Source organism: Erpetoichthys calabaricus, chromosome 9 (genome assembly GCF_900747795.2).
Source record: "Erpetoichthys calabaricus chromosome 9, fErpCal1.3, whole genome shotgun sequence".
Taxonomy (NCBI): domain Eukaryota; kingdom Metazoa; phylum Chordata; class Cladistia; order Polypteriformes; family Polypteridae; genus Erpetoichthys; species Erpetoichthys calabaricus.
This window is the reverse complement of record NC_041402.2, coordinates 1824943-1939463: the sequence shown is the minus strand read 5'-3', so window position 1 is coordinate 1939463 and position 114521 is coordinate 1824943. Positions and strand designations below refer to the sequence as shown.

The 114521-nt window shown below is 40.9% G+C and overlaps 1 protein-coding gene across 1 annotated transcript; it reads right to left on the bottom strand.

The window, feature by feature from the left end:
- Positions 1-9612: 9612 nt before the first annotated feature.
- Positions 9613-111574, bottom strand: snapc4 (small nuclear RNA activating complex, polypeptide 4). Its single transcript, XM_051931586.1, has 25 exons — positions 111425-111574; positions 104174-104321; positions 103568-103605; positions 100214-100352; positions 96747-96781; positions 92102-92245; positions 88138-88263; positions 82455-82533; positions 74436-74517; positions 73679-73783; positions 68037-68109; positions 67638-67802; positions 60945-61095; positions 57064-57170; positions 56803-56897; positions 49237-49331; positions 45019-45104; positions 41534-41989; positions 39716-39796; positions 31774-32167; positions 30220-30290; positions 30054-30110; positions 25226-25289; positions 14399-15909; positions 9613-10273 (listed from the first exon to the last, which is right to left on the bottom strand). The coding sequence occupies exons 2-25, from the start codon at positions 104307-104309 to the stop codon at positions 10145-10147; spliced, it is 4419 nt and encodes a 1472-aa protein (XP_051787546.1). The 5' UTR covers positions 104310-104321; positions 111425-111574; the 3' UTR covers positions 9613-10144.
- Between the last annotated feature and the right edge of the window lie 2947 nt (positions 111575-114521).

The following is a 114521-nucleotide window of genomic DNA, read 5'->3' as shown; positions in this document are numbered from 1 at the left end:
GACGCACAACTTTTTTTGAATATTTGCACGTCGTCCCCTTTACACCGTCGCTAATGTGTGACTGGCTTTGCCATTAAAGTCACCTGTCAGGCATGCGGATGACGCTCAAGTCACCCTCTTCTACTGCACGGTGGGGCCGTTTCCTCATCTGTCGCCCTAACGTTGCTTTCATGGTTTGCCTCTCACACATCGGAGCTCATCTGGCTGAAACGGAGTGCGGTGACAGACTAGCAAGGTGACAGAGGACAGTACAAGTGACATGACCTTTCAAAGGACACCCGTGGAACTTTTGGTTTGACTTCAGAAGGTCAAATGAGGAACAAAGCACAGCGACATGCAAGTTGGGCCTAAAAAAAAAGATCAGGGGTACCAGAAACTCAGGACTTCCTGGATTTTAAAATAGAAAAGTCGGATGTGCGTCAAGCCCTCAAGATGTTGAGCATCAATAAAACGTCACACCTGATCGGAGTTTGCTGTTGGATTGAAGAACACAAAAGACGACGTCGTCTACAAATTCCAATTAGGTGAAGCTGAGCAGTCACTTCAGAAAGGAGAAGAACCAGACGGCTGTAAATGGGACTCCAGTCTCCAAGAAGAAAGGGAACGCGAATCTGGAAATTACAAACCAAAATGTATGGATACTATAAGAAGAAATCAATTAGAAATGTACATCTAGAATCATAATCCATCCATCCATTCATCATTCAACCCGCGATATCCTAAAACAGGGTCATGGGGGTCTGCTGGAGCCAATCCCAGCCAGCACAGGTGCAAGGCAGGAACAAACCCCGGGCAGGGCGCCAGCCCACCGCAGAGAAAAAAAAAAAAAACCTACTAAATAACAGCCTGCATGGGTTTATGATACAGTAGAGCATTTCAACAAAATGGAAAATCACGCAAACCAGCAGAAATGAAGGGGAAGTGCATGTGGAACTGAAAGCAGGTCTTTACGCAAAGAATTATGGGAATCTGAAAAGAATCAAAAAACAAACCACTGAGACTTGCAGTTGAAGCAGAAACCTCGACCACCTTTAGGAAAGGATCTGGAGGCGATTCTGGGACATCCGAGTTCTTATCGAAACAAACGAGTGGGACGTCGAACTTCATCACAGTCACGTTCCTGCAAAATTCAAGGATGTAACAAAAAAGAAATAGAAAAAGAAGTGAAAGTGCTTATTTGAATTTTCCACATGTACCACCTGGACCTGAAACAATACAACATCTGATAGATAGATGAAAGGCACTATTAGATAGATAGATGAAAGGCACTATATGATAGATAGATAGATAGATAGAACTATATGAGACAGATACGACATGAAAGGCACTATATGATAGATAGATAATGAAAGGCACTATATAGATAGATAGATAAAGGCACTATATAGATAGATAGATAGATAGAACTATATGATAGATAGATAGATAGATAGAACTATATGATAGATAGATAGATAGATAGATAGAACTATATGATAGATACGACATGAAAGGCACTATATGATAGATAGTGTAAAAGGCGCTATATTCCCGCCCGACCATATAGATAGACTGACTGACACGGAGGCACATGTAAAATCAACCAATAAGCTTATTCTTCTTCACCTGGGGGGCACATCTCCCCCGTGTCCCCCAGACAGTACACAAAGTCACCACAACTCTCTTCATCACCACTCCTCCTGACAAGCGTTGTCCTCCTCCTCCCGACTCAGGCTCCTGAGTGGTGGCCGCTGGCTCCTTTTATTAAGCACCCAGAAGTGCTCCAGATGCTTTGATTGCCAAGTCCCGTCTGCCCTTCCAGGTGTGGCGAAAATACTTCCCATGAGGGCCCAGCAGTTCCCACCGCAGCACCCCCTTCAGAACCCAACAGGGCCGCACCAAACTGCAACTCCCATGAAGCCCTGCGGGACTATTAACAGAGGAGATGGAAATTTTAAAAGAGAGAGTTAAAGACAAAAGGCAAAGACAGCGACAGCCTGGAAGACCTCGGCCATCTGGCAGCCCACTCCCCAGCTTGGTATTTTATAGCGGAGTCTGTGCTTTCCATCCAATCTGATGATTCCAAGGCTCCCAGTATTGCAGGTCATTTTTCCATAGGCAGGAGAACAGCTTGGCTTTAGAGCAGTGGCTCCCAGTGCCACATCAGGATGTCAAGAGGAGAAACAGGAAGGGTTACTAATGGTTTATCAATATGGTGTTACGTATATTTCTGTGCAAATGACTAACAAACACAGATGCAGTATGCTTAGCTAATCAGCAGCTCTAGTCAGGGTATGCCAGACTAAAGTTGCGAGTCTCCAGTCAGAGACCAAAGGCCACGTCTTATCCATCCATCTACTTCCGCTTATCCGAGGTCGGGTTGTGGGGGCAGCAGCTTGAGCAGAGATGCCCAGACTTCCCTCTCCCCGGCCACTTCTTCTAGCTCTTCCGGGAGAATCCCAAGGCATTCCCAGGCCAGCCGAGAGACATAGTCCCTCCAGCGTGTCCTGGGTCTTCCTCTGGGCCTCCTCCCGGTTGGACGTGCCCGGAACACCTCACCAGGGAGGTATCCAGGAGGCATCCTAATCAGATGCCCGAGCCACCTCATCTGACTCCTCTCGATGCTCTACTCTGAGCCCCTCCTGGATGACTGAGCTTCTCACCCTATCTTTAAGGGAGAGCCCAGACACCCTGCGGAGGAAACTCATTTCAGCCGCTTGTATTTGCGATCTCGTTCTTTCGGTCACTACCCATATCTCATGACCATAGGTGAGGGTAGGAGCGCAGATCGACTGGTAAATTGAGAGCTTTGCCTTATGGCTCAGCTCCTTTTTCACCACAACAGACCGATGCAGAGCCCGCATTACTGCGGATGCCGCACCGATCCGCCTGTCGATCTCACGCTCCATTCTTCCCTCACTCGTGAACAAGACCCCGAGATACTTGAACTCCTCCACTTGGGGCAGGATCTCGCTCCCAACCCTGAGAGGGCACTCCACCCTTTTCCGGCTGAGGACCATGGTCTCGGATTTGGAGGTGCTGATTCCCATCCCAGCCGCAAACCGATCCAGAGAGAGCTGAAGATCACGGCCTGATGAAGCAAACAGGACAACATCATCTGCAAAAAGCAGTGACCCAATCCAGAGTCCACCAAACCGGGCCCCCCTCAACGCCCTTGCTGCGCCTAGAAATTCTGTCCATAAAAGTTGAACAGAATCGGTGACAAAGGGCAGCCCTGGCGGAGTCCAACTCTCACTGGAAACGGGTTCGACTTACTGCCGGCAATGCGGACCAAGCTCTGACACCGGTTGTACAGGGACTGAACAGCCCTTATCAGGGGGTCCGGTACCCCATACTCCCAGAGCACCCCCCACAGGATTCCCCAAGGGACACGGTCGAACGCCTTTTCCAAGTCCACAAAACACATGTTGACTGGTTGGGTGAACTCCCATGCACCCTCCAGGACCCTGCTAAGGGTGTAGCGCTGGTCCACTGTTCCACGACCAGGACGAAAACCACACTGTTCCTCCTGAATCCGAGGTTCGACTATCCGACGGACCCTCCTCTCCAGAACTCCCGAATAGACTTTTCCAGGGAGGCTGAGGAGTGTGATCCCTCTGTAGTTGGAACACACCCTCCGGTCCCCCTTCTTAAAGAGGGGGACCACCACCCCAGTCTGTCAATCCAGAGGCACTGTCCCTGATGTCCATGCGATGTTGCAGAAACGTGTCAACCAAGACAGTCCTACAACATCCAGAGCCTTGAGGAACTCCGGGCGTATCTCATCCACCCCTGGGGCCCTGCCACCAAGGAGTTTGTTGACCACCTCGGTGACCTCAGTCCCAGAGATGGGGGAGCCCACCTCTGAGTCCCCAGGCTCTGCTTCCTCATTGGAAGGCATGTTAGTGGGATTGAGGAGGTCTTCGAAGTACTCCCCCCACCGACCCACAACGTCCTGAGTCGAGGTCCGCAGCGCACCATCCCCACCATATACAGTGTTGACACTGCACTGCTTCCCCCTCCTGAGACGCCGGACGGTGGACCAGAATCTCCTCGAAGCCGTCCGAAAGTCGTTCTCCATGGCCTCCCCAAACTCCTCCCACGCCCAAGCCAGGTCTTATCTTAGCAGGCAAATCATTCCACAGCTTCCAGGCCCCTGTAATTAAAAGCTCGACCTCCCAGTGTTATTTTATTAATCCTTGAAATTGTAAGTAGGCAGGCATCTTGAAGTCTTCATGTGCACTCCGTTTTGTACAGTAAGTAATGATAAGTTCAGATCAGTAAGCAGGTCCTCGGCCATTTAAGGCTTTAAACGTTAATAAGAGAATTTTGAAATCAGCCCTGCAATTCAGTGGGAGCCAGTGCAAGGACTTGAAAACCAGAGTTAGGAGTTCACACTTTGTGGTTCTTGTAATAATTCACTGGGAGCCACACCCTGGCCTGTACTTGGATAGGAGACCATCTAGGAGAAGCTTAGGTTGTTGCTGGCAGAGGTGTTGGGGAGACCATCAGGGGCGCTTACCCTGTGGCCTGAATGTCAATTCCAAAGCCCCAATGCAGTGGCTGTAACACTGTGCTGCAAATATGGTGCCGTCCTTCAGAAGGGACGTAAAAACTGAGGTCCTGACTCTCTGCGGTCATACATCTTTTGTAAAGATTAGCCAGGACATCAGGAAACACCCTAGACTGCCAATGGTGGGATGGTCATTCTGGCCCCCTAAACATCTCCTAAAGTTAACTGGCTATCTCTTGCACCCCTTGACCACCCGTTAGCTAATGTATGGTGAGCTCACTGGCAAAAATGTGAATGCTACACATTGGTGGTGGCTGACATGGCTCCCCCTCTCTGCGTAAAGTGCTTGGAGTGTCTTGAAAAGTGCGATATAAATGTAAGGTCTTCTTCCTGCAGTAGAATTAGGAATAAACAGAGTTGTAGAGACAACGATTTGAACAGCCAGTGAATATCACATTACAGCGGTCAATCCTAAATAAAAATAAGTGCATGATGTCCTCATCCCTTCTCCACGTGGCAGTCTTGACTCTGTAGAAACTCACTCAGTGGCAGAAAGTACTTCAGGTGACAATAAAGAATTTGTCCCAATGTGTTCAAGCAATGAGCCACAGCCGTTCAGTCAGCATGGACTTCATGATTTAGTACGAGATCTCAGCCTTCCTAAAGATGCTACAGAGCTCCCCATTAAAAGATCAAAATCTATCACATCCAGACTGAACTTTCCCTTTTTGATACCAAACTACAGGAGACGTTTGCTTCACATTTCAAGAAAGACGGATCCTTGGTTGACTGCACTGACGTCCGTGCAGAACTTGGCCGAGAGGACAATGGAGACTCCTCTAAGAGGAGGACTTCTTCAGGATGGTAACAGTTACACAGCAGTAACTGGCGCTCACTCTGTGCATTTGAAAGAAACCTACGGGATTTTTTAAATGTTCCTGAAGAAAATCAACAACAATGCGCACCACTGGTTCATATGGGGGCAAATGAAAGTTCTGTGCATCTTACTGGGTCAGCAAGCACACTAAATCCCCATGTGAGCGGGCAAGCAGAGCCAAGAAATAACACTGGCTTCTGAAGGCATGGCCAGCTAGAAACAAAAAGCGACAAACATTATCTGACCTGGCTTGGTGGATCCAGAAAGAGTGCTGTATATGAAGCCCTCTCAGAAGATGCGAGATGGTGAGAAGTCAAGTAGAACGACTCCTTTAAGTGTCTAACTAACAAGATTACAATCTTCTGGTTTTCAAGGCAACTCAGGCCCCATCCCAGATACTGCTTGGGTACATTTATGACCCCACTTGATCAGATAAGAACGTCTCCGTGCTGTATGGTCTCTGGTAGGGGGACTGAAGGCTGATTACACAGATTTGATATTCTATCTGGGACATCAGAAGTAGAATTTAGGAGCCTCTGGAAAGAGGCCAAGTTTAAGAATCACAAGAACCATTTCCCTTGGCAAAGATGAAGGTCCAGGAATGGAGTGGTGGCTGTTGGCCGAGATGAAAGGACATGAACTGGCCTGTGCTGGACAGCAGGTGGGTCGGTAGGGGTCCGAGTCATGCTGAAGAGCTGGTAAGTAGAATTAACTGAGGCGCATCATCAGCCTCCATGTGCCTAGGCTATTCTCAGGGACAACAGTGCGTCAGCATTTACTGTGGAGGGGATTTCTGGGGACAGCCAGAAGTTTTGAGAATGACACAAATATGAATTTGCTGCCACAGTTTTTATGATGGCAATTTGCATCGACTCCAGAATGTTCTGAAGAGGGATCAGATGAACTGCAATCAACTGCAAAGTCCATCCTTGCCATGAAAATGAACTTCATGCCAAAAAACCTCCTCCTTTCCTCATAGCTCATCCCCTGCGGTCCTGGAATGCTATGTGGGGGCTTCTCTACTGCAGAGACAAGGCAGACTGGTAAGAACTGAGGGAAGGATGAATGCTACCAAATACAGAGAGGTCCTTGAAGAAATCCTATGACCTCAGACAGTTCACCTCTTGACACCACAATGACTTGAAACATACAGCCAAGATAATGCTGGAGTGTCCTTCAGTGGTTCAACCAAAGCCCAGACTTTAAACCCTATAGACCATGTGTGGGGGGACCTGAAGATGGCAGTTTACAGACGCTTCCCATTCCATCTAATTGAGCTTGAGAGGACCTGACAGGAAGAACTGGGATGGGCTGCCCAAATCCAGGTGTGCAAAGCTTGTGGAGAGAGTTACCGAGAAGACTCGAAGCTGGAATTTCTGCCAAAGTACTGAATTAAGGGTCTGAACACTTCTATGGAACAGAGATTTCAGTTTTTAATTTCAGTAAGTGTGTAGAAAATGAAGGGGTCTGAATACTTTATGAATCCGTTGTATAATTAATTAGCTATATGAAAAGAACTATATGAAAAAGTTCTAAATTTAATCATTAAAATAACAACGACTCAGGAAGCAAGATGGTCTAAACTCTAATAAAAAGGACCACAAGGCAAGACAAACACTAAACTCAGGCCAAGTTCTCAATGCCAAAAGTCAACCAGCTCAGCTGTCTAGCCCACTACTCTAACCAGCAGTCAGAGTCTTAGACTGAAATGGGAAGATCTTGAACCTGAGATATCACACGCTAAATATTCACACATCAGCATATGAATATCCCTAATCTTGGATGATCCATAAACACATACTCTGACCTTTAAACTGTTGCTCACACACTGGTAAGACTATTCTGGGTAAGACTGCCAACGTTATCACTCTAAAGTGGTGCCACCTATAATAAAAGAAAAATGACACCACAAAATAATGTTAAAAATTGTTTCGCTTCTTCAAAATATCTCCAAGCGAAGAAACAAATACCAGATTCAAATTCCTCTGGTTATGATGTCATGGGTTGGTTGGCATTCTGGTAGGGATGAACAATTTCTTACCCATCTATGGGACATTTATAATCGATGGATGGAGAGAAGCAGCCTCTCAGGGTCATGCATGTGCTCCCACCCGTGTAAAAAGTGTCAACGCTCCTTTGGTGGATCGCCCATGTGCACACCAGCAGGGCTGCATGGGAGTTGTAGTCCCAATGGGCAGCCCTCTCTGTTTTCTTGGGAGTCACTGGGGGATCTGCACGAAGGAGCATTCTTTGTTTAAGAGTAATTCAGCCTGACCCGCAAGTGCTTCCTAGGTGAAATGTGGTGGCCACAGAAGTACTCCTGGGTCTGGAATAAAGAAAGCTGTTCTGCTCCACCCGGGCAAGTTGGAGTTGGGTGTGGAGGAAGGACAAAGCTCGTCTTGGAGGAAAATCATATTGTGCTTGCGCCAATCTCATGAAGAAGCCCCTGTTGAGATATTTCATTAAACATCAGTTCTTATTTGAACTTAAAACTTATGTCTGTGAGGTTGTGTCTGGGGTTTGGGGCTCTGCGATGCCCCCTACAGATCACAATGCAAACATCTACATAAACACCTCAGGTGAACACATAAAAATGAAAGACAAGAAGCTAATCACAAAAAGACCTGGCTCATGCTTTTTTGTGGCTTACTCACTTTTTAGCTTTATAGCAGGCTGGGACATAACAATCTCTCTTTATACTGTGCCTTGAGATACGAGTGGCCCCACATACAAGTTTTTTGAGATACGAGCCGTCACTACGTCGATTTTTTGCCTTGAGTTACGAGCCAAAATTCGAGATATGAGCTATCAAAGAGCTTGTCGCCGCACATTCCGAGGAACTGACGACAGAGGAGTTGACGGAACTACAGACGCAAGAACATACGGAGGTTCTGCAGGAGATCGCAGAGGAGCTGATCTCTTCAAGTGAGATAAAGGAAGTGTTGGCAATGTGGGAAAAAGTTTCAGACTTTATTGAAAAGAAACACCCTGAAAAAGTTGCAAGTGGTCGTGCAGCGGCGCTATTTAATGACACCTGCCTAACTCATTTCAGAAACATTCTAAAGGGGAGGAAGAAACAAAACTCCTAGGACAGGTTTCTATTGAAACGCCCTGCGAATGAAAGTGACGAAAGTGTGGCAAAAAAGAAAAAAAAACTAGTGAAGAAGAAATTTAAGTTAAGGAAAAAAAATAAAACAATACGCTAATCAGCTCCACCAACATCCGTTTATTTCTTTAGATTCTCTTTTATGTATTGGGTTTTATTTTGTTTGTATACAATATTTCCATCCATCCATCCATTCTCCAACCCGCTGAATCCAAACACAGGGTCATGGGGGTCTGCTGGAGCCAATCCCAGCCAACACAGGGCACAAGGCAGGAACCAATCCTGGGCAGGGTGCCAACCCACCGCAGGACACACACAAACACACCAAGCACACACTAGGGACAATTTAGAATCGCCAATCCACCTAACCTGCATGTCTTTGGACTGTGGGAGGAAATCCACGCAGACACGGGGAGAACATGCAAACTCCACGCAGTATGCAATATTTGTTCATTATAAATACATTTTTCTTATGTTGAAAACATTTCACAAAAAATTGGGGTTGTTTTTTGGGGGCTGGCACGAATTAATCTCATTTCAATTAATTTCAATGGGGAAAATTGATTTGAGATACGAGCATTTTGACTTATGAGCTCGGTCACGGAATGAATTAAACTTGCATCTCAAGGTACCACTGTATAGGAAAAGTGAACAGAATCAAAATAATTTTAATCTTCTCAAATCTATAGGGGCTGCAGCCCATCCTGGCATCATTGGGAATAAGGATAGGATGTCAGTTTATTTATCTTAGGGGACCCTTAGGGCCAAATAATTTGGCTAACTTTGGGGACGGCAGCCATGAAGTGCATTCAACATTCAGTATAACACTGTGGTCTGTATTTTCAATAAGTTTTGCACTTACAGTAGTAATGATATTGTTGACGTCATCATCATCATCACCATTCCTTACTGCCCCAGAATGCAGCAGTCGACTTCTGTCTCTGCCCCATCCTGCTCTCGTTTCTGCAGCCCCCTCAGTCACAGCAGCTCACTTCTCCTGCAGCTCCTTGAAATTGAAGCAGGTTAGTGACATGAGGTTCATGTCCGTAAAAGTTAAAGATAAAAGCAATTTTAGAACTTGTGTAGAAATTTGTGAAAGACAGAAAAGAACATAACCTCTGCTTTCACTGAAGTTCAAATAGTTTATTTTTTATTTTCTCTAAATTATTATTTACATTTCAAAATTGACTTCACAACGTCCTTATAAGTGCAAATCTGTAGACATCTCAGAAACAAGTCACATTTCAAGATTCTCCGTTTTAAAGTACACAAGAGGGAAGTAAAAACGCTTCCCTTATGGAAATTCTGGATTGACCCACCCAGCTCTTGGCGCCATTGGCACACAAATAAGGAACCGTCCCGTTTATACAACTGAGTCAATGTCATAAAAAGAGAGAAAGCAGAATGTAAATAAAAACGCAGTGAGATAATCAAGAGACCTGGACACAATTAAATCCAGCAGAAAGCCTCGCAAACGTCTCTCCATTATTAGTATGGCTGCTGCTTCTTGGTCATCCAGTGCCCGAGCAGACAACTAAAGTGCTTTTCCAACACATTTTGAGCATGTCACCATCAGAACAAAAAAAAAAAACAACAATGGTGAATAGGAAAACGAAAAAAACAAAACGAAAGGAAACAAATATGAAACACTTGTTTGCCACACAAATGGTTATGCATTGCCTCCAATTTCAGAGCTGCATCCTTTTTCTAAACGGGACCGACTTCTTGTCATGATTCCTTTAAACTGACTGGCCTCTGTTCCTTCCACATTCAGCATAAGGGAGCTGCAAGTGTTGTCCTGCAAAAGACAATCAATTGAAAAAAAATGGTAAGACATTAAAGAACACGAGTGAGGCTTCATGCAAGCAGTTTGTTGTTGACGCCGATGATGCCACCCTATCCCTCCAGCTCAGACAGCCATTTTCATCCTCTTTCTTTCTCTTCATTTTCATTCCTGGTTTAAACAAGGACTCAACATGTGACAGGCATATTAGAACACTCTAGACGAGAACAGGCCATTCAGCCCAACAAAGCTCGCCAGTCCTCTCTACTTATTTCTTCCAAAAAAACATCAAGTTGAGTTTTGAAAGTCCCCAACGTCTTACTGTCTACCACACTACTCTGTCGCTTATTCCAAGTGTTTATCGTTCTTTGTGTAAAGAAAAACTTCCTAATGTTTGTGTGAAATTTACCCTTCACAAGTTTCCAACTGTGTCCCCGTGTTCTTGATGAACTCATTTTAAAATAACTGTCTCCATCCACTGGACTAATTCCCTTCCTAATTTTAAACACTTCACTCATGTCACCTCTTAATCTTCTTTTACTTAAACTGTAAAGGCTCAGCTCTTTTAATCTTTCCTCATAATTCAACCCCTGTAGCCCTGGATTCAGCCGAGTCGTTCTTCTCTGGACCTTCTCTTGTGCTGTTATGTTCTTTTTGTAGCCTGGAGACCAAAACTGCACACAGTACTCCAGCTGAGGCCTCACCAGTGTGTTATAAAGCAGAACCTCCTGTGACTTGTACTCCACACATCAAGGCGCTATATAACCTGACATTCTGAACACTGTTGGGAAGTGGATAGCTTAGAGTCCACTATGACTCCTAAATCCTTCTCATATGTGGACTCTTGATTTTCCGACTGCCCATTGTGTATTCAAACCTAACGTTTTTACTTCCTATGTGTAATTCTTTACATTTACTGACATTACATTTCATCTGCCCAAGCCTGTCTGCTATCCAAGTCCTTCTGCGATGATATAATGGATTCCAAATTATCTGCCAATCCACCTCTCTTGGTATCATCTGCAAACTTCACCAGTTTGTTCCTTATATTCCGATCTATATATTAACAATAGCAGCGGCCCTAGCACTGCCCCCTGCTGGTCACCTCTCTTAACATCGGCCAGTTCTAATGAGGTTCCTCACACCATCACCCTCTGCTTCCTGTGTCTGAGCCAATTCTGCACCTATCTACAAACATCACCCTGAACTGCCACTTCTTTTAGTTTGATGCCCAACCTCTCATGTGGTGCCTTATCATTCTTATTTCAGAGTTGGACACAGCAATGGCTCCAATTCTCCTATAAATGAAAGATGGAGGTTCCTAAAAGAGTTGGATGAAAATAACTAAATGCTTTCTGTTTCATCCTACCCTGCATTACAGGAATGAAAAGAATACCATATGTACTCGTGTATAAGACAGGTCTTGAAACAAAAAAAATCGATCATAAAATCGAACCCTGACTTATACGTCCGCTCAAAAATACACTTGAATTTTTTTTTACATCTTCTTGCCTCATCCAATCTCACATCAGTTTCTCAAACATATTGAATTTTGTTGCGGCAGTGCAGTTACCAATTTCTTCTGCCACTTCAATGATGTTTAATTTAAAACCACCTTTATATTTTCTTCTGATCGAACGCTCCCTCGCAGATAACGGATGCTCTTACAATAAAGATGTATGAGGGTGTGCAAACGTCGCTTTGAAATAGTTTGGGTATTACTGTGTGGTCATGTAGGCACAAAATGCAGTGTCCTCTGTGGTTACTCTCTCAGGTGGGCGTTAGCATATCAGAATCTCTTGGACAAAAAGTGTGAGCTTTCCACATTCGACTTGCACGATCGACATTATAAAATACTAGCAACGGCGCACCGCAGGATAACATGCAGTGAATACCCGTGACTTGAACGTTCCTAGTTTTCATTCCCTTTCTCTATACGTTTGCCATTCGTTTGCTCAGAGGTTGATGTGTTGCTCTTCTTTTCTCCACCCTAGCGGCCTATTTCCTCTCTTCTTTCATCGGCTTCTTTTCGCATTACAACTGATCAAGTCAGTGTTTGTGTTGCAATTACTTACTATGTTTTCTTTAATTTTTCACTGAAGCTGCCACTCAAGTGTTCAATCTGACTCAAGAATGACTTAAGATACGAAGAGGTAGGCAAAGTGATGGTGAAGGTGGTAGGGAATGAGAATGGCGCCCGTACACATGTGCCACACAGCCACACTGCTGGCTGCTGCCGAGAGTTGATTCTACACTAAAATAAAATAAAAATAAAAAGAGGAACCTTGGAGGTCAATCATCACACCGAACGCGGATAGCAGACATCGCATAGTATACAGTACATCCGGTAAGTATTCCCAGCGCTTCATCACTTTTTCCACATTTTGTTATGTTACAGCCTTATTCCAAAATAGATTATATTCATTTTTTTCCTCAGAATTCTACACACAACACCCCATAATGACAACGTGAAAAAAGTTTACTTGAGGTTTTTGCAAATTTATGAAAAATAAAAAAACTGAGAAATCCCATGTCCATAAGTATTCACTGCCTTTGCTCAATACTTTGTCGATGCCCCTTTGGCAGAAATTCCAGCCTCAAGTCTTGTTGAATATGATGCCACAAGCTTGGCACACCTATCCTTGGCCAGTTTGGCCCATTCCTCTTTGCAGCACCTCTCAAGCTCCATCAGGTTGGATGGGAAGCGTCGGTGCACAGCCATTTTAAGATCTCTCCAGAGATGTTCAATCGGATTCAAGTCTGGGCTCTGGCTGGGCCACTCAAGGACATTCACAGAGTTGTCCTGAAGCCACTCCTTTGATATCTTGGCTGTGTGCTTAGGGTCGTTGTCCTGCTGAAAGATGAACCGTCGCCCCAGTCTGAGGTCAAGAGCGCTCTGGAGCAGGTTTTCATCTAGGATGTCTCTGTACATTGCTGCAGTCATCTTTCCCTTTATCCTGACTAGTCTCCCATCCCCACAGCATGATGCTGCCACCACCATGCTTCACTGTAGGGATGGTATTGGCCTGGTGATGAGCGGTGCCTGGTTTCCTCCAAACGTGACACCTGGCATTCACACCAAAGAGTTCCATCTTTGTCTCATCAGACCAGAGAATTTTCTCTCTCATGGTCTGAGAGTCCTTCAGGTGCCTTTTGGCAAACTCCAGGTGGGCTACCATGTGCCTTTTACTAAGGAGTGGCTTCCGTCTGGCCACTCTACCATACAGGCCCGATTGGTGGATTGCTGCAGAGATGGTTGTCCTTCTGGAAGGTTCTCCTCTCTCCACAGAGGACCTCCGGAACTCTGACAGAGTGACCATCAGGTTCTTGGTCACCTCCCTGACTAAGGCCCTTCTCCCCCGATCGCTCAGTTTAGATGGTCGGCCAGCTCTAGGAAGAGTCCTGGTGGTTTCGAACTTCTTCTACTTATGGATGATGGAGGCCACTGTGCTCATTGGGACCTTCAAAGCAGCAGTAATTTTTCTGTAACCTTCCCCAGATTTGTGCCTCGAGACAATCCTGTCTCGATGGTCTACAGACAATTCCTTTGACTTCATGCTTGGTTTGTGCTCTGACATGAACTGTCAACTCCAATGATGGACTCCAATGAAGCCGCAGAAACATCTCAAGGATGATCAGGGGAAACAGGATGCACCTGAGCTCAATTTTGAGCTTCATGGCAAAGGCTGTGAATACTTATGTACATGGGATTTCTCAATTTTTTAATTTTTAATAAATTTGCAAAAATCTCAGGTAAACTTTTTTCACGTTGTCATTATGGGGTGTTGTGTGTAGAATTCTGAGGAAAAAAATTAATTTAATCCATTTTGGAATAAGGCTGTAACATAACAAAATGTGGAAAAAGTGATGAAGCACTGGGAATACTTTCCGGATGCACTGTAGGTGTGTACCAAATTTCAGGTCAATATGTCAAATAGTTTGCGAGCTACATTTAAAATCCTGGACAGAGAAACAGACAGCCACAGTAGCGTATTTTATATGTAAAGACCAGAAATTATATGGTAAAATCAAGCCCCGACTTGTCCGCAGGAGAGCTTAAACGTGAGTACATACGGTAATCAAAAAGACCACCGTCTTTAATGAAATAAAACGTGTAGGTCAAATATAAATAACTCTCACCTCACTCATGCTCAATGGAGCCGGTTGACCACGGTCTTTCTGGGAACCTTTTTTGAAATAGACCACTTGAAAATCTGTGTTCTTTCTCCTTCTGTGTCGACGTGAAGGCTTGGAAATGTCTACTGTTGTACAGACAGGAGGAATTGTTGCCAGAAACGCAGGTAGAGTGAAACAAGAAAGAAAGCGAGCTTTCAGGAGGAGGTACGCTGGGTTATGCCCCAGTGTTTCTTTGACCACTTTTCTAATGGCGTGGATTTTGGCACGTGGGTTTTGTACCTCATCTGAGATAAGGCCAGAGGCACGGCTCTCCAAACTGCTTTTCTTTTCCAGCAGCTGTGATAAAGTTTTCAAGTTGCACACAGAAGGAGGGAGATATGGAAGGGCAAAGCTCAAGTCAGGCTGCTGAACTCCTCCCAAACCTTTCATCCAATCTTTTGTTGCAGTGTCTTCTTCAAAGAACAGCAGGCTCAAATCCAAAACTGTTCTCTTCGGTTTTGAACTGGCAGTGTTATGGGATGTTGATGGGCATACTTTAGGAGTTGGAGCAACACTGTTTAGTGAGGAGGACTGCAGGGCAGGTTGTTCAGTTCTTGGCCCCAACTGTATGGTACCTTGATGAGATGGGATGACATGAGGTATACTCACTGCTTGGATGATGGGCTGTGCAAATGGTATTACTGTTAACTGCTGTGCCTTGGGCAAAAGGGGTCTAGCCACATTGTAGCATGGTGGAGCCTCATTGCTAGATGGATTATTATTAGTCTGCTTAACATCTTTAATGGTGAAAGGTGTGGGGGAAATAGTACTGGGGGTCACAGAGGTGTTGGTGTTTACAGCAAGATGGTGTACAACAGTAGGAACTGAGCCTGGAACAGCACAAAGCTGAACAGAAGGAGCTGCAAAGATTCCTAAGGGAAAAAATGGAGGGAATTTAGCCACAGTGGTAGCAGCAAACGGCCTCACACCACGAGCTGCAGGGTTAGCTGGGCTTCTGGAGGCTGCTGGCCCTCCAACCTGTGGGCCACTTCCTGGCCTTGGCACATTTAGGTTTATCACACCTCTTGGTGGAACTGCACATGGAGACTGCACTGCAATGAATGGCATCACTCCTTGATCTGTCATAATCCAACTTATTTGATTGGAAGATGCTGTAACTGGTTGGGTTCGAAGTTCTTGTGCAGGGCTGCTCCTTTGCTCTGTCTGACTTATGATGAGGCTTGAGGGAGGCTTTGGCAAAGTAAACGGTGGATGTGGCGGAGTGTGACTTGAAATTTCCTTGGGCTTCTGTCGTTTCTCCTTATCTTTGTTATCAGAACTGTTCTTTCCTGAAGACTCTGGCTCCGTACTCTGCTTTCTAGACTCTTCATTATTGGGAGCAGCCTCCTTCTCAGAAGTGCTCTGCTTTTTTTTCCGTTCATAAAGGAGCTGAGCAACTGTTTTGACGCGACTTGAAGTTGGAACTTTTATTTGCTCACATTCCTGTGGTTCAAGTTTGCATTGAGGTGGTACATCTGTAAAATATAACATGGTGTAAGAATAGCATATGTGTATAGTCTGTTATGGATCACTTAAAAATTCATTTTCTTAAGACATTCTGCAAAGGGGCCGCTGTATGTGTGTATTGACAGTGGGAATAGAAAAGAATCCCCCCTTTGAAATATTCCCATTTATTTTTGCTTTACAGCCTTAAATGATAACACACAAACCAAATATTTTTTCCAGCTTTACCTACTCAATGCAATATCACATCTACAGTTCAGAAGAATTTTAAAATAATAAAAAAAGAAATACTGAAATTAATAAAGGACCCCCCCCCCCCAAACTCAATCAGGTGTAAGTGCCCGTGCCCCCCCCCCCCCCCCATTTCCATTGCGGTTACTGGCTTCCTTCCACCTGTGATCAATTGTAATCTGTGTGATTAGTGCAGCATTCATTCCCTTCCTTGGCAGTGCCACTGACAGCACACAACTGACTAGGGGTGGCAAGACACTTTCAGAAGATCTCAGGGACAGAGCTGTGGAAGGACATAAGGCAGGAGATGGAGACAAAAACATCTCAAAGGCTTTATGAATCCCAAGGAGCCCAGTAAAGTCATTCATAAAGAAGTGGAAAGTGTTTGGTACTACTAGGACCCTCCAAACTGGATGGAAGAACAAGGACGAAACTGGTAAGAGAGGCCACCGCGAGGCCAATGGCCACTTTGCTATCAAATCCTGTAACTCCTTCAAAGAGTGGTCATTAATGGTGGGCATGTGACAACAATTTGACAAGCGCTCCACCACTGTGGCTTGTTCAGGAGGGTCGCACTTCTCAACAAAGGCCACATTAAGGCTCGTTTGAGCTTTGCCAGAATGCACCTTGAAGATTCTGATGCCAAGTGGTCAGATGATACCAAAATCAAACTATTTGGCCTCAATACCAAATGGTACACCAATGCAGCTCACCATCCACAACACACCATACCGACAGTAAAGCATGGAGGTGGCAGCATCCTGTTGTGGGGGGCCTGGGGCTCTCATTAGGGGAGAAGGAAAAATGGATGGGGCAAAATACCATCAAATTCTTGAGGAAAACCTGCTACCTTCTGGCAGAAAGTTGGAGATGGGCAGAATGTTCACCTTTCAACATGACAATGACCTGAAGCACACAGCAAAATGGACCACACGATGGCTGAAGGAGAAGAAAGTGAATGTCCTGGTGTGGCCAGTCAGAGTCCAGACCTAAATCTGTGGAAAGATCTGAAGATAGTAGACCACCAACACTCACCATCCAATGTGACCAAACTTGAACAGTTAAACTGTAACGAAGAGTGGGCGCTCAATCTAGATGTGCAAAGCTGATAGAGAAGTATCCCAACAGACTCAAGACTGCCATTAGCAAAAAGTGGTTCAACCAAATATTGACACTGGGGGGGTGAACCTTTAATTATTCTCAGTAGATCTTATTTTTGATTTTTTATAATTTTTCTGAACTGTAGCTGTGATATGTTTCACTTGAATGTTAGAGGTGGCATTGAGTAAGTAAAGCTGGGAAGAAATATTAGTGTGTGTGTTAAGGCTGTAAAGCAAATAAAATGGGAATATGTCAAAGGGGGGGGATTCTTTTCTATTCCCACTGTATATCTCTACACATAGTATTTCTTTTCTTAATCAGTCTACTGGAAAGCGGCAAGTGAGCTCTCCAATCTACTTTCAGCACTCTAACTACACAAAAGGATGCTAAGGATACGAGTATATAGACATAGATAAGAGAAAAGCCAAGCAAAATGACCCCTTTTATTGGCTAACTAAAAAGATTACAATATGCAAGCCTTCGAGGCAACTCAGGCCCCTTCTTCAGGCAAGATGTAATACAGAAACTGAAGTTTCCTATGTTTATATACACACTCTAGGACAAGAAACGACATTGGTAAATATTTAAATGAGAAATTTTAAATGTAAAAAATTAATAGATTCATTCAGGCTAGCGTTAATTTAACAAGAGAGAAAAGAACAATGTATTGTCAAGATCTCTGGATAAGATAACTGTCCACCAAAGTCTTTTGAAGTTTGTAATGAGTTTTTTCAGTACAATGTAGATCTGTAGTCAGGTTGTCTGTCATTCTGAGAGATGTAAACACTCCTCATATCTGGCCATAAAACTCTTGTCTTTATTCAATCCATGTTGTAAAGTATTAAATCTTAGCATGAGTTTAACTTCCCATTCTTTTCTCTCTTGCTGTGTTTTGAAGTTGCCCATAAGCCATGTGACTTTAAAGTCCTTCTCACAGTGTCCATGGCTGTTGAAGTGGGCCGCCACAGGAACATCTGTGTTGCCATGTTTAATGTGGCACCTGTGTAAATTCATTCTCTGGCGGAGTGTTTGTCCAGTTTCTCCCACATAGAGTGCAGTGTCAGGACATTTCATGCAGAAAATTAGGTAGACTACATTAGATGATCTGCAGGAAAATGATCCCTTGATGTGATGTTCAAGTCGGCAGTGTGGTATAAGTATACGGTCTGTATCATAGATGTGGGCACATGTTTTGCGTCTTTTCTGTAGGCATGGAGATGTGCCATTTTCTGCTGGTTCACTTAGGGAGCCTCGGACAATTAATTGTTGAAGGTTTGGTGGTTGTCTGTATGCCAGGAGGGGAGGTTCAGGAAATACATTTTTCAGTGTTTGGTCATTGTTTAGTATTGGCTGAAGTTCTTTTATAATTTTTCGAAGTGTTTCAAGATGTGGGTTGTAGGTGACAACAGGTGAGGCACTTTACACTAACATCACCCATGATGATGGCATATTGGCATGTGAAATGTACCTCAAACAACATGATTTACCCACAAAGTCAGTAATAGAAATGATAAAATTCACTCTGACACATAATCTATTCTCTTTTGGACAGGATTGCTACTTGCAACAAATGGGGACTGCAATGGGCTGTCGGTTTGCACCTCACTCTGCAAATCTTTTTATGGCAAAATTGGAGGAAGATTTCATGTCAATGTGCATCGTAAAACCAATGTTGTATCTCCGTTACATAGATGACATCTTCATAATCTGGACTGCCAGTGAGAAGGACCTCCTCCATTTTCATAATGAATATAATTGTTTTCACCCCAACATAAAGCTGAAGTTGAATTACTCAAAAACAGAAGTCAGCTTCCTTGACACCACCGTTCAACTGAAAGACAACACCCTTGTAACTTCTGTTTTTCACAAACCGACAGACAGACGGACCTACCTGAAAAGTGATAGCTTCCACCCCAAGCATATAAGGCGCTCCATTATTTTCAGCCAAGCAATACGGTACAATCGTATTTGCTCAGACCCAACAGACCGGGATCAACAACTGCAGGAGCTCAGACAAGACTTCATCAGACAAGGTTACACCCCGAAAACAACAGACGCTCAAATAAGAAGAGCTACTGCCATACCCAGAGACAACCTTCTGGAATATAAAAACAAAGACAACAAGGATCGCATCCCCCTTGTTGTCACCTACAACCCACATCTTGAAACACTTCAAAAAATTATAAAAGAACTTCAGCCAATACTAAACAATGACCAAACACTGAAAAATGTATTTCCTGAACCTCCCCTCCTGGCATACAGACAACCACCAAACCTTCAACAACTAATTGTCCGAAGCTCCCTAAGTGAACCAACAGAAAATGGCACATCTCCATGCCTACAGAAAAGATGCAAAACATGTGCCCACATCTATGATACAGACCGTATAGTTATACCACACTGCCAACTTGAACATCACATAAAGGGATCATTTTTCCTGCAGATCATCTAATGTAGTCTACCTAATTTTCTGCATGAAATGTCCTGACACTGCACTCTATGTGGGAGAAACTGGACAAACACTCCGCCAGAGAATGAATTTACACAGGTGACACATTAAACATGGCCACACAGATGTTCCTGTGGCAGCCCACTTCAACAGCCATGGACACTGTGAGAAGGACTTTAAAGTCACAGTGCTTATGGGCAACTTCAAAACACAGCAAGAGAGAAAAGAATGGGAAGTTAAACTCATGCTAAAATGTAATACTTTACAACATGGATTGAATAAAGACAAGAGTTTTATGGCCAGATATGAGGAGTGTTTACATCTCTCAGAATGACAGACCACCTGACTACAGACCCACATTGTTTTGAAAAAACTCATTACAAACTTCAAAAGACTTTGGTGGACAGTCATCTTATCCAGAGATCTTGACAATACATTGTTCTTTTCTCTCTTGTTAAATTAACCCTAGCCTGAATGAATCTATTAATTTTTTACATTTAAAATTTCTCATTTAAATATTTACCAATGTTGTTTCTTGTCCTAGAGTGTGTATATAAACACAGGGAACTTCAGTTTCTGTATTACATCTTGCCTGAAGAAGGGGCCTGAGTTGCCTCGAAGGCTTGCATATTGTAATCTTTTTAGTTAGCCAATAAAAGGGGTCATTTTGCTTGGCTTTTCTCTACATTCATAATGGCTAACACGGTACAACACCCTAATACTACAGACATAGATAAGAAAGACAGCTAATAAGTACCTAATCATCCAACAGGCCTGTGTTTCTCAACCTTTCTGGTGTTGGGACCCACGTTTTTCCAAGGCAGTGACTTTGCGGGCCACCAAAGGACTGTACTTTTGTATTTGGGTCCCCCTTATTAGATCAAGCGTGACTATTCATCTTTAGTGAATCGAGAGTGGCCATCAAAGTGGGGCCTCCATTTGGTGAACTGAGTGGGATTTTCAGACCATGGGAAGAGAAGCAGGATACATTAGAACAGTGTTCGTCCTTGGTGAATCAAGTGTTAGTGGCAGCCTGTGGCAACCCACTGCCATTATAAACACCCAACGGCAGCAGCTTATGACCCAAAAGAAGTTGAGAAACTCTAATAAACCCACTACACTGTACATCATTTAAACAAAACATTATCCTAATAATTTCCAAGATATCGAATGCTATTATTTTCATAATGTCATTGAAAGTATTCTGCAGTGTACATACTGCATGTTCATGACAGCATCTATTAACAAGCAGAGAAAATGCAAAATGCTGATTATCAAATAACACGCAATATGCAAATACACACAATGCTTTACTCAGTCAATTACTAAAATACAGGTCACCCTCACTTCAGAAACAATCTCTTTGCAAAAATGTGCATACATGAAGAATCTGGTCTGATTTTCAAATGTGCACTGCTGTCGCTAACACCCGATTATCTATGCAGTCTTTCCATTTGAGGGGGGCTGAATGCTGGTGACTTGCAATCTCTACTCTCAGTGATGTCCTCGTGGCAGCCTGGTAGATGGGTCAGGACTTGATCTGCAGGCTGAAGGGAGGCTGGCTTGCACGTTCACACGCTGTGGTTTACTCACTTTAGTCACGTGAATTGCTCATGTAGTCGTGCATTATGTTGGAAATGCCCAAGAGCAACCAAGAGGTCATTCCTTTGAAGGTGAAACAAGAAGTGATCAAGTCCAGGTAAAAAGCTTCATGAAATCAGAGAATTCTTAAAAAAGTTTTCCATTGAAATGAATTGTAATTAGGTTATGAACACTGACTCTATGAAGAGAATGGTACAGCTCCATCTTAATGTGCTGGAAGCCTGCATGCCTCTTCTATTAGGACTCTGACCAGTGAGGTACAATCATTAAGACCTCAAGGTCACACTGAATGTCAATGCAGCAGGTTACAGTTACTTGGCTAATACTACAGTAACTGTAATATGACTCACACATAAAAAGAAGAATTTGTTTGTATGTCTGTAAGAACATTTTTGACATACAGTATCTCACAAAAGTGAGTACACCCCTCACATTTTTGTAAATATTTTATATCTTTTCACTGAAGATACGACACTTTGACACAATGTAAAGTAGTCCGTGTACGGCTTGTATCACAGTGTAAGTTTGCTGTCCCCTCAAAATAACTCAACACACAGCCATTAATGTCTAAACCGCTGGTAACAAAAGTGAGTACACCCCTAAGTGAAAAATGTCCAAATTGTGCCCAAAGTGTCAATATTTTGTGTGGCCACCATTATTTTCCAGCACTGCCTTAACTGTCTTGGGCATGGAGTTCACTGGAGCTTCACAGGTTGCCACTGGAATCCTCTTCTACTCCTCCATGACGACATCACGGAGCTGGTAGATGTTAGAGACCTTGCGCTCCTCCACCTTCCCCACAGATGCTCAATAGAGTTTAGGTCTGGAGACATGCTTGGCCAGTCCAGCACCTCACCCTCCGTTTCTTTAGCAAGGCAGTGGTCGTCTTGGTGGTGTGTTTGGGGTCGTTATCTTGTTCAGTTTCCGAAGGGAGGGGATCATGCTCTGCTTCAGTATGTCACAGTACATGTTGGTATTCATGGTCCCCTCAATGAACTGTAGCTCCCCAGTGCTGGCAGCACTCATGCAGCCCCAAACCATGACACTCCCACCACCATGCTTGACTGTAGAAGAGACACGCTTTGTCTTTGTACTCTTCACCTGGTTGCCGCCACACACACTTGACACCATGTGAACCAAATAAGTTAATCTTGGTCTCATCAGACCACAATACATGGTTCCAGTAATCCATGTCCTTAGTCTGCTTGTCTTCAGCAAACTGTTTGTGGGCTTTCTTGTGCATCATCTTTAGAAGAGACTTCCTTCTGGGACGACAGCCATGCGGACCAATTTGATGCAGTGTGCGGCGGGCGTATGGTCTGAGCACTGACAGGCTGACCTCTGCAGCAATGCTGACAGCACTCATACATAGATTTTCAAAAGACCACCTCTGGATATGACGCTGAGCACGTGGCACTCAACTTCTTTGGTTGACCATGGCGAGGCCTGTTCTGAGTGGAACCTGTCCTGTTAAACCGCTGTATGACCTTGGCCACCGTGCTGCAGCTCAGTTTCAGGGTGTTGGCCATCTTCTTATAGCCGAGGCCATCTTTATGTAGAGCAACAATTCTTGTTTTCAGATCCTCAGAGAGGTCTTTGCCATGAGGTTGAACTTCCAGTGACCAGTATGAGAGAGTGTGAGAGCGATAACACCAAATATAACACAACTGAGACTTTGTAACACTAACGAGTCACATGACACTGGGGAGGGAAAATGGCTAATTGGGCACAATTTGGACATTTTTCACTTAGCGGTGTACTCACTTTTGTTGCCAGCGGTTTAGACATTAATGGCTGCGTTTTGAGTTATTTTGAGGGGACAGCAAATTTACACTGTGATACAAGCTGTACACGGACTACTTTACATTGTGTCATATCTTCAGTGTTGTCCCATGAAAAGATATAATCAAATATTTACAAAAATGTGAGGGGTGTACTCACTTTTGTGAGATACTGTATATAAAAAAAGAGAAATCCATAACTTACCTGTACTTTTGATTCTTTCAGTGCCCCCAAAATGTTTGAGACAATTACACATTTTTCTTTGATTTCCTCCTCTGCTCCACTGTTTAAACTTACGAATCAAACAATTCAGACGTGATTAAAGTGCATGTTGCAGACTTTACATTAAGGGTATTTGCATACATGTCGGTCACACAACACTTATCCTACATAGTGCCCCTCATTTGGTGCTAAGGGGCCCAAAGTTTGCCAAGAAAATATCCCCCACATCCTTACACCACCGCCACCAGCCTGCACCGCTGATACAAGGCAGGATAGATAGATCCATGCTTTCACGTTGTTGATTTCAGATTGTGATGGTACCACCTGAATGTGGCAGACTCATCAGACCTGGGAACGTTTCTCCAATCTGAAGTTGTCCAATTTTGGTGAGCCTGCGCAAATTGTACCCTCAGCTGCCTGTTCTTTGCTGACAAGAGTGGCACCTGTTGTGGTCTCCTGCTGCTGCAGCTCATCTGCTTCAAGGTTTGACGTGTTGTGTGTTCAGAGATGCTCTTCTGCATACCTCAGTTGTAACGAGTGTTTATTTGAGTTCCTGTTGCCTTTCATTCAGCTCAAAACAGTCTGGTCGTTCTCCTCTGACCTCAACAAGGCATTTTCACCCAGAGAGCTGGATATTTTCCCTTTTTTGAACCACTCTCTGTAAACCCTAGAGATGGTTGTGCATGAAAATCCCAGTAGATCAGCAGTTTCTGAAACGGTCATAAGCAGACTGTTTGGCACCATCGACCACGTTCAAAGTCACTTCAGTCACCTTTCCTCTCCATTATGATGCTGAGTTTGAACTTTAGCAGGTCGTCTTGACAATGTCTGCATGCTGAATTTGCACTGAATTCCTGCTATGTGATTGGCTGATTAGATATTTGCGTTAACAAGCAGTTGAACAGGTGTACCTAATAAAGTGGGTAGTGAGTGTAGATGCCCAAGCCTTAATGACCCTGCCACCATGTTTAACAGTTGAGGTAGTTTGGTTTTCATCTTAGTCAGTTCCTTTTCGTTTCCACACTTTGCTCTTGCCATCACCCTGATGCTGGTTCATCTTTGTCTCATCTATCCACAAGACCTTCATCCTGAATCTTACGGGCTCTTTGAAGTCCTTTTCACAAACGTATGGTTTGCATCTTGCAGTGTGGTCTCTGTGTTTCTCGTCACAAAGTCTCTGCTGATAGTCTACCCTGACGCATCCACATCTGCCCCCTGAAGACTGTTTCTGATCTGTCAGACAGGCATTTGGGGTTTTTTTCTTTACCATAGTGAGGATTCTTCTGTCACCAGCAGTTGAGGTCTTCCATGACCTATCAATTCCTTTGTGATTACGGAGTTCACTGGTTCGTTCTTTCTTTTAAATGATATTCCAGTCAGTTGTTTTAGGTCATCCAATGTCTCTTGTCGTTTGATTCTTGATTTTCAACCTCATGATGGCTTCTGTGACTTTCATTGGCAACCACAGACTCCAAAGATAGTCTGTAGGTAGAAGCAAACTGAGGTATCTTATGAACCAGTGAAACACAACTGTGGCGCCCATTGTCTCAAACATTATGGTGCCCTGAAATGGTTGGGGGGGGGGGCATATGTAGAAAAAGTGTTGTCATTTCTACGTGGCGCGACCAAAATGTATGCAAATACCCTTAAATGAGAGTCTACAATGTGCCCTTTAAACACTTGTGAATTTTTGTTATTTGCAATTTTAAATTGTCGAGCAGAGCGGCTATTCAAGGAAAAATGTGTCTTTGTCGCAAACAATATGGAGAGCTCTGTAACAACTCTGTGTCTCAGATACTTTAAAAACTAATACTTGAGTAGTTTTCTCATGCTTAAATTTTACTTGTACTTTGAAGTCACTTTCCAGAAACACGTCTACCTTTAAAGCAGAATGAAACAGTACAGCTTGCTTCAATTGCAGTGATTGACATGCACCATACCTTTTTGATTGATGCTGCCCTTTGAAATGGATGGAAGACTTCTCCTAGATAACATGCCTTTATCCTGGAAGAGAAATTACAAACAAGTGAAATAAAGGCAAAACTTCGTGACAGATTCATGTATCTACCCATTTTGTCAAGTACCTATGACTGAACTTCAGAAAGAAACCAGAGCCACAAACCAGGGAGCAAAGTTGTAAAAGCTAAAAAGACACATTATGTGGCCTTTTTGTTTGATATACAGGGCTATTCAAAATGAAAGAGCAGATTTCAAAAATTTATTTCAAACAAACTGGACATCACTGGATAGAGGGAAATTCAAAGTTTTGGTCCTATGGTCCTTGAGGTTGCATGCACTCAACATGAACACCACGTGTAATGCAACAGACACCAAAATGATAGACCTTTTCTTTCCACACACTAGTCAACTGGTCCCTAGTTACTGAATTCACAGCTTCCTCAATTCGATGTTGCAAATCTTAAAGATTAGCAGGCATAGGTGGAACAAACACTCTTTCTTTAATGTACCCCCACAGATAGAAATCACAGGGGGTAAAGTCTGGAGACCTGGGAGGCCAGAGACGATGAGCAAGATCTTGTTGTCCACCTCTTCCAATACATCATCTTGGAATGGTGTTGTTCAGGTAACGCCGGACCTCCAAGTGGAAATGAGGCAGGGCACCATCTTGCATGAAGGTCTGGTGTTACCTGAACGACACCATTCCAGGATGATGGATTGGAAGGTTCCGCCTATGCCCGCTAATCTCTCTATTATAAAAAGAAATCCTGTCCCCTGTCCTGATAGTCTATGATACGTGATTTTTCTCGGAAGATAATTTAAAGACCCGCAAGACGAAAGAGACCTGCCACGGTGCGTCTCACGGGAACACAGAACGAGAGTCTTGCAAGACACACCCTATTTACAAGCAATAACACAAAAAAAAAAATCAGTAGTGTAAAGGCAGTCACGCAGCACACACAGCTCCAGGGCTCTCAGTGCATATAAAGTGTATAAGGTCAATACGGTAGAAATGAAATGAATAGGGTAGAAATGAAACGTCGACGATTAAAAGAAGAAGAAAGAAAAGTGCTGATAAAAGAGACTCAAATGCGTTGGACAGAAAAAAAAGAGCAAAAAAGAATAATCGAGGTGCAAATTCAGAAAATAAGGAAAGTAATTATCAGCCCGGAACAAGAGGAATTGAAAAAAAAAGCACGTCCAATCCAGCTCTTAAATAAATGACAGTGAGTAAAATGACAAAGTAGAACGTCATAGAGATGTTTACAAACGTTGGCGCTAAACACATGCAGAGCAGGTTAGAGACGATGAAACCAGGGAAATTAGAAAGGCTAAAAAAAAAAAAAAAACCTTGGCGCTATACACATGTGGAGAAAGTTAAAGGATATGAAAGTAGGAAAATAAGAAAACATAAAAAAAGAAAGTGAAGATCGCAGTAGCGTAAACAAACAAACTGCCTCATTTAACTATGCACCAGTCTAACTTTGGGTTTGCACAAAAATTACTACACTATTGCACCTTAACCCTTTAACCGCCAACTCCCTAAATATTCCCCACGCCAGGCGAAATCTGAACAATTTTCGTTTTTTTTACTTTTTTACATTTTTTTGTACATTTTTTACATTTATTCAAGCAGTGTTGACCACTAAATGTTGTGCAAGTTCTAGAAATGGGCAAACACATAATAAAACACAAAATGTACCTTTTCTCAGGCTTCTGGATTTATTGTCTACTACAAAACGGAACAGTCAAAAGTAATTCAAAAGTCAAAAGTAGTTCAGTCAATCATAGTTTCATTCCCAGTATTTGAGTTTGCTGTGCCACAGGCCAAAGCAGGGAACTGCACAAAGTCCTGGATTGCTGGGACACTTTGAGCAGAAGGTCTTGACGTCTCTACGCTGACCCTTCTTTGAACAGACATGACAGCGTTTTTCTGAAAGTCCAAAGTCCTTACATTCATCTGGCAACACTGCTGAAATACTACTCATAGGATCCTCTTTGCCAGTGTATACACAAAATCTATAAATGTAACCTGAATTCTCAGCTAAGCAAAACATCTTGATACCAAACCGTGCCCTTTTCAATGGTAGATACTGTCGACACTGTAAGCGGCCCTTCCACAACAATAAACTTTCATCAACTGCAACTGACGGTCCTGGCATGTAGGGCAACTGAAATGCTTCAAATAAATGATCAATCAAAGGACGTAGCTTGAACAAGCGGTCGCGGTTTGGATCTTTCTTATCTGGCTCATTTCTGTTGTCATTCAAATGAAAGAATTTCAGCAGCAAAGAGAATCGGTTACGTGTCATGACAGCTGCAAAAATAGGTGTTGCATACATAGGATCTGTAGACCAGTACATCTCAATATCTGGTTTTCTCATTATTCCCATCAACATCAAAATCCCAATGAATTTTTTAATTTCGTTTTCATCAATGTCAAACCAAGCACGAACACGGGAATGTGGAGGTAAATTGGGATTTTTTCTCAATAAACTGTGCTGCATACAGATTTGTCTGATGAACAAAATGTCTGATCAAATCAGGTGACACAAACAGCTCATAAAACTGCTCAGCAGTGTAATTGTTTACATCAACAGTAAAGCCACACGTTGCCTCAAACGGATGCAGAAAAGGTAGTTCACCTCGGGCAGCAGTCCAGTTGAGATGCTGGGGATACACCCACTCATCGCCGTCATCCGATGCGTCTTCATTCACAGTATCATGCAGCGCACGTTGCTGCTCATCACTGTCGCTAAAATCTTCTTCAGAACTGCTACAATCATGATCAGAACTGTCCAAAATCGCCTGCAAAGCCTCACTTGAAGTCAGTTTACGTTTCGCCATATTCACAGCTTTCACTTTCGAATCACATCACGTGATCGGCCAATACAAGCGCAGAGTTGTCGAAATACAACGTAGTAATAATACCCACGCCAAACTGTCAGTTGTACTACTTGCCAGGCATTCACATAACCACAGGCAAATGTGCCGGATAATTCCGGCAGTATGGCGTTAGCAATAAAACAACGGTGCCGGATATATCCGGCAGAGGGCGGTTAAGGGGTTAACACTTAATTCTACTTTATTCACATAATTTTACTTATTTATTATGTTCTACTATACTGTTACCTTTCGATCTATGACTTTTTGTTAATTTAACTGATATTCTTCTAACTTTGCACAGTTGTGGATAAGCGGATCAGGATGCATTTCACTGTGTGTTGTCCTATATAACTATGCATGTGACAAATAAAGAATCTTGAGAATTTCAAAAACAGAGTTTACCGCACATGCATTTATTGGTTACTTTGTTAATATATATATATATATATATATATATATTTATCTGTCTGCTTATTTAAAAACATAAATTTACCCCAGGAGTCAAAAACGTTCTGTCTAGCTCTTGTACAAAAACCTAGACAAAAGCTGGGGTATCACCTTGGTAAACCCATGTACTTTTGGAACTGTGAGAGAAAATAGCAGGACTTTACAGACAGGAGTCCAATGCAGAACTCTACTTACTTTGTTACTTTGTAAAAAAAAAAAAAAAATTATTTAATGCTGATGATGAAGATCATTCTGTCTGTGCTGAAATTCCAAACAGAGAAACCTATCCTGACCTCATTAAAAAGATTCAGCATACGGGACTCGCAAGATTCCAAATACTGTTTTTACAGAAGTTCTGAAATAAAAGTGAAACTAATGAAATAGCAATAATTCAAAGAAAAAACAATCTTAAAAGTGTGAATCCGGAAAACCAAATACGGGGGGTTGGCGAGCAAAGCGAGCAGGGGGCGAAGCTCCCTAGTCTTCACCATTTACAACATGGAATTGAGGAAGCTGTGGATTCAGTAACTAGGGACCAGTTGAACTCGTGTGCGGCAAGAAATGGTCTACAGTTTTGATGTTTGTCGCACAACACATGGAGCTCAAGTTGAGTGCATGCAACCTCAAGGACCAAACTTTGAACTCTCCTCTGTCCAGTGATATGCGGAATGGGGTTATGCCTTTTACAGTTTGTTTGAAATACATTTTTGAAATCTGCTCTTTCATTTTGAATAGCCCTGTATTTAAATACTCTTCTCAATGTGGAAACCATAGGTTTCCGATGTTAATGTGCAAAAGCTGATAAAATCGTATTTATTGATTTAATGACCAACTAGAGTCATGCTATTCAGGTCTTTCCCTTTTTCCACAATGACTACACAAGACACCAAGGTTTCCTAGTAATAATTCACGGCTCATCTAATATTTGATGGTGACTAGAATTATTTATAAGGTGCCCTGTAAAAACTATACAAGGCTGGCTAATGATGAAGGTTAAGGCATTAAGTAACAAGAGCACAAGGCTCTCAGCAGCACGGCTCTAAGGATCAAGTACATTTTAATGTAATTAAAAGCTCAATTTTAATTTTAAACATCAAATAAGTTTAATAGTGGTTACAGGATTTTGATTTTTGTTACTTACTCTAATTACTACTCCATTTCTAACTTAAAAACCGTTATTTATTTAAAGAAACAGATATGCATTCTTCTACACCAGAAAAAAAACATGGGCCTTCTGTCACTCAGTGCATTGAATAGAGACTTTAACACTGCTTTAATTTACAAAGGGAACATAAGATTTGTGAGGAAAATCTGGGAACCAAAATCGACAGCTTATGGTAAGGTGCTGGAGAAAAAACAACAGGCATACAAGATTTTTGAGAAGGCTGATGAACAGGACCCTGTGGTCACAGTCTACACCCTGACAATCTTCTAACCACTGCACCAATTCTACAAACACCTCGAGATGTGGCTCACCTTTTTGGACCTTTCTTCAATAACGTTCTTACAACCTTCAGCATCAATCTGAAAGACCTACATGAGGCAGACAGAAGAAAATGTTAATCTGCAAATTCATTAACTAAATCAAAAAAAGAATCGAGGTGCAGGTAGCATATTGGGGTTGTGGGCACTGCATACTCACTTTGAGAAGTAGAATAAAAATTGGTGTGCTGGCTAGGCCAACTTTTTCTGCTTCTTCTCTCATGACATCAGCTGAAAAGAAAGAAAACGTTTGGTTTTGGAAAGGGATGGTGTGACAGAATGAGAATACTAACAAGCCATAGAATTACGTAAATGAGGAGTTTCATTAACAGCTAAATAGAGATATGGTCGGTGTGAAAAATCTGAAAAACCAGTGTGTTATAAAGCTTGAGCAGAACCTCCTGTGACTTGTACTCCACACGTCAAGGCGCTATATAACCTAACATTCTGTTTGCCTTCTTAATGGCTTCTGAACACTGTCTGGCAGTTAAAAGCGTTGAGTCCACTACGACTAAGTCCTTCTCATCAGGTGGACTCTCGATTTTCTGACCGCCCATTGTGTATTCAAACCTCACATTTTTACTTCCTATGTGTAATTCTTTACATTTACTGACATTAAATTTCATCTGCCACAAATCTGCCCAAGCCTGTCTGCTGTCCAAATCCCTCTGTGATGATTCAACGGATTCTCAATTATCTGCTAATCCACCTCTCTTGGTATCACCTGTAAACTTAACCAGCTTGTTACTTAAATTCCTATCCAGATCATTAATATACAGTATATTAACAATAGCAGCGGCTCTAGCACTGCCCCCTGCTGGTCACCCACTCTTAACATCACCCAATTCTGATGAGGTTCCTCTCACCGTCACCTTCTGCTTCCTGTGTCTGAGCCAATTCTATACCCATCTACACAGCACACCCTGAACTGCCACTTCTTTTAGTTTACTGCCCACCCTCTCATGTGGCACCTAATCAAATTCTTTCTGAAAGTCCAGATCAATAATATCATCTGCTCCTTTTATTGCTTCCTCATAGAATTAAAGCCTGTTAGTAAAACACGACCTCCCTCGTCTGACTCCATGCTGATTGTTCAGTTAAACTCCTGTTCTTGCCATGTGCTGCTCAAGCCCTTAATAATTCCTTCCATGAATTTTCCTGTGATGCACATTGAGCTTACTGGCCTACAGTTCCTTGGATCTGCCCGGTCACCCTTTTTACATAATGTGATAATATTTGACATTTTCCAGTCTTTTGGAATCTCCTCAGTGTGCAGTGACTTCCTGAAAATATGCGTCAAGGGTTTATATCTGCACTCGATAACCTCCCTAAGAACTCGAGGGTAAATATTATCTGGTCCTGGTGATTAGTTTGATTTCATCTTATTTAATCTCAGCAGCTCTTCTCTCTCTCTCTACAATTTCCAAATCCCTCAGTACCTCCTTAGTAGTCCCTGTTACTGCTGGGAGGTTATCCACTTGCTCACTTGTGAAGACTTCAGAAAAATGCAAGTTTAGAGTGCCTGCTATTTCATTGTCTGTATCTTTTAATTCCCATTTACCAAGTACTGGCTGGGCCCACGCATGCTTAGCTTCAGGTGGACGGCCTGTTCTGAAGTGCATGTGTTATGGCTGCTATGGTGCATTAACAGTGAAATGTCGGAGTTTTCTTTATGTTTTCTCATTAATACAGAAATCACTGAAAAGGAACATACCTCTAGTACGCTTGTTAGGCCACAGACCACTGCTACATTGCATGTAGACATTTCCAACCCAGGGGCTCACTGCCAGCATAAGGTTTTGGTTTAAAATTAAATCCCTTTTGTAATGGGCAGAACCTGAGCCAGCTTCTACCTCCTCGTCGCTCTTAGAGGTTTTCAAAGAGGTTTTTCTAAACTTCTCCATCACAGTCTTGTTTCCTTCAAATCTGTTCAAGAGAATCCTTTCTGCCAGACTCTTATGGCCTCCAGCTTCCACATTTTTGTCGATCTCCATGGCCTGGATTCTACCAGTAAGCGCCTTTGCTTGACTCTGGTTTGCATTGGTGGTCCTCTGGGAGCAATGTGATTGCATCATAGTGGAATGCCGTCTTCTGTCACTTTTTGTCTTCTACACGAAGGACAACAGAGATTCAAAAAAGAAGAAAAAACAAACAAATGAGCAGAAACCACACAAATATTTCAGGCCAATACATTCATTACTGTTGAAGTCAAAAGGTTTTCTTGTGTTGATATAATGGTGGCCACTCCACCTCAAACTTAAAAAAGGAGAAGACAGAAGAATGCACCAGAAAAAGGTAACCATGTTTTTGAATAAATTGCTCAGCTTGTGAACACATTTTAGTTCTTTAACATTTTACTATGAAGTCCATTTTTTGTTAACCCTAGTCTTTATTTCATTAAAGTAACATTTACACCCACAGAAATAGCATACATTTCAGTGTACATGCTGCTTAAAACAGAACAAAAAAATGTGATGCACTAAAATGTCCCAGTGTGCCCTTGATGGAGAGGCAGACCATACAACTTATCTGGATTTTCTAGAAAGCGTTTGATGGGGTCCCACATGAGCAAGTTTGGGAACCAAACTTAACATACTGACTGCTGGATCACTTATCACCAAGATGCTGCAGTATTGGCTTATGTATTGTGATATATGGCCGGCAGCTTATCCCAGCCAATACCCCCAAGCTGCTAGATGGAGCCCTCCTGGCAACATGGAGGTGCCCCGAATTCCAGCAGGGCATCATGGGCCTTGGAGTCTTTCATCACAGCCCTGCTGGATAACGTGGGGGCCGCCAGGGGACACTGAAGAAAAGAAGAAGTTTTCACCTGACCCGGAAGTGTTGTAAAGTCACATGGACTGAGGGACAGAAACACTTCCGGGTTAAAGACTTTAAAAGGACTGTGGGAGAACCCAGTAGTGGGCCGAGTTGGGAGGAAGGGTGACTGAGCTGCTGGGAGTGGAGGATTAGTGTATTGTGATTATTATTGATTGTTTATTGAGTATTGTGGAGTGGAGGGTGCTTTGTGCACTTATTATAATAATAAATTTAATTATTTGGACTTTTATCTGGTGTCTGACGAGTGGTCTGAGGGTTCAAGGGTACGACAGCGCCCCCTATCTGTCACAGTATATATATGATAAATAATAAACTCCATCAAAACTCATCAAAATGTACAGAAATGCATTAGAAAGCAACGGTTTTATTATCAACACTAACTGTCGAAAATGTAAAACTTTAATTACCTTATTCCAGGGGTCTCCAACCTTTTTTCCCCCCCGAGAGTTACTTTTACAAAATGAAAATGGCAGAGAGCTCCTCATGTTTTCTAACGTTTATTGTCATAGCTTATTTCAACCCAAACAAACTGAATACGCTTGTTCTTCCTGAACATTTACAAAATGTTGGTGTCCACAACTCACATTTTGCATTAAAATGTCACAGAAAATATCGAGTTCACCTGTAAGTGCATTTTGTATGTCTGTATGCATTTTCTAGCGTATCTCACACCATTGAATTAAAACAAAAACAATGCAACTCCAAATCCACAGATATTCCTTCTTCATTTGTCATTTTGTCACATGTCACTTTGTTCACAGGTCCAGTCACATGTGTGATGTGTTGTTAGTTAGTCACATGACTGGCACTGAGGTGTCTGGTGGAGTGGAGCCCCTCAGGTTCACTCTTATGGAGTCCTTTAAATGTCCGTCTGTCAGTCTTGTTCTGATTTCATGACATTCCTGTCACAGACTCACAGAGGTATGGAGACCCAAGCAAAGCAGACATTTTCAGAGCTTCCTGGTGAAGATTCTTATAGTTATTTGGCTCTACTAAGCTCCAGAAATGGTGTTGAAACTTTAACTGCACATTATTTTGAAGGTTTACTAACATATAATATAATAATATAATAATATAATAACATATAAAATCCAATGTCTCTCTGTCTGTCTGCTTTTCACGAGAGAACTACTTAATGGATTTAGATCGGTTTTTTTTCTGTCATTTGCTTGAACATTCCGGTTGATTTTGTGCCTTCTCTCATTTCGCTATGTATTAGAGTTTGCTTGCGGTTTTTCATTTATTTGTGCAAATCCAAGAAACACGCAGCGGGCTGAGGAGAGGGGTCTTCCTCACTCACTCACTTACCAGCTACTGGGAGTGTTCCTTAACTCCGCTTAGCTAGCGAACGAGAGAACAACTGAATTCAATTTTATTTGATATTTAAAATATCAAACTGTCTTGATGAGTTTGAGTCCAGATATTCTCTTAAGTGTATGCCACATTGAAAAGAGAGACTGCAATTCAGATTGTGGATCATGATAGGATTTTTTGGAAAGATCGCCCACCCCTAATTTGACTAATCAAGTTTTCCAATTTATGTAGGATTCATTAACCCTTTGGCAAGCTACTTGGAAAGGTGGTGCAAGCTACCGGTAGTTCGCGAGCGACACATTGGAGACCCCTGCCTTATTCTCACTAGCAACACAACTAAAAGTCTCCATTTGAGTAAGAATCCTTGAACCCTGAAGAGTGCAGGCTTAGAAGCTCATGTGCCACAAATATAACAGGCTACTTTGCATTGTCCACACTTGTGGCACACACCACAGTTGGTAGTTAGTGTCTGTTTGCGCTCAGTGGGTGGCAGAATGTCAATGTCCTGACAGTCATGATGCCTTGTGATGAAGAAATGCCTTCAGGCTAGCCATCCACATCAATGCCAGAGCCTGAAGGTTCAACATCATCCAACTGGTTGTCACAATCTCGATCACTGTCATTATCATCAAAATATTTACCTTTCAAAACACCAACAGCTTTATACCTTTTTTGTAATAAATAATTCATTACATTTATATAGCGCTTTTCTCAGTACTCAAAGCGCTATCCACACAGGGAGGAACTGGGAAGCGAACCCACAATCTTCCACAGTCTCCTTACTGCAAAGCAGCAGCACTACCACTGCGCCACCTGTGAGGACTTTGTGACAACATAGTTTGTTGGCACCAAAGAAAAATAAAAAAAAAAATTGTATGGATATCCACTAGATGGCAGGTAACTGAGACGAGGCAGCACAGATCACCAGCAAACTGGCTGCGTCTATAGTGGCTGTACAAGGAGGTATATGGAGATACGAGTTTAAACGTAGGTCACATCTTGACAGGCTCAATGAGATACGAGTTAACTAGAAAATCAAAGCTGTGCAGAGAAATGCAAAACTGGCTACAAATCAGAAAACAAAGGCCTACCATGAATTAAATCAGCGCTTCCCAAACTCGGTCCTGGGGACCCCCTGTGGCTGCAGGTTTTTGTTCCAACCAGCTTGTTTTGAATTGGACTCCTGGGCTAATTAAGTGAACTGTTATTTCCTAACTTCTATGTTTTGGGAACAACATAGAAATTAGAAAACTAAGTTTGGTAAAAATAAATGAATAAAAAATTATAATACATTATAACTAGGGGGCTTCACTTGCCAACCCCTTCCCCCCCTCGCTGTGGATACAGATCTAGAATTGTGGTGTAACAACCACATGCTGAATTTCATCCATCTAGTTGCGTTTTTGAGTTATCATGTTTACACAAACAGACACACACACACACACACACGTGCGCGCATACACACACAATTTCAAAAAACAGTATTGTTCGGCACTGGTTAGCCTAAACAGGGGTGTCGAACTCCGGACCTGGAGGGCCGCAGTGGCTACAGGTTTTCATTCTCAACCTTTTCCTAATCATTGATCAGTTTTCACTGCTAATTAACTCCTTTTCCCTTCATTTTAATAGCCCTGTTTTTAAGGAGTCAGTCCTCTGAATTGATTCCTTTCTTCATTAAATGACAGCCAAACAGAAATGAGACGTGAAACGAGCCAACAGATGACCAGCTAAACTGGGATTTCAAACTCCAACCAATTTCACTCCAATCAGTCTCTTAATGAGAAGCTGATTCTTCCTGTTAATTAAGCTCGTTATTTAATTCAATGGATTGTTGCTGCTCTCATTCTGCCACAGCAGATATTTCCAAATTGTTGATTTTTCTAACAACACTGTCAAAATGTTTTGGTGACCCGAGAGATCAACCTTACTGAGACCTTCACCTTTCTTTATTTTCAGATATTGTGTGATGGGCACAGGTGAGCTGGTCATATGATAGCTTGTTTGATGTCTCATTATTGTTTGGTTACTAATTAAGGAAAAAGAGACAATTAACGGGCCTGAGTCAAGTTAATTAAAACTAAATTAGCAGTAAAAACGGCTCATTAATGAAGAAGATGATTAGAATGAAAACATGCAGCCACTGCGGCCCTCAAGGACCGGAGTTCTACACCTGTGGTCTATAAGGTCAAGATTCATCAAAATATCGAGGTCGAATTTTTTTCACGATTACTATACTTTATGTACTTCGTATATGAGAAAGTAAAAACGATTTCTCCTGTGCGAAGTGGCAGGTGAGTTGCTGTCAACAAAAAGCAGACACCCGAGAAATAAACTGAAACGTCACTCACTCGTGATTTTTCTGTCCATATGGTAAACGTTTTGTTGACCAGCAAATTTTGATTTAAGCCGTTTGAATTACATCTTGATATACAACAAGCACACAGAAAGGTAAATCGCTTTCTATTTCTCACGCTTTACGCACCCGCACTCAGCTTGCTCTGTCACCGCAAATGTTGCGTGAATAGCCGCCCTCCGTCATCAGCCGCCGTTCACTGGATGAATTTGTGCGAATGGCTCGTGGTGGATGACTTTCTGTTTTAGAGAAAACTTAAAAGGGTTAAAGACTAAAGGCAAGAATAGGCATTCAAAAACGAAAACTAAAAATATTTTAGTAAATTATAATTTTATTTCAGTTAGTTTTTCCAGCTATTTTAATAGTTTTAGTTTTTCATTTCGGTTTTGTTAATTATTATATTTCAGTTTACGAAAATGTTTTTTTAATAATAGTTTCAGTTTTGATTTTAGTTTTCGTTCACTATAATAAATAACCTTCACACACACACAGAGTACCGGTCTAAAGTTTTAGAATATCTGAGTTTTTCTTCAAATTTGATCAGCTGAAATGCAATGAATGACCTAAAATGGTGAAAAGGTAAGTAGTAAAGTGCCAGAGGTTCACATTTAAAGTTTAGGTTAGCAAAACCTAAAAATTAAAGGAAACCTCATAATATTACAAAAGGGTCTTCTTCAGGGAACAACTAATAGGTTAAAGCCTACAGGTGCGCTGCACTCATCAACTCTTTGAGGGCTGAAAATTATTTCGAAAAAATGCAGTTTTCTGAAAAGCACGCAAAGCAACAATTTCATACATAAATCAACATAAAATATCAGTTTCTGGGTGCTGTGGCCGCCAGTTCACAGTCTCTTATGGCTTCGTGCCGTTCACGGGTGGCATGACGGCTGGCAGGAATGACTTTGGGGGGACGGCAGCAGCAGTCACGGTCACAGTGCAGTGCAATCTGGTTTGTACCTCTTGTCATTATGAGATGGTGGTCTTCATCTAGTCAAACGTGTTCAGCACTACGATTAGCTGGAAATCAATCGGCTGATGCTGGTACCTCACTTTCATTTTCAATATCAACCTCCAGATCATTTGCATCAGAATCAGAGTCCGACCAGTCAAGAGTCCAATTCAGAGATAATATAAAAACCTTGTCCACTGAGTATTTTGCTTTGTGCATTCGTTTTGATCTCTCGCCAGATGTCGATGCCATTTTCATGACTGTTTGCCCTTCGCTACTTCCACAAGCACAGGGAATCTCAGTGAAACCAATGAAGCTAACTTTCCTTCTAGCAAAGAGAGTTGAAGTAAAACATTAATGGCGAGTTTTGTAACCGTTTGCAGTTGCTTACCACTGTCAATCCCTCCTGCTGACAAAAGTCGACATCCGCCCCGAAAGAGTTAAGGTAAATGAAGCCTTGCAAGTTGAAGCAAACAATTTGCACAGGTGTCCCAACTTCTCTTGATTACTTAAAAAGCCTCTGTTGTTCATTAAAAAAAATCGACGTGTCAAGTACAGTGGTGTCCTACACAATCCAAAGCTAATGAAAACTGGAAGAAATTCTAATAGGAGGAAGTCGGCACCCAATCAGAAGACAAGTTTCTCTGAGGATCACTAGCTCACGTGATAGGCGCCTCACAGTACAATAGCTTCAAGCACAGCTTAGCAGTGAGTGTCAAAAAAGCAAGTGTCAGTTTCTACTAGAGCAAGGAGACTTTGTACTGCAGGTTTGACAGGGTGGGTGGCAGATAAGAAAGCCATTCATTAAAGAACAAATCAGGGCCTTGAAATGCCAGCTGTGGACTAGTGCAGACTGGACAAAGTCTCCTCTTCGCAGTAGGAACTGACACTTGCATTTTGCTGACCACTGTTAAGATGTGTCTGAAGCTGTTGTGTTGTGAGGTGCCTACCACGCAAACTGGTGACCCTCAGACACTTGTCTCCATCCATCCATCCATTATCCAACACACTATATCCTAACTACAGGGTCACGGGGGTCTGCTGGAGCCAATCCCAGCCAATACAGGGCGCCTGGCAGGAAACAAACCCCGGGCAGGGCGACAGCCCAACGCAGGGTGAAAACACACACACACACACACTAGGGACAATTTAGAATCGCCAATGCACCTAACCTGCATGTCTTTGGACTGTGGGAGGAAACCCACACAGACATGGGGAGAACATGCAAACTCCACGCGGGGAAGCGAACCCAGGTCTCCTTACTGCGAGGCAGCAGCGCTACCACTGCGCCACCGTGCCGCCGACACTTGTCTCTTTTTGCAATTTCTCTAAATGAAAGGCCTACACTTCTAAGGGTTCATTCCATTTGTTAATTGCAGTTTTCTTGCCCTTCTCACTGGAATATTGTCCAAGTAGTACCTCAGAGGGTGTAGTAACACAGCCTATTCCAACTCTGTTATAAGAGAGACGGAGGGTTTTTAAGTAATCAACAGAAGCTGGGATACCTATGCAAACTGTCTGCTTCAACCTGCAAGGCTTCATTTACTTTAATTGGTGGAGAACATCTGGAGGTTGTAACCTATTAGTTATTCATTCCCTGAGGAAGGCCCACTTGTAATATTCTGAAATTTCCTTTTTTGCTAACCTAAACTTTACACTTAAACCTCTGGCTGTTTACTGCTTACCTTTTCACCATTTTAGGTCAATCATTGCCTTTCACTGAGGTGTTCTAAAACTTTTGACTGGTAGTTCGATTCTAATTCATATTATTCACGTCAGGCTAGTTCATGTTGTATGTATGTTTGTGCCTTGTTAGCATACCTAGGATTAAAATAATTCTTATTATATGTATATTTGTGCCTTTTCTGTCTACTACTGTAACTCTGCAATTTCCCTGGAGATTAATAAACTACACTGTTTATCTAAATATAAGTCAATATTAAATGTCAAGTTGTATAATATGATCAATCATGTACCAGATAAGCCAGCCATTTAATTCACCTTTGTCAGTGAAAATCTGCGCCCTTTTGATTTCTTGCTCTCTCATTTTAATTAACAGAACCATCAAACAATCACAAACCTTTGTGACATACATAACATGCTATAAAGTTCAGTGTATTTACTTGTATAAGTTGCTAAATTAAAAAAAAAAAAAAAAAAAAAAAAAAAAAAAAAAAAAAACAAGATATTCCTACCTACCTTTCTCCGTGGATGTGCCCTTTTGGGTCTCAGCATCCTTCTCACTTCATTTAGGTTTACCTTCAAGAGTTTCTTTCCTGACTTAAACGGAAAAAAAAAACAAAAATTACAACAAGAGTCATTCAAGAGTCAAATTCAAATTCATGCATCCAGTCATCTTCCGACTTCAGTAGTGAAGGTCATCTGAGCAGCCCACACACACTTGACACTAGATTTACCAGAGCCTATGAAAAAACTCGCAGATCTGTCCCACCTTAAATTACTTCGCACCTCTCCATCAGCGTCTTTTGTCCTGTAAATGTGTCGATAAGCAGCAAGCAGCCTGCTATCACATCGCCCCACAGTTTTCTCAGCTCAAGTCTGTTTACCTGTGTGTCAGTTGCTTGGAGTTGTATAGAGTGAGAAGTCAAGCAAAATCACACCTTTTATAAATACTGTATCGTTATTTGGAATACATGCAGCTAGTGATCTAAACACTAGAGTGGAGAGTCTATAGCTGAAGGTGGAAGCTGCCGTCGCTGTACTTTGTCTATAAGAGCCAGATCGAATGTTATTTACTTATTTACCTTTATTTATTTACTTACTTCCTACAGTGTAAAGTCACAAGTAGACTGCAGAGCTTCCCGTGTACATATACAAAGTACAGCGATGGCAAAAGTGTGATGTGCATTCTTGCTCCGATGTAGAACCGTCGTCATGATCCGAGTTCACCTCTGTTATATCGCGTCTTTATATAAAAACAGCAGTGTCTAACAGGGGTTGGGTTTTGGTTGGTGTGATCGTGAACGCGACAGAGAATAAAACTGAATAAAAAAAACAAAAAAAAATCAAAGCTAACCTTTACAAGTATCATATATTTACACCAGCTGTTACAGACTGAAATCAAATGTATGTTTTTATTCTAAAATAGTAAGAATAAGAGCTGCTCACTTCTCAAAATGGACTCGTCTGGGTTCGAACCCATGAAGTTTTGGTTACCAGTCAACAGTTGATACCGTTGCGCCACCGAAGCGATCGTAGCAAATGCATGACAATGTCGCACCCTAACGCAGGTTCTTTTTCTGCAGTTATATTCTTGAATAGAAGTGCACTTGTTCTGTTATATTTGTACCTTTTGTAAAAGTGTTTATTTAATATTTGGAATTCAGGCTTAATAAATTATACACTTCATGTCTACATTTTCTCAATTATTATTAAAACATGAAAAACGTTTCTGTTTTAACGATGTGTTTACTGTACATAGATTGTTGTAGACACAGAACACACATGAAATGCATGTGTTCCAAATAACGATACAGTATTTATAAAAGGTGTGATTTTGCTCGACTTCTCACTCTATACAACTCCAAGCAACTGAAACGCAGGTAAACAGACTTGAGCTGAGAAAACTGTGCGGCGGTGGGGGATGTGATAGCAGGCTGCTTGCTGCTTATCGACACATTTACAGGACAAAAGACGCTGATGGAGAGGTGCAAAGCGATTTAAGGTGGGACGGATCTATGAGTTTTTCGTAGGCTCTGGTAATTCTAATGTTAACTACATTTCATGTAGGAGATAACCTGGGTTGAGAATATCCGAACAGACAGTGCCCAGAGCAGAATCTGAACCTAGGACCCTGGAGCTGTAAGGTAACACCAAAATCTACTGCTACAGAAACCCTCCACATAGACCCTCCAAACCCCCAAGTTCACATTTAACTTTATAAAAGTTAAGCATTTAAAGTTGGTGTTTTTCTAGAACGATCAAAACTGAGCTTTGCCTCCGCTAAAGAACTATGAAGCTGTTTCTTCTTGTAACATGGATATAGCATTTTATTACCTCTTCAACTGCTTTGGCAGAGGAGATTGTGTCAAAGAAACGAGAATGGCCGGACCAGTTATTTTTCACAACAATATTGCGTTCTGGGACAGGGTCACTTAAGTCTGTACCACTGACTGGTTGGGCCCTCGATTTGGGATCCTGCGAAGGTTGTGCAGAGTTGGCTCCAACTTTGGAAATGACTGTACGCCGAGACCTTACATTAGACGCTGTTCTGGTGTTTGTTAAGACAACAGGAATCCAGGAGTCGATACTGGTGACTGTGTAATCGTCGTCCTCTTCATCACTCTCAGTGTTTACTTCTTCACTGACTATTTCAGTTAACTGTTCTGACTCGGAGCTTGAAGAATGTACTTCTCTGGATGGAGCTCTTTTGCTGCTTTTTTTCCTTTTCTCGTTGCCTTTTCTTTGCTCCTTTTTGTGTCTTTTTCTTCCAGACAATTTCTTTTTATTTTTCTGAAATAGAAGTTGATATATTGTGAGACACCTTGTAAGTCAACAGCTCTTTCACTTTAACATAATAGCCAAGATTAAAATTGACTATTTGACAACACAAGTTAGTGTTTTATGTTATGTGACATTTTTTAAATGTCAATTACTTAAAAAAAAAAACAAAAACATAAGACTCAACTGCAAAAAGCAACCGATGCGGAAAAATGGACACAGTGTTCAAATTCACGAGGACAGAATTAAAACAGTAAAAGAGCAGCAAAGGAACAGAGAGGGAATGTAAGCCAGTTAGTTTCCTGTTGTTCCTTTTATCCAATACTTTACAAACTGTCCCAGTTGTTATGCCATGGAAGCACAATATTATACTGTACATTACACTTACTGTGCGGTCATGTGAAAAAGTAAGTACACCCCATGGAAAATGTTCACTTTTTCAACATATCTGGACAGGCAAACATTTGATCTTTATGAAAACCGTTCCTACAGATAACAATGATTGACTTGAACAAATGTCACTGTGGCAGACGGCTGGGGACACCTGGAAGATGGAAGGACCGGGAGAGAGGCAATACCTTCCCTGGGACACAATACCTTCTCCCACATCGGTTTACTGAAGCTTGGGAGCGCGACCCTGTTGGGGACAGTGCCCTCCACCAGGGGGCGCCTGGACTGCAGCACTTCTGCCACACCAGGAAGTGCTGCCGGAAGATCATCAGGGAGCACCTGGAGCACATCCGGGTGAACTATAAAAGGCGCCGCCTCACTCCATTCTGACAGCCGGAGTCGGGAGGTGGAGGACAGACCTTGTGTGAAGGAGAGAAGGCGGCAGAAGAAAAGGTAGAGAAGAAGAGAGAAAGAATGAAGGGACTGAACAATAGTGCTGTTGGAGATTTGGGACATGGTGCTGTGAAAAGGGCAAAGAAAAGAAAAGAAAAAGTGTTTCACTGTGCCCATGTGTGGCGGGGCTGGACTTTCCACAACACATAAAACTGACATGATGTGGATAACCTAAATTAACAAAAATGAAGGTCTGTCACATGGAAAAAGCAAGTCCACCCTTATAACTATTACCCCTTCAAATCCATCAAATTAGATGTTCCAGATGAGGTGCCAATAACTGGAACCTCTTTAGGGAGTATGCGGGTGGGCCTGTAGATATCTCGGGCCTGGTGTTCTCTTTGCTATTGACATGCAAGGTGTCATCATGCCAAGATCAAAAGTGCTCAATAAGGCCCTCAGGAAGAAGTTTCTGGACACCTGTGGGTCTGGCAAGGGATTTCAAAAGACAGTCAAGCTATGGCTAAGTTACTGATGGCCACACAGTATACTACTAACGTTCTTGTGGTTTTACTTGTGGCTTTTGGCAGGCAGTGTGGAGAAAGCATTGGACTTCACACCGCAACATTACCTACAACATGAAACCTAAAGCAGTCACTTTATCTACATGTGCTCTAAATGTACACCTAAATTAAAGGACAAGTGTCCGTGTGTGTGTGTCTGTGTATCTGTCCAGTTTCTAGAATTAGGAAGAAAATTTCAAAAAATAGAAAAAACATGTAGAAGAAGGGTCAAAAAATCCAAATATTATAATAAAAATACCAAATAAGGGTCTAAAAATAAGAACACTGACGTCATTGGCCTTTTCTGTTGTCCAACGTTTTATGCCAGCAACAGCAGTGTGGTAGCGACTTTCTTGCACCCGCTCTGGCTATGTGAACAAGGTTTATAGCTGTAACACTAATGACTGATACCTTTGTGTGGTTGGCAATGGATGAGTGAAAATAACAATAAATGGACGCACAAGTACAGAAACAAAAGCCTACACACTATTAGGCCGCAGTTGTGAAACCAGTCCAGTGTGAAAAGAGCCCACCGGCGTATTGTCCATGCAATAAACACTTATAATGTAAGGGGGTACACGCACTGGCAATTCATTCTGTGCCCGAGCACATTTGTCCACATGTAACCACGCAAAGTCTAATTTGTTTGACTAGTGATCACTCCATGCTGGGCCAACTATACTGTGCCCTGGCCCATTTGGAAGAGGTGGGGCCGGGCACAGTTCACTAGCATGGAAGCACAGAAAACAGACATGACGTCAATGGTGTGACAAGACAAATAGTGCAACATTTGAGTTAAAAACAGATTTTGATTCCCACCTTACACATGAACGTGAATTGTAGTTTGCAAGAAAAGCTGCAAACTCCTTACCCTTAACATCATTTGTCTCCATAAAAATCTTCTTGTACATGCAGTACGATTAACATCAAAACGCTGCACTGCACGTACAAATCTGGAAGAGGGTACGGCATTATCCTTAATAATAATAATAATTCTTTACATTTATATAGTGCTTTTCTCACTACTCCAAGCGCTCTCCACACAGGGAGGACCTGGGAAGCGTACCCACAGTCTCCTTACTGCAAAGCAGCAGCACTACCACTGCAATGCCACCTGTGATCCTTCCCTGCATGGCTCCAAAACCACCACAAAATACGTCAAACCATTTTGACATGGATGCTCTCACTTGGTGTTCGGATCTTGTTTTGGCTTACCCAAAGTCAAATGGTCATGACAGAAGCGTACCCGGGTCCAGAACGTTAAGCGGAGTGTGAGTGCAGGCCAGCGGGGCAGCAGGGAGGAGGGACAACTGCACTTGGGCGCGGTACGGAACAAACATGCCTTGTGTGAGTACACCCCAAGAGGGCTCAGTTTGAACTGTGATGCCAAGAGGAAAAGGCCACCACAAGGGAAAGAGGATCAGGTGCGTATTATTATACAAGACCAAATGGACAACCCACGTATCAAATAAAAAACATGAGGTCAACGTTGATTACTTAGATTTCTTACGTGGATAGTTAAAATATAAAGGTAAACAGTTACGCTAGACCCCACCATTTATAATGTGACTTAAAGTGGATTCTCATTACAAAAAGCACATCAAATGGGATATTAGAACTCAACACAAAACAAAGTATCTTTTGTATCCTTTTGTGAGAAGTCTCATGTGTTCTTGTGCCGTCACCAGCTCTTACCTTTTGCTTTGTTAGGTTGCACCACTTGCGTAAACACTGACCATCTGTACGATTTTGAAGTTCAGCAGCTATTTTAGACCAGCGACCTAAAAACAGAAAGCAAATCATTTTTCAAAAGCATCACAACACCTTTCCAGTGGGAAGCAAACAGTATTATAGGTCATGTGACCATGAAACTGGTATTGACATTGGTTAGAGACGTCCAAAACTTATTTTGAAATGTTAAGAGTGGTGTTTTACAGTCTGCCTGACCACGCAGAAAAAGCAAACAAGAATTCAAATATTACATCCAGCAAGTGCAGTTCTGTTTGGACTTGAAGTTCCCATACTTAATTGAACACTTAGATTTATTACCAGGAAGTATTTCACTTTTTCATTTATTCACAGTTTGCTATTTCCAACTTCAGGAAATTATGGAAACACTAGGGGTTCGCCCCCTGCTCGTTTTACTCGCCAACCCCCCCGGCCTGTACTACGCACCAGCCACTACTTGTCTCTGCTGCTCGTGTTGTGAAGAGGGGGCTGAACGCACCCCAAGGAGATGCAGCCGCTCCTCCGAAACCCCCTCTTAAACGGTGATACAATGAGAAACTAACAGTTGTTTTTCTTAACCTCCTCTTTGCTCGATCAGTTGCTGGCTTGCTGCTTCTGCCATGTGGCGTGATCTGCATCTCGCTCTGCGCTTCGAACATTTTAAAGCCTGTACAGCAGCTGTCCTACTCTTTGTCTTTTATTTCCAGCCCCAGGTGTGATTAAATCTCTTGGCACAAAGTCTTGTCTCACGGGAAGTAACTTCTTGATATTTGTTAGTTTATAATTTAAAAACAGAGTAAGAATGTGAAAATCTAACAAAATCGCATTAAAGTTTGATAAATTCTGAAAAGAATGATACCAAACATATATATGTAGGTTTTAAAATAAGCCTGATTTAAAGCGTGACAAAAAACGTGATATAAAATCATTGCACTTTTAGGTTTAGGATTTTCTATATGTAGTAGATTAAATAAGGCAGCGCTATCAAATAAAGTGTTTCTGGCCATAGATGAATATACAGTACAATTACTTCAGATCTACCCATTAAGTGGGTTACTAGCTGCAGGGGAAGGGTGTTAATTTTCTATATGTTCTGGTGGTCTTTCCTTTATTTTGGTATATAATTATTTCTGATTTATATGTTCGATTCCATTATAGGTGAATAAAAGCAATAGGATGATTGTGTACCTGTTGGATATTTAAAGAAAACATCGAAATTCAGCCCTTGGTACCTTTCTGATCACATTATTAGCTTGTTAATAAAATCGTTTGACAAAGTCATTTGGTTTGACAATTTTCTTATGGATCTGAAAAGGATGTGCTGCAGTCTCCGACTTTAAAAATTGAGCTTCTAAGAACATTCAGTTTGCCTGAAACAGATATCTGGAAATGGAGAAAAAGCAGCGTAATTTGACAGTGTGAGACGTGCAAATACATTATAACGAATACTTAAAACCACTGCAGGACCAAACATAATTAGCACAACATCAGTCCTAATCTAGCACTTTACAGTTTTTAGTTGTTTTCAGCTATGCTAAAGTTAAAATCACTGAACATTACGGCAGTTAATTCAAAAGAATGGCTGCAGTTATGAATAGGAGAACACTACCTTGTGCCCAAAATCATTTTATTTTTTTTTACAGTGGCTCAGTCAGTACAACACTTTAACATAATGATAAGTAGAAGTGTTTTTCCTCAATAATTAAAACAGTCAGGGTTTTAGTAAAACCATACTAATAATAATAATACATTTATATAGAAAAAAAAAACAAAAGCAAATTTATTACAAGTTGCAGCCTAAATAGACTCATGTGTTCACTTATGGCTCCATTTAGGACGGGCTGTTTGGCCGTATGTCACTCACGAAGCATTTTGCATTTGAGGTTCTGTGGGTCTGGTGTAGGTCACTTGTGCAGATACCTACTTGTCCTCCCTGGCCATCGGTACCTTATTTTATTTTTATATTTTTTCTTTCTTCATTTTGTTAAGCACTTTGAGCTACAGGTTATTGTTGATGGCTATCTACAGGACATTCAGTACATGTGCCTTGCTGAATAGTCAGACTGCTTTGATTCAGTATCTCATCGACACACAATGTGGGGATACAGAACTGCCTGCTTCCTTTGAAAATGAACGAGTTCTGGGGACATTGGTTTCTCATCAAGTACTCAAAGTAAACGTGTTTACACTATTTGTTATGCAGAGGAAATTGGCTTGCACCATTGATTCACTGATTGCCATGTTGATCTACGCAGAAATTGAAGCATTTATATATTTCTGTGTAAAAGAGAATACAACAGAACAGAAGTATGGTCTGGGACTTGTGACGGCTGCCTGTTGCTTTTATGCTTTTCCACCATAATTCGCTGTGGCTTACACCCTGTAGCAACAGTGGCTTGTCCTTTTCCCAGGTTCCCCTAGGCTTGAGGTTGGTAACAAAGGCAGCAATTCAGTTCTGTTTTGGACTCCTACCTGTGAACCTCTCTGTTCAAATGAACTAATTTTGCAACCAGGAAACATTATAGGGGTGGCTGCCCCAAACCTTTGTGATGACTCTTTGCTGTTCTTGTGACACCTTCTTTTTAGTCATTCTGCTCGGTGATTAGTTCATAATGTGCCTGTGTGTTTATTTATTTAAGGAGCTTCTATAAAAAGCTACATTTCTTCCTGGCGACAAATACAGTTCTATCTATCTGCCTACCTTCTTCTCTCCTTTCAAGACATACACTATACAACCAAGTATGTGGACACTCCTCCAAATGACTGAGTTCAGGTGTTTAAATGTTAACAGACACATAAAATCTACGTAGCACATAGCCATGTAATCTAAACAGACAAACACTGGCAGGAGCACAGTGGCTTAAAATGTGGCAGTGTCATAAAATGCCACCTTTGCTACAAGTCAGTACGTGAAATTTCTATTCTGTTCTGATTTATCCCAGTCAATTAGACATGCTATTATAGTGAAGTGGAAGTTACTAGGAGTAACAAAAGCTCAGCCACAAAGTGGTACACGGAGCAAACACACAGAACAGGACCACCAAGTATGTGGTGCACAACAATGCACAAATATACAGTTGTGCAAAACTGCCTCTGGAAGTAACATCTTCAGCAGAACTGGGCATCAGGAGCCTCCTGAAATAGAGCTTTATGACTGAGCAGCTGCTCACAAGCCTAAGACCACTATATGCAATGCCACTTGCGGGTGAAGTGGTGTAAAGCATGCTGCCATTGGACTCTGGAGTAGTGAAAATGTCTTAAATCAGATATCACTATCTGGCAGTCTGCTGGACAAATTTGGATTTGGCAGCTGCCAGTAAAAATGCTACCTTCTGGACTGCACAGTAAAGTTTGGCAGAGGAGGAAAAATGCTCAGGGGGCCACTTTTTAGGGTTTGGGCCAGACCCCTTGGTTCAAGTAAAGGGTACTGTTAATGCTGCAGTACACAAAGACACTTCAGACAAATGTGCACTTCCAAGTTTGTGGCAACAGTTTGAGGAAGGCCCTTTTCTATTCCAGCATGACTGTGCCCCGGCACACTGAGTCCGGTCCATTAAGACACTGAGGAACTCAAGAGCCCTGCACAGAGCATTGAACATTTATGGGACGAATTAGCAAAGCCAGGTCTTCTCATTAAATATCAGTACCTGAGCTGACAAATCCTCTTTTGGTTGAATGGGCACAAATTCCAGGAAAAACACTCCAGAATCTTGTGATTACAAGAGTGGAGCAACACCATATTAACAACCATGGGTTTGGAATGGGATGTCCTATAAGTTCATAAAGGTATCCATGAACCTTTGGCCAAATAATGTATGTCAAGGATATCTCTCATTAGCATTAGGGCTGAAGCGAATTATGATGAAGATGCAGTGTTCATTTATTTAATGTACCTATTCATGATTTTTTCCTACAGCTGTAGGCATAGTCACTGCCACCAGATCCATTCCTGACTCAGAACATCATAACAGATTAATCTTTATAAAGAAAGATAAAGACATCATTTAGTGTGCTAATTAAATTGTATAATGCTGATAACAAGTGACATTTCTGAATTAACCTTCAATCTGGTAAATAAATACATTTTAAAGCATTGTGTAAGCAAAACTGTTGAACACTGGAGAGAACTTTTCTAAAATCTAAGTAACAAAAGATCAAACCACATTCTTTCTGAATGTTTCTTACCAGCTCCGTATTTTTCTGTTAGCTCAATTAACTTTATTTCTTCTTCAGGGCTCCATTTTCCCTTTTTTACTTCATTACTCAGACATTCCATATATCTGTAATTAAAGAACAAAAGAATATTTTTGCTCCCCAATTGAACAAAGTTCATGTTTGACATCATATGTGCTCATACATAAAACATCAAGGCAGTAGTACTTGCATTTTATCCTTGCTACGGTGCAACAAACCGTCAATGTTGTCCTGTTCTTTCAGACCAAGGTCAGGAATCCATCTCAGAACAGCTATTACTACACTCTAAAATTCCATTTATGTTTTAATTATCAAAATATCGGAAATACAAAGAACTTGGTAAGAAAGGAATAAAATCTACCAACCAAGTTTAGTACCACCAAAAGATGAATCTGACAGAAGTACCATTGATGGAGATAAGGAAACATGTATGGAGATCCTGCCAGACATTAAAGCTAAGCCTAAATGGCTCAGACCAACCTGGACAGAAATTCTGCAATCTTTGATAAATATCTGCACAAGCAAGTATCTAAAATGGCTAACTTCTTAAGAAAAACGGGCCATTATCTAAGGAAATGGAAACAGCACCCCGTTCTACATATCTAAGGTGGAAAACCTTGCCAAACATTCATTCTCAAACCCAAAACGGTCAAACACTTTTTTCCTGAAAATGAATACAGGTTCTTCACTGCGTGAAAAGTGGAGACTTTATACTGGCCGTTCCTCCACCCTGCAACCTCACACACATAAGCGAACGGTCCACACAAGGAAAAGCAATCCAAATAAACCGAACCAAAAGGATTTTGAAGCAACATTGAACATTCTGGCAAACTGTGTCCTAGCATGCACACGCCACTTAACTTGATAATGTAATCTCGCTACATTTGGAATTTCAAAATATTGCTGCATTTTAAAACTGAAAAACACAACCAAACAGAACAGTGAGGAAACATCTAACAATATAAAAATGTGTGTAAGTGTTTATGTGTGTGTGTGTATGTGTCCCTTTGAGCAACATCATTGGTCAGTTTCACTGTAGTTGCTTAGTTAAATGTGACACACGAGTCTATCAAGGCATAGGAGGAACACTGTGATTCGGCTTCAAAGACTGGAAATATTAGCAAGAATAAAAATGATAATTTTCACAGTGGGTAATGGGGGGGTTCGTCTACCATTGGTAGTAGTCAGAAAGTGGATAGAAAAGCAACGAGACTTGAAATTACAGAGTGTGAGAAGCAGGTACTATGGGAATGCCTGTGCAACAGAGGTCGAGACACACTAGGATACCAAGGAAAGGTATAGGAAGAACACTGCGGGTACACATACTGTAAGGCAAGAGATATCAAATAAGTTTAGTTTTTAATTTAATCTAGTACCCATCTTTAACAGATAACGTAGCTAGTATTTTGATAACAATAAAACTGCTTGCTTAAATACAATATGCATTACAATTCATATCCAGATTATCTATTTTTTTTCTGCTTTCCATGATGGTGTTGCTCATCGCACTGTTAAAAGAGAATTTATAGTTTAGAATATGACGAGGATCATAAAGGATTGGATTCATCTTTTTAGGATGTGTATGGACCCCAACCACTCTGCCTGATGTTTTAATGGAACATTGCAGTGCAGACGTTTAAAAACTCAGACCAAAGAGAAGGTTCTCTTCAGCCTTCCTAGGAGATGTGTCGGCTCAAACTCTATATTCATACTCAGTTGATCACCATTATATATTCACATTTACAGGGTGTGTCAAAATTATGTTAACATTTGAATGGCAGAAACAATTTATTCACAAAATGTATTTCATATGTGCAAGATGATTCACAGGAATGTCTCTACCCGTTTGCCATCATGGTCAACACACGTACTTTATTGGGGCACAAACATTGTATACAAGTATATATACATTGCAGTACTATTAGTGTGAACATAATTTTGACTCCCCTGTATTTGAAGGGACCCAAAGAAAGTGAAAGGCATGAGAAAATGCATCAGAAGGGTGACAGTTTAAAATGAGACAGAAGAGATGCATTACATATAGGAAATAAAAATGTTAGGTTTGAATACACAAAGGGCGGTTGGTAAAATCAAGAGTCCACCTTATGAGAAGGATTTAGGAGTCGTAGTGGACTCTAAGCTATTGACTTCCCATCAGTGTTCAGAAGCCATTAAGGAGGTATGGACGCTGAAGTCGAAAAACGATGGGAGACAAAAGCATCAATTTAAATTAAAAGCAATTTCTTTATTCTTGGTGAGTTTAAAGAGACTGCAGAGCCCCCAGCTCAGTGCCACTGCCTGGTCAGATCAAACAGCCTCCTGAAAGAAAAATTCTTTTCTTTTTATTATCTAGCCTATCCATTAGCCAAAGAGAAAAACACACGACAGTTCATTTTAAGGTCATACATAAATTGCTGTAAATTATGTTTACATCCTCATTATTACATGCACAAGTGCACAGAATTTCTTATCCAAATAAAGAGCTATTAGGGAGCTCACGTTCCTAAGAAATACGCTCTTATCAGCACACATAAGACCAGTTTAAAGCAATTTCTTATACTACATTAGTTATAAAGAAATTACATTCTTATAGTTTTAATATTCTTATTAGAGTTTGTTTGGTTAGATTAATAAATCATTATTTATTAATCCATAAGGGACAGGTTTCTTATGGTTTTAAGCAAGAATTCGGAAACTATCACATTGATTTATAATATCACAGAGTGTTCTGTTAGTATCAAAAGATCAACATTTTCTCAAAAAAGAATGCAAGTGTTCTAATAATTCTGTGCACAAGCTTAATTCTTTTCTACCTAAATGAAGAAAAAATCATATAGAAGTAATAAATCATATACAGTGGTGTGAAAAACTATTTGCCCCCTTCCTGATTTCTTATTCTTTTGCATGTTTGTCACACAAAATGTTTCTGATCATCAAACACATTTAACCATTAGTCAAATATAACACAAGTAAACACAAAATGCAGTTTTTCAATGATGGTGTTTATTATTTAGGGAGAAAAAAAATCCAAACCTACATGGCCCTGTGTGAAAAAGTAATTGCCCCCTTGTTAAAAAATAACCTAACTGTGGTGTATCACACCTGAGTTCAATTTCCGTAGCCACCCCCAGGCCTGATTACTGCCACACCTGTTTCAATCAAGAAATCACTTAAATAGGAGCTGCCTGACACAGAGAAGTAGACCAAAAGCACCTCAAAAGCTAGACATCATGCCAAGATCCAAAGAAATTCAGGAACAAATGAGAACAGAAGTAATTGAGATCTATCAGTCTGGTAAAGGTTATAAAGCCATTTCTAAAGCTTTGGGACTCCAGCGAACCACAGTGAGAGCCATTATCCACAAATGGCAAAAACATGGAACAGTGGTGAACCTTCCCAGGAGTGGCCGGCCGACCAAAATTACCCCAAGAGCGCAGAGACGACTCATCCGAGAGGTCACAAAAGACCCCAGGACAACGTCTAAAGAACTGCAGGCCTCACTTGCCTCAATTAAGGTCAGTGTTCACGACTCCACCATAAGAAAGAGACTGGCAAAAAACGGCCTGCATGGCAGATTTCCAAGACGCAAACCACTGTTAAGCAAAAAGAACATTAGGGCTCGTCTCAATTTTGCTAAGAAACATCTCAATGATTGCCAAGACTTTTGGGAAAATACCTTGTGGACTGATGAGTCAAAAGTTGAACTTTTTGGAAGGCAAATGTCCCGTTACATCTGGCGTAAAAGGAACACAGCATTTCAGAAAAAGAACATCATACCAACAGTAAAATATGGTGGTGGTAGTGTGATGGTCTGGGGTTGTTTTGCTGCTTCAGGACCTGGAAGGCTTGCTGTGATAGATGGAACCATGAATTCTACTGTCTACCAAAAAATCCTGAAGGAGAATGTCCGGCCATCTGTTCGTCAACTCAAGCTGAAGCGATCTTGGGTGCTGCAACAGGACAATGACCCAAAACACACCAGCAAATCCACCTCTGAATGGCTGAAGAAAAACAAAATGAAGACTTTGGAGTGGCCTAGTCAAAGTCCTGACCTGAATCCAATTGAGATGCTATGGCATGACCTTAAAAAGGCGGTTCATGCTAGAAAACCCTCAAATAAAGCTGAATTACAACAATTTTGCAAAGATGAGTGGGCCAAAATTCCTCCAGAGCGCTGTAAAAGACTCATTGCAAGTTATCGCAAACGCTTGATTGCAGTTATTGCTGCTAAGGGTGGCCCAACCAGTTATTAGGTTCAGGGGGCAATTACTTTTTCACACAGGGCCATGTAGGTTTGGATTTTTTTTTCTCCCTAAATAATAAAAACCACCATTTACAAACTGCACTTTGTGTTTACTTGTGTTATATTTGACTAATGGTTAAATGTGTTTGATGATCAGAAACATTTTGTGTGACAAACATGCTAAAGAATAAGAAATCAGGAAGGGGGCAAATAGTTTTTCACACCACTGTAGCTCTCTGCAGAATGATTAATACAAAATACAGTCATTGGTATTGTGAGGTAAATACTTATAATCATTACATTTAATAATTTTTTTTTTCTTTTTTTAAAGGCTAACAGAATATCAGGTTATATAGCGCCTTGACGTGTGGAGTACAAGTCACTGGAGGTTCTGCTCAACCTTCATAATGCACTGGTGAGACCTCAGCTGGAGTCCTAAGTGCAGTTTGGGTCTCAGGCTACAAAGAGGACATAGCAGCACTAGAGAAGGTCGAGAGAAGAGCGACTGGGCTGATTACAAGGGGCTACAGGGGAAGAGTTAGGAGGGAAGATTAAAAGAGCTGAGCCTTTACAGTTTAAGCAAAAGAAGATTAAGAGGTGACCTGACTGAAGTGTTTCAAATTATGAAGGGCATTAGTTCAGTGGATTGAGACGGTGACTTGAAAATGAGTTCATCAAAAACACAGGGACACAGTTGGTAAATTTCATACAAACATTAGGAAGTTTTTCTTTACACAAAGAACAACAGACACTTGGAGTAAGCAACCAAGTAGTGTGGTAGACAGTAAGACGTTGGGGACTTTCAAAACTCGACGATGTTTTTTTGGAAGAAATAAGTGGAGAGGACTGGCGAGCTTTGCTGGTCTGAATGGCCTGTTCTCATCAAGAGTGTTCCAATTTTTCTTCAGTTAATATCAGTGTTACATTGCTTTGTGATCTGACAGCATGACAGCTAAGTGTGTATTTCTATCATTTGATTTATTGTTTTTGATCTCAACAGAAATCAACTGTGTGTGTCAGTCTTGATTTCCTTGTATATCTGATAGGAAAGACAACGATTAGAATGTCAGAATTTACTCTCCGTTTAGAACATTACAACAATCAAGACCAGAACAGGGCATTCAGCCCAATAAAGCTTGCCATTTCTATCCACTTATATCTTCTAAAATAATATCAAGTCAAGTTTTGAAAGTCCCACTGTATATGAAACTACAGGGGTTTCCTCGGGTTATGACACAGTTCTGTTCCTACAATAGTGATGTAACCCGAATTTTGGTGTAAGTCGAAACACACCCTAGCCTAAGTCACTTACCTATCCCAACATACAGTGGTGTGAAAAACTATTTGCCCCCTTCCTGATTTCTTATTCTTTTGCATGTTTGTCACACAAAATGTTTCTGATCATCAAACACATTTAACCATTAGTCAAATATAACACAAGTAAACACAAAATGCAGTTTGTAAATGGTGGTTTTTATTATTTAGGGAGAAAAAAAAATCCAAACCTACATGGCCCTGTGTGAAAAAGTAATTGCCCCCTGAAACTAATAACTGGTTGGGCCACCCTTAGCAGCAATAACTGCAATCAAGCGTTTGCGATAACTTGCAATGAGTCTTTTACAGTGCTCTGGAGGAATTTGGCCCACTCATCTTTGCAAAATTGTTGTAATTCAGCTTTATTTGAGGGTTTTCTAGCATGAACCGCCTTTTTAAGGTCATGCCATAGCATCTCAATTGGATTCAGGTCAGGACTTTGACTAGGCCACTCCAAAGTCTTCATTTTGTTTTTCTTCAGCCATTCAGAGGTAGATTTGCTGGTGTGTTTTGGGTCATTGTCCTGTTGCAGCACCCAAGATCGCTTCAGCTTGAGTTGACGAACAGATGGCCGGACATTCTCCTTCAGGATTTTTTGGTAGACAGTAGAATTCATGGTTCCATCTATCACAGCAAGCCTTCCAGGTCCTGAAGCAGCAAAACAACCCCAGACCATCACACTACCACCACCATATTTTACTGTTGGTATGATGTTCTTTTTCTGAAATGCTGTGTTCCTTTTACGCCAGATGTAACGGGACATTTGCCTTCCAAAAAGTTCAACTTTTGTCTCATCAGTCCACAAGGTATTTTCCCAAAAGTCTTGGCAATCATTGAGATGTTTCTTAGCAAAATTGAGACGAGCCCTAATGTTCTTTTTGCTTAACAGTGGTTTGCGTCTTGGACATCTGCCATGCAGGCCGTTTTTGCCCAGTCTCTTTCTTATGGTGGAGTCATGAACACTGACCTTAATTGAGGCAAGTGAGGCCTGCAGTTCTTTAGACGTTGTCCTGGGGTCTTTTGTGACCTCTCGGATGAGTCATCTCTGCGCTCTTGGGGTAATTTTGGTCGGCCGGCCACTCCTGGGAAGGTTCACCACTGTTCCATGTTTTTGCCATTTGTGGATAATGGCTCTCACTGTGGTTCGCTGGAGTCCCAAAGCTTTAGAAATGGCTTTATAACCTTTACCAGACTGATAGATCTCAATTACTTCTGTTCTCATTTGTTCCTGAATTTCTTTGGATCTTGGCATGATGTCTAGCTTTTGAGGTGCTTTTGGTCTACTTCTCTGTGTCAGGCAGCTCCTATTTCTTGATTGAAACAGGTGTGGCAGTAATCAGGCCTGGGGGTGGCTACGGAAATTGAACTCAGGTGTGATACATCACAGTTAGGTTATTTTTTAACAAGGGGGCAATTACTTTTTCACACAGGGCCATGTAGGTTTGGATTTTTTTTCTCCCTAAATAATAAAAACCATCATTTAAAAACTGCATTTTGTGTTTACTTGTGTTATATTTGACTAATGGTTAAATGTGTTTGATGATCAGAAACATTTTGTGTGACAAACGTGCAAAAGAATAAGAAATCAGGAAGGGGGCAAATAGTTTTTCACACCACTGTATTTGCAAAATCATAATCTAGAACATAAAAACACAACTAAGCCACAGAAAAACAAAAAGGACATAAATATACTGTACTGTACACTGTACTGTAGTAACAGAGAAAATGAGTGTAAAAACAAATCCTTACCTTTATTCCATCTCACGTCTCAATTTTTAAAAGTTTTTATGGGAGTGAGCATTGTAAACTCGAAACGTCGTATGTCAGGACGTTGTAACCCGAGGACCCCCTGTACTTGGTAACTTACTCCATGTGTTTATGGTTCTCAGTATAAAGAAAAACTTCCTAAAGTTTGAGATGTATCATTGAAAGAAATCAATCAAGTAAACACATCAAACAAAACGTTCTGATTTGTGATTTTATCGTTACTTTGCTCTTACCGATCTCTACACTGTGAAACATTCCGTCCAGGGACCTCCAAACGAATCTTATACCAGTCTTGGGCACCATATTTAGCCACTGCTTTTAATAGAAGCTGTAAAATATTGAAAATGAATAGTCATGTAGTTAGTGTAAACTGTTAATAACTCAGCAGCTTTCCTATATATATGGAATAACTAGATTTGGAATGTTTTGGTCATTCATTTTAGGTCCACTCTTAAATTTACAAAAAAAAAAAAAGAATTATAAGAAGTACTGACTGCGTCTTCTTCACTGCTCCAGTAACCTCGCTTTAACGAGGGATCAATGGAGTTTTTATAACGATGTAGCACTTGAGCTGCTTCTCTGCCTTCCATAAAATAAGAAACTGAAACAAAATACAAAAACAAACACAATGCACTTTAATTGGTGTTTCAGAAACACTGTGTGTTAATTCAAGCTTTGTTTGGTAACAGTTTAAAGCCCCTTCGTTGTCCCACTTTAACCCATATAAATAGATTAAAATATTTTAAAGTTTGTGTTTCTGTACTCAACACCATATCAAATACTTGTTAACATATAACGGTGATAGGATAGAGGGATACGACGGCCATCTAGTGTTTAGGCCTTGTAGTCACAGACAGGCTGGACAGCGTTGTGAGCCATTGTACCTGAAGAACACGTCTGACGGTCAGGCCAGTTTTCTCTTCCTTTTGTCCTGTTCCTTTATGTATTCTTTCCATGCAAAATGTGTATAAAGTTCTGATGTATTTGGCTAAAACCATTATTCAGTTTGTGAAGAAACACAACAAGACTGGCATTTCCTGCTACAAGAGTAACAATATTGATTTTCCAATGAATTGTTATTTTTTGTTTAAAGGATTCAATATCGATTCTTAAAGTCTCAAGATCGATCTAGTGCAGGGGTGGGCAAATTCATTCCTGGAGGGCCGCAGTGGCTGCAGGTTTTTGTTCCAACCCAATTGCTTAATAAGAAGCACTTATTGCTCTAGAAACACTTCTGCTTCATTTTAGTTATCTCCCTCGTTAAGATTTTGAACCCTTATTGCTTAAGTCTTAAACAGCTGCATTCTCGGTTTTTAATTGCTCCTTATTAGCAATAAGATGCAAATGACAAAAGAAACCAGCAGTTATCCATTTTGCTTGTTACCCTTTACACCTGTGTGTATTTATCGTGCACTATTTGGTTTAATTAAATACTTGGAAGGAAAGAGAAGAGAAAAGTGAAGGATTGAGAATTACCCATCCGTTTTACACTTCAAAGTATTTGGATGATATCCTTAGAATGGAAAAAAAAATCTAGAATATGAGAATGACTTGACATAGCAGAGTTAAAGCACTAACAAGCCATGAAATGTAATTATTGGCAAGGATTGTTTTCTAATTAAGCAACTGGGTTGGAACAAAAATCTGCGGCCCTCCAGGAATGACTTTGCCCACCCCTGATCTAGTGGATCTCTATCCTGCTCTATTACTATATGTAGCTTTGGCTTATTTTCATTTTTTGTGTCTCCGATCCAGGAGATGTTGCTAATGCACCTGGTAAGGCTTTAAATAGAAAAAGCGCCTTACTATCTTGCACAAAATGGCAGGTCTTCCTTAACTGAAATCAGCGCCTTCAACTCTTAAATTAGATGTGAGGACTTGTTTAGGATTGAAACAGTGTGTCAGTAAAGAACAATTGGATAAAAGCAAATCCATACTGTATGTAAGCTGTGCAACTCAGAAGTATTGTGGTAACAACACAAATGTGAGAAATCACTTATCTCGATGTCACTCAGAAACGTTATCTCAGTAGACATCCAAACGAGTACACTGGAGATGGCATTTAGCTCCAAGCTTCCATTTAATTCATCTCATGCCCCAAAAAATAACAATCTATAGCAGCTTTTATCTGTAAAGATAGGAGACCCGGCACTGTTGTTGAAAATCGCAGTGGTAGTGCTACTGCTGCTGCTGCTGCTGCTTTGCAGTAAGGACATTGTGGGTTCGCTTCCCAGGTCCTCCCTGTGTGGAGAGCGCTTTGAGTAGTGAGAAAAGCGCTATATAAATGTAAAGAATTATTATTATTAAATGAAGACTTTCAGCAAATGATGCCAGCTTTGGAACAGCAGCATGCTATACCAACCAGAAATCAAATGAGTCAAGTTATTATACCTATGCTTTATGAAGATCTTAAGAAAAAAACATCCCCACATCTCTCAGTTCAGGGGAGGGAATACCCCTAAACTTGTGACAGCTGGGCATCCAGGACAGCAGATTCCTATGTGACAATCGCATGCCACTACAACAGAAACAACATGGCACCTGTGGTGGATGCTGCCAACAAGAGAACTGCATGTCAGTCACACTGGGGGCAACCTCAATGCCAATATTTAGAGCTGCTGAGATGACTGGCTGTTGTTCCAAATACCATTCGAGCAGCTCCAATGCATTGTTCTTTTGCATGACCACATCGATCACAAGTGTGTGTGTTGGCAAGTCTAATAAATGTTGCTTCTCTTTTCGAATGTGGCTAACTGTACTGCTGTGGTGGACAAAAATTTTGCAATGAGCCTCACCCGGCCAAGCAAGTGGGCAACTGGAATTACTTACAGCAGCCTGCGATGTCAAATTGAGAATGTGAGCAAAGCAGCTGATGTGAAGTAGCTCCATAAGCTGCATTGCACGGATCATATTAGCGGAGCAGTCAGTCGCGGTTCTGTGTCTCTTACGTTCCATTCAGCAACCCCGCTGTCAACAAGCATCAGCACTATATCCTCATTTTAAATGCTTCTTTAATTGTTTGAGGAGGAACTGTGAGGACACATTTTTGAGACTGAGTAACACAACTGCTACATGTGAGTAACTGAACATACGTGTAACTTGTAGACGAGTCTTCCCGCTGTATCTTTAATTTCAACAAATTCAAAGTTAGTTTAATTATCCAAAAGGTGAACACACTGGCTAATAGGTTACTGAATAACATTTATCATTAAAGAAGAAATATTTTCATTATTATCCAATATTCATATTTTTAAATAACATTATTCGCTAGATGACATATTTTATAAAGTACCAGTTAACGGCACACTGCAGGGAATACACTTGACTTGAGTATTTCTAGTTTTCAGACTCTTTCTCTGCACGTTTATCATTCGTTTGCTCAGAGGTTGATGCGTTTGCTCTTCTTCTCTCCACCCTAGCAGCCTGCTTCTTCTCTTCTTCTGTTGCCATCTTTTCGCATTAAAACTGATGAAGTCAGTGTTTGTGTTGCAATTACTTACTATGTTTTTCTTAATTTTTCACTTAAGCTGGCACTCAAGTGTTCAATCTGCCTCAAGAATGATTTAAGATATGAAGAGGTATGGGAAGTGACGGCGAAGGTGGTAGGGAATGAGAACGGCGCCCATACACACGCACCGCACGGCCGCCCTGCTGGCTGCTGCCGAAGAGTTGATTCTACAATAAGATAAAATAAAAAGAGGAATAACCTTGGAGGTCAATCATCACCCCGAAAGCGGATAGCAGACGTCATGTAGTATATATGCGCACCAAATTTCAGGTCAATAGTTCAAATGGTGTGTGAGCGACACATGATTTAAAATCCTGGACAGACAAATGGACAGCCACGGTAGCATATTATAGAAGACGAAAGATTCAAACAAGGAATCCCCATAGTATGTGTGGACTCTGATATGGCAATAGATATGTTTGCTAAATTATGGTGAATTCTGAATTAGTTCTATGAAAAAGTTTTTGTTTTAAAAAGAGAAATATTTTGTTCCACATCTTGCAAACACTGATGTTAACTGTTCATTACTAATCAAGTATTGATTCTTAAATGTCATCTCATGCAGGGTATGAAGTTACTATGTAGTAACCCTTCAAATACAGTAAAATGAGTTACCAAAATTAGATTAATGCTCTCTATGCTTGGATAAGTAATCTCTAATAAAGCCAGCACTTCAAATATATAAGTGCATGCTAATTATATGAAGATCAAATCTAAATTGGGTCATCAGTGCCAATACCCAGCCCTAGTGACAAGGAAAGAGCAGGCCAGCACCATACAGTAACTGGCCTACAGACTGAACCTTGATCCCTGAAGTTGGGAGGCAGCAAGGCGTCAATAAAATGTGTAAAGAAAGAACAGAATTACTTTTGGTGTAGGGGATGTGGTTGCCGACTTTCATTTTTTCAACCAGTTCCAGAAGCATTTTGTCTTCCTCTTTGGTCCAGTACTTTCGCTTCAGGTTTGTATTAATATGGGCTTGGTACTTTTCCAAACACATGAAGGCAGTCCTGTTGGTCTTCAGAATTCAAGGCATACAAAGTAAAATAAATAGAAAAAAAAAAAACAAGCACACAATAAATAAACTAAGTTGTTGTACATTAAAAGAACATGGGAATATGCTGTATTAAGTCATTCTGAATATGGCTTTATCTTTGTCCTTGGGTAGGATTTTGGACTAAATATTTAAAACTATTACAAAATCACCCATAAGAAGAGCACTCACTTACTGATAAAATACATTTCTACAAAGCAAAGGTGTTCTTCTTGTAGCTAGTATGCATGTCACCGGCAATGTATGAAAGGCAGGCATTATATAGAATGACGGAAATTAGACGTCAAAAGTATGAAACAATTAATATTTCACGCATTTCCTAGCCATTCTATGCAATGCCAAAAGTCAAACTGGCAAAGTATAAAATACTCCCGCTAATGCAGAAAAGCAATGAAGAGCAATTCAAAATGCCATTCAAGCCTTCCTTGTTTTTTCTCTTATTCTCTACAGTAAGAAAGTTCTGTATTTTATTTGCTATTTTCTTTTTTCATTTATGTAATTTTAATGACTCTTTTCAAGTTTTACTCTTTTGTGCGAAAGACAATTAAGTGCAATTTAAAATAACATTTTTGTCCTTCCTTGTTGCAACAAGTAGGTTCATATTTTATTTTCTATTCTTTTCCTCAATAAGAAAGTCCTATACTTTATTTTGTATACCTTTCTTTTTCATATACGTCTTTTCAATAAAAGCCCTTTCATGACTCTCTTTTAATACTTTGCCAAAATAGCATTTGTCATTCTATATAATGCCTAGTGTGGACGCTAGGGGTCGCTGTTGCCCCGTTGAACCCACCAGACACACGTCCAAGACACACGTTTAAAACACCAATTCTGCAAATAATAATAATAAATAATCCTCCAACTCCCACCCGACTCCAGCCCTGTCTGCTGGGATTTCCCACAATCCTTTTAAAGTCTCTGACCCGGAAGTATTCCGTCTCCAGGTCAAATGCCTTCTTCAGGTGTCCCGGAAGTACTGCAGGTTTCTGTCCTCGTGACTCCTAAGTACTTCCGGGTTAACATCACAGTAATAGTCCTCAGGTTCTTGGTGAGCACGCCCTGGCGGCACCCACGGTACCCAACAGGGCTAAAGAAACGGACTCCATGTCCCATGCTGCCCTGCAGGAATCCGGGGGACCATTTCCGTCCAGGGGAGCTGCCATCTAGCGTCCCAGGGGATGTAGTGCCCTAAAAAGGCTTTCTTTCTTTCTTTCAGTTGAGGGAGGCCATCCATCACACTAGGTATTGCATACAATGCCTAGGGAAAGTTTATATAATATTAAAATAATCTGGATATTTCATACTTTGCCCAAAAACGCCAGGGATTCTATATATTGCCTAGGCACTCTATACAATGCCCGCGTTTCATACATTGCTGGTAACATATACAAAACACAAGGACAAGAGCAATCATCACTCCCCACACACTTTGGCCTAGTCAACACGCACATGTATACATTTGAAAACACATCATCTTTTCATACGCCTTTTGGCTCTGCATCAGCACTGAAACAACATTTTTGACCACCACAAATGAATCATTTTTAAAAAAGCTTACCAAAGTGAATCAATTTGAAAATGCAGGCCTCACATAGCAAGTGTAGAAGGGGAACAACTAAGCTCTTTGGAAACGCAGACGTCTGATTGTGAGATGAAATCAGGCACGTACTTCAGATTTATCCAAGTTAGACTTATTCTCAAGGTCATATGGTGAAGCATCTCACACCTTGTGGGTTCCTGCTTTTACAAACCAACATTTACAAAATGAGCAAATCTTCATGTTGATTGGTTGCTTACCAGAAGGGAGACCAGTGAACAAAGAGTGTGGGGGACACAGTGGATTTCCAAAAATCTTAACAGCTTTACATTTCATTCTGTAAAGGTAGAATGAATTCCCCAGCTCTTTTTTGTCCTCAGCACAGGGTCTGCCAAATCGAACCATGACAGGAAACAATCGCATCCCTTTCAGGAACAGACCTTTTGGAAATGGTCACTGCATCCTGTTAGGCGTCTCACAAAGAAGAGCATCTGGAAGGCTTTTTTTTTTTTTGTGTGTCTATAACAAAGGTGTTGACCTCCCCTATCGTAGTATGTGTTCTGTGTATCGTGTTGTTATTGACCCCCCTTTTTCTTTTTGACACCCACTGCACACCCAACCTAACTGGACAGGGGTCTCTCTTTAAACTGCCTTTCCAGAGGTTTCTTCCATTTTTTTCCCTACAAGGGTTTTTTTGGGAGTTTTTCCTTGTCTACTTAGAGAGTCAAGGCTGGGGGGCTGTCAAGAGGCAGGGCCTGGTAAAGCCCATTGCGGCCCTCCTTGTGCGAGTTTGGGCTCTACAGAAATAAATTGTATTGTATTGTATTACTGAGGAGGTACAGACCAGGACCTTGAAATTCCCTGCTGCCTCTACAACCTCGCTATTGATGTACGCAACAACAACATTTATTTCTAGAGCACATTTTCATAGAAATGGCGTAGCTCAAAGATGCTTTACATAATGATGAAAGAGAAAAAAAGACAAAATAAATAAGAAAATAGAATTAGGGAACATTAATTAACATAAAATAAAAGTAAGGTCCAATGGTCAGGGAGGACAGAAAAAAAAAAAAAAAAAAAAAAAACTCCAGACGGCTGGAGAAAAAAAAAAAAAATCTGCAGGGGGTCCCAAGGCTATGAGACCACCCGGCCAGCCCCCTCTACCTAACATAAATAACCTCACAGTCAGTCCTTATGGTATTCAGGGTTCACATGAAAGACGTTGATGATGACAGTCATGTGGACTTCTGGCCGTTAATCCATCAATGTAGGTGAGTTTAATCTTTTAAAATTGACCACGGATTCTTTTGTTTCCTTGACACTGAATTCCAGGTTGCACACATTTTGACCAGTTCCTTTACATCACTACAGTACACAGATGTGTTGTAATTTGTAATGACATTGACAACATTGGTGTCACCAGCAAACTTGACCAATCTTACAAAATATGAAATGCAGTGAACCTTTATTATGAATAAAGGAGTACAGATAAGAGAGTGTAGTGGCACTACTAGGGAGTGAAAACTTCAACACTCAGCAGTCCCTGCAATGGCTCTGATTATAGTTATCTGCTGAGGGTGCAGGGGCTGCTGGGGACAAGGAGGCCGGCATGAGATTTAAAAGGAGGCCAGTTATACCTGTGGAAAAAAAAACGTTTTTTGTTGTTTCGCATCTTGAGTTGCCCGTCTGTTTGCCTTCTCGTTTAATACCAGTGAGTCCTCGTTTTGTCCTGGATGATCTCCTGTGCGTGTGTATGGACTGTCTGATGTCTGCCTGCTGCGTAAGGATTGTATGAGGATTTGTTGTCGGCCTGAGAAGAAAGGAGCGCTCCTGATCCCATCGTTCGTCATCTTCAGGAAATACAGGCAGGACTGTCTTTATATTCACATACAGAGAGCGGACCTCTGGACTATCCATCTCCATCATTTCAAACAGTGGATGCCGTTTTTTATGGACTTCATCGTGAGTGGTTTTTGTTAGTTGTTTGTTACTGTTAAATTTGTACTTGTTGTAAAGGGAACTGGGGTGGGATCGTTGTAGTTTGTATATTTATGTTTTGTTTAGTATTGTTTAATACAGTCTTCCATTTCTGTTTTATTACCATTTGTTTTTTTGTCTCTGTGAGGGAGGGTAAGTCAGGAAAAGGCTTGGTGCGTTTCTGGAATCCCCACCGAAAAAATAAACAAATCACCGTCAAAGGCGGTGAGAACCTTAGCTCGGTTTTTAGTCCGCTGCATTATCTGTGCCTAGGATAAAGGACTTGTAGAGGTTACCCTTTTCTTAGATCGGTAGCAAGTTAAATATATTCTGGTACTTTTTTTGGAATTTTTCCACATAATGGATTCTACAGGGAAAATGCAAGTCCTCATCAGAAAGGCTTTCATTGGGACAAAAGTAAAGGCAGCACATTTGTAAGTCATTTGAGCAACACAGCGTCTGAGGAACATCCAGCAACTGGCCATCTAAAGGCGGTCTGAAAGTTCTGCCTGGCTGGCACTGCACTTACGTATTTTATTTCTGTATGCTCACAAGGTGTGTTAATAATGAAGGCACATGCTTGTTTGTTGATCTTCAGCATGTTGCCACATCCAGTTTATATTTACATCTCATACTTGTAGACTCATTTATCCAATGCAACTTACAATGTTTAAGATACAACTGGTTCCATTTCTTTTGTTTTTCCAATTGGAGCACAGACTGGTGAAGTGACTTGCACAAGGTCATAGTGTGTCAGTAGCAACATCTGAACTCACAACCTCAGGGTTTGAACTCCAAATCCTTAACTACCAACTAACCCTAACCTCAAAACCTTGAAACCCTCAAGGACGCCATTCACCATGAAATTGCTGCTATTCCCCTTGAAATGGCCAAGTGAGTAATGCGACTGTTCAGAAATCATCTCGAGGAGTGTATCGCTAATAATTTTAAAACATAGCGAACAAAATCTATTTTGTATACCCTTTTCTTGTGTTGTAATGAAATTTAATTTGATCTTGTAACGTTTTTGTAGAATAAACGTTTGAAATGTGGTACTTTATTTTGGATCACCCAGTAAAATGCAATTGTAACTCCTTAAAAATGACTTGAGTTTCAACCTTTTCCGTTACAAAAAGGGAAATTCACAATATTCATGGAAAAGAGGTTGGCCATTTAAGTTTAATTTAGCAGGGAATCGAGTCAAAACCAAGAACATCAGTGATGTTACTTAAAGCTTAAAGAAAGACATCAGCCTACTAATCGTCTCTATTATAAAGACTGAACAGTGTGCTATATGTGGTTTAATCTTTATTAACATTTTGTTAACTTCGACAAGACAGAGCCCGGGTAATGAAATAATTTGAATCCTGATGGGCAGCTGATCAGATTAAATCAAGCCAATCTCATAACAAAAAAGGTCTGCTTATAGCTCAAGCTTGTGCATTGGCGCGTATCTAAGGCCATGTTTTGAATTTACTTTAGTTGCAGGCGTCTCAATTTTTTTTAAGTAAATACTGAATTTGTTCTTATGTATCACTAGAAAATCAAATATAATGTGTTAAAAACGCTAACTTCTGTGTAACTCTAATCCTGTGTAAATGTGGCCTACATTTACTTATGTATTATTAATCATAATGTCCAGTTTGACTGATTGTTGGTCTGTTATACAGGGCACCAAGGAGCTTATATTTAAGGCCAGGTAACAAAGTTATATATAGAAAGATTTCTGAATGTATATTCAAGCACGATACCTTCATGTGATTGGGGAATCTTGTTGGATTTGATCCAGCTTGTCTAAAAAGTTGTACATTTGCTCCAGAGTTGTGAACTTTGAGATGATATTCAAAACCAAACAGCTTTATCAAAATGTTTACTATTGCAGTCATGTTTGTGCTTGTGTTCATATGTGCTGGCATAAAAACAAGAAGGGTGGACAGTTCCGCTAGCCATTGATTACACCATCTTGTTATAATGTAACACTCAATCAAACTAACAATCATTACATACAGTAAATAGTTAAATGGTGCTCTATATGCAAATCCATATAAGACATCTGAATTTAAACTTGTGCAATTGTAAGTTGACAGGAGAATTATGGGTCCCCCCCCCCTAAATACTAGTAAGGGACCATTTTGTGAACTTTTTGAAAAGTCACTCTGATTAATCCTAAGACTCAAACCATTTTAATTCCTACATGTTAAGTTGGGGAGCATGCACTGGTACAGTGCTTTGCCGCACCCACTACATGACGAAACAACTCGGGATCCCAGTTGGTAACCCCCCCAGGCAGACACGCAGTCCAGTCCCACTCTCCAGAAATGACCCTCTATCTGTCGCAGCCAGGAGTTACGTGGGTGATCCCTTGGCCTGGTCCAGCCACTCTGGTACCCAACAATGAGGGTCCTATGAGCCGGATCACCCTCGGGGAAACGCGCCACATGGCCGTAGCGCCATAGCTGACGTTCCCTCACAATGCAGGTCATGTGCCTCATTCAGGACTCCATGAGCAACGCAAAGTCAAACCAACGGTACCCAAGGATTTTCTGGAGAGTCACAGTACCAAAGGAGTCCAGTCTTCGTCTCAGGTCACTGGACAGCGTCCATGTCTCGCAACCATATAGCAAGACAGAAAGCACCAGGACTCTAAAGACTCGAACCTTCGTCCTTTTACAGAGATATCAGAAGCACCATACTCCTCTTTCCAGTGACCTCATGACCCCCTATGCTCTACCAATCCGTCTACTGACTTCATGGGAAGAGTCACCAGAGACATGAATGTCACTGCCAAGGTAATTCCTACTCAGGTACAAAATCGTATTAGCCTTGTCCCACATAGTCAGGCAAATTAACCTAGCCTAGGGAACACATTCAGCTTTGGCTACCCAGAATAATTAATCCACATATAAAAATATGTCATAAACCAGAAAAATTGTCTTAGCCTATATGAACACAATAAACCAAAGCTATGAAGAAGTGAACTTCTCAATCTTACCCCAAGCTCACTAGCAATGGCTTCCCAGTCTGTGCTTCTGTGTTTAGCTGCAATCTCCTTCAGCTTCTCAATTTCTTCTTCGTTCCACTTCTCCTTATTGACTGATGGGTGTTCATAGTTCTGCCAAAAACTCTTCAGTTCCTCTGGATTTCGGACACCTTCAAACTGTCAGGAGTATAACAGTACAGTATGTTATTACAAACGTCAGGCATTAAGAGTTTGATAGTACAATGCACTGTGGTGGGCTGGCGCCCTGCCCGGTGTTTGTTTCCTGCTTTGTGCCCTGTGTTGGCTGGGATTGGCTCCAGCAGACAACCCCGTGACCCTGTAGTTAGGATATAGCGGGTTGGATAATGGATAGATGGATGGATAGTACAACGCATAAGACTTTATACTCACGTCAATATTTGAAATCTTGTCCCAGTCATGCTCATCTAGGCGTTCTCCATACAACAGCTCCTCAGACAAGCAACTGAACAGAGAGAGGAACACTGAAAGTCAATCATCAACTAAGTGAAATATAATAATTACACATACATACAGGCACAAAATATTCTCAATTTTTTAATCATATAAACACATACATTAGTTTATTACTTTCAAAAAATACAAAAACAACCCACAACAAAAGCTACAGGTTTAATGAACTTGTGTAAGATTTCCCAAGATGGACAAAAGTACAACACTGCATTTGCCCGTTTTGTTTCTCTCAGTTTTTTTTTGTTAAATAACAATCATTTATCCAGTCCAATTTTTAGATCACTTGTGTACAGACAGTGATGTACATTGTATCCTGAGCTATCGTGTGTTCAGAGGTCTCCAGTTTATACATCTGCCAAGAAGGACTCAAAAGCCACGTCACAGACACGTCCAGAAAGTCTGTTTCAAGGCCTTGTATTACCTGGGGTTCAGCTAACAGTAAAACAGGAGATGAAAAGTGAAATTAGATGTTCTCATATGTGTCACTCTGGCTGCCATTCCTCAACAGTTCTGCTCTTTTTCTTTCATGTTTTTTTTTTGATGAAATTATAATTTTCACTTTTCTATCACTTTACCCTTTTTGTGTTCACCATAGACAATGTCTGCTAATGTTTCCCTGTTGGTCTTTTTTACATGAAGACTCTGTTCACCTGCAGCCCTGAATGAGATACAGTAATCCCTCGCTATATTGCGCTTTGACTTTTGCGGCTTCACTCTATGGCGGATTTTATATGTAAGCATATTTAAATATAGTGCTTTGAGTACTGAGAAAAGCGCTATATAAATGGAATGAATTATTATTATTAATATATATCACAGATTTTTCGCTGGTTCGCGGGTTTCAGTGGACAATGGGTCTTTTAATTTCTGGCACATGCTTCCTCAGTTGGCTTGCCCAGTTGATTTCATACAAGGGACGCTATTGGCGGATGGCTGAGAATCTACCCAATTAGAGCACGTATTACATATTACATAAAACTCCTCAAATATATTGTGAGCAGGGGGGCTGTTTGCACCTCTAGAGGATACAGACGCTCCTCAAAAAATGCTGAAACACTACCTTCACATTGCTCCCCTCCTTGTTGGGCTTCCTTGTGGCTGCTTTGTTGCGCGATACGCTTTCCATGTGGTGCTTCGCATACTTAAAAGCACAAACAGCACCTATCGGTTTTTGATTGTTTGCTTTTCTCAATCTCTCTCTCTGACATTCTCTGCTCTTGATGCACACTCCTTTGAAGAGGAAGATATGTTTGCATTCTTTTAATTGTGAGACGGAACTGTCATCTCTGTCTTGTCATGGAGCACATGTAAACTTTTGAAAAAGAGACAAATGTTTGTTTGCAGTGTTTGAATAACGTTCCTGTCTTTCTACAACCTCATGCGTTTCTGTGCAAATCTGTGACAATATAAAAATAACCATATAAACATATGGTTTTTACTTCGCAGATTTTCACCTATCACGGGGGGCTCTGGAACGTAACCCGCGGCATTAGGTGAAGGATGACTGTACTGTGACTGATGGACGTATTGTATGTAGAGGGAGCAGATGTTTAGTACATTTGACATTGACAATGACATTTGAACAACTTCTCTCTCTCTCCCTTTTACTTTGTCCGTTGATTGTTCCCTACAACTGCTACTACAGGTCGGCCTGGTCGCACATTATAACTTTCAGCTTGTTCTTGGTTTATTTTCTGGCAATGAAAATGACCAAGAAATATTCAACCCCAAGACTCCTGCTGCTTAACAGGCACTGCAGGTTAGTCATCACTAACTTCGACTCGGTCCAGTCTCTGTGTTCTTTGCTGGCCATGTTGATACTCATAATAACTCCCAGGAACACTGGACGATTCAGAACACTTCTGGTAGCCTTCCTGACTATTCTGCCACACTCCTGTTTGAATTCTAATTGCACCGTATAACGCTTTGTGAACGTCAGTTCTCTGTAACCCCTTGCAAAAGCTGCCTCAAGTTCAAATGCCAAGACCACATTTCAAGTAGCTTTGCTTACATTTGTTCTCTTAATAATAAAGCTTTACTCATCCGTGGCTTCATTCAGGAGAAGGAACTGGACATTTGTTTTACTGATGCATGGCAGCAGCTTAATGACTGCTTTCATCTGGACCACCTCTCCTTAGAGGTTTCCAAGAACCGTGAATGAGAGCATGGTGGTGGAGAGGATGGAATGCAAAGAACCAGTTTTAAATGCATTCATACAGTTTTAGAATCTTATTCTGCCTTTGAATATCTTAAGGTTCTTTAAGTAGACTTCCAAGCAATCACCACTGTTATAGTGCGTCATTCTCCAAAATCATGTAATTATTTTAAAGGTGAACTGTCACCTCCTTACTTTAGTGGTCTATTTTTAAGAATTTATCCTAACTGCACCCCTACCAACCCCTCTCTAAGCTCATTCATGTTCAGCAGTTATCAGGTGTGTTTTTCACAATGCAGTCTCCATTTACCTGCTAGTCACCAAATTGCTGGTGAGACCCTCCATAAGGTGGTCTTTACAAGAACACATGAAAGTGCATGACAAGGAATTAATGGTTTTATAAAAATTCCAACCTCTCACCTTTACAGCCATAATTTCAAACTCTGCCTCAGGTAAATGAAAACATCCACTATATACAGTTAATATCCATAATGCCCGGAATAAAGACACATTTTTCCTTGATTTCCCCCTTTGTTCCACAGTTTAAAATTACAAATCAAACCATTCAGACGAGATTAAAGTGCACACTGACAACTTTCATTTAAGGGGATCTGCACACATTTTCAGCATGGTTCCCCCCATTTCACGACACTATAAATGTTTGGGACATAGCAATGGTAGGTCTACTAAAGCAATTATTTGTCTCATATATCTTGCATGCAATGACTACTTGAAGTCTGCGAGGATCTTCACTAGTGATGCTCTGCCAAATATCTAACACGGCCGTCTTCAGCTCCTGCTTGTGTTCCATTTTTTAGCTTTGATAAACTCCTGTGTTGCCTCAACAGTGTTTTTGGATCATTACCAGGTTGTCCAATGAGTTTGAAGGCATCTACTGGAACTTGAGCAGATCAGATGTTTCTATACACTGTGTGATTGCCATCAGCAGTTTCATCATCAATGAAAAGAAGAGTGCCAGGACCTGTGGCAGACAAACATGCTCAAGTCAAAACACCCCCACTACCATGTTCAACAGATGAGGCGGTCTGCTCAGGATCTTCAGCAGATCCTTTTCATCTCCACACTTTGCTCTTGCCATCACTCTGGTGCAGGTTCATCTTTGTCTCGTCTGGTAACAAGACCTTATTCCAGAATTCTGAAGACTGTCTTAAGTCCTTTCTCGACAAACTGTAATCTGGACATCCTGTTTCTGGGGCTAACTAGTGGGTTGCATCTTGCAGTGTGGCCTCTGTATTTCTATTGTCACACACGCACGAATAGGAGGAAGCTGAATGGACCATGTGAAGGTAATTTCACGCCAGGCCAGGGGGTGGCGGGGTGCACTAAACCTACTTCTGTTGTCTCTGCAGATCAAACATGGGAAATCCTGCCTGATTCAACAAGGATGATGTCACTTAGCGGTTCTGGCGCCAAGAACGATGTCGCTTCCTGTTGTGGCCACAGATGACAACACTTCCGATTTTGAGCTTTAAAGCCACAATTTTTCCTAACCCTAATCAGTTCAGATCGGGACTCCATTCAATGCACATGAGTGCTATTTCAAAACTCATTTGCAGTCAGGGCCAATATACGAGTGGCTGCCCCAGACCTTTTTGTGTGTGTCGTGGCTCTTCATTTCACACTATTCGTCAAGTCCTGCAGATAGTTGACTCTGACACATCAAGACTGTTTCTGATCTGCCATTTGTGGATTTTTCTTTACCGTAGTGAGGATTCTCCTGTCAATAACACTGGAGGCCTTCCTTACTCAAACAGTCCTTTTGTGATTCCTGAGCTCACCAGCACATTCTTTCCTCTTAACTCTTTCAGGGCTGATGTCGACTTTTGTCAAATGGAGGAGTTGACGATAGTAATCGACTGTAAGCTTTTACGAAACCAACCACTCTGTTTTAGTTGGACGCTCGTTGCTAGAAGAAAAGTTAGATTCATTGGTTTGACCGAAATTTCCTGTGCTCATGTGAGTAGCAAGGCGCAAACAATGGCAAAAATGGCACTGAGATTTGGCGAGAGATCAAAGTGAATGCGTAAAGCAAAACACTCCATGGAAGACGTTTTTTCCGGTTATTTCTGAACTGGTCTATGACTTGCCGAACTGAGATTTTGATACAAGTGATTGAAAACGAATGTGAGGTTCCAGCTTCAGCTGATTGGTCCCCAGCTAATCGTACTGACAATGTTCGCCAGGGAGGACTGCCACTTAATGATAACAGGTAGAAACCAGATCGCAATGTACTGTGACTTTGACTCAGCCACGCAAAGACAGCCTGGCAGCAAGCCTGACGCACATTCTTGGCAAACTGGTAGCCACAGCATGCAGCAACAGATGTTTTATGTTGATTTTTTGTGTGAAACCACTGCTTTTTAGAAACTGTTTTTTGGAAAAAATATTTAGTCCTCAAGGAGTTAATGTCATTCTAGACAAGTTGCTTTAGGTCATCCTAAGGTTCTATCGATGCCTCCAATGTTTTTTTTCTTGTTTATCAGCCTCTTTATGGCTTCTTTGACTTTCATTGGCACAGCTCTTGTCCTGATGTTGAACAATGGCAACTACAGACTCCAAAGGGTAGAAGCAAGCAGAGGCATCTTATGAAGCCATGAAACCCAACTGAGGAATCACAAACGCCTGTGACGTCCATTGTCCCAAACATTAAAGTTCCCTGAAATGGGGGGGAGGGGCACCATGTAGAAAAATTGTCGTCATTTCTGCATGCCGTTATGAAAATGTACGCAAATCTCCTTAAATGAAAGTCTGCAATGGAGCACTTTAATCACCTCGGAAATGTTTGCTTAGTAAATTTAAACTGTGGAGCAGAGGGGGATATCAAGGAAAAATGGGCCTTTTTTTCAAACATTATAGAGGGCACAAAATATCTCACCTGACAGACTGTGGTACCAGGGTGTGGTACCGTGTTAGCCATTATGAATATAGTGAGAAGTCAAGCAAAATGACACCTTTTATCGACTAACTAAAAGATTACAATAGGCAAGCTTTCGAGGCAACTCTGGACCCTTGTTCAGGCGAGATGTAAGAAGGAGCCCGAGTTTTGCGTATTGTAATCTTTGAGTTAGTCAATAAAAGGTGTCATTTTGCTTGACATCTCACTACATCTGACAGACAGAAAGGCTTACTTTTATGAAACTCCATGACAGCCATACAAATAAAAATAACCATCCTGTTAACTATTTACCATTTATATTAACATCCAATCATAATAAGCTTTAATAATTGTAATTACATATACTTTTGGATGCCTTATACACAATTTTAAAGTGTATATAACCTTAAGTAGTTTGTTTTCTTACAGATCAATTAGATTGGATCATGCTAAAGCAAATCACCACTGTGGGCAACATGACACAATACCAGAGGGAATTTTTATACTCACCTTATTTCTACAATTTCCTGCTCAGTTTGCCTAATCTGCTTTTCTACTATTTGCTTTTCCACATCCACATTTAAGTTTGTTAACTTCTGGGTCAGAAAATCCAATCTCAAAAAACACAAGGAGTTATTTGTTAGACATAGTAAATAACAAAGTATGATAAATATGCAGATATACGGGTTTGTTATGTCAAAGCTGCATTTACAGGGTGGTCCAGATCTAATTATGCAACTGTTCGACTGACATTTTGGAATGCAGGGCAGGTGCTGCCATCTATTGGCAACAAAAAGAATTTTAAGTGAAGTCTCTATGTGTAGGGCAGGTGCTGTGAATTCTCTATGTAATAAACTTAATAAGTTATAGCATAATGAAAATCGCATAATTAGATCTGGACCACCCTATATTTAATTATTATACTAAAACAATCCGCAAATTGCACCTAACTTAGTTATGATTAGCTTTCTCTAGTTTACTTTTAAACTATGTGTTATATCGTATTGTATCACGTTATGCCAAGTATTCAGGATAAAGAGAGTATGATTTGAAATGTATCATACAAGCAATAGCACAAACTCAAAAGCAGTTGGGTTAATGAATGGAAAGGTATATCTGAAAAATAATTTTAGTTTCAATCTAAATAAAATGGCAAATACAGTAATTCAAGTTATTCTTAAGATGCCCTGCCTTGACAATACTTGAGTCGTCATCAAATAAAAAAGAAGAACAAAAAAAGCGGTCATACAAGCACCGGCAAACTTACTTAGATAGCTTTGGCTGTAGCAGCTGCCTCATACGATCTCCAGCAACGGCAGAGCGCAGCAGGTTCTTCTGCCAAGTCTTCCCTGAGAGAAAAGAACTCTTTATCAACATCATTTCATCTGTTTGGAAATGACCATTAACAAAGTGTACCGAAATATCACCTGCTATAATGTATATATATATATCTTAGAAACAATATACTTGTATATTAAATTTTTGCATCTTACACCAGCCACTAAAGGGGAAAAAATGTAAAAAGGAGACAAAAAGGATTAAAAACAAAAAAAGGAACCAAAGAGCTACTTCAGTGACCAGTGTCGGTAGTATAGCCTACTGGTCTAAATATTTCCCAAAACTAGTTACTCCGAGGCTTCCAAGGTATGAGAAAGTAGTCTTATGGGCCTGGCAGGAGACCAAGAGATGGCTACAAAACATTCCTAAATGCAAGATGCTTGGAACCTACCAAGTGTGCTTTGTCCTTTTTACAGAGAATGAAGACTCCAGGATACAGTGTACAGTGGTGTGAAAAACTATTTGCCCCCTTCCTGATTTCTTATTCTTTTGCATGTTTGTCACACAAAATGTTTCTGATCATCAAACACATTTAACCATTAGTCAAATATAACACAAGTAAACACAAAATGCAGTTTGTAAATGGTGGTTTTTATTATTTAGGGAGAAAAAAAAAATCCAAACCTACATGGCCCTGTGTGAAAAAGTAATTGCCCCCTGAACCTAATAACTGGTTGGGCCACCCTTAGCAGCAATAACTGCAATCAAGCGTTTGCGATAACTTGCAATGAGTCTTTTACAGCGCTCTGGAGGAATTTTGGCCCACTCGTCTTTGCAAAATTGTTGTAATTCAGCTTCATTTGAGGGTTTTCTAGCATGAACCGCCTTTTTAAGGTCATGCCATAGCATCTCAATTGGATTCAGGTCAGGACTTTGACTAGGCCACTCCAAAGTCTTCATTTTGTTTTTCTTCAGCCATTCAGAGGTGGATTTGCTGGTGTGTTTTGGGTCATTGTCCTGTTGCAGCACCCAAGATCGCTTCAGCTTGAGTTGACGAACAGATGGCCGGACATTCTCCTTCAGGATTTTTTGGTAGACAGTAGAATTCATGGTTCCATCTATCACAGCAAGCCTTCCAGGTCCTGAAGCAGCAAAACAACCCCAGACCATCACACTACCACCACCATATTTTACTGTTGGTATGATGTTCTTTTTCTGAAATGCTGTGTTCCTTTTACGCCAGATGTAACGGGACATTTGCCTTCCAAAAAGTTCAACTTTTGACTCATCAGTCCACAAGGTATTTTCCCAAAAGTCTTGGCAATCATTGAGATGTTTCTTAGCAAAATTGAGACGAGCCCTAATGTTCTTTTTGCTTAACAGTGGTTTGCGTCTTGGAAATCTGCCATGCAGGCCGTTTTTGCCCAGTCTCTTTCTTATGGTGGAGTCGTGAACACTGACCTTAATTGAGGCAAGTGAGGCCTGCAGTTCTTTAGACGTTGTCCTGGGGTCTTTTGTGACCTCTCGGATGAGTCGTCTCTGCTCTCTTGGGGTAATTTTGGTCGGCCGGCCACTCCTGGGAAGGTTCACCACTGTTCCATGTTTTTGCCATTTGTGGATAATGGCTCTCACTGTGGTTCGCTGGAGTCCCAAAGCTTTAGAAATGGCTTTATAACCTTTACCAGACTGATAGATCTCAATTACTTCTGTTCTCATTTGTTCCTGAATTTCTTTGGATCTTGGCGTGATGTCTAGCTTTTGAGGTGCTTTTGGTCTACTTCTCTGTGTCAGGCAGCTCCTATTTAAGTGATTTCTTGATTGAAACAGGTGTGGCAGTAATCAGGCCTGGGGGTGGCTACGGAAATTGAACTCAGGTGTGATACACCACAGTTAGGTTATTTTTTAACAAGGGGGCAATTACTTTTTCACACAGGGCCATGTAGGTTTGGATTTTTTTTTTCTCCCTAAATAATAAACACCATCATTTAAAAACTGCATTTTGTGTTTACTTGTGTTATATTTGACTAATGGTTAAATGTGTTTGATGATCAGAAACATTTTGTGTGACAAACATGCAAAAGAATAAGAAATCAGGAAGGGGGCAAATAGTTTTTCACACCACTGTATATCTAAGGGTGGACGAAGGAACTCTAGTAAGATGGCTCCGGTACTTTCAAAAGTCACTTTCAAGTCTGAAAATGACATTCTGATGTGGTTTAAAAGACACTCCCTACTAGATGTTCAGGAGAGTTGTGGCAAGTGCCCTGCTGGCAGCGAGGTAGGGTAGCTAAAAATAGTCAGGGAGAGATTCGGAAGTGACTGGGAAAGCAGCTTACTACCTGAGCTGCAGGTTTTCAGAGAATGGGAAGACAGACAGACGAGACAGACAGATGAGCCATCACAGTCACCCTGGGCAGCTAGGACTTGTTCAGCTGTTTATTACGTTTAGTCTATCATTATCTTCTTTTGCCTTAATAAATTATGTATTTTCAAGATACTGCGGTGGGCTGGCACCCTGCCCGGGGTTTGTTTCCTGCCTTGCGCCCTGTGTTGGCTGGGATTGGCTCCAGCAGACCCCCTTGACCCTGTAGTTAGGATATAGCAGGTTGGATAATGGATGGATGGATAGATTTTCAAGATAGCCGAGTTTTGTTGCACTAGTGTGTCTCATTAGAACACACATACACATTTATAAATTTAGATCTACCGGTCAATTGTCTCTTATGGTCCCCCTCACGAAGTGGCAGAGGGCTTGGCAGCTGGCGCACCTTGTCTGTGGTTCTCTTTGCCTCGCTACATTATGGAGTCACCTTCAACTGAACTGTTCAAAACGAGACTGACAACTTATTTCTACTCTCTAGCTTTCACTGATACTGATGGTTTCCCTACTCTTAGACATCTTCTTTCTTTTTCTTTAACTCCCTGCTGGCTGTACTTTGTTTTGGTTGTACTTTATTTCTATTTATTTCTATTGTATGTTTTAATGTAATGGCTACAGCATTACTGATGTTGCTTTAAATGTGCTCTATAAATGAATTGACATTGATATACTATGCATATACACACCAACTCTCTCTCTCTCACCCAATGCAGCCTAAAACTGAAATCAACAATGAAGACCAGACTAAAACGTGCAATAATAATAATAATAATAATAATACTGCATGAAGTGGAAATAAAACAGAGGCCTGGCAAGTATGCCTGCCCGCCCGTCAACTTAGCAGGGTGCACCACATTTACTCCCTTTGTCTGCTTTAAGATCAGACATTTTTCTCTACTTCAGTGTTTCCCAAACTCGATCCTGGGGACCCCCTGTGGCTGCAGGTTTTTGTTCCAAGCAGCTTCTGTTTGTCATTGGACTCTTAGCCTAATTAAGTGACTCGTTATTTCCCAATTTCTGTGTTTTGGAGTCAATGTAGAAATTGCAAACTAAGTTTGGTAGATTTTTATTAAAATGTAATAAGCAGTTATATGGGGAAATTGTAGCTATATGGGGAATATGTTGCTTTTTTTTAAGGCAGTAACAGTATTTTCAGCCTCATTTTCATTCTGCTTTTCCAGTTTCTGGTTATTTAATTGTATTATTTACTAATTAGTGGGTCTGACATTGAAGTCATTGCTGCTTTCATCATCCCGGGTGTCTGCTATGCTGGTTTTTAACTGTCACTGTTAGGGTTAAATGAAGGGAACAAACTACACAGGAAAAGGGGAAAATAACAGGAAAACTACAAAATACAGTTAAGAACATATAGCTTTAGAAAACAATAGAAATATTTCTAAATGTCTTCTAAATGTAAAAACCATACAGTTAAGAACATATAGCTTTAGAAAACAATAGAAATATTTCTAAATGTCTTCTAAATGTAAAAACCATTCTGTTGTGTTTTTCTCAATGCAGAATAAGAGAAGAATAAAAAAAGAGCAGCTAAATAAATAAGATCAGTTGTTATCGATTATTATCACCGATTGTGAAGCTGGTTGGAACAAAAACCTACAGCCACAGGGGGACCCCAGGACTGAGTTTGGGAAGCACTGCTCTACGTCATTCAAGCACTTTCCTAACTTTAAATTAACTGGGAAGGGGAATTTTCATTGATCATTGGTGCAGCACATAAAAATGTACAAATTGTTTTGGATCCACATAGTCTTGTTGGGTACCTTGTAATCTTTTCTGTGTAGGTTTTCCTCTAATTGTTAACAATGGTTTAAATGAATAAAAACAGTAAACAGCACTGTTTTCCAGCTCTTCTCATAGTTAGAACTAACATTTGTTACTGCAGAATCAAAGGTAACAATAAACAGTTTCAATGTTTATTCCTCAGGAAATCTGGTTATTCATTTAAAGTACTACACTTCATCAGACTGTCATAGTTGCTCAGTTAATCTCTCTATATAGCTCAACTAGTCAGCGTGCAAGCCTATGGCGGATTTGTCAGCATGTTTTAAAGTGAAATCATTACAATTTTAGCACAGCAGGAATGTACATTAAAGCAAATCCAAATCAACTATACTGTAAATAATGACACTCATTTGCTTTGCTTGAAGTGACTAGATAAGCACCATTTATCAGTCCCTTAACTACGACAATGTGAATTAAATACTTCACAGCAGATGAAAAGCACAGCGGGCCTTAAAAGTTTGTGATGTTCTAATCAGCAATACACGTTTGTAAGAGTTAGGACTGCCATAACATTAGACATCCTAATCCAATAAATCAACCTTTGTAAAGATAGACAGACAGACAGACAGACAGACAGACAGACACTTTATTAATCCCAATGGGAAATTCACAAATTCAGTAAAGGTCAGCTTTACTACTGATAATGTCACTGCAGAAAGGTGTGCTTAAAACTGAAGTGATTAATTAGGTTTTATTATTTATTCAAGAAATGGAAGGTTGCTGTTGAAGAGTAATGTTTATTGCAAGCTTTTAGTGCTTCACCATATTAAGAAATAAAGCATCCACAAATTACACAGCTTAACGGTTTTCTCAAAATGGAACAATGATGATGAGATTTTATGGGACTGCAAACAAGGAAGTCTGAATTAAGTCTGAAGTCTGAGAATTAATGTCATCCACTACAGTTGTGGATTATGCAACCTAAAAAATTAAAGACAGCGCAGTATGTTTATTTGCATTAGTAAATGTAAGTAATATGAAGTTATACTGTACCTGTGTTTAGCAACACCTACTAATATGAAGCTTTATCGTAAAAGCATTCAAAGCTTGAATAGGAAATAAAAATGCAAAACATCACACATCACTATCACTACTATTTTATCACTATTATAAAATTCACTTTGAATGTTTCTTGTCTCAAAGAAGCCATTGCAGGTGTTTACTGATATTAATGTGAATTTTATATGCATTCTACTGGACTGAGATAGACCTCAACAAAGAACTAACATTTGGGCGCATGAATAAAATTATATGCAAATAAAGCAGGTATAAAGAATACAATACCAAAACAGAACCCACCAATTCAAAAAAAATGTAAGTGCTCTATATATATATACAGTGGTGTGAAAAACTATTTGCCCCCTTCCTGATTTCTTATTCTTTTGCATGTTTGTCACACAAAATGTTTCTGATCATCAAACACATTTAACCATTAGTCAAATATAACACAAGTAAACACAAAATGCAGTTTTTAAATGATGGTGTTTATTATTTAGGGAGAAAAAAAAAATCCAAACCTACATGGCCCTGTGTGAAAAAGTAATTGCCCCCTTGTTAAAAAATAACCTAACTGTGGTGTATCACACCTGAGTTCAATTTCCGTAGCCACCCCCCAGGCCTGATTACTGCCACACCTGTTTCAATCAAGAAATCACTTAAATAGGAGCTGCCTGACACAGAGAAGTAGACCAAAAGCACCTCAAAAGCTAGACATCATGCCAAGATCCAAAGAAATTCAGGAACAAATGAGAACAGAAGTAATTGAGATCTATCAGTCTGGTAAAGGTTATAAAGCCATTTCTAAAGCTTTGGGACTCCAGCGAACCACAGTGAGAGCCATTATCCACAAATGGCAAAAACATGGAACAGTGGTGAACCTTCCCAGGAGTGGCCGGCCGACCAGAATTACCCCAAGAGCGCAGAGACGACTCATCCGAGAGGTCACAAAAGACCCCAGGACAACGTCTAAAGAACTGCAGGCCTCACTTGCCTCAATTAAGGTCAGTGTTCACGACTCCACCATAAGAAAGAGACTGGGCAAAAACGGCCTGCATGGCAGATTTCCAAGACGCAAACCACTGTTAAGCAAAAAGAACATTAGGGCTCATCTCAATTTTGCTAAGAAACATCTCAATGATTGCCAAGACTTTTGGGAAAATACCTTGTGGACTGATGAGACAAAAGTTGAACTTTTTGGAAGGCAAATGTCCCATTACATCTGGCGTAAAAGGAACACAGCATTTCAGAAAAAGAACATCATACCAACAGTAAAATATGGTGGTGGTAGTGTGATGGTCTGGGGTTGTTTTGCTGCTTCAGGACCTGGAAGGCTTGCTGTGATAGATGGAACCATGAATTCTACTGTCTACCAAAAAATCCTGAAGGAGAACGTCCGGCCATCTGTTCGTCAACTCAAGCTGAAGCGATCTTGGGTGCTGCAACAGGACAATGACCCAAAACACACCAGCAAATCCACCTCTGAATGGCTGAAGAAAAACAAAATGAAGACTTTGGAGTGGCCTAGTCAAAGTCCTGACCTGAATCCAATTGAGATGCTATGGCATGACCTTAAAAAGGCGGTTCATGCTAGAAAACCCTCAAATGAAGCTGAATTACAACAATTTTGCAAAGATGAGTGGGCCAAAATTCCTCCAGAGCGCTGTAAAAGACTCATTGCAAGTTATCGCAAACGCTTGATTGCAGTTATTGCTGCTAAGGGTGGCCCAACCAGTTATTAGGTTCAGGGGGCAATTACTTTTTCACACAGGGCCATGTAGGTTTGGATTTTGTTTTCTCCCTAAATAATAAAAACCACCATTTACAAACTGCATTTTGTGTTTACTTGTGTTATATTTGACTAATGGTTAAATGTGTTTGATGGTCAGAAACATTTTGTGTGACAAACATGCAAAAGAATAAGAAATCAGGAAGGGGGCAAATAGTTTTTCACACCACTGTATATATATATATATATATATATATATATATATATATATACACACCGTATTTTACACGTGTAACACGCGCACATTTTTTCCTGAAAAGTAGCATTAGAAAATCAAGTGCGCATCATACACGAGGAAATTTTTTTCTGTAATGTTTACTTCTTCTGCTTGGGCTCTCTCGCTCACTCTCTCTCTGGTGCTCTCTCTCTCGCTCGCGCACTAGCGCACTCTCTCTCAGACGAAAGAAAGAAAAACTTTCATCATGCAACAAAAACAGAAGGGCATTTCGCGGAAAACGTGCCCTAAACGCTTCCTATACAATCACAACACGTGTCGTACACGGGGCAAAAAATTTTTTCGCGATTTTCTTTGTAAAAATTAGGGTGCGTGGTACACGAGTAAATACGGTGTATATTGGGCATGAAGTGTGCCAACCTCATAACTGGATTTATGGCAGGGACCCATTATAAACACCTTTCACTCGCCATGTTATAAAACAAAAGGATAGAAAACAATGGAAAATGACTACCATTAGAATTAATAAGAATTATGGAAAAATGTTAACCCATTATTGTTAATAGAATGCTTAATAAAATGTTGGACTGTTAATACTTGGTTTAAAATGGATTCCTAAACTAACTTGTGACTGTATTTGTTTCATCTGGTACTTCAATTCCAAGGGATCCTTTAGACAGTCGTAATAACCAAACAGACACCATTCACTTTGTGCACAGGCATGGTCAGACTTCTTCCAAGTCTAAATGTATTAAATACTCTTCAGAAATATTTTTCTTACAAAAGCATTGCTTAAAGTCAATTTTTGAGAAACAATAATTAAAGTTAATAAGTACCAAAGCATTATAACCACCTCAGAAAAACTTACACCTTCTCAGCCGAAGATCTTCAAAAGATTTGATTCCCTGAGCCATCTTTTCTTTAGTTTCTGAGTTAGCCGGTGGACCCTAAAAGAAAGAAAGAAAATGACTGCACCCAGAATAATGATCTGCTGCTTACTCTGATCTAAGGCTTAGTGCCTGTTAAAACATGTTACTGAACACAGGTCTTCATATAAGATACCTGGCACTTCACATTTTTATAGGCCCGAGGGTCGGCATGGTGCCTCACTGGAGTGGTTAGCATGTCTATGCCTCAAATACCACACCTAAAAGGTGCCTGTCTGGAGTTGAAAGGTACTTTTCATGTCTATGTGTGCTTTTAATAATAATACATTTTATTTAATAGGCACCTTTCTTGGCATACAAAGTCACCTTAAGATGAACTAAACAACAGTAATAAAGGTAAAAAAACAAATAGGACAATAAAATTAAATAGCAATAAGGTACAGAGGCAGTAGCAAACATGAAAGATAACTGGCTGTAACAGAGATAAACTCATAATTGGTAGGCCAGTTTGAAAAGATATGGTTGGAGGGCAATTTCAAATTGTGTTTTTGAGTCCAGCTGAAGGATATCAGAGAGAATTCCAGACTTGAGGGGTGCTATGACAGAATGCTCGAGCTCCCATAGCACCAAGTTAGATGTGTGGTACAGAAAGTCGAGCGGCAGATGAGGATCTGAGTGAGCACAAGGGAGTGTAGGAGATCAGTGAGGTAGTGGAGGAGCGAGAGTCTGGAGAGTTTAAAGTGATGGATACGTTTTTCGGGGATGCCAAATTGAATATCATTAGAGTAATCTATATGTGAAGTGACTAAGACATTAGCCAATACTTCAGTACTGTGTTGTGTAAGAACAGGATGAAGACTAGAAATGTTTCACAGATGGATGAAGGCAGTCAGAGAAACATTATTTATATGGGATGAAAAAATAAAAAAAATAAAAGAGGGCACTGTCTAGAATGACGCCCAGGCTCTTAACCTGGGAAGAGATGTTAGTGATCGTGCAGTTAATTAAAGTGGAAGAACAGTTAACCTTAGAGAGTGTAGATTTAGAACCAATGAGGAGCACCTCAATTTTACTGCTATTTAATTAGGAGTAAATTGTGAGTCATCTATGACTTTATGTCTTGGAGACATGCCATAACAGTATGCGGAGGGAAAACAGAAATGGATTTAGAGGATAGATAAAGCTTTATGTCATCAGCATAACAATGAAACTTAATACCAGGTGTCGAAAGAGATTACCGAAGCGGCCCCAAAACACAGCCCTGTGGAGCTCCCCGAGTAACGACTGCATTCTCTAACTTAAAGCCCTTTGCTTGAACAAACTGCGTTGATGGACAAGGTCACAGACTCCAAAATTAGCTACACATTTCAAAAGTATCCAATGGGATACGGTGTCAAATGCAGAGCTGAGATCAAGAAGAAAAAGAATTTGTAAGAGTCCCATGTCAGCTGCCCAGAGAAGACCATTTGTGATGTTGACCAGGGCAGTTTCTGTGCTGTTCTATCCAGCAGGGGGCGCCAGCTCCCTTGTTGGAATAAGTTCTTTTGTAATTGCGGCATGTTACATAACCCGAAACTATATAGATAATATTAAAAGGTGATAGCCCTCCTTAGTGATACAGCGGTAAGAAATCACACAGAAGAAATAACCACTTTCTTTAATGACGATTTACATGGCATAACAGACGAGGATGCCATGATAAGACTATTACTGAAGTGGGAACTCAGTGTATAAAGTCTGACATTTTCATTGCTGCACTGGAAGGATTTTTCCGGATCAGGTGACGTTATCTCCCATGCGTCCGTCGGCTTCAAAGGTGTGCCAGGCAATCTTCCAAAGCTTTATACTCTTCTTTCATGTGCAGGCCCCCACTTAGGTAAATCACGCCATTCCAAACAAGGAAAAGAAGACCCAATGTCATGCGGACTCTGACACACAGAAATAGCACACATTGCCCCTTTCTTGTCTTCTAATACTAGCCTAGCAGTTCTAAATGATGAGACCCCTGTGTTCTAAATCTGGTCTTGTGTTAGCTGTACATGTGAGTGGATTTATAAAATATTTTTTGTACAGTGCACAGTAACATAGTACACTTGTGTACTTATTACAGTGGTGTTTAGGATGAAAGCCAAATTGAAACTGTCCAGAAAGGGTATTTTTTGAAAGATGGGAGGCAACTATCTTTTTGAGAATTTTGGTATGAATGGAACATTTGAAACTGGCCGATAATTATAAGGCTATAGGTTTTTTCAGAATTGGAGTGATTGATGCCATTTTTAATGCCAGTAGTAAGGTAAGAGTTCATTCTAGTAGTTATCATGGGGGAGATATGTGATAAACAGGACTTAACAAAGCTTGTAGGTATTGGATCCAATTGGCAAGTGGAAGAGTTGGATTTTGTTATAAGCTCCGAAATATCATTTTCAGCAGCTAAACTGAACTCTGAGGATAAGGTGATTGGTAAGGGAATATAATTCGGGTGATTGTGGGAAGTATGTCATTTCTTACAGGGACAGAAGAAGCAAGTTGCTGGTGGATGTTTTCTATTTTTGAGTTGTACGTCTTTGGATTTCTTCAGCAGTGCTTAACAGTGAAGTTATGGTGAATGACATTTTCTGGTGGTATAATTAGCCTGTTCATTTTGGAAAAAAGAGCTCCGGTATTCTTCCCTCCTGTTATAATAACGTTAGAGTAGTATATAGTTTTGGAAGCAGAGAGAGAATTTTTGTATTTTAACATACAGGTGCTGGTCATAAAATTAGAATATCATGACAAAGTCGATTTATTTCAGTAATTCCATTCAAACAGTGAAACTTGTATATTAGATTCATTCATTACACACAGACTGATGTTTAATCAAATGTTTATTTCTTTTAATTTTGATGATTATAACTGACAACTAATGAAAGTCCCAAATTCAGTATCTCGGAAAATTCGAATATTGTGAAAAGGTTCAATATTGAAGACACCTGGTGCCACACTCTAATCAGCTAATGAACTCAAAAGCCTTTAAATGGTCTCTCAGTCGAGTTCTGTATGCTACACAATCATGGGGAAGACTGCTGACTTGACAGTTGTCCAAAAGACGACCACTGACACCTCGCACAAGGAGGGCAAGACACAAAAGGTCATTCCTAAAGAGGCTGGCTGTTCACAGAGCTCTGTGTCCAAGCACATTAATAGAGAGGCGAAGGGAAGGACAAGATGTGGTAGAAAAAAGTGGACAAGCAATAGGGATAACCGCACCCTGGAGAGGATTGGGAAACAAAACCAATTCAAAAATGTGGGGGAGATTCACAAAGAGTGGACTGCAGCTGGAGTCAGTGCTTCAAGAACCACCACACACAGACGTATACAAGACATGGGTGTCAGCTGTCGCATTCCTTGTGTCAAGCCACTCTTGAACAAGAGACAGCGTCAGAAGCGTCTCGCCTGGGCTAAAGACAAAAAGGACTGGACTGCTGCTGAGTGGTCCAAAGTTATGTTCTCTGATGAAAGTAAATTTTGCATTTCCTTTGGAAATCAAGGTCCCAGAGTCTGGAGGAAGACAGGAGAGGCACAGAATCCACGTTGCGTGAGGTCCAGTGTAAAGTTTCCACAGTCAGTGATGGTTTGGGGTGCCATGACATATGCTGGTGTTGGTTCATTGTGTTTTCTGAGGCCCAAGGTCAATGCAGCCGTCTACCAGGAAGTTTTAGAGCACTTCATGCTTCCTGCTGCTGACGAACTTTATGGAGATGCAGATTTCATTTTCCAACAGGACCTGGCACCTGCACACAGTGCCAAAGCTACCAGTACCTGGTTTAAGGACCATGGTATCCCTGTTCTGGATTGGCCAGCAAACTCGCCTGGCCTTAACCCCATAGAAAATCTATGGGGTATTGTGAAGAGGAAGATGCAATACGCCAGAGCCAACAATTCAGGGAAGCTGAAGGCCACTATCAGAGCAACATGGGCTCTCCTAACACCTGAGCAGTGCCACAGACTGATCGACTCCATGCCACGCCGCATTGCTGCAGTAATCCAGGCCAAAGGAGCCCCAACTAAATATTGAGTGCTGTACATGCTCATACTTTTCATGTTCATACCTTTCAGTTGGCCAACATTTCTAAAAATCCTTTTTTTGCATTGGTCTTAATTGATATTCTAATTTTCTGAGATACTGAATTTGGGACTTTCATTAGTTGTCAGTTATAATCATCAACATTAAAAGAAATAAACATTTGAAATACATCAGTTTGTGTGTAATGAATGAATCTAATATACAAGTTTCACTTTTTGAATGGAATTACTGAAATAAATCAACTTTGTGGGTAGCACTGCTGCCTCGCAGTTGGGTGACCTGGGGACCTGGGTTCGCTTCCCGGGTCCTCCCTGCGTGGAGTTTGCATGTTCTCCCCGTGTCTGCGTGGGTTTCCTCCGGGTGCTCCGGTTTCCTCCCACAGTCCAAAGACATGCAGGTTATGTCGATTGGCGATTCTAAATTGAAAAAAGTGTGTTTGGTGTGTGGGTGTGTTTGTGTGTGTCCTGCGGTGGGTTGGCTCCCTGCCCGGGATTGGTTCCCTGCCTTGCGCCCTGTGTTGGTTGGGATTGGCTCCAGCAGACCCCCATGACCCTGTGTTTGGATTCAGCGGGTTGGAAAATGGATGGATGGATGGATGGATGATGATTTAACAGAAGGTATACTATGGTCTTGTAAAGTCAAACTTTTAGTCAGTGCACTTTCCATAGCAATGAAGACAAGAGTGATTTCTTGTATAATAAAGGGTGGCGCATGAAAAACCGAACTGTCTCCGACCAGCTGGCTCGAGCTATTATACAGGCAGGTGCTGTCGTGACACGGATGGAGCAACATGTCACACTTCTCACGAGTCACTTTCTCGAATTCACAACGTCTTCACAGAGGAACAAACTGTCAGCAAAGGTTTGTGGCCACCAAGATCACCGGACCTGTCCACTTGCGACTTTTACCTGTGGAGCAACCTGAAGGGAAAAGTGTATGTCAATAATCCAAAGACATTAGAGGAACTGAAGGACAATATTCAGAGTGAAATTGGAAAAAATGAAGCGGCTGAGCTGCGTCGCATCTATGACAATATGGTGCGGCGTGCAGAAAAGTGTATTGATGCACAAGGAAATCATTTCCAGCACCTCCTCTAACCAGTAAGGACAGATTTTTGTATTGCATATCTTTTGTTTCACGTATGGGCTAAGAAATGTACGTCAATATTGGAGCCGGAGATGGTTTGGTTTTTCGTGCGCCACCCTGTATTAAATCAAAATCACAGTGCTTTATGTGGTTTTTAAACATAGAGGAAAGCCTTTAATATCCCACATTGCTCATAATCAAGAGATCTTATTGACAAAATCCTAACATTTTTCAGTATTACAAGTCTAGTTTTCAGAGGTAGAGAGTCATTAAAGCAGATAATAAAATATGGTAAAACATGAAAGCTGTTAAATTGAGACACAAACACAACAGCAAGCTGATGACCTGAGATGCTTCTGTTATACTCAAAAAGTGAAAAAGACGTGTTTTCCTTTCTAAAATAATGCTCAAGCAAAACAAAAGACACATGAACATAGTGCAGTACTACATATAGTACACCGAGTATCACCTGCAAGAACGACAGATCAGTAAGTATTAAGGAGACTTTGACTTACCACGCCAGTTATTTTATCCTTGAAATAGGGCTTTAAAAAGTTTCCCACAAACAGGCGTAATGGTGGAAGTGAACTTGACTCTGCTACAATAGCTGTTGGCTTTGACAGCTGAGAAAGGATTTCATTCTATAAGAATACAAAAGAAAAAACATGCAAGAATACTTTAATGTGAAAAGTACTGAAGTTGATCTTTGCCCTTAACATTTACATAATACAATACTGGCTGCTGCATTGTCTACAAAGCACTCTCTTCTATACATGCACACTAACTGGGATGGCACGTTCTTGCCTTGGCCATTTTTCTTACCATTTCTTGCTTGGCAGACGCCACTCTTACTAGAAACTTTGCTGATGGTTATTTCTTAAATTATGCTGTGCACTTGCTGCTTTACACCAGTGGTTCTCAAGAAGTGGTCCATAAGTGTGAGTGGGCCACAAGCTGACAGTCATCAGTGACTTTTATATCACTCAGATAGGTTAGTCTGTCATGTACTTACTTAAAAATTTATTTTATTACAGTCAAGGCTGCTATCTGACCATTGGTGATACTTACTTTTAGGCTCAAGATAAATGTTTCAAAACCTGCTGTACCACCATGATGCAGCCCTTCTGACTTTTACTTCAATTCCACGCCTTCCTGTTCCACTCCAATTACTAATTCTGGTCGGCTCCCTTTCTCCCACTTGCAACACTTCTTTAATGTTAGACTCTCCTATCCAGCCAATCTCAACCATCACGCAGTTCTCGCTCTTAAACTCATTCTGATGTCAGCCTGGAGAGCTCACCCCTGTCAATAGAAGAAGCCCGTGACCTGCAAATCAATGGGGAACAAGCTGCCTGCTCTTAATTGATCTTAATAGCCGAGGGGTTACTTTGAATCACTGGTTAAAACCTGGGAATTGTAGTCTTAGCACCACTGGATTTGAATCTTATTATTTTGTTTTACATAAACGCACTTCATAAAATGACTCTTGGAAACATAACACGGATATACGCTAACAGGTGACAGTCAGCCTCAAATGGGCTGCTGTTAGATTTGACTTTAGTAAAGAGGCAGAATGGCATTAAAAGCACTGGAAAGGTCAAAGAACAGGATCTTGACTGTGGTGTTGGCTTTGTCCACGTGGGAGTGGGCTCTGTGGAACATTTAGATGAAACCTATGTGTGTCTGATAGGCAAACTGCAGAGGATCCAGATGTTCTGAAACCAGGGGTCTTAGCTATTTTAGGACTAGCCTGTTAAAGGCCTTCATGATCTATGAAGTGATAGATAGATAGATAGATAGATAGATAGATAGATAGATAGATAGATAGATAGATAGATAGATAGATAGATAGATAGATAGATAGATAGATAGATAGATAGATAGATAATGAAAGGCACTATATAATGGATAGATAGAGAATGCTTTGAGTACCACAGCTTTACACTATTTTCCAATAATGTCTATGACATTACAACACGATAACATAAATGTAATGACAGACTATTCTAGACCTGTGAAATGCTTGTAGTATTACAATTTACAACAGTAAGTTACTGTTACCTGCCATGAGTGGGTGTATCTTGTCATCAATAATCCCCAGGTATGCAGTGTCATTCTCACACTTACCAGGAAACCAAACCCCCAAAATATCACACCATTTAATTTTTCTGAAAACCAAAGGGTGGTTTATGTTTTGCTACACTCCATTAAACACAAAGGTTCAGCAGGTTTCCTGCTATAATACATCCTACTGTGTATCATGTCCATCCCTCACAAAGCACAATTCTTTTCCACCTTTGTCTGCTTCCAACATCAAGCTCCAGCTTGCAACCGTAACATTTCCACTGAGTTAATGTGTCTCTTTACCTGAATATTTTACAGTAAAGGCCGGTGCTGTAGCAGTATCACAGCCTGCCTGTCACTCTAAGGACTGGATTTCAGCTCTATTCTCACTCGCCATTAGTAAAAGAATAAACTCACTTGGAAATGATCCATCTTTTAAGTTTCATGAACCACGAAAGGGAGGAAGACTCTAAGCCTTTCTATTAAGAAACATTTCAGACTCTCACAGGTAACTTGTTTTCCCCTCTCTTGCTTCCCTGTTCTTTCAGAAGAGTGGATCTGCATGTTGTCTCAGGGTGACCAAGTGGTGCAGTAAAGCACCGAGGAAGGCTACTGAAGCAGCATGTCTGTCTCGAAAGGACCAGTTCCTCAATCAAAATTTAACTGACATACGAGTGTTATTGGTTTCTGTAAGAGAAACACTTTTAACTAAAAGCGAGTTGTGTAGTTTAGACACACTGCACTAGTTCCCTCTACACTTATGGTTAGTTCGATTTTCCTACTAATCTTGTGTATTAATTAAAATCTTCCACTCTGAGGTCAAAAGGCCAGAGCAGCACGGACTCTGTTCTTGCAGAACTTTTATTAGGTTTTGTTGCATCATTTCATCACTTTTGAAACCTCCTACTAATTATCAGAATTCTACCTTCCTATTAATACAGATAGAAAATGGCTCTTCATTTTTTCCAGTTAGACTGACAAACATCTGTGCTGGTTTCTTGGTTTGTTTTACTAAACAGACTCATTCTTTCAACGTCTTTTCTCCACAGTAGCTGGAAAAAGATTTTGTAACTGATCTCTCCGAGTCCAGGAGTAAAACGATATTAAAATATGAGAAGCATCAGAGGATGAGAGATACTTAAGAGTCAGACTGTGAAGAGCTCGATTTTTAATTTTTGTAGGCAATTTCTTACATTTGCAAATTTTCTTTTCATTGTGGAAAGCACCTGCACTTTTTGTAGTGAAGTGCTTGGTTGTCTGCCAGCATCAATGTAACTGGGACACCTCTCAGCACTACCAAAGATGAACCTCGAGACCCCTTCACTTGACCTCTTTTTTCTGAAACTTTCTTTTTAACAAGCACTCAAATAAAAACACTGAGAAATTTCACTTCAATTGAAAGATATTATATATACTCGTGGATAAGTCGGGACTTGATTTTACTGTATAATTTCTGGTATTTTATAATGTTGCTCGTATAAGTCGAATGTGCAAAACTCACACTATTGGTCCAAGAGATTACGATATGCTAACGGCCACCTCAGAGAGTCACCATGGAGCTCACGACCTTTTTTTTCTATGTATTGTGCCCACGTGACCACATGGTATTTAATACCTGAACTATTCCGACGTGACGTTTGCACGGTTTTGTGTTTTTTGAATCTCACACTCTCATACACCTTTATCATAAGAGCATCCCTTATCTATGATGGAGTGTTCAATCAGAAGAAAATATGAAGCTGGTTTTAAATTAAACGTCATTGAAATAGCGAAAGAAATTGGTAACTGCACTGCTGCAATAAATTCGATGCATCTGAGAAACTGATGAGAGATTGGAGAAAGCAAGAGGATGTAAAAACAAATTAGTGTCGTATTTTTGAACGGGCGTATAAGTCGGGGTCTGATTTCACGATCGATTTTTCAGGTTTCATTACCCGACTTATATGCGAGTATATACGGTACTCCTTTTCTTAAGTTCACCTCTTGAAGAGAGCAGCTTAGCGGTTGTACCTTGTAAGCAACAAAAGATGTCATTTTTAGATGTAGTTCACCAAGACATTCTCGTTTGGTCAACCTGTCTGGTATTCAGCATGGCTGTGGAGGGTATGCGATGTTTCTGCATTGCGAGCTCCTGGTTAAACAAAAGGATCTAATACACTGAAAGTGGAGCTCTTTGCTAAGAGCAGAAGTAAAATATGTCCAGTTTAGATCATAGAATATTAACAGCTGTACCTAACAAACTATCCATTTGTTAAATATCACATTAATTATTTTATGATATCAATGAAAATTTTCCTCTAAAATCTCAATAGCAGAATTTATCTCCTCAACAGGCCATGCTATATTTGTGCAATTAGCCCAATACAAACCAGATTCACAGAATTGTACATTTGTAAGATTACTTTACTAACATACTTGCAGTTCTTTGTTCTCGGCTACCATTCTTTCAAGCTCTAGCAACTTCTCTTCAATCACTTCCTGATAAACCAAGTTTATCTGCAGACAGGTCTCAGAGTCTTTGGGGAGTCCTAAATCATCGTCATTTTCTGCATCATCACCCTAAAACAAAAATTTTAAAAATTATACATACCTATTTTATTTAATTTACAAGACAACTCCATTCTTTCCAACAGGGTTTAATAATATACAGCTAGATACCCAAAAATGGCTAACAGAACATTCCTACCTTTTCAACACTTTCCAAAGATATGCAGTGTATAAGATTTCTACATTTCATCATTTACAAGAGTGTCAGAAATACAATTTTTCCACAAGTTAAAAAGTCTTTTTCAATTCAATTGAAATCAAATTTCTTTTCATTGTACCGTAAAGGCAGCAGCATTTTACAGAAGCTCTCTCTCTCACTTTTCTCCTTGTTTTTGATAAACTTTTTTGTTTAATTATTATCATTGTTAAGATTAAATATGACCTGGTATCTGGCCTGTCACTATAAAGTTTCAAATGGATTTTTAAATTGAAGATGTAGTGCTATCATCGCAAACGCCAAGTGTCCGCTTTTGTTCCAGCTGCCTTCAAGACAAGCTGTAAACTCGAGAGACGTCACAGGTTGAGTGTCGAGATTATGAAGGCTACCGTATGTCTGCAACATCTTAGAACGTAACAAGACTCTTTAGGAGCGTAAAGTTTGATATACCAAATATACCCAAACTCAGCTGGTAACACTGCGATTACTACTGCCTAAGGAACTTTGTTCCACCTTATCAGAGGAGCAGCTTGTCCTAAGGTTAAAGGCTGATGAGCAACATGTAATGGTAAAAGGAAGGTGGAAAAGTTTCAGATCTGGCCTACCTCCATATAATGGGGAATAGTCCATCGCTTTTAAAAACGGTGGATGAACTGTCACATCTCATGGTGTGACACTGAGTTCAGGTACTGTGGCATTTTGTGTACTGCAGAGAACTGATTTAAACTTATTTCAGAAGCTTTTTACACTTGGAGGGGTTATGTGGAATGGAAAAGGTAGAAGGGGGACTATAAATCTATGGGAATGAGCAACAGTTAAAAAAGGGAGAACATTACAATATGAACTAAAATGTTTAATACAGACATTGAAATACTGACTCAATCTGTCAATGTTACGGTCTATGGAGATATGTTACATCATCTTTGGTAATGTTTATTAACTCAGCAACAGAAATGACTCCCTCTACTACCCACACTCTAATGATGAATCATTCAATCAAGGGAACTTTGGAAGAAACAAACTTCTTCCGTTCATCAGCATGTTCCATTTATGGAGACTAGGGCTGGGAATCCATACAATTCGATTCAATATCGATTTTATCGTGACTGAATTAGTGTGCACTGATATATTTGACATGGTGGCTTTTTTAGAATTTACTTAACCATGCATAAAGAACATAACTATAATGTGACAAATTTCAGTTAACACTTTATTTGAAGGGCATCTACATAGTGACTTCATAACCTATGCATAAGCACTGAATGACATTTAAGAAGAAACACTTGATTAGGAATGAACAGTTAACATCACTATTTGGAAGATGTAGGACAAAATCTCAATGCTCTTTAAAACAAAAACAAAAAAAACACAGCATTGCACTCATTCAAAATTCACAATAATTTAACTAACGTACTGTGTGTATCGCCACATCAGAGTCCACACATATTAGGGGGACTTCTTATTTTAATACAATGCAATGGTATTGTCTTTATAAAACCTCTCGATCATCTTGTGAATAATATAATAAAACAATCAAATATTGCTTCTTAAACAATACATGTTATTCAATAACCTATTTATGTGTTATGAATCTCCATGTAGACACCTTTCAACTAAACTATTAGCCAAATATATTCCCTTATTGGACATTTAAAATAATCTTGAATTAGTCCAAATTAAAGATACAGCAGGAAGACTTGTGTCTTTCTATAATTCTCTGTTACACATATCTTCAGTTGCTCACTTTCAGCAGTCACGTTATTCGGTCTCAAGATAAGTGATTTCTCAAATTTGTTGCATTACAACAAGAAATAACTTCTGAGCTGCACAGCTAACATAAGGCTTTGCTTTTGTCCAGCTGTTCTTTACCAACACACCATCTCCACACATCTGGTTTAAGTGCTGAAGACGCCGATTTCAGTTAAAGAGGACACACCATTTTATGCAAAGAAGCAAAGTGCTTTTTCCGTAGAAAGCCTTAACAGGCGCATTAGTGTCATCAACTGGATCAGATGGCAACAAAAAAAGACAAGCAAAAATCTACATCATTCTAGATCTAGATCATTCTTGAGAGTTTAACAACCAATATCGAATCGTTTAAACGAAAAATAGTGATTAATCGGAAAATTCGTATTTTTTACCCAGCTGTAGTAGAGACACTGCTCTATTTAGTTGTTAATGCCTTTAAAATTTAAAATTGTGACACAACCGGGCAGATCTGACTAAATCGTACTCCTACCTACAAGCCTCTCATTAGATGGCAGCAGCTCTCTTATTATCCAAGCCAGAAGCTCTCGAGTTTGTTAGGAAGGTTTTGACTTATTATAATATTTATATTTTTTGAGCCTATGTAAAGTTTTGCTTTCCCTGTGGGAACAAATAAAGAATTATCTATCTATATAGGTAACAAAATAAGAAATATTTCTTACTAGTCTCATTATAACAGAAATATCCAGAAACAAAACAGCACAAGGTGCAGTGACATATCCTAAAGAAATCACGAAGTAAAACAATAATGAAAGCAAGAAATATCAATATGCAATCCTACTAAAGTTAAATATCACAACAGGTTAACAGTATGACAAATAATGAACTTCACATGATCAATAAAACTGAACTACTACTGCTAACGAGTGTTAATTTTAAGTCTCGTACACACAATAAGGCTACTGTTCAATTTCCAAACCTGCAAAAATATGTATACAGTCAAAGTAAAAAGTATGTGAACCCCTAGGAATTCTCCAGATTTAGGTCTAATTCCCATATAAAACATGTCAGTCCCAATAATGAACTAACACAGTCTCCTATAACTAAAGACACACAGATTTTCAGAGAATGTTTGACCATAATGAATAAATCATTCAAACTGTGAAACTGAAAGTTGGAAAAAGTAAGTGAACCCTACACTAATGACTTTTTAAAAAGCTTATTGCAGTCCGAATTTCGCACACCTGGAGTCCATTTAATGAGACGAGTTCAGAGGTGTGGTGGCCTACAATGACTTTGATGGATCACAAACACTCTAAAGTTTGAGCTTTTGACAAGAAGCATATCCAGATGGGAATCACGCCTCGCACAAAAGAGCTGTCTGAAGAGCTACGATCGAGAATTGTTAATCTACATAAGGCTGGAAAGGGTTACAAAGTCCTCTCAGAGATTTGAGATATTCCTCAGTCTACTGTTAGGCAAGTTGTCTATAAATGGAGACAGTTTGGTATTGTGGATACTCTGCCTAGAAGTGGGTGCCCTGCCAAGATGACCCCAAGAGCACAAAGCAAAGTCAGCAATGAGGTAAAGAAGAACCCCACGGTGACAGCAAAGGACTTGAAGAAGTCATTAGAACTGGCTAACATCTCAGTTCTTGAGTCATGTATACGCAAAACATTGAACAAGAAAGGAGTCCATGGCAGGACACCAAGAAGGAAGCCACTGCTATCAAAAAAGGACATTGCTGAAAGAGCACTTGGACACTCCACAGCGGTACTGGGAAAATGTTTTGTGGCGTGATGAAACCAAAATTGAACTATTTGGGAGGAACAAGCAGAACTTCATTTGGTGTGAAAAGAGCCGCTGCATATCAACATCAAAACTTCATCCCTACAGTAAAGTATGGTGGAGGGAACATCAGGATTTGGGCCTGCTTTGCTGCATCAGGGCCTGGACAGCCTGCCATCATTGAGGGGAAAATGAATTCACAAGTTTATCAACAAATTCTCCAGGATAATGTGAGGGTGTCTGTCCATCAAATTAAGCTCAGAATAGGCTAGGTGATGCAACAGGACAATGACCTGCAGCAAATCCACAGCTCAATGGCTTCAGAAGAACAAACTTGGCTTTGTGGAGCGGCCCAGTCAGAGCCCAGATCTCAATCCTATTGAATGACTTGAAGAGAGAGAGCCATACACAGAAGACAACCAAAGAATATGGCAGAGTTAAGGCAGTTCTGCAGGGAAGAATGAGCTCAAATTCCCCCCGGGCATGATGTGCAGGTCTGATCTGCAGTTACAGGAAGCGCCTGGTTGAGGTCATTGCTGCCAAAGGAGGGTCAACCACTTATTAAATCCCAAGGTTCACATACTTTTTCCACTACCACTGTGAACGGTGAATTTGTTTGTAAAATAAAGACATGAGAGTAGAATTTTTTGTGCGTCATTGGCGGAAACTCATCGTGTATATCAGTTACCTGTGACTTAGATGAAGATCAGATCACTTTTTATGACCAATTCATGCAGTAAACCAGAACATTCCAAAGGGTTCACATAATTTTTTCTTTGACTGTGTATCTTTCCTAAGATATCTTAACAAAAATAAAAAAATGGAGAGGGAAGCAAAGAAAAATCATGAAGGATTACTTACCATATCAATCTGAAGACATCCATCAATATCTACATCTATAAAATAAAAAGTAAAATAGGAGTGCCGTTAAATGAACTTGTCATTATAGTATTACGCACTCATTTCATGTCTGGAGTTAAGTACAACTTTCAAATACCTGCTACATACAGTACAAAACATTTACATTCATCGATCATTTATAGAAATATTAATGATAAATGTGTTTTCTTTTTGCCCAAGCAAAACTTTATACTACCTGAGTTAAATACAAAAGGACGAACAGTATGGAAAGAGGGGGTCAATACAGAGGGGGCTATGGGTGGGGTAAACTGTGTTTACTAAACTTGTATCAGCAATGACAATGACCCCGACAACACCACATTTGCTTCTTAATGTGGAAGTGGCACTTACAATTTAAAAATTAAAATTGCTGGAGCAATCATTCAGTATTACAGATGGGTAATACTAATAATGACATACAAAAATGTATCCACATACTAAATAAAAGTAGCTTTCCAGGACTTTGCTCCCCAGCAAATGAATAAATAACTTTAAAATTCAGTACACTACACTGTAAAGGTAATCAAGTACTGTATTTTTCCATATAAACTAAATGACATTTACTGTGTTTTAATTTAAAAAACTAGAAAAATTGACACAAGAACAGCCAGTCAGCCCAATGAGCTCGACCATCCTATTCACCTACAGTGATGAGCAAATCCTGAGGAATTTGCTTGGTCCTGAATTTGTTGAGACATCTCAATGAACATTATACTACTAGTCAATTTAAATTTAAGGTCGTTATAAAATATAGAAAACGCATTATAAGTAATCGATACACTCACAAATCCAGCATGATAGGCTAACACTGAAGGATTTTAATGTGCATGGAAGGCATAAGACACTTTTTGGGTGAGACCAAGAGAAAAGGATAAAGCCCTGTGCACCATAAACATGATATATACCGTATCTACTCGTGGATAAGTTCTCCCGCAGATAAGTCGGGACTTGATTGTACAGTTTAATTTCTGGTATTGTATAATGTTGGCTGTATGAGTCAAATGCAGAAAACTCATGCTATTGGTCTAAGACAGGGCTCTCCAACCTTTTTTCCACCGAGATCTCTTTTTACAAAATGAAAATGTTTTCTAACGTTTATCATCATTGCTTATTTCAACCCAAACAAACTGAATACGCTTGTTTTGCCTGAACATTTACAAAATGTTGGTGTCCACAACTCACATTTTGCATTAAAACATCACCAAAAATATTGAGTTCACTTGCAAGTGCATTTTGTATGTCTGTATGCATTTTCTAGCGTATCTCACACCATTGACTTAAAACAAAACAATGCAATTCCAAATCCACAGATATTCCTTCTTCATTTGCCATGTTGTCACATGTCACTGTGTCACATTATTTACAGGTCCAGTCGCATGTGTGATGTGTTTTTAGTTAGTCACATGACTGACACTGAGGTGTATGGTGGAGTGGAGCCCCTCAGGTTCACTCTTATGGAATCATTTAAATGTTCGTCTGTCAGTCTTGTTCTGAACTTTGATTTCATGACATTCACGTCAGACTCACAGAGGTATGGAGACCCAGACAAAGCAGACATTTTCAGAGCTGCTTGGTAAAGATTCTTCTAGTTATCAAGCTCTACTAAGCTCCAGAAATGCTGTTGAGACTTTAGTAAACCTTCAAAATAATGTGCAGTTAATATACAATATATAAAATCCAAAGTCTCTCTGTCTGTCTGCTTTTCACGAGAGAACTACTTAGCGAAATGAGAGAAGTCACGAAATCAACTGGAATGTTCATGCAAAGTATAGAAAAAACCCGATCTAAATCTGCTATGTATCAGAATTCGCTTGCGGTTTTGATTTATTTGTGCGAATTAAGGGCCTTCCTCACTCTCTCGCCATCTTCGGGGTGTGTTCCTTAACTCCGCTTAGCTAGCGAATGAGAGAACAATTGAATTCAACTTTGTTGGATATTTAAATTAAAGTGTTACTTAGTTCTTGATGGGTTTGAGTCCAGATATTCTCTTAAGTGTATGCCACATTGTAAAAGAGAGATTGTAATTCAGATTGTGGATCATGATTTTGTGTTAAAAGGATCGCTATAGGATTTTTTGGAAAGATCGCCCACACCCTAATTTGACAAATCAAGTTTTCAAATGTATGTAGGATTCATTAACCCTTTGGCAAGCTACTTGGAAAGGGGTTGCGAGTTACCGGTAGCTTGCAAGCAATGCGTTGGAGACCCCTGGTCTAAGAGATTATGACATGCTAACGCCCACCTGAGAGCGTAACCACGGAGCACAGAGTCTTTTTTATCTATGTGCGTGTGGCAATATGCTGTATCAGCGCAGGCCCCTAACCGCTCTCTCTCTCTATTGTGCCTACGTGACCACACGGTAATACCCCAACTATTCCGAAGCGACGTCTGCACTGTTTTGTGTTTTTTGTATCTCATACCCTCATACACCTAACAGCATCCCTTATCTATGATGGAGCGTTCAATCAGAAGAAAATATGAAGCTGGTTTTAAATTAAAAGTCATTGAAGTAGCGAAAAGAAATTGGTAACTGTGCTGCTGCAACAAAATTCGATACTTCTGAGAAACTGATGCGAGACTGGAGAACGGGCGTATAAGTTGGGTCTGATTTTATGATCGGTTTTTGGGTTTCAAGACCCGACTTATACGTGAGTATATACGGTAGGGCATCAAACACAAAAGTGAAAGAAGTGCATTCAATGAAAATATTATCAAAACCAGTATGGATTTATTTTCTTGCATAAAACATACAGTCCATGCAATAAAACATATCTCTTAGACATAATTAATGCTTTACATGGAGCTCTCAATTCTTCAATTATGACCTAATTTCACAATACGCAGATCTGTAGGCTTCTCACGGGGCCAAGAGGCACTGAATCAAAATTCATGGTACATTTTAAGAAAAGGCAGATACTAAGCTGTACAAACATATTTCTCTCTTTCTTTGCTTATATGAAATGCTTGATAAAAATCAATAGGTCAATAACTGTATTATTACGGAGCAAAATAAAAAGAGTTATGAACAACTATCTCTGATCAATGCAATGTGTACTGTACAACTACAACCATTTATATGAAGTGAAGACTGAAAATGGAAGTTAACGGGCCATCACTTAAAACAATTTCTGGCCTTGATATGGACTGTTAAAAAAATAAATAAATAAAAAAAAGCAACCAACTCTTGGTTAACATGACACACATACTTACTGCACAACTGATCAATCACAAAGGGTCTTTGTTTTAATGATGTCTGCCCTCCAAAGTCTAATGATACCTAAAAATACCACTGAATTTTGTTTGTTAGCAGGAACAGCTGCACTGTGAACTTCTGTTCAGAGATGACACAGCAGCAGATACCAGACAAACCATCAACTATTTAAAAAACACTTGTAAAAGCTAGATGAAGCAAATACAAATGGCAGTACCTTTGTCCGATTCCTCATCCTCTGAATCTGAATCTATTACATTTGCATCTACAGAAGAGGCTGCTGGGCCCAGAGTTCTCTCCAACTCTTCTATCTCCCTCTGGATTTTCACCTTCTTTGCAGACAAATCTTCAACGTTCTGTAGCAAGTTGCATTCATTTATTAAACAACACAATCCAGTCAGTACAAAGAAAAACAGTCACTTAAGTTTTACATTACGATATGTAGGAAGAGGATGGTCTGCAATCATGACGGACCTAACGCAGATGGGCAATATCTCATCCTGCTATAGCATTAAGGAGGATAAACAGATTTTATTAGGTGTTATTGTCTACAGTATAGTAGAAGTTAACAAAAACAAAAAACCTACCACTGGTTACTCTAAAGCATAGGTTCACAACCTTTTTTGGGTCAGAGCCCACTTTTTCAAAGAGTGATTTGATAGCGCCACCCTTGGGTGAACTATACTATACTATATATTGAAAAAAAGGACAGACTTTTAAAATTATTTTATTAGAAGATATTAACAGTATTGTTGTTTTGCTCAAAGTATGATTAAAAAATATACAGTATATTATTAAAAAAATTATTATAATATCATTAGTGAGAGGGTTGAGTTTGGTGTGATGACACTACTTTTATGATGATTGGTGCCATTTTTGTAATCAGCAATCTTAAATCGCCACATTCAACTATTGACAATCTGTTTTTTTTTCTTTGTTAATAGATTGCTGACCATGCTAAATCCTCTTTCAGCTAAACATGATGATGGGAGACTTGTAGATCATCTAATTTGGGTTGCCATCAGGTAAAAGTAGTGTTTCTTCCCAATGAAGAGGCCTATCCACGAGAATTAAAAGATTTGTTATTTGGTGAAAGAGTGGCAGAGACGCGAAGTGGCTGGTGCGTTGCACAGGGCAGGGGGGTTTGCGAGTCCCCTAGTTTTTAATACAGTGCATCCGGAAAGTATTCCCAGCGCTTCATCACTTTGTCCACATTTTGTTATGTTACAGCCTTATTTCAAAATAGATTAAATTCATTTTTTTCCTCAGAATTCTACACACAACACCCGATAATGACAACGTGAAAAAAGTTTACTTGAGGTTTTTGCAAATTTATTAAAAACAAAAAAATTGTGAAAGCACATATACATAAGTATTCACAGCCTTTGCCATGAAGCTCCAAATTGAGCTCAGGTGTCATCCTGTTTCCCCTGATCATCCTTGAGATGTTTCTGCAGCTTCATTGGAGTCCACCTGTGGTAAATTCAGTTGATTGGACCTGATTTGGAAAGGCACACACCTGTCTATAGAAGGTCCCACAGTTGACAGTTCATGTCAGAGCACAAACCAAGCATGAAGTCAAAGGAATTGTCTGTAGACCTCCGAGACAGGATTGTCACGAGGCACAAATCTGGGGAAGGTTAAAGAAAATTTCTGCTGCTTTGAAGGTCCCAATGAGCACAGTGGCCTCCATCATCCATAAGTGGAAGAAGTTCGAAACCACCAGGACTCTTCCTAGAGCTGGCCGGCCATCTAAACTGAGCGATCTGGGGAGAAGGGCCTTAGTCAGGGGGGGTGACCAAGAACCCGATGGTCACTCTGTCAGAGCTCCAGAGGTCCACTGTGGAGAAAGGAGAACCTTCTAGAAGGACAACCATCTCTGCAGCAATCCACCAATCAGGCCTGTATGGTAGAGTGGCCAGACGGAAGCCACTCCTTAGTAAAAGGCACATGGCAGCCCGCCTGGAGTTTGACAAAAGGCACCTGAAGGACTCCCAGACCATGAGAAAGAAAATTCTCTGGTCTGATGAGACAAAGATTGAACTCTTTGGTGTGAATGCCAGGCGTCACGTTTGGAGGACACCAGGCACTGCTCATCACCAGGCCAATACCATCCCTACAGTGAAGCATGGTGGTGGCAGCATCAGCTGTGGGGATGTTTTTCAGCGGCAGGGACTGGGAGACTAGTCAGGATAAAGGGAAAGATGACTGCAGCAATGTACAGAGACATCCTGGATGAAAACCTGCTCCAGAGCGCTCTTGACCTCAGACTGGGGCGACGGTTCATCTTTCAGCAGGACAACGACCCTAAGCACACAGCCAAGATATCAAAGGAGTGGCTTCAGGACAACTCTGTGAATGTCCTTGAGTGGCCCAGCCAGAGCCCAGACTTGAATCCGATTGAACATCTCTGGAGAGATCATAAAATGGCTGTGCACCGACGCTTCCCATCCAACCTGATGGAGCATGAGAGGTGCTGCAAAGAGGAATGGGCCAAACTGGCCAAGGATAGGTGTGCCAAGCTTGTGGCATCATATTCAAAAAGACTTGTGGCTGTAATTGCTGCCAACGGGGCATCGACAAAGTATTGAGCAAAGGCTGTGAATACTTATGGACATGGGATTTCTCAGTTTTGTTATTTTTTTTATAAATTTGCAAAAACCTCAAGTAAACTTTTTTCATGTTGTCATTATGGGGTGTTGTGTGTGGAATTCTGAGAAAAAAATGAATTTAATCCATTTTGGAATAAGGCTGTAACATAACAAAATGTGGAAAAAGTGATGCGCTGGGAATACTTTCTGGATGCAGAAAGGTCCACGTAGGTTTTCCTTTGAATGTGATCTGTAGGTAACGCACTGTAATTTTAGGTTTACACTTGTTCTGAAGGAATTCCGAAACAACCTAGTATTGATAAAAAAAGTTCTCACGTATTTATAGTAATGTTCAATGAACCTGTCAAAACATGCATAGATTCGGTCCTCTGCACGTTTGTTAATCTTCTAAGGACTTGCAAGATCTGAGAATGCATGACTTGTGCAAAACTGTAAATATAATGTACTAATACCTACTATTTAATGCAAATGGGTCTTTCTTAATGGACATTTAGAATAATTGGTTGAAGCATACGCTTGATGATTTTTAGTATTAATCAAACTTTCAGCGCGTTCTTGCGAGTATTGAGGGGGCGGCAGCTGGTCCTCAATGCCCCCTTAATATATCTTGGACCAGAAATGCCCCCTTAGATTTCTTCAGTGCCCACTGGTGGGCAGTACCACCCCCGTTGGGAACCTTAGCTCTAAAGAGTCATCCAAAAACAATTTTTTACATTTGAAAAGGCCTGTTTTTACAGCTGTTTGTTTTTAAGTTCTCAATATTTCATTCAGCAGACACCAAACAATTAGCCAACTATTGATCTAAATTAAAAATTATCCAGTAAAGGACAGATTTTTACTTGTTTTACTATTTGCTTTCATTATTTTAATAACTCTGAAAAGTATTTACTTAATGTGTAAAGAACGACCAATAGCTTTAAAATGCATCTAACCCCCCAGGCTGAGGCCAAAAAACTTACCAACTTACTCTGCACCACAGCTTCATCGCTTGAATTATCTGTTAACACACATTGAAAACACAAATTAGGACTGAAATAGACAAATGCAACTTTACAGATTGAGAGAAAAAGGTCAAGACAAATGAAGGGAATGTAGCCAAACACGGTAAAGAGTTAAAAGAAACAGGAAAATGACAAAAAGTGAACATAAAGCGGGGCAAAATAAAAACAAGAAGTTTAAAAACATGAGCAACAAATGAATTACACAGGATTACGAAAAGAAACACACATTTAGTAAAGAAATGGAAGTACTGTATCAAGGCAAAAAAGAAAAGAATCAGGAAAGAACAATACAATGGGAAGAGGCACATGTGTGGTAAGATTGGACAAAAGTTGAGAGTAAAGTGGAGAGACCGTTGTGGAAGAGAAACACAAGAGAGAGCTCTAGCAATGGCTGATAATAGCAAAGGAAGAGAGGCGCTGGGAGTTGGGAGGGTTGGTTAATAAGGATATCATTAAGCTGCATTAACCAAAGAACTTCCTAAGCCTTTGGCTCACATTCTAATGTCAAGTCAAACACTATGAGCTGAATTGTAGACAAATACAATTACAATACAGTAGTACTACCCGACTCCAAATCCGAATCATCAGTCTCGGAGGACGATATGCCTGGATCAATAGCAGCAGATCCCAGGCTTTTCTCCAGGTGTTCTATCTGCCTTTGGATTCGCTCCTTTTTAGCACAAAGAGTTTTGGCATCCATGAGTGGAAGTTTCTGAAAAACACACAAATTGAAAAATAAACAAACTAAACCAAGAGTAACAATCATTTAAATCAATGAAATAAAATGCGTTATGTACCATTATAACTGGAAAACCTCAGGCATTTTGCTTTTGACAATTGGCATTTAGAAAAACAAGTCAAGTTGGGGAGCATGCACTGGTACAGCGTGTTGCCGCACCCACTACACAACGAAACAACTCGGGATCCCAGTTTGCAACCCCCCAGGCAGACACGTGGTCCAGTCCCACCTTCCGGAGATGACCCTCTATCTGCCGCAGCCAGGTGTTACGAGGGTGACCCCTTGGCCTGGTCCAGCCACTCAGGTTCACAATGAGTTGGATCACCCTCGGTGAAACATGCCACATGGCCGTAGTGCTGTAACTGACGCTCCCTCACAATGCAGGTCATGTGCCTCATTCGGGACTCTGAGAGCAACACAAAGTCAAACCAACGGTATCCAAGGATTTTCCGGAGAGACACAGTACCAAAGGAGTCCAGTCTTCGTCTGGATAGTGTCCATGTCTCTCAAACAGAAAGCACCAGGACTCTAAAGACTTGGACTTTCGTCCTTTTGCATAGATATATGGAGCGCCACACACCCCTTTCCAGCGACCTCGTGACCCTCCATGCTCTCCCAATCCATCTACTGACTTCATAGGAAGTGTCACCAGAGACATGAACGTCACTGCCCAGGTAAGTAAACCTCTCGACAAGGTCAACACTCTCTCCACAAACAGTCACACTGCTGATGGCCATGCCCAAGAGTTCATTAAAGGCCTGATCTTTGGTTTTTATCAGGACATTCGCAAGCCCAGACACTCAGACTCCTCGCTCAGTCTCTTGAGTGCCCTGATCAGAGCCTCCATTGACTCCACAAAGATCACAGCATCGTCAGCAAAGTCAAGATCTGTGAATCTTTCTTCACCAACAGATGCCCCACTTCTGCTGGACCCCACGACCTTGCCCAACACCCAGTCCATACAAGCATTGAACAGTGTAGGAGCAAACACACACCACTGACGAACCCCAGAATCAACTGGGAAAAACACAGAGGTCCTGCCTCCACTCTGCACAGCACTCACAGTACCAGTGTGCAGGCCGGCCATGATATCCAGCAACCTCGAAGGGATCCCGCGAACCCTCACGATGTCCCATAGAGCAGCTCAGTCAACTGAGTCGAAGAAGACATTAGAAGAACATTAATGGGAAAACTCGCATTGTCTGCGCTCCAGTGGTACAAATATGCAAATTAACTCTTTGAGGGCTGAATATTTTTCCAAAAATAATACTTTTCTGCAAAGCAAAGGCTTCAGACAGAAATCAACATAAAACGTCTGTTGTTGCGTGCTGCGGTTGCCAGTTTGCCAAGAACGTGCGGCAGGCATGCTGCCAAGCTGTCTTCACGTAGCTGGGGCAGCAGTGCATTGCAATCTGGTTTCTACCTCTTAAGTGGCAGTCCTCCCAGGCAAACAGTGCTGTAGGCGTTTCAGCTACATGAACCTGTTCAGCAGCACGATTAGCTGGGGACCAGTCAGCTGAAGCTGGAACCTCACATTCATTTTTGATCGCTTGCATCAAAATTGGAGTCCGACAAGTCATAGTCCAATTCAGAAAGAATAGGCTAAACATCGTCCACGGAGTATTTTGCTTCTGCTACACATCTGCTTTGATCTCTCACCAGATGTCAATGCCATTTTTTGCCGTTGTTTGCACCTTGCTACTCACAGTAGCGCAGGAAATCTCGGTCAAAACCAATGAAGCTAACTTTCCTTCTAGCAACGAGAGTCCAACGAAAATATAATGGTTGGTTTTGTTTACAGTTGATTGCCACTGTCAACTCCTCCTTTTGACAAAAGTTGACATCGGCCCTGAAAGAGTTAATGGCACTGGGACTTGCTGTTTAACTATAAATCTATTTAGCTTTCAAAAACGTGTAGATAACATCCAAACAATGCTAATTTTAATATAATATTTTAAATATTAATTTTTAATATCAAACAACATTTGCATTTTAATATTTAACTCCTCCAATCAAGATATCTAAAGCATCCTGGAGTCTGTACACAGTTGTTAATGCTACTTCCTTACAGCTCCAGAGTCCCATCTTCAGACCTGTGTGGAGTCTGCACAGTCTCCCCACGTCCTTGTGCCCCTTCTCTGGGTACTCTGGTGTCCAGTTTCATTTCTAAAAAGTCCTTCTATTTATTAGCTACCCCAACGTGACTCTACACTAATGAATGCGTGAGCATGTAATTACGTGTGCCCTCAAATAGACTGCAATCCTGTTCAGTCAGTGCTATGAATGTAGAATGAAAAAAGGTTTCATAATTTAGGATAGCGACATCACATACAGTGCACATACTGTATATGCTCCACCAATTACTGACACATGCGCACAGCAGATCAAGCAGCGCCATGAAGTGTGAAGTGTAAGACGACAAATCAGGCAAGCAGCACAGATCGGGTAGTGACATCCCAATCTAACACTGGCTGCTACAGCTCACCCTGGCCTCACAAAGCATCCAGTGCTGTTAGGATCCTAAGCCAACTGCATAGTGAATTTTGAGGGAAACATTTTGCAAACAAAGTCACCGTTGATAAATTTTGCCAAACAGCAGTACTGGTTACTTTTTCATTTACATCTCAATAATTATTAACTGCCAGGTTGGGTAAGGATTAACACCAAAAGAAACAAATCAGTGTTGGGAATTCTAACAATTGACGGAGTTAACTTAAATGTTGCTTGAGCAAAAACTGCTAGAATACTTAAGACATATATAAACGAAAGACGTGTGTGTGTGTGCGTGTACGGAGCAGTGCACTTTTCTCATGCTCAACCACAGCCACTAGATGCATGCATGCACTTTTATATTTTTCCACCACTTGCCTGCACCTCACTTTTCACTATGAAAGATGTCAATGTCAATTTATTTATATAGCACATTTAAACAAACATAGTAATGCTGTGGCCAAAGTGCTTTACAAAAATAGAACAAATTAACATAAAACATAAATAGAAATAAAATATATGAACATAAAATAAAATACATAATAAATAGAAGTAATGTTATATACATAAAAAAATAGAAGTAATGTAATATAATCACAAAGAGGAAACCATTAGTATTACTGAAGGTCACGGAATGCAAGTGAGTAGAAATGAGTCTTTAGTCTTGTTTTAAACAGTTCAATTGTAGACGACTCCTTTATGTAATGGAGGTAAAGAGTTCCACAGGCGAGGCGCAGCAGCTGCAAAAGCCCTGTCCCCCTTGGTTTTACACTTGGTACGAGGGACAACCAGAGACAGCTGACCAGAAGATCTAAGCACTCTAGATGGCTGATGTAAAACACACAGTTCAGATAAATAGGCAGGAGCAAGCACATGTAAAGATTTAAAAACTAGAAGCAGGATTTTAAAATCAATTCGAAAACTGACAGGCAGCCAGTGTAAAGAAGCTAATATTGGAGAGACAGAGTCATACTTTCTTGCCCCAACCAGAAAGCGAGCAGCAGCATTTTGGACCAACTGTAACCTGTGTATCAAGGATTTATTAATCCCAGAATACAGCGAGTTGCAGTAATCTAGGCGAGAAAAAATAAACGCATGAGTAGCTATCTCAAGATCCCTAGAAGATAAAAAGGCTTTATCTTACCTAATAGACGAAGTTGAAATAAGCAACTCTTGACTACAGAATTTACTTGTTTCTCAAATGAGAGGTTACTGTCAAAGGTAACACCAAGATTGCGGACTTGAGGTTTGGAAAAGACAGAGAAAGACCCGAGAAGACCAAGACCAATTTGGGCTTTAGCTGCAGGACCCACTATAAGCACCTCTGTTTTATTTTGATTTAGATCAAGAAAATTATTAGCCATCCAGGATCTTAGTTCAGACAGACAGTTGTGGAGTTGATTTGCTGTAGAGTTGCAGACAGGAATATAAACCTGAGTATCATCAGCATAGCAGTGAAAAGAAATGTTACATTTCCTAAAAATTGATGTGTGTGTGTGTGTGTGTGTGCAGCAAACGCCACCACGCAACAACGATGTCGTCCTAAGAACACAAATGACGAGACACAACATCAAAATGAAGCCAACGCCACTGCTCGACAACGTGCAAGTGTAACACCTCAGAAACGGAGGGCAAGGCGTGAACTATTCACTAAAAACTTAGTCTACCTGAAGGTATTTTCTCCAGACAAAGATTTACAGGATTCGTATGCCAGTAATACTGTTAAGACATGGTATCGCCAGTGTCTTCTTACGAAAGCCAGTGGGGCAGCAAGCACAGGTGGGTCCAATTTCCTCTGCACTGGGTCGTCCTTCAGAGTTAGCGGACGCCTCTCCAAGTTCACAATACAGTGGACCCTTGACTTATGAACTCAATTCGTTCGCGAGGGCTGGTTGTAACTCAAGTTGGTTGTAAGTCAAGACTGTTTTTCCCATAAGAAATAATGGAAATGTCCTTAATGTGTTCCGAACCGCCCACAGCAACACTTACTTCACTTTTTTTCAATAGAAAAGGGTTGTATAATGTGCATAATTTACCAAAAACACCAATAATTTTTCTAGTGTACTAACCAAAAGGTTATAAAAAGTGCCTAGCCTACCAGAAACAACAATTTCATACTGTACTCACCATTTAAGTTGAGATCTTTGGCTTGCAGGAAGGAAGGAGGAGGAGGAGAATGAAATGGAAGGTGGTTATTGTTTGGAAGGAGTTTCCTTATACAAATCTTTTCTTTGTAAAATTGTCGAGATGGTGGATTTCGACATGCTGTACATATTAGCGAGATCGGTCACACGAATGCCACTCTCATATTTCCACACAATTTCCTTCTTCGTTTCGATTGTGATCGCTTTCGTTACCTTCCTTAGCAATTATCGAAATAAATTATATAAATCACTGCACTGGCTGAAATTACGTCCACAAACACACGTATCTGGGCTGCGACTGACGCTTACAAACGCTCTCGGCTGTTTGTGTACAATCGCGCAAGCGGATACACGTGACCGCATTCGGGTCGTAAATCAAGTTGTTCGCATGTCCGCCTGGTCGTATATCAAGGGTCAACTGTATCTGTAAAGCTGTTAGGGGGTCTTTGGGTTGTTCTTTTGTCCCAAAGATCACACGCAGCTAGCTGGCTTACAATTAAGAAACTGGATTGAAACAAAAATCCGCAGGAACTGTGGCCTGGCTCCTTCAGGACAGAAGTAGAGGACCCCTGAAATAGATCTAAAATCACTCATAAAGGTAAACAGAGGCAGTCAGAAAGTGGTCGACTGTAAAAGTACAAAATGAAACGAGTTTGTGGTCATGAAGGTTTAACTCAGTGCTTCCCAAGTTCAGTCCTGTAGGATTGCCTTTGGATTTTTATTTTTATCCCAACCATTTACATACTCAGTTCTTTTCATTGATCTCATTCTTTAGTGGGCTGTCCTTTTTAAAGCCTCTTATTCTAAGAAATGCTGAAGACATCTCTATTTGTCGAAACCTTAAAATGCTCATTTTCTTTGTAATTCATTATTTTCTGTGTAGTTTTCTCCCTCAACTGTATCCAAATGCGGACAACACTGAATGGTAAAGTGAAGAAATGACTTCAGTGGGTACATTCACTTGTCTGCTTATTTGTAAAAAACAGTTTCTCCATGAGCAGATGAGTGAGAAGAGATGAGCAGCCATTGCCCTCCTTCATCATTCGGTGATGTCTCCCCCACATCTGTGCTACTCGTTGCTAATCATCAGCAAGTGGATACAGCAGATGAAATGTAACATCAGTAAATATAAAGTATTTGGAATGTAGGAATTGAATACACAATGGGAGGGCTGTAAATCAAGAATACACGTTACGAGAAGGATTTAGGAGTTGTAGTGGACTATCAACTGCCAGACAGTGTTCTGAGGCCATTAAGAAGGCTAGCAGAATGTCAGGTTATATAGCGCCTTGATATGTGGAGTACAAGTCACAGGAGGTCCTGCTCAAGCTTTATAACACACTGGCGAGGCCTCAGCTGGAGTCCTGTGTGCAGTTTGGATCGCCATAAAGACATAGCAGCACTAGAGAAAGTCCAGAGAACTGGGCTGATTACGGGGCCACAGGGGATGAATTACGAGGAAAGATTAAAGGAGCAGAGAGCTTAACAGAGATGAAGAGGAGACCTGACTGAAGTCTGTCCAATGGATCGAGGTGGCGACTTTAAAACGAGTTCACACAAACATTTGAAAGTTTGTCTTCACACAGAGTACCACAGACACAAGTGACCAAGTAGTGTGGTGGACAGTACAAAACTTGACTTGATATTATTTAGGAGGAATTAAGTGGACAGGACTGAAGAGCTTTCTTAAGCTGTACTGCCTGTTCTCGTTAAAATGTTTCTAATGTTCTAATTAAGAAAACAAACGCTACAGAAAATGATCAATTAGAAAAGGAAACGGAAAAAGAAACGTAAGCATATACAGATATGGCAAAGATGACAAATTCCTGGAACTTCTTAGAACTTTCTATCTGTAGAACTAGGACATCAACTGAAAGTATGGACTGTGAAACTGGGTGAAGTAACCACCTACCGCCATGAGGGTCCAACAGCACAGTGTCTGAGGAGTTAAAACGTGCAGACCCCTCGTCCAGCTGAACGTCGCTCTCACGTGCCATTTCCGCGGCCTCGTGCCAGCAGCAAGCGCATCGCACGGGCACTTCGAGGCGGGAGACACACGGTAGGCAACCGCCCAGACGGCAGGTGGCAGTGGGCAGACCGGGCAGCGAGCGTCTCCTCCTCCTCCTGCAAATTTGGGTTTCCGCCTTTAGATTCCTATACAAGGAGCGCACTGTGTTCGTCATTGCAAATACAGTCCAGTCCTGCGGCGCGTTACGCAGAGCCTGAAGAAGCTGCTAGTACCCAACGGGACTGGGACTGGGATGCACCGACTGGGCTCGCAGCACTGCGGGTAAACGCTGAAGTGCGCGGCAGTAGAATAAGGCCGCAGAAGTACAAGACAAGACAAGCAGCGGAGTTATACGAAGGGAAAGCGCCTTCCAGATGACTTTAGAAGCCAGCCCTGTACCGTAATCAGCATTACCTTTAAAGTTTCGTACTTACAACTAATTCGTTCTTCGTCCTCTCGTTCACGTTTTACACCGATGCTTACTTTACTTTTTCAAACACTTAATAGGATATTTCCTTGCAGCGGTAAACGCTGAGCTATTTAGCATTTTACCCACAATACACCTCGCCAGGGCTGTTTTAAATAATACGGCCGACGTTTCAGAACGCAAAACGTTGATTGGCTAGAGCAACTTCTTGTGGGCGTGCTTTGCATAATTTAACGAGCCACGCTTTCCCCCCCGCCCAAGTCCTAGTGAGGAGCCATCGTGCCCTGAGCCACTGATCCACTACGGCTATCGCAAGCCAAATGATCATTTAGGGCTGCGTTTCTCATCCTTTAAGTATCTGCGACCCGAGTTTTCATAATAGTTTCAATCGCGCCCCCCCTTAACGTTTTTTTGAAAGAAGCCCACTAATAACAATTTGTTATTTTTTAATTAATGATATATCATAGATGCATATTTTATCATACCTACTTAACTTTTATCGGCATTTATCTAACTCTGTATTTATTTTTCTAGTATCAGAATGTAGTTTAAGTTAATTTGTTTTGGTTTCAATAGATGGATTTTTCATATTTTCGATTCTTGTTTTTTTTTTTTTTACATCTTCGCGCACCCCTAGGGGGGTCCGCCCCACAGTTTGAGTACCAATGATTTAGAGATACCTTGAAAACATTTGAAGCTATCTCTAAATATTTAAATGTATCTCTATATATTTTAATATAGCTTTTAATGTTTTCAAAATATCTCTAAATGATCAATTGTCTTGCCCATAGTGCAGAATGTGAGTTTATTGAGCCTTCTCAGGATTTAATAAATCGTATCTGCCAGCGCTATATAAATGTAATGAATTATTATTATTATTATTATTAGTTGATTTTAACAGACGCAGTGGGTAGCGCTGCTGCCTCGCAGTTAGGAGACCTGAGGTTCGATTCCTGGGTCCTCCCTGCGTGGAGTTTGCATGTTCTCCCCGTGTCTGCGTGGGTTTCCTTCCACAGTCCAAAGACATGCAGGTTAGGTGGATTGGCGGTCCTAAATTGGCCCTAGTGTGTGCTTGGTGTGTGGGTGTGTTTGTGTGTGTCCTGTGGTGGGATGGCACTCTGCCCGGGATTGGTTCCTGCCTTGTGCCCTGTGTTGGCTGGGATTGGCTCCAGCAGACCCCCGTGACCCTGTGTTAGGATTCAGCGGGTTGGAAAATGGATGGATGGATGGATTTTAACAGATGGATATTCCTCTGGTCCCAGTTAGAGGAGGTCTGCACCAGGGATCTCCTTTAAGTCCTTAACTCGTTTTATCTGTTTGTAGATGTGTTGAGTCAACAGCTAAAAGACCAATCCACCACTTTGTGCCGATGACATTAATTGATAGATAGATAGATCTTTATTGTCATTGTCACTTTTACAAAGGAACAACGAAATTGAAAGTGCAGTCGACTCAGTGTGAGGCATAAGAGTTAAAAAGACAAGAAGAGAGAAAATAATAAGAAACCTAAAAGTACTTTACAAAATATACAAATTGCACTTGTTAAATTGTGTTGTGTAGTGCCACACAAGAGGAAGTGGAGAGGAGGTTGGAAGAATGGAGAAGGCCTTTGAAAGTTAGAGAGGGCTGAAGCTAATTAGTAAGAAGACAGACTATATCAACTTTAATGATGATCAGGATTCAAACTTTGGCCTGCAGGGGGAGCAATTGAGAAGAAAGGCTAAGTTCAAATATCTCAGATCTGTGGTAGACCAAGATGGAAAATTAGACGCTGAGCTAATCCATAGAGTGCAGTGTGGATGGGACAATTGGAAGAAGGTAGCAGGAGTATTGTGTGATTGAAGAATTAAGGTGAAGTTTAAATGTAAGGTTTTTAAGATGGTGCTAAGACCAGCAATGATGTGTGGAGCCGAGACATGGGCAGTGAAGGGAGCACAGGAGAAGACATTGAATGTGGAGATGGACGTGTGGCATTACAAATAAAGGACAGAATGCAAAGTGAGACCATCAGAGAGGTACAAAAAAAGTGGGAGAGAAATCTAAGAAAGGACAGGAAAGGATGTTGTGTTGAAGTGGTGTGGTCATGTAATGAGGAGAGACCATGAATACATGAACGATGGGAATGGAAGTCTAGGTGAAGAGAAAGTGAGGGAGGCCAAAGAGAAGGTGGATGGAAAAAAGGAAAAGAAGATGTGAAGGAAAAGATTTTGACTGAGGAGGAGGTGCAAGGTTGAGCTGTATGGAGAAGGTTGATCAGGCACATCAACCCCCACATCCTCTTCCGCTTATCCAAGATTGGGTCGCAGGGGCAGCAGCTTGAGCAGAGATGCCCAGACTTCCCTCTGCCTGGCCACTTCTACTAGCACTTCCGGGGGAATCCCGAGGCGTTCCCAGGCCAGCCAAGAGACATAGTCCCTCCAGCATGTCCTGGGTCTTCCCCAGGGCCTCCTCCCGGTTGGACGTGCCTGGAACACCTCACCAGGGAGGCATCCTGATCAGATGCCCGAGCCACCTCATCTGACTCCTCTCGATGCGGAGGAGCAGCGGCTCTACTCTGAGCCCCTCCCGGATGACTGAGCTTCTCACCCTATCTTTAAGGGAGAGCCCAGACACCCTGCGGAGGAAACTCATTTCAGCCGCTTGTATTCGCGATCTCGTTCTTTCGGCCACTACCCATAGCTCATGACCATAGGTGAGGGTAGGAACATAGATCGACCGGTAAATTGAGATCTTTGCCTTGCGGCTCAGCTCCTTTTTCACCACGACAGACCGATGCAGAGCCCTCATCACTGTGGACGCCGCACCGATCCGCCTGTCGATCTCACGCTCCATTCTTCCCTCACTCGTGAACAAGACCCCGAGATACTTGAACTCCTCCACTTGGGGCAGGATCTCGCTCCCAACCCTGAGAGGGCACTCCACCCTTCTCCGGCTGAGGACCATGGTCTCGGATTTGGAGGTGCTGATTCCCATCCCAGCTGCTTCACACTCAGCTGCGAACCGATCCAGAGAGAGCTGAAGATCACGGCCTGATTCATTACGTTTTACTTTTTTTTTTTTTGTACTGTGGTTAATTACTCGCCGTACTGTAACATGGTTAGTTC

Bases quoted from the DNA above. Each gene is read 5' to 3' on its own strand.
- snapc4 (XM_051931586.1), bottom strand. From the start codon at position 104,309: ATGGATGCCAAAACTCTTTGTGCTAAAAAGGAGCGAATCCAAAGGCAG. The intron at 61,096-67,637 runs GTAAGATTGAGA...TGAATTCTGAAG, and splicing joins CCATTGCTAGTGAGCTTGGG to ACCAACAGGACTGCCTTCAT. The intron at 57,171-60,944 runs GTAATTCTGTTC...ATTTTGTTTCAG, and splicing joins CCACATCCCCTACACCAAAA to TTTCTTATTTTATGGAAGGC.